Source organism: Euprymna scolopes, chromosome 3 (assembly GCF_053919585.1).
Source record: "Euprymna scolopes isolate OS-2025 chromosome 3, ASM5391958v1, whole genome shotgun sequence".
NCBI classification, from domain to species: domain Eukaryota; kingdom Metazoa; phylum Mollusca; class Cephalopoda; order Sepiida; family Sepiolidae; genus Euprymna; species Euprymna scolopes.
Genome location: NC_136484.1, coordinates 125741695 through 125885873, shown reverse-complemented (window position 1 = coordinate 125885873; position 144179 = coordinate 125741695). Strand labels below are relative to the sequence as shown.

Here is a 144179-nt window from a genome sequence, read left to right as displayed (position 1 = left end):
TGAGTGTCAAGTGGACGGTGAGACAACACCATTATTGTCGTAGTCAGTAATCTTTGTAGAATTTCAAATTAAAAAAAAAACAAACAGATTTTTAAAAAATATTAATCAATCACCACTTATCAAGGCCAAACGCTACCCGAGGGTAAGAGTTCATAAGATTGTCATGTGAATGATGAACAATGCTATGAAAGGATTTGAAACTATGGGTGGAAAAGACAGAACTTGATGACTTAAAAGGACAGCTAGACAAGTATTTGTTGACATTGGACTTGAAGAAGACTATGTTGTATTTAGCACAGAAGCGGTCATGAGATACTGTGTTCCAGAGATCGAAAGTTTTTAGAATGACCTCAGAAGATTAAATCTGAACAGTATAGAGGAGATGTGTGCAAAACAGACTTCAATGATAAGATCTCTTGGGTTAGTAGAGGTAGAGCAGTTGAGTTAGCAGGTTCAATTCATAGAGGAAGGCTAAGGAAAATATGGAAGGAAGTGATAAAAAAATTAATCTGAAGGAATAAGAGATAAATAAAGACTCGGCCAGAGATAGGTTACTTTAAAAGTCATTTTCTTAAAGCTGTCCAATGCATGAAAGCATGTAAAACAAACACTAAATCAAATATTATTATTGTTACTAGCAATTCAGCCTAGCTTTGCTCGGGCCCTATGTACTGTTCATAACTTTATGTGCATATTTATATAAATTAAAAAGTTTGACTCATGTCCAGGTAACCTACATCTTAAATTTCACGTGTTTAGAACCAAAATTGGTGGAGGAATTTGATAGAGTTTGCAAAAGTCAACTCTTTCAACTTTGACCTGCTGGAAGTCAAATTTTCGCCCAATAACTGATTAAAAAGCTTGCTGCATGTTTGAATACACGTTATGTAAAATTTAAAATATTAAGACCCCAAAATTGGCTGAATAGTTTGCTAGAGACCGCAACGGTCAAATATTTTGAACTTTGACCTCTTGGCAGCAAAATGTTCGGTCAAAAATCGATTAAAAAGCTTGCCCTATATCTGAATACACTTAATGTAAAATTTAAAACGTTTAGACCAAAAATTGGTTGAGTAATTTGGTAGAGACCGCAGAGGTAAATTTTTTTAAAACTTTGATCCCAATTTTGACTCCTTAACATTTATTGTTTTGAGCTCAAATCAAATTAAAAAGTTTGATCCATTTTTAAGTGACCTACATCTAAAATTTAAGTGTTTAGACTCAAAATTGACGGAGAAGTTTGGTAGAGTTTTTAAAGGTCAAATCATTGAACTTTGACCTCTTGACAGCCAAATTTCTGGCTGAAAACCGATTAAAAAGCTTTTCCCAAATCTCAATACTCCTTATGTAAAATCTAGAGTCTGTAGACGGAAAATTAACAGAGTAGTTTGGTAGGGAAATATACTCACACACACACACACACACACACGCACACACACACACACACACACACAATTTTCACTTTTATGGATGCATGATTTAAAAAGTTTTAAAAAAATTGACTCATGTGCCACCACTGAGAATCAAAACCAAAACATTTAGCTTACGATTTACTTTTCTCTTTGATATTAACGCCTGAGCTATGAAGACGTTTTTGCTGCAAGGCTAAAAATTAAAACATGAACCAATAGCTATTATGTTATGCATGCATATTCGTAATGCCATCGTTCGACCTTCACCTGGCAAATTCTATTTCTTTAATTTTCACACTTTTGCACCGATTTTCTCTGGCTAAAACTCAAATATAAAGTTTTGCATGCGTTTGAATACCTTATATATTAAGTTTTATGTCTGTAGACAAAAAATTGACAGAGGAGTTTGGTAGGAAAAATTTTTTAAACAAATATATATACACATACATAAATATATATAGAAAGAGGTTTGTGTTTACTATAACCTTTTTATGCAAATATTACGCAACTATAAATCATGTACAATATCTGCATGAATATAATTACACATAATTATTAACTAAAGATGATCATCCCATAAAAAAAACCCAAAAAACTAATAGGGAATTAATAGGGAAAAAACTAATAGATACATGTATTTGGTGACTTCAAAGTCCACCACAGTAACTGGCTAGGATTCTCTAATTACACAGACATAGCTGGTAGCACAACACATGGCTTCTCTATCCCATTCCCTATCTCAGACGGTTACATTTCTGACACATTTCTCAGACCAGCAAGATCAACATGCCTCACTTCTAGATCTCTTTCTGACAATGGTTCCCGATGATTGTACAACGAATGCCCACAGCCCACTCGGGAATGCTGATCACGCTGTGATAATGGTAGAAATCACCCTAAATTCTCGCCCTAAAACTGAAGACCCACTACTCAAAACAACGAGGTATTACAAAAAGGCTGACTGGGAAGCCATTAGGGAACTCATCAGAGATGCCCCATGGAAAAATATCTTTTTTCTTCCAGTGGAACAGTGTGCAAATGAGACCACTGAATGGTTCAAAACTGTAATTGAAGCACATGTTCCTGCGCGGAAATTCTATAGCAAGCCCCACTCTCCTCAATGGTTTACTTCTGCTTGTGCAGCTGCCATTGCTCAAAGGCAGTATGCGTTCCACAGATTCAACCGACATAAGTCCAGTTCAAACAAACAGAAGTATATAGAAGCTAGAAATATTGTAAGAGAGTAATAGTGACAGCTAAGACAGATTACTCTGAAACTACCATAAAAGGCATCAAAGCACAGAAATTAGGAACTCATGATTTTTGGAAAATCTACAACAGCGTAGTAAATAATGGGCAGTCAACGATTCCCCCACTATCAAACAATCATGAGGTTTCTTGCACGGCAACCGACAAGGCTAATCTGCTTGCCAGTCAGTTTGCCTCAAACTCCACACTGGACCCAGCACACCACTCCCTTCCTGACTTTCCTTTGCGGACAGACGCCACACTAGACGATTTGAAAATTACCCCTTCTCAGGTACATGCTATTATAAAAAACCTAGATACCTCAAAAGCATGTGGACCAGATCTCATCCTGGCTGTGCTATTAAAAATATGCTCTGCCGAAGTTGCTCCAGTTCTCTCCAAACTTTACAATAAATGCCTTAATGAATTTTGCTTTCCCGACTACTGGAAAACTGCTTCTGTGGTACCAGTCTTCAAGAATTCTGGTGAAAGAACTGACCCACTAAATTATCACCCTATTAGCCTCCCCACGCTTTTCCCCAAAATATTTGAGTCCTTAGTTAATCAAGCCCTAGTCCAACACCTAACAGCTGCTAAACTCCTGACTGACCAACAATATGGATTCAGGCAAGCCTGTTCAACAGCAGATATCTTACCGTATCTATATCGTAGTCTCTGAACATATATACTGTTCACTGGACAAAACAGGGGAGGGTAGAGCGGTAGCCCTTGATATATCTAAGGCTTTTGATAGAGTATAGCACGATGGTCTTCTAAGGAAAATTAGATCATATGGTATCACTGGAAGAATACATAATGTAATTAAATCTTTCTTAAGTAAGAGAAAAATCCAAGTTGCCCTCGACGGTCGTACATCTAAACAATATGACATAAATGCAGGAGTACCTCAGGGGTCTATCCTTGGACCTTTATTATTCCTGATATTCATAAATGACCTCACTGATAAAATTGTTTCGGAGATGGGTATATTTGCCGATGACACCACTCTCTATAACAGATATGAGGGGAAAACAAATGAACACATATCTAAGGAAATAGCAGAAACACTAGAGGATGACCTCCAATATGTAATGGAATGGGAACAAAAAATAGATGGTCACATTCAATGCTGCCATGACTAAGCTTGTTTCCTTCAATAACTACAAGAAACCTTTTCTACCACCAATAGCAATGGCCAAGAACACATTGCCTGAAAGTACTTCTTTTAAACTCCTTGGCCTAACGTTTACAGGGAATATGAACTGGAATAGATACATTGAGAGCATTGCCAAGGCTGCTGCAAAGAAGGTGGGCTCTTTCTACCGTGCTAGAAAATTACTTATGCCTGAAAGTATCCTGTACCTCTATAAGGCCACCATTCACCCATGTATGGAGTATTGTTGTCATATTTGGACTGGTGCATCTGCTGCTTGTCTCTCACTCCTGGACAGGGTTCAAAAGAGAGTCGCCAACCTGATAGGTCCTGAACTGTCATCTAGGCTTCAGCCTCTGTCCCATCGACGAGATGTTGCATCCCTCTGCCTGTTCTACAAATACTTTAATGGTGAATGCTCTGACGAACTGCAAACACTTGTACCTCCTCGATGTAACTACCTCCGACAAACCTGACAAGCAACTAAGTCCCACCCCTTTACAGTAGAGATCCCTAGGTGCAAGAAAGCCTTTTACTCCAATAGTTTCTTCCCCAGAAATGCAAATCTCTAGAACTCCCTTCCGGGATTCTGCTTTCCCAACTGTACTGATATGCACAAGTTCAAGTGTAATGTGAATAAACATCTTGCTACTCATCTCCCTTCGTAATAACCCCGCAAATTATTTCCCTGATAGTAGCCCCTAAAATTGAATTAAAAAAAAAAAATTAATTAAAATGAATGTTTAAAAGAATATGCAAATTAGCTAGATCTTTAGCAGATGAATGCAATTCCACAAGCCATATATAGCAAAGTTGTATTTTCTTTTTAAATAAACAGAAAAAAAGGTTTGCCTTTTTTCTTCTTGGCTTCCAGGCCAAGATCTTTTTTCTGTTATCAAAGTGTAGTTTCTGTTCCAGCAGATACTGCAATCAAAGTTATATGTGCGGGCAACCCCACATATAAGACCATTGCTCTTGAGCAATCAGTTTTAGTCAAGGTAAGGGAAACCCTTCATACCAATTGTCACTATTCAGTTCCCTCTCGGGGAAACTGGTCCCCCTCCCCTCACTTTCCATATTAAAAAAATGGCCTTTTGCCTAATTTTCTCAGTGGGGAAGCAAATAAATATTAAATAAATAGAAAAAAGAGTTCTTGGCCTTCGGGACAGGATCAAAGTGTAGTATCTGGTCTGATGCTGCACTTCACTTTTTTCACTTCACTTTTTTTTTGGTCTCGGTTAGTGGAGGAGAAATCCTTCATGATAGATACGTTTTTTATTTTTGTTACCAACAAGAGTGATCCTTTTTGGAGAACTGTTTTTCCCCCACATTAAAAACCGACCTTGTGTTTAACTCTGCCTTCGTGGGAAAGCAAGTAAGCAAAAAAAAAAAAAAAATAAATAAAAAAAATAGAAGGGTTTTAATATGAATATCAATACACAAAATCTCCCCAAGTTATGGGAGTCCAGATAGTTATATATATACATATATAGGCTTGACTGTCATACGGGTGGTCGAGTTTCGATCCTGGCTTGCTACACTGATGAGCTGTGATACAGCAAAACAGTACTATATGTGGATGACTGTATACATATATATGCATATATACATTTATATATATATATATATATATATATATATATATATATATATATATACACACATATACACGTTTATATATATATATATATATATATATATATATATATATATATATATATATATATATATATATGTTTATACACATATACACATTATATATAAGAAAATGACCTAACATTGAATGCATCTGTTCAGGTGCAAACCCTCAAATGTCTCAATATATACATGATATATGTATTTAACAATGAATACCAGAATATCTGGGGTTGACATCAAAGAAGACATTTCAAATAGAAAAAATAGTACTTTTATTCACTTTCTGTACTAGTGACCTTGATGTTAACATTAATAGTAGTTTGTTGACACCAGCTCCAGATAAATCCTCATTTGGTATTCAAAAAAGTTTTTATAGCACCTGTCATGCTTGGCTGATCAAAGAGATAATGCCTGTTCTCATGTTCTTAACAGTTTTTAACTCTCTCACATGCACAATAGATGGCATGTATGTTCGTTTGTTTTTAAAACAAATAAAAAAAACTATTAATCTAGATCTAAGAATTACTTGGACTTGTTTCAACATTCACCCTGGAACAGTTAGGCTAGCTTCATCCAGAGAATCTGCCGCGTCTCAAATGAATGCTGATCAGGTGTGACGGTCCATTGCAGCAGCAAATATAAAAGTTAGCCAATCCTGATTGCACTGGTTAACCCCGTAGATGCGAGGGCTCAGAATCAGCTCGGTATCATGTTTCACTTTTCTGAGCAAGATTTTCAGCTAACCGCTGGTTCCATGACTTTGTGAATGAAATCCTTTGGGTCATGACGAAGAACATGACCGAACCAGTGAAGATATCTTGAGAACTTGGCACAGAGAGGATATGTTGGAGTGAGAATGAACAATGACATTTGAGATGAGCTGCTGCCAACGAGCACAAAGGATGCAACACAAACATCACTTGCTCTTATCTACTAGTTTTCACAGCCGTACGATAGGATGGTACGACCAAGAGCTTGATATATGCAGATTTTACTACAAAGTTTTATTTCAGGTCTGGACCAAAACTGAGCCTGAAGACGGCAGAAAGCAATATGAGTATTGCTGATGCAGTTGTTGATATTCTTATCTTTTGAATGAATCTTCCTAAGCATTCCTTTTAAATATATAACACATTACATATCTACTATAAATCTATTGTGATTTTGAAAACTAATACTTTTCATTTAAATTATCTCCCTTGAAAACATAATATTTTAAGAAAGGTTTGGGTCATTTATGCACAAAACTAATATATATATATATATATATATATATATATATATATATATATATATATATATATATATATATTTAAAGTGATGATTGTGTAGTTCCAACGAGAAAGAAAAATGTATATTTAAAAGAGTGTAGCCATCAACAATTGTGGGGTTTTCAGCCTTTTATCATATTTTTATTTTAAAATATTTTTATAACGCGTTTCAAGCATTGTTTCGCTCTCTTCAGATATTTTTGTAAAAAGTTTTTTGTTTTTTTTGGTTTTTTTTTTAAATTAGAATTTGAAATGTTATTTTTACATCTGCTGATACTAAATGTGTTTTTCAGAGTGATGTGGGCTCAGACATTCTGTCCGCAACAGTAAGTGTTGGTAGTGTCCAGTCAGAGTTAAGTTCAAAGAGGGGGCTTTTGGTTCATTTGGTGAAGGTTTTTATTGTTTTTTTTATGACTCTCTTTCCCCATGTATAGCACACATTCCCACACAATCACACACACATACATATACAGACATGTACATATACATATACACATGCATACGCACGCACGCAGGTGTATACACATATACACATGCATATACACAGAAATATATGTACGAGCATACATATATACATACCCACCTACACACTCACGCACGTACTCACACACATCCACGCACTAACATATTGGTTAAATTTTCTTTTTTTTTTGTCTTTCCCAATCAAAACACGCATCAAAACATGCATGCATACATGTACTTAATCATTCAAACATAAGTACACGCACACAAGTAAGATGGAGAATAGGTAGACCAAATATATACACACACACACGCAATCACACACATACATATACATGCACACACACATATATATACATGCATACATGTATGCACATACACACTCACATACATCCGCACAGGTATGCAGGCACACACACATACATACACACACATGCCTATATATAGAGACATATGCAGAGGCTCACACATACGCATACATCCATATACACACATACACACACGAATGCATATACCCACTCATATATATGCATACATATATATATATATATACGCACACACACATATACAGATGTGTATACATCCATCCACCCATATATATATGGACACACGCACCCACAATCACACACGCACGTACATATTCATACACCCATACCTTACGTATATATTGGTTGAAGTTTTCTTTCTTTCCTAATCCAAGCACATATGCATACATGTATTCAGTCACCCAAACATAAGTGCACGTACACACACAAACAAGATGGAGGATAACAGATGATATATATACACACACACGTATACACAATCACACATATACACGCATACATACACATACACACATATATATACATACACACATGTGTGTACATACACATATGTATAATTTCTAATTGTTTGTTTAGTTTAGGGAAATAGTATTATACTGAATATGGATGTGTGCGCCCGTGAAAGTGTGTGCGTGCTTTATTGTGCTTCTTTTGTCTCGTGTGTGAGGGTGCACATTTACCTAAGTAAACATGCATGTAAGTGTATTTTGTGTTTTGCCGATTTATAATTATTGAGAGATGTTTAAGGTGGGGTTGAACTTTGCTATGAAGGTTTTTTCTTGTGTTAATAAGTAGAAGTAGTTGTCAGTTTGGAAGATGGGCATTATCTCGAATCTGCCTCCACTACATGTGTGTATATGCAGTGATACATGCAGGTGTCTATTTTCTGCGATTTTGATGTTGGATCGGTGTAGGGCTACTCTATTACTAAGGTGTTTTGTGGCGCCTATGTAGGATTTATCGCATGCTGCACATTTTATTACATAGACCACATTTTTTGAGGTGCAATTTAGTTTTTTTTTAATTTTGAATGTTTGTATAGGGTTTGTGAATGTGTATGTGTTTCCCTCTAATATTATGTTGCAGACTCCACATCGCTGTTTGTTGCATTTTGTGACTCCTTTTGTTGTGTCTTGATTGAGTTTGGATGAAGTAAGAATGTGTTTCAGGTTTTTGATTTGGCGCTTCCTTTTTATTATTTTTGTTGTTTTAAGGAAGTTGTTTAATTTTCTGTTCTGGTTAAGTAGGATGAGGTTTTTTGTTATCACTGTGAAAAGCTCTGGGTTGTGTGTGTTGTGTGTGGAGACGTATGTTAGGATTTGTTCTTTGTTTTGTTCTTTAGGGGTTCTCAAATCTTCTACTGGTATATTTATTGCAAGTTGGATCCCTTTGTCTATAAGTTGTGGTGGGTATTTTCTTTTTCTTAGATTTATTCGTAGTTCCTTGAGTCAGGTTGTCCGAAGGTTTTTGTCCGTGATTATGGTATAGGTATGGGTGTATGAATATGTATGCGTGTGTGTGATTGTGGGTGCGTGTGTCCATATATATATGGGTGGATGGATGTATACACATCTGTATATGTGTATGTGTGTATATATATATGTGTGCATATATATGGGTGGGTAAATGCATTCATGTGTGTATGTGTGTATATGGATGTATGCGTATGTGTGAGCCCCTGCATATGTCTCTATATATATGCATGTGTGTGTATGTGAGTGTGTGCCTGCATATGTATGCGGATGTATGTGAGTGTGTATGTGCATACATGTATGTATATATATGTGTGTGTGCATGTATATGCATGTGTGTGACTCTGTGTGTGTGTGTGTGTGTGTGTATATCATCTCCTACCTAATATCCATCTTACTTGTGTGTGTGCATGTACTTATGTTTGAATGATTAAGTACATGTATGCATGTGTGTTTTGATTGGGAAAGACAAAAAAAAAAATTTAAGTAAAATGTGTGTGATATACTAGTGCATGAATGTGTGTGAGTACGTTTATGAGTGTGTAGGTGGGTATGTATATATGTATGCTCCTACATATATTTCTGTGTATATGCGTGTGTATATGCGTATGCATGTGTATATGTATATGTACATGTCTGTATATGTATGTGTGTATGATTGTGCGTGAGTGTGTGCTATACATGGGGAAAGAGAGTCATAAAAAAACATAAGAACCTTCACCAAATGAACCAAAAGCCACGTCTTTGAACTTAACTCTGACTGGACACTACCAACACTTACTGTTGGGGACAGAATTCTGAGACCACGTCACTCTGAAAAACACATTTAGTATCAGCAGATGTAAAAATAACATTTCAAACTAATTAAAAAAAAATCTTTTTACAAAAATATCTGAAGAGAGCGAAACAAAGCTTGAAACGCATTATAAAAATATTTTAAAATAAAAATATGATAAAAGGCTGAAAACCCCACAATTGTTGATGGCTACACTCTTTTAAATATATATATATATATATATATATATATATATATATATATATATATATATATATATATATATATATATATAAGTAAATTCTTGGTACAGCAAAATGGAAGGAGAAATTTCAGAGGAAACATAATTTAATTTAAATACCAAAGAAAACAAAACAAAAAAAAAACGGGCAGGTGAAATTATTAAAATTTCCTTAAGGCCTTATCGTCTGACCCTCTAAGAGGAAACGTCAGAATGATAAATTAAAAACTAAGAAACGAATGAGGAAAGAGGGAATTTGGTTTCAGTTGGAAGAACAGTGAAAAAAAAAAAAAAAAAAATCTCACTGTTCAGGTGGTTTTAAATCAATAAATATTTCCAACTGATGTTTCAAAATCTTTTGTCTACACAGGCTAGGTCGAGAGTTATTAATGACTAACGCCTCAATGATATTGAGATGATAGTTCGACCTCGCACTGTATAAAACAGAAAACCACCCATCGGAATATTGATCAGAACACCTATTTATACTCATCAGGTGATTACCAATGGCGGACTCATGAGCTTGGGAGTGCCCGGATGTTCTCGAAACCTGGTGTAGTCGAATATCCCGAGGGATATGTTGGGATATTCTCATTTCCAATCTTTGGGATGTTTTGCCAACGTAGTCAGCTCCACACTGACAAACAAATTTATAAACAACAGAATTGTTTTGAATTGTTGGCAAAACATCTTTACAAAAAGAAGAGAAAAAGGTTCGAGTTGTGTAAACTACTCTAAGCATAGTAGCTGGAAAACAACGTTGAGTAGCAGAAGAAATCCTTTTAACAATATGAAGGACCTAACCATGGTAATTTTAAATAAATGGGACAACGTGATGGACCAATACGTTTAAAACTATTAAATGTAGCAATTTTACGTTCAATAGTAGTTTTTATTATATTTATGGGATATCCATTGCTAAGAAAAATATTTGTGATTTCACCAAGTTCCGTATCAAGACGGTTTGGTGAACAAATCATAAGTGCACGATGTGTAAGAGCGCTAATGAGGTTTATTTTTCTAGACTGAGGGGCAAAGGAAAACCAATTAAGATAGGGCCCTGTAAATGTAGGTTTTCTGTATACAGAGGTCTCAAACGTAGAACCAACTTTAGAAACACGAACATCGAGGAATGGGAGAGAGCCACAGTCCTCGACCTCCATAGTAAATTGTAACAGGGGTCTTCGTTCTAACCTTCCAGAGGTTGAAACCCAATTACAGGAGACTAAACCAGACCTTTTATTTTTAAGTGAAACTGGCATTGGACAGGCTATTTCCCTAGATGAGTTTGCAATTACAGGATACTCTAACTTAACTTCTAAATCTGACCCCCAAGATCGCCATGGGCATGGAATATGTGCCTATATTAAAGATAGCTTTCCATGTGGGAGGGACATCTCCAGGGAAGATCCTAACTTATCCTATATGTGCTTCCGGGTTGCTTTAGCTCACACTACTGCATTTATATTTACTCTCTATCGCCCCCACAACAGTGGAGTTACTATCTTTCAAAGCATATCTGAGAAAATTGACCAAGTCCTTTCTACTTATCCTTCAGCTAACATTCACGTATGTGGAGACTTCAATGTTCACAACGTCGAATGGTTGACCCACTCAAACAAGACCGATGATGAGGGGAGGTTCTGTCATGATTTCTCCATTGCCTATGACCTCACTCAGATTGTTCAGGAACCTACCCGTGTGCCCGATAATGACGGCCAGTATGCGAGCCTACTAGACCTTTTTCTCACAACTTGCCCTGAACTATGTTCAGTTTCTGTTCTGTCGCCTCTTGGATCTTCCGACCACTCTGTTGTATCAATTAAGATAAAAATGAAATGTAATAAGTCCCCAGACGTACCTCTTCATCGTACAGTATATCGATACACTAAGGCTGACTGGGATAGCTTCTGTACATTTATATCTGATCTACCTCTGCATTCCATGTTTAAAAAGGATGTGTCCTCTATAGTATTAGACCTAACTGAATGGTTAATTGTAGGTATTGACCATTTCATACCCTCTAAAAAGTTTCAGCAAAAACCTAACAGCCAGCCATGGTTCTCTCCAGAATGTGTTGCTGCCATTGTGCACAGAAATAACTTCTTCCACTGCTTCAAACGTAATAGATGTATGGAAACTAAAGCCGTTTTCAGGACTGCCAGCAACCATTGTAAGAAAGTAATAAGGAACGCAAGAGAGTTGTATGCTCAATCTGTTAAGTTGAAAATAGCTGAGCATCGGCTTGGTTCCCACCAGTTTTGGCAAATAGCAAACAGAATCCTGAACAGAAGCGTGTGCTCCATCCCAACTATTATCAATGGACCTGAGGTAATCTCGTCAGCATCAGACAAAGCCAAACTCTTTGTCAAGAACTTTGCAGCTAATTCTACCCTTTGCGACCAAGACCGCCAACCCCCAATATTTCCTCCTGTATCAGAAAACACACTATGTGATATACGTATATCTGTACGTGATGTTGCGAAGCTAATCAAAAACCTTGATTCGAGTAAAGCAACTGGCCCTGATGGTATTCCAATTATAGTACTCAAAAAACTTCAACCTGAACTAGCGCCCATACTTACAAAACTGTTTAAACGTTGTCTTAAGGAGAATAGTTTCCCATCTCCCTGGAAAATCTCATCAGTATGCCCTGTATTTAAGAATTCAGGTGATCGCTCATCCCCCTCTCAGTACAGGCCAATAAGTCTCCTGTGCGTCATGAGTAAGTTGCTAGAATCTGTGTTAAATACAGAAGTAATCAAACATCTCAACAAAAATAACCTTCTTAGTGACACTCAATATGGTTTCCGTTCTGCTAGATCTACAGCAGATGTCCTTACAGTTATATCGCATAGGATTAGCAAATCTCTCGACGGTGGCAATCTTTCTAGGGCAATTGCTCTTGACATATCTAAAGCCTTTGATAGAGTATGGCATAAAGGTTTACTTCATAAGATCGCTAGCTATGGTATAGCTGGAAAAGTCTTCTCAATTATTAAATCATTTCTTTCTGATAGGTTCATAAGAGTAGTAGTTGAGGGGCAAAAATCAGAAGCTCACAGTATTAATGCCGGTGTCCCTCAGGGATCCATCCTGGGCCCAACTCTTTTCCTGATCTACATTAATGATCTTCCAAATCATATCCTTACATCATTTGTAGACATTTATGCTGACGACACTACCATTTATGGTACCACATCTAAGACAGTAAACGACCAAGTTCTCTCCAATTCTCTCTCCTCTGATCTTGAGCACGTAGTACAATGGGGAAAGGAGTGGCTGGTTACTTTTAATGCATCTAAAACCAAGCTTCTCTCCTTACATCATCAACATTCTAATCCACATTTGTCATCAATTGAAATGAATGGCTCTCGTCTTCAGGAGGCCTCAAGTTTTGACAAGCTTCTGGGCTTGACCATTACTCCTGATCTTAAATGGAACACGTATATCAAATCTGTTGCCAAGGCCGCTGGAAAAATGGTGGGATCTTTCTATCGATCCAGTAGATATCTCAATGCTGATGCTATTCTCTATCTATATAAGAGCCAGGTACGTCCAAGGATGGAATACTGTTGCCACATCTGGGCAGGAGCTGCTAGAAAGGACTTGTCCTGCCTTGATAGAGTTCAAAATAGACTTCGTAGCCTCATAGGAGATGTCCTTTTCTCCTCCTTGCAACCTCTATCTCACAGAAGAGATGTTGCGAGTTTGTCTCTGATGTATCGTTATTTTCATGGAAAGTGTTCAACTGAGCTTCAATCTATGGTCCCCCCTCGCCAAACTTTCACAAGAAACACTCGTCTAGCTGTAAACACTATCAATAATTTCCCCCACTCTGTATCTGTGCCTAAACCTAAACGTAGATTCCATGAACAAAGCTTCTTTCTTAGAACTGCACGCCTGTGGAATTGTCTTCCGTTTTCCTGCTTTCCGGCTGACTACAATATGGTTGTGTTCAAGTCTAAAGTAAATAAGTTCTTGATGAGCCGTTCCATATAAGTTATTAAATTTACCAAATTTTCATTACTAATGATTACTATATTGACCAATTTCTAATGTACACTCTTTAACCCTTATCCTTGAGTGGCCTCTGGGCCTTGATAATGTGGTGATGCCTTTGCAAAAAAGTTGCAAAGAAGACGAAGAAACTGTTCAGCTTCACTCCGTGAGGGAAAGCATGCAAAAGTGTCATCAACGTAGCGTGTATAGAATGTTGGCTTAGTAATTTTGGAAAATAATTCGTTTTCCAAAAATCCAACAAAAATGTTGGTTAGCGAAGGACCAAGAGGGCTACCCATAGATATCCCGTCAATTTGCCGGTTTCAACAACATTATGTACCGGCAAAGTGACTTTTATATAATAGCAGAGATATATAAAAGCAAAGTTGTGTGTATGTGTGTTGCAGCATCACAAACAGTTGATCTAAGTCAAACTAACTTCAGGTGAACTGAGTACAGTGCTCAGGTTGATAAAAGACAATGCAACGAGACTCTTCCTCCTTTTCCAACCAGGAGGCCTCATTGAGCTGATTCATTCTTTAATGTTTCTTTCAAGAAATTCTCCCCTGGGACACAACAAACTCCAATGAGTCATATCAACCTGGGGTTCGACAATAGGCTTCGTGAACTCAACATGGCTATGACAGAATCACGCACATGTATTTAACACACACACACACACACACACACACACACACACACACACACACACACACACACACACACACACACATCTACATAATTACTGACGCACACCTAGATGACTCAAGTACCTGTGTATTGTAGGTAATCATTCTTCATAATTTTTTTTACTTGGGAATCACTACTTATCAAGGCCCAAAGGCCACTTGAGGATAAGGGTTAATAAATGTAAGATGGTAGTGTAGTAATCACTAACTGCGTAAATTGGGTAGAATTTGATTATTTATCGAAACTGCTCATCAAGAACTCGTTTACATTGGATTTAAAGGCTACTATGTTGTATTCAACCAAGAAGCAGTCCAGTGGGACAGTGTTCGAAAGGTGGGCAGTTCTGGAAAAGAACCTTTGTTCATGGAATCTGCATTTAGATTTAGGCACAGATAGAGAGTGGGGGAAATCTCATTTAGCGGTTATAGCTAGTCGAGTGTTTTTTTTGTGAAAGTTTGGCAGGGGGTGGGAGACAATAGATTGGAGTTCAGTTGAGAACTTGGCATGAAAATAGCGATAAGACAGAAACAGGCTCGTGATGTCTCTTCTGTGAGAAAGAGATTGCAGGGAAGAGAAAAAGGCATCCTCTACTTAGTTTCAAAGTCAATTTTGAACTATATCAAGGCTGGATAGGGTGCGCCGAGCAGCTCCTGCCCAGATGTGGTAACAGTACACCATTTTAGGACATACCTGGCTCTTATACAAATAGAGGATCGCATTGGCAGTGAGATACCTACTGGAACGGTAGAGTGATCCAACTATTATTACAGCGATTTTTGCAACAAATTTGATGTACGTGCTCCATTTCAGATCAGGAGTGAAGGTCAGTCCCAGAAATTTGTCAAGACATAGTGCTTCCCCAAGACAAGAGCCATTCATTTCAATTGGGGTGTGGTGGGGATCAGAGCGATTATGATGAAAGGAGAGAAGCTTGGTTTTCGATGCATTAAAATTAACCAGCCACCTTTTTCCCCATTGCACCATGTTCTCAAGATCAGAAGAGAGGAAATCAGAAAGATTTTGGTCATTGCTAGCCTTTGAAGTGCTGCCATAGATTGTGGTGTCGTCTACATAACTGTCTATGAATGATCTAAGAATGTGATTTGGGAGATCCTTAATGAAAATAAGGAAGAGAATTGGACCCAGAATGGAATCCTGAGGGACACCATCGTTAATACAATTTCTGATTTCTGCCCATCTCCGACTACTCTTATAAGTCTACCAGAGAGAAAGAATTTAATAATTGAGAGAACATTCCCAGCTATTCCATATGAACACTTTTCCTTACAAACAGGACATTCATCTTACCCTTCGTATATGGACTCTTTTCTTTTTTCTGCTAATGAGACATTTATTTAATACTCTGTGGACTCACTAACCTTTTGTTTTCATCCATATGTATGAACGTATTACTTTACTAACACCTCTCTTTCATTTCTCCTGTTATTTACATGCTAACAAAGACGACCCAATAAAGTTATTTCAAATGTTAGAATGAAACTTTTGCCACTTATTCTATAAAATGTCACTGTTTATAACTGCAACAAGCCTATTAACCAATTTAGCATTGCACTGGATTTAAGAGCATGTCATATATGTTAAATTAAGGGAGGAGGAGGAGGAGGAGGAGGAGGAGGAGGAACAACAACAACAACAACAATCATCGCTATCTCTATCTCTACTATTATACAAAACATGCTTTCTGTCTGTGTGTGTGAGAGTTTGTTCCCTATGAACTCGAAAACAGCTGGGTTAATTTTTATGAAATTCCATACAAAGGTACTTTCTGTGCCTGGCAGTGTTCTTAGAGAGATTTTGTCTTGGAATGTCTTTGATAATCAATAATCGAAATAATCCGATGAAAGAAGGAACAGGCGATTTTGACCAAAGTTAACACCTTACACAGCCTTACATCACAAGTACATTTGAAAAGTTTTATTACCACACAAGCTGGAAGGCCCGGCATATAAAATCAACAGTAGGTTCTTTGATATGGCAGGGGCACAAGTGAAATGAATGTTTCTGTTTAAAGCACAATTGCACCATGATATTTAACTTAAATTCAAGCCATTATCACTGCACAAGCAGTAAGACCAGGCATATAAAATCAACAGTAAATTCTTTGATATGACAGGGGCACGTTCGAAATGAGTGTTTCTGTTTAGAACACAATTGAAGCATAATACTTGACTTTTACATTTTAAACTTTAATTCAAGGCATTATATATAAAAAATAATTTTATAAAATCAACAGTAGGTTTTCTACAGTGCAATGTAGACTACAGTGTATTGTGAACTAAGTCACTATAGGGAGGCATGTGGAACTTCCTCCTGGTACACCTTGATGGGTCCCCAACTAGAGCATGCAATCAATCGATTTGATTGAAAAATGGGCGATTTCACCGATTTTGATGACAATAAAAATATGGGAGTGTGAAACATTTGTTAATCATCATTCAATTCCGGGAAACGTTGGTAGTAGTAGTAGTAGTAGTAGTAGTAGTAGTAGTAGTAATAATAATAATAAGAAGAAGAAGAAGAAAAAAAATTTCAAAAAATTACAAAAGTAATTTTCTAATTTGATGAAATAAAAATGAGACAACACTATGCAATGAGGTCTCATTCTATATTAATAAACAGCTTTATTCGTCATTTTCGTTAGCGTCGTTTGGTAGAAGAGTACAAGAGAGAAATGTGTTAGTAGGTTGAAGTGTTCTTGTATAAAGATGGAATTAATATATTGCCGGCTGGTTGAGGGAGAATAGTTCGTACGCACACGTGTTTTTATATTAGTCAAGAAGAGCTCCTTATGTGGAGACGACGATTAAATATCTGACAATTAGATATAGGTCAGGCCTATTGAAGGAGAAAGAAAGAGACAGGTGTTCAGTGTATATATGTATGTAGGAGCGTGTGTCCAATAGTAGAGATAGGGCAAAGGGTTAGTGTCTTGTGGTAAAAAAGAGTTGGTGTGTGTGTGGGGGTGTATAGTCTTTAGCATGACAAAGAATGTTCGTTTGGGTACAGCATGTGGAAATAAATGGTAGTTAGGAGAGAGCCATTGTTAGCTTGTAGTACTCACGTTCGGCGATGTGTACTGCTAGGTTTAGCAGCGAGAAAGAGAATTAATGGTTTCAGATTTCACCTTTTATATACTCTGTCACATGATAGAGAACTGGCTTGTGATTGGACAAGCCAGGAGGAAATGGATTTCAAATCTTGTTGAGAGAAGTAGCTCCTGCCTGTGATGTAGCAGGTGTCGGCTGCTACAATGAACTTTGCTTAAAACTGACTTCTTTTACTAACACTCTTTTCACTATTATTTCAAATCTGTGAGTGTTCAATGGCAAAAATATCTGAAATCAAGGTGAATTTCCCAATCTGGTTGACCTTAATTCTTATCCCTCCCTCCAACATGTGAAATTTAATGTAGAATATTCCCACATTTCCAGGGCATTTTATCTTTTTATGGCAGTTAACCAAAAAAAAAAAAAGAAAAAAGATTTTTCTATGGGACATAAATTCTATGTGATTCATTTTTTTTTAGGAGTGGGAATTGTTTAATACTGAAAAGGTTGTAAAAAAGATTACTAACTCTACCATTAACCCTAGATCCGTGTGATAAGCTCCTGAAAAAAAATCTTTCTTGAATCCTAAGTTCGAGTGGCAAGCTCACACACACACACACACACACACACACACACACACACACACACACACACACACACACACACACACACACACACAAACCATATATAATCATCTAAAATAGAAAACCATCTACAAAAAAGTGCACAGTTTATTATCTATAGTAAATTTTAAAATGATTAACTGCCTTAAAATGCTTGCATGGCCTGGAAATGGAAGCTCATTTTATGTCAAATTCATGTACAAAACTCTAAATTCTAAAATTATTATTTTGTTTTCTTTAAGTTATTTTGGGCGTTCATACATAATCGCCTAAAATAAGTAAAATCTCATTTTATTTGGGGGCGGATTTAGAAAAGGGTATTAATACCTATTTTTTTGTATTACAACTTTATTCTTGCTTTTAAATTTGTTAACTTCCATTAAAATAAAATTAGCTTTTTATGTAAGAAGAATGTTCAAAGTTTTTTTTTTTCTGTGTACGTGATAAACGTTTATGAAAGAAATAAACATATGTAGCAGATGAATTTGCAACAAACACAAGCAGGAGTGAATTCTCGCAGCTGGAGATTTTGAAATACACTTCCTTCCTGGCATGTCCAATCAGAAGCCAGCTCTCAGTCACATGACCGAGTTTATAAAACATTAAGCTGGCAACACACTCTCTTGCTTTCTTCCCAGATCTTGGACAGACAACAACTCCACGTGGAACATATCTGTCGCTTCCAACTTCTCTCTTGGGACTCAACAAGTCAACATCCGGTCTACGAGCAGAATACAAACAAGCCAACATGGCTATCTTCACATGCAGTACACATGAAGCGATACACCAGAGACATTAAAATGGATGGTTAAGGAACATTTCAGTTACATGTACATTTGTCGTATCCACCCATGTAAATTCTGTAGAAGTAAAAAGTAAACTGTGCCTCTTCATGCAGATGAAGGACAAGGCAATATCATGTGACAGGGTGTCCACTTTCTGTCCAATCAACACTCGAATAAAACACTTTCTAAATTTTTTTCTAAAAGTCTTCGCTGGGAGCCACCCAGAAGTGTATAAAAGGCACTGCACACGAAATCCAAATCAATTGAGTCAGATTTTCGTTCAGTTCAGTTCAGGATGCAGTACCACGAATGAACAGCTCGCTATTCCGACTCCGTCTTCTTGACATAAAATCACTAACATTGACGCCACATGCCATGCACCTAAAGCCTCTTAACCTCACTGGATTAATTCTCCCAAAAAGAACCTTTTGTCACATCAGACACATTTATGGAGCAAAATTATCACATTACTGGAATTAACTAATATAACAAATTTTATTCCTCTTTGTTAAAAAAAAGAAGAAACATTTTTCTCTAAAGAAAACATGATTGTCTCAGTCGGAGGAAGTTTTTTCTCTCTTTCCCTCTTTTTGGTATAGTTCTTTTACTCAAGTCCTATCAGACTCTATTTAAGAAATATATATATAAATATATATATAAAGTCCTCACGACTATTCCTGGTTCTAAAAACCTAACATTTATTTCCAAGAACTATGAACATCTCATAAATCATTTAATGACTTAATCTTTCCCTTGCGTGTTAACACGGCACACACACACATACAAAAATACAACAACAATAACAACAAAAAAATGATTTATCTTTAATATTAAATAAAACTTTATTATAAATGTTAATTTTTTTTTTTACTATTATGCAGTATCTGACACTTTTATTATTTTTGTTTTTGGTGAGGTGTGAGCGATTTTTTTCTGTGCACATTGCTAATATGACATTGCTAATATGACATTGCTAATATGACATTGCTAATATGACGTTAGCATTGATAAGGATCGGCCATTCCTCATTACCAGCCACTCCTCTTACTATTACACACACATATACTCTCATTTTTTAACACGGGACTCTCTCATCTTTTGCCTTCATCTCTACATGGATGCACACTCTGGCTACCAACTTAAACACGTATCCACTGAACACTTTTCTCTTTCAACAGACCTGTATAATCATCAACGTCTCTACACAGAAACTCTTTCAATGACTAACCCTTTTTACATACAACCTGTTTCCTTATTCTTACTAACGAAGATAACCAATAAAGTCGTTTATTGAATGTTAAAACGAGACTTCTTTTCTTGTCTTCATTTCTACACGTAGCTGTTAACAAGAGAAAAACAAAAGCATGTGCATATTGTGAGAATGAAGGAGACAGGAAATAATTCTTTGATGAAACAAAAGTCTTCTACCTCTCTTCCTCTCCCCTATTGTGAAGTATGGCAAAATTAATATTTCCAGAGAGAGGGGAAACAACAGTAAGACAATAGATACAACGGAGAGAGGAAGAGAAAGAGTGAAAAACAAACAAAAAAAACCCCCAAAAAAACAGAAAAAGAGAAAGAAAGATACAGTGAAAAAAGGAAAAAGAAATAAAATCAAGTTAATGTAAAGATTAAACTTGAAAACAATAAAAAACAAAACAGAATTTAAAAAAAGCAAAATTCCACTAAAAAGCAGAGATCTCACATTCCTGTATATTGAACCACAAAGTAAATTTACAAATATTAAAAATCAAGTATTTCTTAAAAAAAAAAAAAATAGAATTTAATTTGATGGATACAATTTATAAGAGAGAATTATCTCCCTTTCTTTTCTTTGAACTGATCCCCAACTCAGAGCCTAGTGTTTAGATTGAAAATCAATTAATCCCAAACTTAGTTGGTCTGATAATCAAGAATCTATCATTGACCTTTCTACTACTTGACTTGCTGAGTAGATTACACTCAAATTATATACTTACCAGAAGATTCCACTGTGTGTCTATATAGGGGTGATATCATAACAAATACATTGAAGATTATTTCAAAATAATGTGCATAGCTTATTAGGGATTGACATATCACAACAAATATTGGCAAAATGGCTAAAATTTAGTTGTGCTCTGCATACCTTTTAATTACAAAAATCATCCTAAAGAATCAATATTTTACTTGTGAAAATAAAAAAGGTTTTAAAAATTAATGAATTTCTAAAGTATTCTACACTGTTTCCACATGGGAAAATTGCCAACAAGAATCTGTCAGTATCATGGTTGTGTTGTAGAACAAGGGAGATAACTCCTTAATTTTTTTTAATTGTCCAGAATTCCTCCTATATTAAAAAACAAAAATTAAAAAAAACTATATGATGTATGTAGCCGTGATGAAACGAAAATATACTTTTAAAAAATCACGAAAATTGATCAAGTAGTTTTATTTTTATAGAGAAAATCATTTTTAAGTGATTTATGGGAATCGCAAACATTAAAACACAAATCTCACAAGTTTGAATTATTGTTTACTTATCTCTTTTTGTTTCTCAACTTTGGTTTTACATGGCGGGCAAGAAAATTTTTTCTTCTATTACTCATAAAATTTGATTTTTTTTTAAAAATAAAACTACTTGGTTAATTTAGTAATTTTTGGAATACTATGTTTTCATTTTGTTGTGGGTACCTACATACAAAATTTTCATTAATTTTGTCTTTTAATATAGGGTCAATTCTGAACAAGGACATTTTTTTCCAGGCCTTGAACATAGTTTAGATTTTTAGAGAGCTACTACATGCTCATATAACAGGCCTTCTGTAACCTTGAAGGTCACGGTCCTATCTACCTTGACCTTGAAGGAGAAAATAGAAATGAGATTCACTTCTATATATTAGTATTAGTTTCATATAAGTGGAAGAAAGTAGGACAGTTAATTTATTTATTGCGGACTATTATCCTCATCTTTATTAGTTGTTGTTTCACGATGTTTCGGTCAACTATTCCTCTGGCCTTTGTCAAGTGGTAACTGCAACAGGATAGGAACTCTGAATCTCTTAACTGCATTCTCAGCAATTACTGCCATTCATAGTTGTTGTCATCGTCCAACCATGTTTTTTGGCCAAGTAAACTTCTGGCCGGCTTTGGGTAGGATTGAAACCGCTATCTTCAGACAATTCTCACTTGAAACCGTAGTGATTCAACGTCCCTATCCACTGCGCCACAGGCCCCGAAGGTTACCATCTGACGAAGGCCAGAGGAATAGTTGGTCGAAATGTCGTGAAACAACAACTAATAAAGATGAGGATAGTAGTCTGCAATAAATAAAAATGAATAAATAATCCTCATCTCAATAATGAATTCCAAGTAAATAATATATATAAGTAGGACAGTGTCCAAATGATAAAAGCAAATCTAGAAAGTTCTTTGGGCTGTCGAAAATCTGTCAGTAGTTATCTTTGAGCGAAAATAGTCAATGATGTAGCATCCAGTGAACGAAAACGAGAGAGAGAGAGAGAGAGAGAGAGAGAGAGAGAGAGAGAGAGAGAGAGAGAGAGAGAGAGAGAGAGAGAGATGAGGGAAAGACGTCTTTCTTGATCATGATTCTCAAAAACGCTAAAATAATTTGTCATAGGACAAATGAAATCAATGCAGCCTGCAAGCTGATTGATCAATGTGTAACCAAATCACATAGCAGGGACATTTCTTCACAAGCGAAAATATGACTTTATTTATGACTACTACAAGAGTTCACAACAGTATGCTGGAATCCTTATATTTTTTAGTTGTTATTTCCTTAGTAAAAATGATACAGAGTCACTTTTAACAGTAATAATATAAAAAAATGTTATTATACAAGTGATTCAGCCTTTGCTCAAGCTAAAATTCGATCAAACTTTAACTCTATGAAGTTTGTTATGATTTTACATTTTAACACATATCTTGTAGTTTTAAATTACCCTTGTCCCACTGCCCCTTTAGCATTATCTCTTCCAAAGACCCCTAGCAGTAATAAAATACCATAGGTTATTCCCTTTGCTTTTTAGGACACAACCTAACAAAACAAATAATTCAATACAAGCACAGAAAAGGCTTATTAAGGAGAATGTGATATGTTCCTGGTGCTATCGTAGTAGTTATTCCCCGTGGAATCGTCCTGTGTTTTTGTGTCAAGAAAGGCTTTTTTTACTCTATCAGAAACAGTTTCTCTTCTACCACTGATATCTAAAGTAAAATGTTTATCAGTACATGAAAGCATACAGGGACCAGTATAAGATGAAGTTAGGGGAGGGGGATTGGTCAGTATGTGGCTAAATAGCACAGGAGAGAGGAGGCATTGAATCGTTAAAAGAAAAAAGTTCCATTTGCTTCTGCTACATGAAAATGTCATTTTATTGTATTTATATTTACAAAGCTATTCTGTCATTATAACAAGAATCACAGCACATGTATTCTTTGTTAGTTAATAAAACAGTATGCCAGTTTCTTCTCCCTTTTCAAATATCTTTTCACTTACCACAACATATACTTCTTATATATCTTATTATTTCTTCTTATTTGTAAGGTTTTCTTCTATTTGATTGACCAGTAGTTTCATAAACAAAAGCTGAATACTGAAAATGCTTCTATAAATTGTTTTCACCCAAAGTGTGTCCGTGTCAGCAAAAAAACAAAAAAAAAAAACAAAAAAAAAACTGTTTAATTTCGATTTCGTCCATTTTTATATTTAGTCTAATAAACCGTTTCTGCTTTGATTACTGATGTAAAGACTATAATAATTACTCATCTTAAAAAGCAGATGCTCATTCCTTAACCAACAAAAATCTAACCATAACCTAGCCAAAACATCTGATATTTATTATTATTTTGATTATTTGCTCAGTGGGGAAGCAAATAAATACTTCTTGGTCTTCAGGCTAGGATCCAAGAGTAGTATCTGTTCTGTCTAAAGATGGTATAATGATATTGTGGAGTTTCTGTTCACTTGCTGGGCATCCATAAAATGGAAATATGTTACAAACTCCTATAAGGATATTGGAGATAATCTGTAATAACCAGATATATTCTGACTCTACATTAACAAGATTACTTAGATAAATACTCTTACAGTTTTAACAAAAAGGCTAAAATAATATTGCAGGGTCTCCATTCACTCTGAACGTCCACAGAAATGTCCAGTCACTATATGTTACATATGAAAGATGCTGGTGTAGAATTTCAACAGGTTCCGCTAGTTTAACATAAAGTGGATATAAAAAGTTATGTTTTAGCAAAGTAAGAAAATGAAGCATATATTTATATACAGGCATGCATGCATATTAAAATGGTAAATAAAATAACACTGAAGAGAATAGAAGGGTCACCAAGTAGTAAGTGCTACCTAAAACAAAAATAGAGTTTTGTAAAAGCAAAAAATTGAGAAAAACAAAATTTTACAGCAAAAGATTTTTATACAAGAGATAAGAATATAAGAGTTATTTTCAGTAATTTATGTAACCGCATTTTTGGCGAAGACATAGGCTGAAAAGATATAACACAAGTATTCAATAACACAAATATCAGAACTATTTTTTTTGTCTGGTGGTAGTGGGGGATGTAGTAATATCATAGAACTACTTTCCTACGTGCAAAGATTGTAATCCTTTGGCGTAGGAACACACAAACACAGTGATTAGACTTCAATATTAACAACATGCCATAATGGACATGTCTGATGTTATCTTGGGTATATATGTTAACAAATCATTGATATTACATAAATGTCTCAATTATAACTATCAACCTTTTTCATTACAGTGCCTAGCCTTGATAAGGTCACTTTAGATGACAATAGCGTTTTTGTATATTGCCTAACAATTAATGTGAATCGGGTATAAAAGCTATAGTTTGGTGAAGAAAAAAGATAAAGTGTACTAATATATGGGCATACATGAATATAAAAATAAAAATAAAAATAAACGAAACAATGTAGAAATTACTAACTAAAAATTAGTGTTGAGATGAGTAATTGAAATCAGAATAATCAAAATATTTGAGGGTATTGGAATCGGTATCGGAATCAAAAAAAATTTCTACTGCTTTTCCGATGCCAAAACAATTTTTTTTTTACATGGAGGTCACCACATATCAAGGCCCAGAAGTCACTCATGGATAAGGGTCATTGCATGTACAATAATCAATGAGATAGTTACAATGAATCATGAGATAATCAATGGGATAGTATCATAGTAATCATTAGTATTGGAGATTTGATAGTGTCTTACTTAAGAGGGCGGTTTGTCAGGAATTTGGTTATGTTGGACATAAAGACATCCAAGTTGTAGTCAGGTGGGAAACAGGCAAACGGAGAGAGTTCCACAGGTGTGCACTTCTAAGAAAGAAGCTATGCTCATGGAATCTACGTTTGGATTTAGGCACAGATAAAGAGTGGGGAAAATTAATGACAGTAATTTCAGCTAGACGGGTGTTTTTCGTGAAAGATTGGCAAGGGAGGACCAGAGATTGGAGATCAGACGAGCACTTGCCATGGAAATAATGATAAAACAAAGACAGGCTCGCAAGTCTCTTGTGTGGGAGAGAGGCTGCAGGGAAGAGAAAAGGGCATCCTCCACTAAGCCACGAAGTCTATTTTGTGCTCTGTCAAGACAGGATAGGCTGCTTTTAGCAGCTCCTGTCCAGATGTGACAGCAGTACTTGGACGTACTTGGCTTTTATACAGATAGAGAATTGCATCAGTAGTGAGATATCTTCTGGAGCTGTAGAAGGATCCTGCCATTTTCCCAGCGTCCTTGGCAACAGACCTGATGTACGTGTTCCATTTCAGATCAGGAGTAAAGGTCAAACCCAGAAGCTTGTCAAAACATGGAGCTTCCCCTAGACGAGAGCCATCCATTTCAATTGATGCGAGATGGACATCAGAGCATTGATGATGTAAAGATAGAAGCTTGGTTTTAGATGCATTAAAAGTAACCGGTCACCTCTTCCCTCACTGCCACGCGCTCAAGATCAGAGGAGAGAGAATCAGAGAGAACTTTGTCATTTACGGCCTTTGATGTGTTGCCATAGATGGTCGTGTCATCAGCATAGATGTCAACAAATGATTTAAGTATGTGTTTTGGGAGATCATTGATGTAGATCAGGAAGAGAGTTCGGCCCAGGATAGACCCCTGAGGGACTCCAGCAATAATACTGTGGGCCTCTGATTTCTGTCCATCAACCACTACTCTTATGAGCCTATCAGAGAGAACTGATTTAATAATTGATAAAACATTTCCAGTGATACCGTAGCTGGAAATCTTATGAAGTAGGCCCTTATGCCATACCTTATCGAAGGCCTTTGGTATGTCAAGAGCAATTGCCCTGGAAAGGAAGCCTTTGTCAAGAGATTCACTAATTCTATGAGATATAACCGTTAGCACATCTGCGGAGTGGAAACCATATTGCATGTCACTAAGAAGGTTGTTTCTGCTGAGGTGGTTGACTACTTCCTTATTTAATATGGATTCCAACATCACACACAGGAGACTTAAACAGTTTTGTAAGTATGGGGGAAAGTTCTGGTTAGAGCTTTTGCAGCGCTATAACTGGAATGCTATCAGGGCCAGTTGCTTTACTGGAATCAAGGTTCCTGATTAGCTTGGCGACCTCATGCACAGATATTTGTATGTTGCATAGCGTGTTCTCTGTTATAGGAGGAAATACAGGGAGTTGATGACCTTCGTCGCATAGGGTAGAATTAGCTGCAAAGTTCTTGGCAAATAGTTTGGCCTTGTCTGATGCTGACGAGATGACCTCAGGTCCATTGATGATAGTTGGGATAGAACGCACGCTTCTATTCAGGATCCTGTTTGCTATTTGCCAAAACTGGTGGGAACCAAGCGGCTGCTCAGTTACTTTGGATTTAACGGACTGAGCATATAGCTCTCTTGCATTTTTTATTACTCTTTTACAGTGGTTGCTGGCAGTTCTGAAAGCAGCTTTAGTCTCAGTACATCTATTACGTTGGTAGCTGTGGAAAAAGTGATTTCTGTACACGATGACAGCAGCACATTCTGGGGAGAACCATGGCTGGCTGTTAGGTTTTTGTTGGAATTTTTTGGATGGCATGAATCGGTCTATACCTACAATTAACCATTCGGTCAGGTCTGATACTATGGAGGACACATCCTTTTTAAACATGGAATGCAGAGGTAGATCAGATATGAATGTACAGAAGCTATCCCAGTCAGCCATAGAGTATCGGTATACAGTACGGTGAAGAGGTACGTCTGAAGACTTATTACATTTCATTTTTATCTTAACTGATACAATGGAGTGGTCGGAGGACCCCAGAGGAGACAGAACGGAACTTGAACATAGCTCAGGGGAAGTTGAGAGAAAAAGGTCTAGAAGGCTTGCATACTGACCGGTGGTATCAGGCACACGGGTGGGTTCGTGAACAATCTGAGTGAGGTCATAGGCAATGGCAAAATCATGACAGAACCTCCCCTCGTCATCGGTCTTATTTGAGTGGGTCAGCCATTCCATATTATGGACATTGAAGACACCGCAAATGTGAATGTTAGCCGATGGATGAGCAGACAGTATGTGGTCAATTTTCTTAGATATACTCTTAAAGATAGTAATCCCACTGTTGTGGGGGCGATAGAGGGCAAATATAAATGCAGTGGTGTAAGCTAGTGCAACCCGGAAGCACATATAAGGTAAACTAGGGTCTTCTCTGGAGATATCCCTACCACATAGAAAGCCATCTTTAATGTAGGCACATATTCCATGCCCATGGCGATCTTGGGGGTCAGATTTAGATGTTAAGTTAAGAGTATCCTTTAATTATGAACTCATCTAGGGGAGTGATCAGCCCTATGCCAGTTTCATTTAGAAAGAATATGTCCGGTTTCATCTCCTGTAATTGTGTTTCAACCTCTGGAAGGTTGGAATGTAGACCCCCTGATGTTGGAGAAGGAGACATTGTAGTAGAGGTCTATGTTGGAGGATGGGGTTCTAGGTTTATTCGTGCTTTTTTTCTGGAGATTTGTCATGTAAATTCTTTTGTCTTTTTTATTTGATTTTGTTTAAAACAAAATCTTCCATTGCTGGTAATAATAATAAAATAATAAATCTCTATTGATTTTAAAACACCAGTGAAGTTGAAATCGATAGATCTTCCCTTACATTTAGGAAAATATCTGCACATTTAACACGTGTGTTTCTACAATAATTGGAGAAAAAATACAACTATTACATATTTAGAGATTTATAAAGAATCGGAATTGGTAATTGTATCGGAAACGGGAAAAATATTGGAATCGTCCTATCACTACTAAAAATATAAACAGATTTTAGCAAATGAAAAGTAGAGATAAACAAAAATTAAAAAAAAACATTTTATGCAAGAGATAAGAATATAAAAGTTATTTTCAATCATGAAAATGCTCATTTATGCAAATTAGTGTTTGGAAAAAAAAAGTTGGGTTAATAGTCACAAGTCAAAATGTTCATAGCGTGAATAATATGTATATGTAAGTAATATACGTATGTGAATATTTGGTAACATGACATTGTGTATGTGTGTGTGTTGATTTAAATTGTTCATGTTAGTGGATGTATAGCTGTTCCTCCGTTGATGAAGTCTGGTATGTGGATCATTGAGTCCTTTTCTTTTGCGACTTACCTCTCCTGGCCAAAGGCTGAAAGGGGGATTGAGCGATGTTCTTGGGTCTTCTTTACAAGGTTCAGCCGGCTTGAGAATTCTTTCAGGTTCGAAACGATTTTCATTGGCTGAAAATATTTTGAGTTCACATGTTCATGTGATAACTATAGGAAGTGATGAGAAGAGTGAATCGAGACAAAATCTCTACAAAAATACTGTAGCGATATGCTAGAGATATTGAAATGGATGGATAAAGATCATTCCAGTTATGTATACATTTGTCTTATCCACCTACACAAATTCTGTCGAAGTAAAAAGTAAAACGGTACCATTTCGAACGGACTATACAAGACTATACCACGTGACAGCGTGTCCATTTTTTATCCAATTAGCACTCAAAGAAAACACTTATTAAATTCTTTTTCTGATAGCCTTCTCCTGGAGCCAGTCAAAAACCTATATAAAGACACTGCGCACCAAACCCAAATCAGTCTATTTTTGTTATTAACATTGTCAATATAATTTTATTTTTGTACATAAAATTTTTATTCCCCAAACCCTCCTTTTTCTTATATGGGATTTAAGTCATTTATCATGGTATGATGTTTTTATAGTGATTAATGAAGGATGTATACGCTAATGGATGTATAGTATGAATGAGGTATTGTGGTGAAAGTAGAGTGAATGAAGGAACTAGTTAGATTAGCTTAGTTAGCGTTAGACTATGAAGACCCCCCCCCCCATTTTTCGGCCTTGTGCCAAATTTTTAAATATTCAGTTTAGTTCATGATGCAGTAAGCAACTACTCGCCGGCTAACTCCGTCGATGTTCGACATAAAACCACCAAACATAACTTCGAGCGCAAATTCTCACCATGGAAGTACCATAGCAACAAGAACTAATATTTTTTTTTTTGCTTCTTTTTGTCTCTCATTTATCTCTAATGTGACGGATTTTAATTCCTTTTGTGAAGATAAAAAAGAAATATTTTATATCTAAAAACATGATTGCCTCAGTCGAAGAAGGATTTCTCTTTTCTCATTTTTGCTAGTTCTTTAACTCCAGTTCTATCAGACTCTAATTAAGAGAAAAATATATAAAGTCCTCGCGACTATACATAGTTCTAAAATACTAACATAACAATGGACGATTTATAATCTTTCGCCAGCGTGTTGAATCGACACACGCATATCAAAATACAGCAACCAAACAAAATGGTTTATCTTATTGTTAAATAAAATTTCATTGTAAATATTAAAATTCGTTTTCGCCATTATGCTGCTTCTGACACCTTTTTATTTATTTTATTTTATTTTTGTTAAGGGTTGCCACGGCTGTGAAATCAGGCGTCGGTGTGTCGACCAAATCCCCTCCTACACTACGATGAATGTGATAGTAAAAATAAAATACCAGATAATGAGTCAAATGACTAAACGATATAATAATCATTCAATTTAGCTGTCAAAATCCCATTGAAATAAGAATTAAAGTAAAAAGATTTCTGGTCAATATCAGGTTAAATGGTATTATTATACAAACACCGTGACAGCGAATTAGTAAAATCTTTTACGTAGTATTCTGTTACGTTTCGGTGTGCTGAACACGAATCTGAAAACTGGGTTAGGGTTAGGGTTAGGGTACATTTTTTTCTACTAATTCGCTGTCACGGTATTTGTATAAATTTACCAGGTAAATTACCTAGTTAACACCCCCCCCCCCACACACAAGTTGAAAGTTTTATCGCTTATTTAAAACTTTTTTTTTTTTTTAGAAGGGACTATCATTGCCAAAACACCGTTGAACATGGCGGGCAAGTCGAAGTTCAGAATTCCTTCTCTCAAAGAAATGGAAAAACCTGATGAAAAGGTCTGACAAAAAAATGGATTAATCTTTATTACGAATAACGACGAAAAATAATTTCCCTCTAAGTTCGTTTCATTTTAAAATTTGCGTGATGAATAATTACACTTGACGCCGCGATCATCCATTTTTTGTTTTGATTATTCAAATATTATCATCCTTGTTACAAGTCTTTTCTTTTGATTTAATAAACAAAATAATTTGAATTGATTTAAAATTTTTAAGATTATGTTGTCAACTCAGTGACTTCTCTGGTAACATTGAATTATCTTAACTAATGGATTTTATTATGAATTCATAACCGTAAACCGCCACCAAAAAATGTTTCTCTTCTACCAAAACGGTCTTCCTAAAACAACATTTTAAGTTTAATTTAGACGGTTTCAGACAGATACAAATGATTGCACACTAAAAATAATTAAATGAAAATAAATAGATTCTTTTAAAATTTCGGTGCTAAAGCAGAGAGTGGTTCGCGCGACTTTTTAAATCGTATTTCCACGTTTAATTAAAGTTTTTTTTTTTTTTTTTTTTTTTTACTCAATTGTAAGGTTAAAGTACAGAATAGGTACAAAACACCCTCCCCATGTTAAGAATGGCTTTTTAAATAATAACGTTATTATTTCAGCGCGGATCACTCTCTGAGTACCATAATTATAAGTAAAAATATAACATTTATCGAATTATCGTATATTTTAATGTGGAAAAGTTATGCGACCAATTCAGAATGATTAACTTACTTCTCTCTTGACTTAAATTAAGGGCTCGCCATTTTTACACAAAACATCTCAAAGTATTCCTTTTTGTTAAAAATACATCAAGCAGTGCAAGCACATCTACTGGATCATTTTTTAAAATAATCTTTTAGAATTTATATTAAATTCAACATGGCACGTGATTACGTAATGATCTTTTCATCTGAGATGCGTTGGTTTAAAAGATTTCCAAACGACACAAGAAGCACCAAATCTTTGGATAATAATAAATATTTTATAATAATGATGACGAAATTATACCAAAAAAACACTAACCCTAAGTCCGGATTGATGATGGTTGTTGTCTTAAAAATGCGAGTTTTCCCGACGTGATTGAAAGTAAAATTAGTTCAAATCACGAAAAAAATCCTAGAAAAAAATAACATGTTTTATAGTAAACATTTTAGGTTAAAATATTTGGTGTTTATACATTTTATGTATCTACGCTATTTTTTCTATAGTATTTTCAAGTTAACTTATTTTTTTTTATAAATATTTTTGTTTATTAAATTGTTAGGTGAAAGTACATGATAGTTACAAAACACCCTTCCCTCCCATGTTAAAAATGTTACTGCCTTATAGGTTTATATATATAAATCAAAACGTGGATTCCATGAACAAAGCTTCTTTCTTAGAACTGCACGCCTGTGGAACTCTGTTCCGTCTGCCTGCTTCCTACCGGACTACAACTTGGATGTATTCAAGTCCAATGTTAACAAATTCCTAATGAACACCCCCCTTAAGTAAACACTTCATCAAATCTCCACACTAACGTAATGTACTTGCAATAACCCTTATCCCTGAGTGGCTTCCGGGCCTTGATAAGTGGTGATCACTGTGTAATATATATATATATATATATATATATATATATATATATATATATACACACACTTAGATTCGAAAAAGTTTTCAAAAACAAAGTAGAAAAGTAACTTATCTTGCCTTTGATAACATTTATTTGTTATATATCTGTTTTTAGACAACTTTTTCAAATCTATGTGTATAGTAATACAAACCCGCCTTATTATTTAGAAAGCCAATAATAATAATCCAAGGATGTTTTTAAAAAATATTTTTTTATAATGTCAAAGTTTATATTTAATTAATAATAATAATTATAATCCAAGAATATTAAAACATTTTTTTTTTAATGTTAGAATTTATGTTGAATTAATAATAATAATAATCCTCCACTACCAAGAATATTTTTGGAATGATTTTCTTTTTTAAGTCACCACTTATCAAGGCCCGAAGGCCACTCGAGGATAAGGGTTAATGACTGTAAGTTGGTGGTGTAGTAATCACTTATGGTGTAAATTGTGTAGAATTTGATTATTTATGAGGACGGCTTAACAGGAACTTGTTTACAATACATTTGAAGGCTGCCATGTTGTATTCAACTTGGAAGCATGCCAGCGGAACAGTGTTCCAAAGGTGAACAGTTCTGGGAAGGAAGTTTTGTTCATGGAATCTGCATTTACAGTTAGGCACAGATAGAGAGTGGGGAAAATCATATATAGTGGTTATAGCTAGTCGAGCTCAAGTGAATCATTTGATGTTAAACTTGTAATTCGCTGCTTAAAATATAACACATGAGTTAAAAGAAATTTTTTTTAAATATTCAGTATTTAATCAATAGTAATTCAAAATTAATTTTCTTTAAAAACAAAAAAATAAATTTATAATGGATGATCGGTGTTGTTCAGTACATTAAACTTTGAAACCATTTTTTCTTTTCTGTTTCTCCTAGTTGTCTGTGTTTTCTACACGCAAACAAGATGTGAGCTTATCTGCTGATAGCAAAACAGAAGCACCTAATTCATCAGAAGAACAATCTCGACCAAAACCACCTGCTGTGCCTCCGCAACGAAACCCACTCGAAAAAGTTGAAGCACCCACCTCAGCAAGTGTGTCTACCACAGCTGCAAATGATGAACCAAAAACCTGTCCTGCAAACTCAAATCTTTCAAAATCAGATTCTGCAGCAAAATCAAATCCAGCTAAACTCGACGAACAAATGAACCCGAGGTATTTTTTATTTTGAATACTCTATGTTTTACACTATCATTGAAATATAAGTTTCTTAGATACAGATGAGATAGCAACTTATATTTTTTGGATCATTTGGATTTTTTCGATTATTTGAATTATTAGTCATCCAGACTGTTTTCATCTTCGATTATATTTTCACGACATGTTGGTCGATGTAACTGCTGACCTTTTTCAGGTCTATCTTGTCGAACTCAGGAATGAACTTAGTAATTTGCACAGAATTTCTAACAGAACCCTTATTTGAACCATAGAAGTAGCATGCTCTTGTTTCGTAAGCTATGATGAAAGTCCTAAGTAATTTGCAGTTGTATTTTTGAGTGCCGCCTGGTTTGTATTGAACCTAATTTTACACTTAAATTGTAGTCGATATAATACTTGGTAAAATTCAATTGTAAATTTACACGCTTCTGGAGGTTGAAGATTCAGTTTTCAGCGCAAACGACATCAAAAATACAATTGTAAATTACTTAAGTCTTCTACCAAGTTATGGCTGACAAAATGAGAGCATGCTATCTCTGTGAAGTAAATAAAGGGTTCTGTTCCAAATTCTATGCAGGTTCTCGAGTTTGACAGAAAGACTCATGAGTTTGACAAGATACACCTGAAAAAGGTCATAGGTTACGCCAACTGAAATATATGAGAACAGTAGTCCGAAGAATCCAAATAATATGACTAATCAATTCTTTTTTTTTTTACATGGAAGTCACCACTTATCAAGGCCCAGAAGCCACTCGGGGATGAGTGTTATTTTGTGTACCGTAATCAATGGGATAGTGTTGCAGTATTCATTAGTATTGGAGATTTGATAAAGTGTCATTACTTAAGGGGGCGGTTCATCAGGAATTTGTTTATGTTGGACTTGAAGACATCCATGTTGAAGTCAGGAGGGAAACAGGCAAGCGGTAAAGAGTTCCACAGGCGTGCAGTTCTAAGAAAGAAGCTTTGTTCATGGAATCTACGTTTTGATTTAGGCACAGATAAAGAGTGGGGAAATTATTGACAGTGGTTTTAGCTAGACGGGTGTATATCATGAAAGATTGGTGAAGGGGGACCAGAGATTGGAGCTCAGACGAGCACCTGCCATGGAAGTAATGATAAAACAAAGATAGGCTTGCAACGTCTCTTCTGTGGGAGAGAAGTTGCAGGGAAGAGAAAAGGGCATCCCCCACTAAACCATGAAGTTTATTTTGTACTCTGTCAAGGCAGCATAGGCTGTTTTTAGCAGCTCCTGCCCAGATATGGCCGCAGTATTCCATCCTTGGTAGTACTTAGCTTTTATATAGATAGAGAATTGCATCAGTATTGAGATATCTTCTGGAGCGGTAGAAGGATCCTGCCATTTTTCCAGTGACCTTGGCAACAGACTTGATGTACGTGTACCATTTAAGATCAGGAGTAAAGGTCAAACCCAGAAGCTTGTCAAAACATGAAGCCTCCCCTAGACGAGAGCCATCCATTTCAATTGATGCCAGATGAAGATCAGAGCGTTGATGATGTAAAGATAGGTACTTGGTTTTAGATGCATTAAAGGTAACCAGCCATGTCTTCCCCCACTGAACCACGCGCTCGAGATCAGAAGAGAGAGAATCAGAGATAATTTTCTCATTTACAGCCTTTGATTTGTTGCCGTAGATGGTCGTGTCATCAGCATAGATGTCAACAAATAATTTAAGTATGTGTTTAGGGAGATCATTGATGTAGATCAGGAAGAGAGTTCGGCCCAGGATGGACCCCTGAGGGACTCCAGCATTAATACTGCAGGCCTCTGATTTTTGTCCATCAACCACTACTCTTATGAGCCTATCAAAGACAAATGATTTAATGATTGATAAAACATTTCCAGTGATACCGTAGCTGGAAATCTTGTAAAGTAGGCCTTTATGCCATACCTTATCGAAGGCCTTCGATATGTCAAGAGCAATTGCTCTAGAATAGATGCCTTTTTCGAGAGATTCGCTAATCCTATGAGGTATAACCGTTAGCACATCTGCTGTAGATCTAGCATATTGCATATCACTAAGAAGGTTATTTCTGCTGATTACTTCTCTATTTAATATAGATTCCAGCAACTTACGCATGACACACAAGAGACTTATTGGTCTGTACTGAGAGTGAGATGACTTATCACCTGAATTTTTAAATACAGGGCATACTGATGAGGTTTTCCAGGGTGTTGGAAAGCACTTCTCATTAAGGCAACGCTTAAACAGTTTTGTAAGTATGGGGGCAAGTTCTGGTTGAAGCTTTTTTAACACTATAATTGGAATGCTGTCAGGGCGAGTTGCTTTACTGGAATCAAGGTTCTTGATTAGCTTGGTGACCTCACGCACAGATATTTGTATGTTACCTAGTGTGCTGTGTGTTATAGGAGGAAATACGGAAGTTGATGACCTTCGTCACATAGGGTAGAATTAGCTGCAAAGTTCTTTGCAAATATTTTGGCTTTGTCTGATGCTGATGAGATGACCTCTGGTCCATCGATAATGGTGCCGCTGCTCAGCTACTTTGGATTTAACGGACTGAGCATATAGCTCTCTTGCATTTTTTATTACTCTTTTACAGTAGTTGCTGGCGTTCCTGAAAGCAGCTTTAATCTTAGTGCATCTATTACGTTGGTAGCTATGGAAAAAGTGTTTTCTGTGCACGATGGCAGCATTACATTCTGGAGAGAACCATGGCTGGCTGTTAGGTTTTTGTTGGAATTTTTTGGATGGTATGAATCGGTCTATACCTACAATTAACCATTCAGTTATGTCTGATACTATAGAGGACACATCCTTTTTAAACATGGAATGCAGAGGTAGATCAGATATGAATGTACAGAAGCTATCCCAGTCAGCCATAGAGTATCAATATACAGTACGGTGGAGAGGTACGTCTGAAGACTTATTACATTTCATTTTTATCTTAACTGATACAATGGAGTGGTCGGAGGATCCTAGAGGAGAATGAACGGAACATGAACATAGCTCAGGGGAAGTTGAGAGAAAAAGGTCTAGAAGGCTTACATACTGACCGGTAGTATCGGGCACACGGGTGGGTTCATGAACAATCTGAGTGAGGTCATAGGCAATGGCAAAATCATGACAGAACCTCCCCTCATCATCGGTCTTATTTGAGTGGGTCAGCAATTCCACATTATGGATATTGAAGACACCGTAAATGTGAATGTTAGCCGATGGATGAGCAGACAGTATGTGGTCTATCTTCTCAGATATACTATTAAAGACAATAACCCCGCTGTTGTGGGGGTGATAGAGGGCAAATATAAATGCAGTGGTGTAAACAAGTGCAACCCGGAAGCACATATAAGGTAAATTAGTGTCTTCTCTGGAGATATCCCTGCCACACGGGGAACCATCTTTAATGTAGGCGCATATTCCATGTCCATGGCGATCTTGGGGGTCAGATTTAGATGTTAAGTGAGAGTATCCTTTAATTATGAACTCATCTAGGGAAGTGGTCGGCCCTATTCCAGTTTCACTTAGAAAGAATATGTCCAGTTTCCTCTCTTGTAATTGGGTGTCAGCCTCTGAAACGTAGACCCCTGATATTGGAGAAGGAGACATGGTAGTAGGGGTTTATGTTGGAGGATGGGGTTCTAGGTTTATTCATGTTTTTTTTTCTAGAGATATTTCATGTTTAGGTTTTAGTATTTGTAGAACAGGTTGGCATACTTGGTTAGAGCAGGATAGAGAGGAAAAGTAAGAGAGAAAAGGACAGGAAATTTTTTTTTTTTTTGTAGCACATGATAAAGTAAAGCTGCAACAATTACCCACCAGTATGGCATCGAGAGGCCTCCACCTCTGCATGGTCCAGAATCCATTCACCAAATGGTAATACAGTAGTCCCAGTAATTTGCACCTGCTGATAGGACAGCCTCCTTAGTGGTTAATCCAAGGTTCGGTTCTCTGACTATCAGGTGGATAACGTCAGCCCAGATGAAACGTTTACCTCCAGCACCCTTACTAGTGACATGGCCACAAAGATAGACATAGAAACAGAAAAATTTCTGACATCTCAGACTACTGTTCACGAAGTACTACCGACTTGGAAAGCAGCTTTTTCTTCACCCTTTGTCAGAAAAATCACTCATTTGAATGAGGACTGAGGGACAAAAAAGGAGAAGCGAGAGTTACTGGAGCTGCTGATAACACATCTACTGCATTATCTACATTCTCATCTACAAAAAGTTAGAAACATAACTTGTGTTTATTAGTCATATACAGTAAGTATTTTTTAAATACCCAAACCAAATAAATAACCACAAAAGCAGTGTTCATCAATTGTAAAAGCTACACACTAAACCAAATATAAGTTTTAATAATAAACTCTCTGGCAAGCACATAAACAACTTGACTAAATGTTGTTTCATCATCATCATATCCGTTTTACATTTCTTCCTATGTTTTTGTTAGACTTCCTCTGTGAACTGAACCTTCAACCTACTAACCCAAGAAGTCTATAATTCTTATACATTTTTTAATATTTTTTTATCCCATTATTTTACCATCCATTTATCCTCTATCTTATTCACAAATGTTTTTCTATATTGTATCCATTATGGTTTATCCCTTCAACTTTATCATTTTGTTATATTACTAACAAGCTCACCTGGTGTTGCTCAGGACTGTAAAAAACAATGAGAAAAATGTAGTTGACTTTGAACATATATCTGTTATTCTTAGGAGAGAAGAATTTTTATGCCTATATATCATTTGCTATCTCGAGCAAAAGAATATTTTACCTAACTTAGGATGTGAATTACAGAAATTACGTATGAAATAATTTTGACTTCCCTAGGACATGTGATTAACAACATGAATATTAAATAATTTTACAATTACTAGGACGGATAATGTACAACACATATATTAAATAATTTTCTTACACTCAGACGCATAATGTAAATATATATGAAACAATTTAACATACTCTCGACAGGTATTGTACAACATATATGAACTAATTTCTCTTCCCACCAAGGCCATCATAATTTTAAGAAAAATGAATTCACTATTAGAAGATGAATCATTGGAATACATAAATATATTGTCTTGATTAGTGATTAGACAACACTTGCTTCAACAGAAAATTCGTCATTACTGTGTTTCTTTTCCCACCACCAAAAATACCCTCCTCTCCCTATATTAAGAATGGCTTTCTAAATTATAACATTATTTTTTCAACATGGTCCGTATGCCATATGTCAATTTTTTATTTATTGAATTGTTAAGTTAAAGTACAGAATAATTAAAACGATACCCTCCTCATATTAAGAAGGGCTTTCTAAATAATAACATTATTTCAGCATGATTCGTATTCGTATGTCAGTTCCCCCCCCCTGTCTCCAAAAATAGATATGAAATAAAGTAAATATTAGATGGTAAAGTTCTACAACCATTTCCGGGACTGATTCCATGTCACCCTGTCTCTTTTAAAAATAGATTAAAAAATAAAGAAAATTTGAGATCAAAAACTGCTTCAGCCATTTTCAGGACATACTCCATATCAGCCCCCTCTCTTATGAAATTTGAAATCATAAGCTGCCTCTGCCATTTCTGGGACTGACACCATATCCCCTGTCTCTTAAAAATATATCTGAAATAAAGTAATTTTGAGATTGTAAATTGTTTCAGCAATTTACCAGAGTGACACATTATCCCCCCCCCCTTCAATGTTAAAAATATATGTGAAATAAAGTAATTTTGAGATCGTAAACTGCTTCAGCCGTTTTCGGGCCTGACTCTGTACTCTCCCTTCCTTTAAAAATATATATGAAATAAAGTATTTTTGAGATTATAAACTTCATCAGCCATTTCTGGGACTTACTCCATATTCCCCTTCTCCCCTCTTAAAATATATGCTGTGTCGGTTATTTTGTATTTTTTTAAGGAGGAGATAATGCTTGGTAGAAAACTATATTACACTTACATGGCCTTTTGGCTAAGATAAAAGTATAGTATCTGTTCTGATGCAGCATTTCAGCGATTTCAACTACTCGCCCCCTCTCCATAAGCAGAAAAAGTGGTGATAAGTCTTGGGAGAATGAACAGGCAGTAATTCACCACACCTCAACCTCACCTAAAAAAAAGGTTTGCTAATCCCTGGCGTACTTTTAAAAACAACATAATTGTGCTTGTTCTCTCTCACCACCATCATCAACACTATGGTTTTTAGACAAATGATGTCACTTCCAAAAAAATGATTCCGCAGTTTTTCGAAATACATGGTTTCATTATAAATTGTATGTTTTTTTATATGGGTACTACACCGTAGAAGCACCTGATTTAAAATTCATGCGACTCAAAAAATAAATATTTCAAAGTGCAGTTAGTGATTAGGCAACACTTGCTTTACAATAGAGTAATTAAGAAATTGGATTGAGAAACGCATAGTTAATGTTAACTAATACTAAACAAAAATAGAGATAATACATCTCAGTTTCTTATTTAATAAATTGTTAGGTGAAAGTACAGAATAGTTTAAATAATACCTCCCCTCCCAATATTAAGAGTGGCTTTCTAAATAATAATGTTATTATTTCAGCATGGTCTGTATTCCGTGTGTCGTCCCCCCCCCCCGTCTTAAAAATATGTATAAAATAAAGTAAATATGAGATCATAAAAAAGATACATAGGTTGGCTTTCATATTTACAAATTCCAAACCACGAGTAAAATTTACGTATGATTTCGTTTTTCTTTTTTTTTTAATACAAATACTTAAACAAATGAGTGGGTGTCATCAGTTAGAATTGAAATAGAAAAACTTCTTGCTGCATGTTGTTTTCTGTATTAAATAAAAAAAAATTGAAGGACTGAAGTGAATATGCACATACAAAACGAAAATGTCAGCTAATGGTTAATGAACAATTTACATGTAAATTTGCCGATGTCTATATGTCATATACAAGCATGTAAGCAAGGATATTATTCGCTATAAACCATCCTTGGTGCATGAATATTATTTTCTGAGAATTTCAGTGTTATATGACCAGTAGTTTAAGAGTTTACCTGTTAGATACATACACACACGCGTTTACTGTTTTATTTATATAGAAGATTATTCCTAATAATTTATACTTCATTTAAATATCAAGTTATAATTTTCTGATACCCCAACTAAAATATACAGACATAGCATAAATCCCTTATTTTAAGTAAACCTCTTCCATAATTACAACCCATTCCATACATATGATTAAATAAGCAATATCTTTCAATTCACTTGCCCTACATTCTTCTCGAGAGCTTAATCACGCATATTGTCCACATATTTTTAAACTCATCATGGCAGATATGCTATACATTAACCTTCATTATATTATAAAAGTTATACTCTTCTTATATCGCAGAAATCATTTTTGTTCTCCCAACTCTAAACAGTCTCAATTTTTTATCTGCAATATTTTGTTTCGCTCCTAATATTTACAGACTTGCTATAACATTGCTGATTAGCACAAAGATTGAAAGCTTCAAAGTTTGAAAGAAAATATTTGAAATCTTATATAGACCTATATACAGATGTAAAAATATGTAAAATGTAAAAATACAGATGTAAAAATATGTAAAATGTAAAAATGCAGATGTAAAAATATGTAAAATGTAAAAATACAGATGTAAAAATATGTAAAATGTAAAAATGCAGATGTAAAAATATGTAAAATGTAAAAATGTAGATGTAAAAATGTGTAAAATGTAAAAATACAGATGTAAAAATATGTAAAATGTAAAAATACAAATGTAAAAATATGTAAAATGTAAGAATACAGATGTAAAAATATGTAAAATGTAAAAAACAGATGTAAAAATATGTAAAATGTAAAAATACAGATGTAAAGATATTCAAATTGATGTCCAAATATGAAGATGTAGTTGGAGATTAACATGATCCAATCAATGACGTTGAAAATTGGTAAAGTCTGTAAATCCATTACTGGTATGCACATCTATAGAACTGGGGTAATGTTCAGATTGTATAAATATTTTGTTCTTTGAAGGATTAGGTTGAGATTTCTGCTACTCCACCTAATATAAACATCAAGGCTAAAAATTTACTAAAATCAATGAAAATTCAGAATTATATTGAAATCTTAACTCTGAGCAACCCGAGATTTTTTTGGCGCTGTTTTACAATTTCTTATTGTTCTGAGGGAGACAACTCTCTTTTACTGAGAGATTCATTCATTTTTTTCATCTCATAATTTAGGACGCTTAATTAAACTGCAGAAGCGCCTTTTAAAAACTACAAGTTCTATATTTGAATACCCCCCCCTCCAAAAAAAGGAACAAAAAACATGAAAGGATGTTTTTGTAAACCGCTTGTGTAAACTTACTGACAACATTAAAAATCTAAAATTGTCACAAATTATGAGATGAAAAAACAAAACAAATGTTTTAGTAAAAGAGAGTTGTCTCCCTCAGAACAATGACAAATGGTAAAACAGCGCCGATTTTTTCTTAAAGATCACAAGCCAAACTTCCATGACAAGCTGTCTAATAGATTAATTTGCCTATCTAGCTTTGACTAAGGATTAGTAAGTAAAAAGATCCTAGTTAGAATTATCCCATCCATAAAGAAAAAAATGAATCTTCTACTTTGGCAATGCTCTGCAGGAAATCATTATCATAAACATCATTTATGAGACTTGTTGAATACATTCTATGAACTCAGCCACCATTTTCTTTTTAGTCTGCTTTGTCTACACATTATCATATATATATTATTGGAAATACTTGGAGCCATCTACATAAAACCCTAAAGCCTACAATCACTGTTATGTTCCAAACAAGCGCAAACGTTTTAAAATGCTTATTGTAAACTCCTCCATCCTTCTCCCTCCATGTGACCGAGTTACTGCTCCCAGTTTCTTGCTTGCTGGTGGCCTCCCTACGGAACCTTGCAATCTGCTGATACCATGCTGCCACTACAAAAACTGCAAAACTGCTTCACTGTCTGTCTTGTTCTTACAGTGTACCACCCATTTCCTGAAGATGCCAAGGTCTGTTCTCGCTGAAAATGTTTGAAAAAATACTTATGAGACTTTTATCAACATCTTTGATTCCCACACAAAGAAAATAAGAAAAATTTTTAAAAAGGATATAATTAAACAGAAGCTCCCTGTCGGTTTTGAAAATGTTTGTTCAAATATTTTTGTTTTATTGCAGCACTGTACCGGAAATACCAGCTAAAAGACAGTATACCAATTCCATCGTTGTGAATACTCGACAGGTAAGTTCCTATCAAGCTGTTACATATTGCAACTGAGAAGGAGAGTGAGTTGTCTGCCCTTTCCCTGACTGAGTCTTTGTCTTTTTGCTTGGATCTCAGCAGAGGCAGATACGTTTTCTGATGGCTGAATTGGGAGGTGGTGGTAGTTGTGAAGTAGATAATAGTGTAGACTGATGACCTGGGTATGTCAAGTTCACATTCAGTCGTTCCATAGCACCACTTTTACTTATGGATGTTGGCAACCTTCGTGTGGTCCCTCCTGTAAGTACCTGATTCTAGAAAGAATCTAGGGAAACCAATGATATCACTGCAAACCGATTGCTACTATTTGATGATAGGTGAGTTACTTCCCTAAAATAGACATACAGAAAGTGGAGACTATTTAAGGCAAACATGCTGCTCAGAAAGTGAATGTTTATGGAGGCTGTAGAAAGCATTAACCTGGGTGTGTCAAGTTCGAATCCGATTGGCTCATAGCACCACATCAATGTTGGCAACATACAATATACAAAGAATTGAGGAAAAATCAATAACAACAACAGAACCAAACCTGTAAAAAAAAACGTTGTGTCATGCTGATTCATATGAATTTACTTAAACGAATAATACGTTTAAAAAACTTAAATCAGGTGAACTGATAATTTGCTGTCCAGTTTTAAATTAATGCATGAAAAATCTTGTAGAATGACAAGGAAACATAAATTCTGCTAAATATGTTTCAATATTACATGAAGGACTCCTACCAACATTCTCAACTGCTAAAACGAACCAAGTTAACTCCCTTTTTATTGGAAACGGGGCTCCTTGTCACTTTGCTAGAGCAACGCAACATTGGTTTAGCCAAAATGGGATTAATAAACTTCCATGACCAAGTCCGTCCCCAGATATGAACCAAATTAAAAACCTTTAGGGCATATTAGATTGGAACCTTCGCAATAAGAAAAGGAAGACATTTTCTAAGCCTGAACTTTTAGCATTATTGCGTCAAACATGGCAAGAAATTGCTCAATATGATATTTGTCAACTGATCAATGCAATAGGGCCCTAGCATTAAAAATAGCAAAGGGAATGTCAACCAAGTATTAGTTATTAAATTTGTGACCATTTATTTTTTTATTTTGTTCTATAAATTTTATGTTTATTGAACTAAACTGTTTCTGTGGGTGTCTATTTTTTCTGTTATGTCTGTGTATATAACTAAAATGCAGGTTTCAAACAAGTCCTTATAAATATAATGCCATTTTGTGGTAAATGAAAATTAATCATAATAGAAGCAATAATTATTAGATCAAGCCTTGTTATCTCTTGAACAAAAAATACAAAAATTACATGTAAATACAACTTTGTTGATATAAGAATCATTTCAACAGCTAACACATTGGATTGTAATAATATGATTAATAGCACAGTAAAGATCAAGATAGATTGTCTTTTAATAGTAAATCAATAAAAAAAATTCAGATTTAAACTATGTAAAAACAAAGAAACACAATTGGATAATAAGGTAAAAATTTAATTCACTAAAATTTTTGGTGCTTGTTAAGATAGTCGACAGATTGATTATTTTTAAATATGTTGTTTTAAGCAAAAACAATATTACATACTTAATTGTCATGCCAGAAATAGTAATATATTCAAAAAAATCATTGAGTAAAAAGTTATTTATACTATTATGAGTGAGCATTTCTATAAAACAATAATGAAAAAATCAATAAAACAGTTTAAAATGTGTTCTAAAGTATTCTAGGCAATTATCCTAATAATCAAATTCCAAAAGTTTTTAATTCACAAAATAGTTTTAAGCCAGAGTATAGTAATAATAGAAATTTTAGAAGGATCTAGAAGTTTTAGAATGATCTAGAAGGTCCCAGAGAGTTCTGCAATAATCTAGAATGGGTTGTGGTGCCTTATAAGTAGAATAAGAAATCGATAAGATAACTCCGGATTCGTGGATAAGTCCAGCCGAAAGAATTCAAAACAAAAAAAAAGGAAAATACATTCCCTCAACTCACGAAAAATTTGCAGAAAATGCCTTCTGGACCAGTGGTAAATAGAATTTTGAAATTTTCTCATTGACCAAACATTTAAAAGACAAACAAAAAAGGAATCTTATTGTCATTGAATTTCATTATTAATACAGTGAATAGTTACTCGAAGTCTTGCCTGCTGGCTGTTCTTAATTTTGACTACCCTTCCTTCTCCCTTGTAACCATCACTCCCTCGTTCTGTTTTTTGATCTGAGTTTCACCAAGCTGTTATTATTTTTTTAGCATTAATAGTAATTATTCTAAACAACTGTATCTTTTGTTAACAAACCTTTTTCGTTTGTTTTGCTATTGTAAAAATTTGTGTACAACCTTTTTGTTTATTTTGTTATTATTGTAAATAAAGGAAAGCATTATTTTCCTAAAATCATATTTCATATCGTTAATATTTTTAATTGTTACCTCTTGAACATAACAATACTTAAATGTAATTTTTACGGAAAATTGGGTAAAATTGCATTTTTCTTAGACGTTATAAAGGAGCCAAAAAGAGTCTACACACAGGGTACATAACTCCAAAGCGAATATTTTAGATTACTTGTTCAATGGTTGCAATATTTGTTGTCTATAGCGATATATATATATATATATATATATTTTTTTATTTTTTACTTGATGAATTTTTGTAAATTTTGGATATATTACTATTTTCGACATGACAATTAAATAATGTTGTTTCTGCTTAAAATGATACATTCAAAAAATCGATTTGTCAACTTTATCCTAATAAGCACCAAATTTTCAATTCAGATTGTTTTTGTGAAGACAACCCTATATTAAATGAATCATACTGAGTAGCTGCCATTTTTCTTTAAGGTGGGACTTTTATATGCATACATACTAGATGACAATAACCTGGAGACTGTCTAGGATATATGCTAAGTGCAGGTCGTAGATGTGAACTTGGATGAAGGCAGTTTGGATGAAATTTTTGTGAGTTGTTGCCCTTGATAACATTGTGAGCTGTTCCTCTCTACATCCGGGATAAGTTGAATAGCAGCTATGTCAGAAGTGTCTTGATAAATGGCAAGAGAACGTAGGGCCCTCATCCAACCTTCTCTCAGTTAACTGTAGTGCAATACCAAACCCATAATCAGATGCATCTGCTATATAAAATCTGTCCCCTTTATTGTTGAGGTCCCTAAATGCGAGAAAGCTTTCTACTCTAATAGTTTCTTCTCTCGAACAGCTATACTTTGGAATTCCCTTCCTTCTGCTTGCCTCATTGACTGTACTGATATGCAGAAGTTTAAATGTAACATAAACAAACATCTCGTATCTCTTCCCTAAGCATGGTCCAAATAATAGCACCTTATATCCAAGTGCGAATGTGCCTTGTTTGGGGTTAACGTGAGTAAAAAAAAAAGAAAACGAAAAAAAAACCTAACACATCATTACACTTATTCAACGTGGAGATTATCCTAAGGGTGAATCGATTACACTTGTATGGTTATGTAGAACATTCATGGCAGAAGAATGGATGTCTTGAATTGCAGGAATATTGTCTGGTCAAGGAAAACTAAGAAGCAAGTGATTGGACAAGATCGCATAGTGGAATCTGGAGACAGTTAACCCACTGAACTGGAAAAAGTAAGAAGTGAGCTTGCATAATATCATAAAACGTCTGACCCCTGAACAGGGGAAAAATGACATTAAATGGATAGTACAAGGTACAAGATATTCAAAATATGTAAAGTGTGTGTGTGTGTGTGTGGGGGGGGGTTGATCATCCTTGGTTTATCCTCCTCTTAACTCATTCCATTACACATTTTGTGTACCCAATGTTTCCAGTCACCACAAAAAAATGAGTTGCAAAACAGGTCTACTACAGGGTGGAATGATAAAGTTGTCACCCTAGGAAATACATCATGATTTCGTTTCCATTTGATGAAAACTGATCTTCTTTTTTTGTTGCAAACCATCTACTAGTTGGCCAGTTGTGTACAAATCCCAAGAGTGAGAGGAGCTTTTTATTGTGTCTGAAAGTGATACAATGTTCAATGAGTGAGATCGGAGATGCACCGCCGTACAACTCATGCTCTCTACCAATCCAAGTTATGACAACAGGACCATTACCAGCACCTTCAAAATCTGGACAGTTCAACGCTTGAGGGCATAGTCCAACACATCGGATGGCCCACGGTTATGGTCTATGGTGTGGTTTTAAGTGAGGGCTACATCATGCCACTGCACATCTTCAAAGACGGATTGAAAATAAACACCAAAATGTACCTGGATGTGCTGAAGAGTGCGATGAATCCATAGTGCAATCAGGTGGCTGCTGGTAGACCATGGGTGTGGCAGCAGGACTCGGTGCTGGCCCACAAGTCCAAAGAGATCCAAACTTGGCTTCAAAAGAAGTGCTATAACTTTGTACCCTTCTCTCACTGTCCCCTTCCCCGACCTGAACCTGCTGGACTACTTTGTATGGTCATACGTCAAACACATCACCAACATGACCTCCCACAGTACCAAAACCAGCCTGATCACTGCCATCCAATGAGTATTCACCGAGCTCCCGCTAGGTGATTATGGAAAAGTATACTCCCAGTTCTGAACTTGTATTGAGGCGGTGATTGAGGCTGAAAGTGGCTACATTGAACAGATGTCAGCTGTACTATATAATCAAGTTATCTGAATTGATTTTTTCAATAAAAGTTTTAAAATTACTTATCGTTCTACCTCGTACAAATTTCTCCAACACGGTTCTCTCTCAACTGACTGTAGCGCAATAACAGATTCATGATCAGATTGGATCTGCAACATAAATTTGAACAAACTTAACACATAAGGTTAAAGGATTTGCTGTAAACGGTACACTTATTCAATGGAAATTATCCTAAAAATGGTTTGATTTCACTTATATGGTTATGTGGAACATTTACCCTACTGAATAAGCAATTTCTTAAATAACAAGAAGGTTGGCTGACCAAAGAAAAATTATTAAGCAAGTGATTAGGTAAGACCAAAGAAAAATTATTAAACAAGTGATTAGGTAAGACCAAAGAAAAATTATTAAGTAAGTGATTAGGTAAAACCCAAAAAAATTATTAAGTAAGTGATTAGGTAAGACCAAAGAAAAATTATTAAGCAAGTGATTAGGTAAGACCCCCCCCAAAATTATTAAGCAAGTGATTAGGTAAGACGAAAGAAAAATTATTAAGTAAGTGATTAGGTAAGACGAAAGAAAAATTATTAAGCAAGTGATTAGGTAAGACCCCCCAAAAAATTATTAAGCAAGTGATTAGGTAAGACGAAAGAAAAATTATTAAGTAAGTGATTAGGTAAGACCAAAGAAAATTATTAAGCAAGTGTTTAGGTAAGACCAAAGAAAAATTATTAAGTAAGTGATTAGGTAAGACGAAAGAAAAATTATTAAGCAAGTGTTTAGGTAAGACCAAAGAAAAATTATTAAGTAAGTGATTAGGTAAGACGAAAGAAAAATTATTAAGCAAGTGTTTAGGTAAGACCAAAGAAAATTATTAAGCAAGTGTTTAGGTAAGACCAAAAAAAATTATTAAGCAAGTGATTAGGTAAGACGAAAGAAAAATTATTAAGTAAGTGATTAAGTAAGATGAAAGAAAAATTATTAAGTAAGTGATTAGGTAAGACAAAAAAAAATTATTAAGCAAGTGATTAGGTAAGACGAAAGAAAAATTATTAAGTAAGTGATTAAGTAAGATGAAAGAAAAATTATTAAGTAAGTGATTAGGTAAGACCAAAAAAATTATTAAGCAAGTGATTAGGTAACACCAAAAAAAATTATTAAGCAAGTGATTAGGTAACACCAAAAAAAAAAATTATTAAGCAAGTGATTAGGTAAGACCAAAAAAAGTGGAATTTGGTGGCTGCTGATCTGTAAGAAAACATCTGACTCATAAGGGAAAAATTATATTAAATGAAAAGAAGAAGCACGTAAACTATAATGTGCATCAAGTTAAAAATACTTACGTTAAAAAATAAATAATGACCTAATTTAAAGTAACCTCTAAAAAAAAAAAACTATGATACAAGATAACTGAACATTTATAAAGAGAAATTAAGTTTTGTTTGCATTCAACTTTTATCAAAATAAACAAAAAAAAAAATGATTTATCACAAATCGAAACCGAATGAAATTTACTAATTTTTCATACACTAAAATAGCTGATTTGTATACCCTACTTATAAGTCTTTCTATAATATCAACCATTGCAATGGGAAAGTTATGAATTTATTGAATTTAAATTAAATTGATCTGAAAGTTAAGAGACATAAAAAAAGACCTTTTTCTTGTATTTGAAACTTTCAGAGAGGAAATCCAATTTTAAAAGGCATTCGGAATGTTCCTTGGGAATTTGGAAACATTGTTCCTGATTATGAAATGGGAAAAGCAACTTGTGCCCTCTTTTTGAGGTAAGATATATTTTCTCTTCATAATTTCCTAAAATTTCCTTCCCCATATTCATCTAATGAACCTAGTTTTGTACAATTTTAGTTTAAGTTGCGTTAGCAAAATATCAGATAGGTTGATAATATTGTTATTTTTTTTTTATCAGAATTATACATTTTTTTTTTTTATGGTGTGCCTTATAAAATTTTATCTTTTGTGGAAAAGGAATGAAGCGAAATTTAAGGTACAGTATTTGATGAAAAATGGTGTAAATTTCAAACTATTTAAAAGTATTACATTTTGATTACAATCATAAATTATTCATGGTGCATGTTCAGAATGAGTACGAAAATAAAACTCGAAAAATTGCATTTCAACCAAAAACCAATGTTATTTACTTGATACTCATGCCGCAATTTGTGGCATATTACTACATTATTACATAAAATATGTATTTTCACAATTTCACGATCCATTGATCTGACATTATTATTTTTGAAATGTAACTTAAACAACAGAAGTAACTCATATGTTAGAATCTGTTTATTATTTAAGTAAATCTTGCAATTTGTTTAGAAAATTATTTTCACTAATAATTAATTTTCTACTTTATCATTTTTCGTAATTTTTGGATATTTTACTAATTTCGACATGATAATTAAGTAGATAGCATTGGTTTTGATAGAAATGCAATATTTTGATTTTTGTTCTGTTCATTAACTATTTGAACTAATGAATAGTGGATATTCTAAATTTAATGCTTGTATTGATGCAAGTGTTTTTGACTGTCTTTTCAAACAGGCGGACGCCATTTTGTATGCTGGGTATTCTTAAGTACACACACACATATGTGTCAGAATACACATAAGAAAAAGGAGAATATTAAAGAAACGGATTTCCATGTGCATATATCTATTCTTACATATTTTGTCAAAGACAATATAAAATGAATATGCGAACATGATCCATTAAGTGGAGACATGATTATTAAGTGAAAGATTACATCAGTGTTCGAACATCTAATATATAAAAACATGTATTGATGTTATAGAACAAGAGATATGGTGACAATATATAATAAAATGTGACTTATAATTTATGACTAGCCTGGATGCCCGGCGTTGCATGGGTGTTTGAAGGTGTGTGTTGATCAAAAAAAAAATGTGATGTCTTTGCTGTTGCACCCATCACCAAACCGGAAGTGATGTAGGTTTAAATTAAAGCTAGTCAGTCGAAAAGAGGGGATGATTTTCGAAAATATCGGCGAAAAAAGCGACACCTCCCTGTAGAAAAGTGCCCAGTTGAGAGTAAAGGAATTGATGTTTTTAGTCAATTTTCCGATATTTGTCATCCGAAGGCTTGAGCTTCAAACAATACTGATCTCGCCTCTGTCAGAAGTTTTTGGCAGGCATACAAACATACATACATACATACATACATTTTAACAGACAGGTGAGATTTATATTATAGATCTGTGCTGAGAGCTGGTGTTTTCATGTAGAAGAGAAAGGTTTTCTATAATAGACTGCTAGCACCCCCTACCCCATAAACACATGCAAGGTTTTTTTCTTTCGAAGTGAAAACAACAATATTATTAACAAAATATGTATTTAAAAACAATGATATAGTACAGAAATTCGACTTTTTTTTGTAATTATGTTTGTTGTTCCTTTGTTATTTATTTTTTCTAAAATCCGATTGCTGCATCGGAAAGGCCAGTTAAAAATACATAATATACTTTGTTATTTTCTTTAATTTAATCCCTTTTTTAGAATTTATTAGACAAAATTTAACTTTTATTTTACCGTGCCAATAAATATGATCATCACTGTATATATATATATATATATATATATATATATATATATATATATATATATATATATATGTCTTGGATTTTAAATTAGCATTACTCTTCATGATTTTAGATATACATCACATGGTCACTGGAATCTAATTTTCTATTTTTTTTTATACATACTCTGAAGTTATAAGTAAACGATTCAGTTTAAACTTACAATATTTTATTTTTCCAGATTCTGATACAATCACCGATTCCAATTCTTTTAAAATCTCTAAATATTTAGCTATAGTGCTAGGTTTTATTTTAATTTTTGGATTACCATAAAAAACTTTGTAATGTGTGCATAAATTTTTGCCAACGCAAGAATACAATAAAATGTGATCAAAATTTAAAATCAATAAATGTTTACCGTTTTTTCATTAGTACTGGTAATGGAAAATTAAGTTTTAAACAAAAACAAACAAAAAAATATAATTAAAAGAACCGTTTTTTTTTTTCATGGGGGGGGGGGGATAGGCATTTTTTTTTATTATTCCGATACCGGTTCCAATTCCAATTAATCGTCCAAACAATAATGTGTGTGTATGTATGTATGTATGTATATATATATATATATATATATATATATATATATATATATAGCACCGTGTGTATGTTTGTGTGTATGTATGTGTGTTGGGGTGGTGAAGGCAACCTTTCTAGGAGAAGCAAATTTTTGATTTAAAAAACAATAAAGTGGGAGACCAGTACCCGCATTAAGCTGGTCTGCAGTTTAACTTGTTGCTAGCTATCTTGCTCTTGCTTGTTGCTGGATTTCAACATTTTGAACCGAGAGAGAGACTTAGCTGTTGTGCAAAGCTAAGACTCTGTAACATCATCTGTGTACAGATACTCCCTCAGGCATTTGTCTATTAAAATGGTCCTTTATTAAAATGGACTTTAAGTGTCTGAAAGAGTGGCACTCGTCTGACAAGACGTTGCAATCATCAATCATCATCATCATCGTATGTATATATATATATATATATATATATATATAAAATCCTGTTAAATATCTTATCTGATTGCAAAATAATATCTTTTAAATGTTACTCATTTTCAGCTTTGCATATTTGTACTCTTTCCAAAACATTATTCATGACAGATTGCAGAATCTTTGGATTGCGATTTAACTCCCTTATTTCATTCCTAATATTTTCATTCAATTCTTGCAAAGTTAGGGGTTTGTTAACATAGGCTCTTTCTTTAAGATATCCCAAGAAAAAGTCGGAGCTAGTCATATCTGGGGAACGTGGTGGCCATTTGACATTACCATAGCAAGAGATAATGTTGTCGCCAAAGCATTGCCTGAGAAGCTCCATGGTGTCTCTCGCCATATGTGCCATTGCCCCATCTTATTTATCCATAATTAATTTTCAAAATATTATCTGTAAAATATCTCAAATAGAGATAGAAAAAGTGAACATTAATGGTAAAATGACAAAGATTTTCAGTCCTTCAGTGACTTTTTGGACACCCTGTAGCAAAAGAAAATACCATTACTTCTGAATTCAATTCAAAACCTACCCCCATTGTACACCCTTCGCTTCCAAGGTAAACCTACTACTCACTTGAGATGTCATGGTGACCCCTTAGGATCCCTAGTACCCATTTTTATGCTCACTAATAGACATTGTCATTATCATAATTATCAGATAGCAAAAAAATAATTTTTTTCATGAATTGTTTTTCTGATAAATTTTTATAATGTCTTGTAAAAACAAAGTTCTCATGTTTTTAAAAAATAATTTTATTATTTATGTTTTTCAAAGTTTACGTTATCATCAGTTACATCCAGAATATATTCACACCCGTCTGAAGTCCCTGGGAAAGAGTTACGACCTTCGTGTATTGTTAGTTCAAGTTGATGTGGTAAGCTTTTCAGATAATTTTTTTTTTCTAACTTTTATTCTTTTTTATAAGAAAATTCAGTGCTAGTTCATATATCGTCTCCTTCCAAGAAAATGAAAAATAAAAAAAAATCGGTATGATGATGTGCATGACTGGAAGAAAATATCATACACCAAAAATCATGTAAATTGATCAAGTAGTTCTATTTTTATAAAGAAAGTCATTTTTAAGCAAATTTGAGTTTTTCAAAAGTCCACCCACCCCTACCCTCATGTTAAGAATGGCTGTCTAAAGTTTCGCAAATGTTTGAATTATTTAGAATTATCTCCCATATTTACTTTTTTTTTATCTAATAAAACTACTTGATCAATTTTTATGATTTTTGGTGTATGATATTTTATTTTTATCATGAGTACGTACACCATAAAGATTTTTCTTTATCTTTGATATTTTTGTTTTTCCATGGAGGAGGGGAGGAATTATGGACTCGCACTGAAAATTAAAAAAAATTTTTTTTTTTCTTATCAAATAAAAGTGAATTTACTTTTTTTTTAAAATCATTATGTGCACACCCCTTCAAACGATTGAATGGGATATTGCAGTGCTTGAAGGTAGCCTTGATGCAGTCTTTGTAGCATTTCTTTGGGCAGTGATGTTTCGTCGGCCATGAGTTAGCTGACTGTAGAGTACTTGTCAAGGTAGTTTGTTTGAGAGCATCCTGATTACATGACCCAGCTAGCCAAGTTGACTCCAGTAGCCTGATGTGATAGTGGTACGGAACCCATGTCTCGGAACTGTACAATATCTCCTTCAATTGTTTGGAGACATTGGCAGTGGACAGAGACACTTGGCACGCCACATGTGATAGTGGAATGGCCTTCTTCAACAATGAGCATGATCGAGCAACTACGGAACATTTCACATTGAGACACCAACGAGCCACAGCCACTCACCACCAAAACCCAAATCCTGTCTTTCTGTGCTTTACTTGTGCAAAGCAGTTTGAATCACACATCGGGCTTCACAGTCATCAACAGAGTCACAGAATCAATTAAAAGAAAAAAATGAAGACGTCGTCATCCACATGGATGGACTACCATTACTAACTATATGTACACGTCTCTAACATCTGCAAATCACTTGTATTGGTGAATGAGCCAAGATAATAGACATAAAGCTTAATGCGTCGTTCAGTCTAACCCGACATCTTATGGGCCATGGGAACAATATTGTACTGTACCCTATGATGCTGGATATCTCAACAACGACTGACACAAAATTGATATCACTCCATCAGTTGGCAATATTTAGCTCATTTATTTTCTGTTGTTTATGCAAGATGGTAACTAGAATCGGCACGCTGATGCAACATATAAAATGTCCTGTAATAATCTGTTAAAGTCTTCTAGAGATTGAAGGTTCAGTTTTCACTACAGATGATATTAACTAAGAATGAAATAATTGTTTGCGCCTTCTACCTGGTGATACCTAACAGAACAAGAACAGTCTACCTCGTGGATTAAATGAAAGGCACTGTTTGAAATTTCATATAAATTACTGAGTTCAACAAGATGCACTTGAAGGTCAGATGTTACATTGGCTGAAACGTTGTGCAAATAGTATTCTGAACAATTCAAATAATACAAGCTATTGATTATTCATCTTGAAAAATGAATTTTCAATGATTTAATCATTCAGTTATGATATTTTTATTTCTAAGAATAGGTTCTTCTTCATTAAAATAGTGAAAGTTGAAAATTGAAATATTGAATTTCAAGTAAAACCAGTGGTATTGACTTAATTGTCGTGTCACAGTAATGAACATATCCAAAAATTACAAAAAACGATCAGGTAGAAAATTAATTATTAATGAAAATAGTTTTCGAGGACAATGAGCAAAAACAAAAACAATAAATAAATAAATAAATTGAGTTCGAATCATAGCAAAAGGGAGGTAATTATTTTCTGAAAATTTAAAATCTTTGGTAAATTTAGCAAAACTTATTTTTTGCTAATTGTCTTCAAAAGCTTTTCATTAATAATGAATTTTCTACCTCATCGTTTTTCATAATTTTTAGATGTGTTCATTACTGTTACATGACAATTAAGTAGATGCTATTAGTTTACCTTTTTTTACAAGGGAATCCTCATTTATCAAGGCCCATAGGCCACTCGAGGATAAAGGTTAAAGAGTGTACAAAAGGACAATATCATAAGTTAGAAGTTCAATATTTAAAATTTTTCTATTATATCGAAGAAAACCCTCAAATAATGTCAGGGAGATAACTCTTGTTTGAACTTGAAAATTAAAAAGAATCTCTTCTTTTACATGAACATCTTTTATCGGTCGCTATATAAATAAAATTATGACATTTCACTCTTTTTGTGTGTTTCTTGTCTGTATGTGACTTACACATTATTATAAAAAAAAAGAAATTATTATTAATTTAATAGTTATTGAAATAAAAACTATAAAAACTTAAATATTATTTCTTTTTGTGTATAACTTTTAAAAAATGCCCCCTCCCCTCATCAAAAGCAAATTAAAATGACATTAATGATTCGTTGGTAACTTAAAAAAATATCGACCTCTACCCTCTCATATTAAAGAATTCTGAGTGATGTCAGGTAGTTACAGTCAGTTTTCTTCTTCTATTCTATAAAGGACAGTTGTTTGTGCATATGTGTGTTTGTATGTCCTGCTAGAAATCAAAACCTATCAAATAAACACCCACAATATTGGTATATTCTTGATCAGTGTTGTGCTGGATGAATAATATCTAAAATTTAGAAAAAAAATGTTTCATTCTCTGAGAGTCAACTGGACCATGTTACATTAGAGGATTAGAGGATAGGGGATCAATTTTTCAGTGTTGTGTACTAATTTGGAAATAAAATGCTGAAAAAAAAAGCTAGCCAATGGAGACTTGAAGTTACTCAGTCAAAAAATGACCTCAAGCAATGGCACATCAAAACCAAATTAAATAACATTTCCTGAAGAAATCTGTTGTACAAAGGAGAATTGTCTGAGTATGTCTATGTGTTTGTGTAACTCCAGCTAGAGAAGAATGGGATAACTACAGAAGAAAATGGAGGTTGAAGAGAGAAAGATAGCAATATAGGTAAAGAGATAGTAGTTTTAAAGGTTACACTTTTACCCTGGGCAACGCCGCGTAGCCCTGCTAGTATATAATAAAATCAAAATTGAATTTTTATATAATGATATAAATGTTTTTAGAAAAAAAAACAGAAACAAACTGCAAACGTAGGTTTTAACTTTAGCATATATATATATATATATATATATATATATATATATATATATATATATATATATGAGCAAACAGTTAATAAAATATGTTAAAAAACACTTTGAAATGAGTTAAAAACATTTAATCTGAAAAGGAAACACTATATAAATGGATAGTCCTTAATCCGCGGAGTTTCGAAGAAATACTCTCCTTCTCATCAGAGGGTAGGAATTAGCAAAATGCGGGATCGGATTTTGCATGCAGAAGTATTTGATGAAACAACAAGTAAGTCAAAGATCTTACTTGAAAACAAAATAAGTGAAGCAGAGGGAATATGGTAAAGAAAAAGATGATTACACATGAATGGATAGTCTGGTGGAAGATAAAAAATCCAGTGATGGTAAAATCCAAATGTAAAACTTCAAGAAAGTTAAAAGAATTTCCATTTGTACAAGTAAAATCCAAAGACATCCCGTAATTGGAAGAAGATGGTCCATAATAATCCAAAGGCAGAAATCCATAGAATAATTCACAAACATGTGTACAAGGAAAAAAAATAATATTAATAAAAGAAAAATAAGATGTGCTTTTCACTCTACTTCTGAGGTATAACTATAAATAAAAATTATAATAATAATTATAATAATTATATATATATATATATATATATATATATATATATATATATATATATATATATATATATATATATGATTATTATATAATTGCAATATTCAATTGTATATTGTTCTTATTTTACATATTACTAATGGTGTTGTCCGGGAGTTATTTATTAGCAATTTTTTTTTTAAACTATTCTGGTTTTTTTTTTAAATTCTGCCCCAAATATTTTTTGTTCCAATAAGAGCAGATGTTTTTGCTCTTCAGGCCAAGATCAAAGTTTAGTATCTGTTCTTCAGAAGCTGCACTTCAATTTCTTGTTCTCTCTCAGTGGAGGAGAAATCCTTCACGACTGAGACAATTTTTATTTTTGTCCCTTTTCTCCATGTTAAAAAACGACCCTGGTGTCTAATTCTGTCCCATGGGGAGGCATTGTAAATAGGAACTCTGTATGAACGAATATAGTTACATCCTCTGTTTTTTTAAGATGGCAGATATTTGAAAATAATTCTGACCAAAACTAAGTATTTTATGTGGAAGAGAGTAAATTGAATTACATTTTACTCTTCTTAAAAGCACGTTGCAACAATCTACAAGAAAAAACGACGAACCAGAATCAAATATTGATTTTGTCGGAAGAAAGCTATCGATGACAAATAAGTAACTGTACTTTATATATTAGAAAAAAGTATAAAATAAAGAAGATAACCATGTGTTCAAATTTTCTAAACTATGTTGCATTGAATTGTTGATTTTTTTTTCTTTTCACTTTTAGAAAGATCCTCATCATTTATTGAAGGATGTGAGCAAAATGTGTATTCTTGCTGATTGTACATTGATTCTTGCCTTCTCGTGAGTCCCTTTTACAGTTATTTTTTTTTTTCATCAGATTTCTTATGATCTCAAATACATTCATCGTAGCTAAAATCCAGTAATAGATCTTTTGTTCAATCGTGCACCATTAGAATATTTCACTTATTTTACCCAAATTTGGGTCAGCAGCAAAAACAATCGTTGAAAATTTAAAAACTAATTTTAACAATTATGATACGCCGAATCCAAAAATTAACGTATTTGTATGATTCAAAGTTCCTTGTAACAAAAAGAAAGCATGAAAGGCATTTTTTCTGGTCGTTAAGAACTACTTTGGCAACAACAAGGCAGAACGTGTCACAAAATGCTGACTGCTTTCAAAAACCTGTAATATAACACAAACATCAAAATACACTTCTTTATTCTCACATGTGGATCGGTTTCTTGAGAATTTGAGGTTAATAAGTGATGAGCAAGAGGAGCGATTCTATCAAGACATGAAGGAGATGGAAACCAGGTATTAGGGACGGAAGAATCCAGTTATGATGACTGACAACTGTTGGACTTTAAAGCTCTGAATGATTAATGAACAAACATTTAGTTTTCATGCATCTGCCTTTATCAGTGTCATGTCTACTGATTAACTGATCAGTTCTAATCAAGGTTCAGCATTGATCAGTAGATATTGTAATAGTTACCATTGTAATTCAATTTTGACATTTTGATATTGACCAATGTTTGCAAAATGTTGATAATATAATAAATTGGATGAGAAAAATCTTTTCCTTAAAAAAAAATGTATGTATGTAAAAATTTAACACAAATAAAGCAGAAGAAAGACGCTCTAATGTTTTCCATTTTGTAAAAAAAAAAAATAATTTTTCTTACGTTCATTTAGTAAACTGATGGCACTTTTGAAATCAGTGATGCAGATTTGCTCTTAATCAGTTGAAAAATCCAAGACAACTTACAAAAAATATTTTTTTGTAACCCAGTGTTATTAATATCAAATTGTATTTTTTATTTCAACTTAAAAGTCAAATTTATTTCTTTTAAGCTTGAAAATGTCACTTTAATTCAATATTGTAATTGCTGACGACAATGTTTTTTTTTTTTTAATTTTTATTGTAGCAAAAGTTTTGGATAAAAAAATTTAAACACAAAAACTTAAACACAAAAATGAACTTGAAAAAATTTTTTTATACCCCACCCCCAACTTTTATCACAATTCAACAAACTTAAAAGCAAAATTAGTTGATAGTTTAATGACAATTTAAAACAAATTAGTTAATAGTTTAATGACAATTTAAAACAAATTAGTTGATAGTTTAATGACAATTTAAAACAAATTAGTTGATAGTTTAATGACAATTTAAAACAAATTAGTTGATAGTTTAATGGCAATTTAAAACAAAAATAAACATGATAAAAAATTTATTAGAATTTTATTTATCATGGATGATTTGTTTGATCCCCACAGATTTTCTTTTTTGTTGATAGAAATATCCGTTCATTTTTCTCTTTGAATTGTAGTGGTTGGCTCTTTGGATAATGACGTTTAGTTGTAAAGATGGTCATAGCAAAAGTTTCTATGTATTTCTCATTCTTTATAGATGTAACAAGACAAAATAAAATAAAAATGTCAACGCATAAATTCTCACTGGCATCATGCTTTTTAATGTTTCATTTTTTTTTTACACATTATGTGAGTTTCTCGGTCGTTCTCCAGAGGGTGGAATGAAGCAAAGATCTGAAGAACGGTGTATGAACACAGTCAGTTTATAGGCCAAAGAAGAAGATCTCTTCCTTTTCTCATTTGAACTTCCCGTCTATAGTATCATATTCTGACATGTACTCCAACCTCTAAGTTAATTTCTTATAAAAATTTCCACTCTGATTAATGTTAAACATACTGTTTTTAACATTACTTTTGGTATTTGATCAGAATTCAGCCTCTATTAAAAAAACAAAAATAAAGAAAAATATGTATGATGTACATACCCATTACAAAACGAAGATATCATATTAAAAAAAAATGATGTAAATTGATAAGTTTTTATGAAGAAAATCATTTTAAAGTGTTTACTGGGAATTTGTAGGCATTATAACATAAATCTCGCAAGTTTTGAATTGAATTATCTCCCTTGTTTTTTTTAGATTTTTTTTTTTTAAATGATAGACACAACATTTAAAAATGAAACTACTTGATTAATTTACATGGTTTTTGGAATATGATATTTTCGTTTCGTCACAGGTATGCATATCACATATTTTTTTTTGTTTTTTAATATGTGTTATTCTAGACAAGAACCAGAATTTCCACTCTCTGATTAATTTAACCTTATGTTGAAAATACCGTTTTTAACATGGTTTTCATCCATTCAAATATGATGTTATTACATAAGAGCAATAAATACAATTTAAGATTGACAATTAATTACATCTGAAACTTAGGCAATAATCAAGCAAAATAGGTGACACATTTTCAGTGGTCCCTTACTAGAATTTGCTAATGTTAAATGACAGATGAGTTGCTTCCCTTGAATTATTATACAGGAAGTGAAGACTATTTACTCATTGGCCTTTTGGTCAAGATCAAAGTGTAGTATCTGTTCCGGCAGATACTGCAAGCTATGACTAGCAAAGACCAGATGTGGGGGCAACCCCACATGCCTGACCTTTAACCAGCTCCCATTTCCCACCTCTCGGGAGCTGGTCCCCTTTTTCCCTTCCCCCTCCCTTCACTCCTCACATTAAAAATCGGCCTTGTGCCTAATTTGCTCGGTGGGGGAGCAAATAAATACCATCTGTTCTTCAGATGCTGCACTTCCATTTCTTGTTCTCTTTCGGTGAAGGATCAGTCCTTCACGACTGAGACAATTTTTTATTTTTGTACCTTTTCTCCACATTAAAAAACGACCCTAGTGTCTAACTCTGTCCCGTGGGGAGGCATAGTAAATAGGTACTCATGTAACATAGTCATTACATGTAAACACTTGAGACTCACACATATGCAGACAGTTGCAAGGAAACAAAGACAAGGAAAGAATTCACTCTCCTTTTTTTTCAGTTGAAACAACAGACATGGATTTACAGGTACTTTCAGAATAACGCCTTGTCTCTTGTTCAAAAGTCTTCTTGTACTCCAATGTGCTTAACAAGACTCTTTCGTGTTGAACATGGGGCATTCTGTCTTTGTCCAGCCATGTTTACGACTCACCTTTCCCTGTCGTTTTTTGGCCACGTATATAACACGTCTATTTCTGTCCTCGGACCCGGTCCTGGATATGACCTTAAACTATATCTGATTGTGAGGCCCTAGCTTGCAGGCTTTGGAGAATGTGGAGCCACCCTTTAATTTCTATTGCTCCCAGGTCCACTCTGACCCAGAGTGGACCTGGGAGTAATGATCCCAGCTATGGGTTAAATAGAAACCGACTTGAAAAAAACAAATATATTCTATTAAAAATTTTTTCTTCAAGATCACTGGATTCGGCATTAAAATAACCTGAAAAGGGTTCATATGCCGTAAAAAAAAAAACAACCAACTAACTTTCTCGGACCACGGGTTTCTTTTTTTTTCATAATTTTTTTCTTTCCTTCTTCCTCGCTGTGATGTCACCTCAAACATAACTCAGTCATTTGCATATGTTGGCTGTCATACAGCTGCTGCTGCTGCCACTGCCATATGCACATCTGTGCTCTGTTACACTCAGAGTGAAAGAAGTGTACACCAGTGAATGTCTATGAAAATTATAAGAAACATTAACACAATTGAACAATATCTTCTTATTTAATACAACCGCTTGATCTAAAATTATGTATAGTTATTTGTTAGCAGACAAAATAGAAAAATTTATACACTCCATAATTTATGTAAAAATTTATACACTCCATAATTTATGTAAATCTGAACGTTATAATTATGTAAGAGTCTAATTTGTGTATGCGTCATAAGAGATATTTGGATAACTTGTCTATTGTATATAGTCTATAGACACCACCCCTATAGAGAACTCAGTAGTTTTTTGTTGAACTAAAGTGCATCACAATTGACGACTTACTTCCTTTGCTTTCCTGTAACCCTGATAGAGCTATGTGTTATGAGAGAGCAACACTTGATTTTATCTGGCATATGTGTATACAAAATAAGCAGCTGACCTCTATATCTTGAGGCTGTTTTCCTATCCATAACCTGGTGAGTTGGTGGATGGAAGTTCTCATACACTACAAAATTCAATGGCATCCTGCTTAAATTCTGTAATGCTGTTTATTATTAGCAGTGCATAGATAACATGCACAAAAGGCTGCATACTTCCGTTCCCTAAGAAAGGAGATTTGGGTATTGACTCAAGCTACTAAGAAATATCTCTAACAGCCATTTCTGCCAAAATATGCAATGCAATATTGTTGAACCGAATCTGATCTGAAGTGAAAGTTCTTAAACGAAATCAAAACCGTTTTTGCAAAACTAAATCAACTTCTGTGCAAATCTTAATGGTTTGGAAGATTATGGAAGGTGTTCAAGAAAAAAATCTGAACGTTGTCTTTTTCTTCATGGATTTCTTTGAGGCTTTCGATTCAATACACAGAAGAAAGATGAAGAAAATACTTCTAACATATGGCATTCTTCAGGGTGATGCTATAGCTCCCCATCTATTTATGATGTGTTTTGACTACATACTCCATATGTCACTTGACAAACCGAAAGAAAATAGCTTGACATTGTTACCTGCAAGAAGCAAAAGGTATCCTGCAAAGAAAATTACTGACACAGGCTACACTGATGACCTTTCAATTTTTCTGAGGCAATTAAAGAAGCAGAAAGTTAACTACACCTTTTCAAAGGAACGGTAAATTGTATTGTTTTTTATTAACACAAACAAAACAAACATGTAAATATCTCTTCCTTAAGTGTGACTTTTTCAAAAATGTCGGCGAGTTTATATTGATAATAAAGCAGCAAAGTAAACATCCAGAGAGTGAACTAAATGTTTAAATTAGCAAGGCCTGGGGTGAACTGGACTAGATAAAAGTGATTTAGATGTCAAAATAAAACATGATTTCTTTGAAACCATTGTTACATCAGTTCTTGTATATGGAAGCAGCATCTGGACTTACACCAGAAGATTGGAAGAGGAAAATTGATGCAGTGTAAACCAGAATGCGAAGAGCTGCGCCTAGCAACTCCTGGAGGCAGTAGTTCATGTGAGAGCAACTCTACGAACACCTTCCGCAAATCTCAGCCTCAGACACTGCTGGAAGACTAAGGATGAAATTATCAGCGATATTCTTTTGTGGATGCTGAAACAGGAATGTGATTCAATGGGGAGACCACACAGAACCTACCTCAACTAACTAGCAGAAGACTTACAATGCACCCATGAAAACCTACCAGGTGTGATTGGGGATAGAGTGAGATAGCATGATAGTCAGGAGAATGTGTGAGACTACTATGACGATATGAAGGCTCTAATAACATATATGTATCTCTCTCTCTCTCTCTCTCCTTGACAGGAGTTCAATCTGAAAATATTAAACTAGCGAAATGCCATGGGTACTTCATTGTAGTAAATAAAATTGGATCAGGGTATTGTTTGCACTCTCACTGTCACGAGACAGTGAATGGGACCTAAAGATATCCAACAACAACGACACAATAAAGTTGTTTGAAATGTTAAATATAATATATAAATAATAATGAAATGTTAATATAATAATCATCTATTTATATAATTTACTGTCATGTTACTGTTGATAATAATAGTTCTCTTGAAATAAAGCGCCTGTAAAATTTAATAATATTAAGCAACAATTGGATTCTTCTTCATTTATAATAGCGAAATTTGAAACTCAAAATATTTAATTTCAAGTAAAACGAATGGTATCAACTTAATTGTCATGTCACAGTAATAAACATATCCAAACATTATGAAAAACGACCAGGTAGAAAATTAATTATTGATGAAAATAGTTTTTGAAGACAACAAAAATTGAGTTGTGAAAAAAAAAAAACAAACAAAAAAAAAACAAACAAAAAAAAAACTGAAAGGTTTGAATCGTAACTAAAGGGAGATAATTATTTTCTGAAAACTGAAAATCTTTGGCCAACTTTATCGTTTTTTTTTTTTTTTTTTGTAATTTTTGGATATTTTCATTATTGCGATATGACAGTTAAGTAGATGCCATTGATTTTAATTGAAACTTAATATTTCGATTTTCGAATTTTCCTGTTATAACGAAGAAGAATAAAAAAAATGTTTCCTATAAAAACCATTGTCAATATCAGCTAACTATTCTTTAACTAAAACAAATAATTTCTTTATTACAAAGATTTAAATTGTCACAACTTTCAATTTCGGGCCAAGATCAAAGTGTAGTATCTGTTCCGGCAGATACTGCAAGCTATGACTAGCTATGACTAGCAAGGACCAGATGTGGGGGCAACCCCACATGCCTGACCATTAACCAGCTCCCATTTCCCACCTCTCGGGAGCTGGTCCCCTTTTCCCCTTCCCCCTCCCTTCACTCCTCACATTAAAAATCGGCCTTGTGCCTAATTTGCTTGGTGGGGGAGCAAATAAATACCATCTATTCTTCAGTTTCACTGCACTTCAATTTCTTGTTTACAGTTAAGGGAGGAGCAAATCTTTTACGAGAGAATTTTTAATTTTTGTTCCTTTTCTCCACGTTAAAACACCACCCTGGTGTCTAACTCTGTCCGATGGAAAGGCATTATAAATAGGAACTTTCAATAAATAAATAAATAGTTAATATATATATTATATAAAAGAAGAGATATATCTGTTTTATTTAGTTAAAGAATAGGTAACTGATATTGACAATGGTTTTTATAGGAAATAATTTTTTCTTAATATCATTAAACTATACATATGTTTTAAGTTCCGTGTTCCTAAAAAACGGATAACAGAAAGAAGATTGAAGGAACAAAATTTGTTTTTATTCTGCCCTTTGCAAAATAGGCTCTCACTCGATAGGGGTAGACAACTCCACATTTTATGAGCAGGACTTATTCCCTTGATTGATACACTTTAAATCTTTTTAAAGCAATAGATATATTCTTTCTTATCGTAAAAATAATTTTCAACTAAATATTATTTAAATAAAACGAATGTAAACTTCTGAGTTTATTCATTCAAAATGGTAACATTTAATTGGGCATTAAAATTATATAAGAGTAAAAAGTGGACTTTGGTTTACTTTCGTCAGCTTTTTTTTGCTTTCCATGTTTTGTCCCTTAGACCTCACATTCCATGACCAATGTTTTTAACAAAAGAGTAAGAATTGTTCTCTTTTTAGCCCATCTTATACCTATTGTTGGCTACTTTTTGGCCATGAAGAGTTTTGTTTATTTTTTGGTTTCTTACATCAAGTGGTTTCGTGCCTCATCTGAAGCAATTTCTATATCTATATATATATATATATATATATATATAAAAGAAGGATGCAGGGGTTTTAAAACTGATTTAGTTTATTGGAAGACAGAATTTGATTTTAAAACAGTTCATGGATGATCTCATTTGCAAATGTGAGTATGCGTATTATTATCCAAATCGATAGTGACAGTTAAATTAACCAAAATATTTTTATGTTCATTCAAAATATTAATTTAAAGAATGTTATATAGTCACAGCACCACAACGTGTATATATTATACAGTCGGATCTATATAACTGGTGTATATAACAGTTGTCTAATGTTTTTGTAACGTCTATATAATTTCTAGTCGTACTTTTGTCCAATACATGCAAAATCATATACACACTGGATCTATATAACTGGTGTATATAACAGTTGTCTAATGTTTTTGTAATGTCTATATAATTTTTGGTCATACTCATATACACACTGTTAGTTTCAATATGACAGCAGACAAACGAATAACATAAACAACTTAGTTTTATTTACAATTGTTGACTAGACAGCAGTGATTGATATTTAGATGTGCAGTGTGGGATGGTGCAGAAATGTCTTCCCTGCTCGATCCTTGCCAACTCTTTCCCTGTTGATGTCTGTGTTGCTCTTATATTGACATTCTTTTAATTTGAAATGTTGATTTTTCTTTTGTTTTGCATTTAGTTAATTCCAATCCAGGTTAGAATGTAGGACGTCCCATTGTTTCTATTTTTAGGTCATTTTCCAAGACCCCGACTCTCGATCGGAAAGTAGGTTGACGTCATTGTTCAGCAATCGACTAATCTCTGGCATTGCGTGTGCACCTATATCTGATATTTTCTGGCGTTGCCCATCAGATATCCAACAAGAAGAATTTCCACAGAAAGACAACTTAAATTTCTGTTTGACTTCTTCTTTAACAAACGTGGATTGCACAGATTGGCGATATGGGGTGATTTTCTCTACGAAATTTTATCATTTAATTGGGTTTGATGTACTATTGTTTGAGATCATTTTTTTGACTGAGTCACTTCAGATCTTCGTCAGCTTGCATTTTTTTTTCACTTGCCATTAACTGAAATATGTGTCCATCTATTTAATCAGAGCTTCATTCAGTATATCCATATGCTTCAGTCTGGGTACCTTTAGCTGCCATAATAGCAGGGTGTCAAAAATAACTCTGTCATCACGATCCACCATATCATCCTTTTGCTTCCCCAGAACAACGACCAAATTAGTAGAGCTCAGCATTTACTGATATGTAACATTTAACTAAAAACATTTTTATGTTTCACTACCTTTGGTTAAGCCAGATTATGCACTGACATGAGCATTCTCATGACAGCTTTCTAAGCCATACTACTTCCATGCTGGCTCATGGCAAATTGGAAGCGAGTGTTTTGTTTCTGACACCATCAGTAGAAGATTACCTGATAAAGCCAACAAGGTCCCTCTATATGGTTTGTTTTTTCAATAGATATACTAGCAGGCTGCCCAGCAATGCCGGGTCGTAAAATACACTTAAATATGATATTTTAATTAATGCAGATTTCGTATTTATTATTATATTATATTGATTGGACCCAATATATAATAATGATTTAAAAAGTTTAAAAAATAAATGACATGTCCACCACCACCACCGAGAATCGAAACCAAAACGTTTAACTTACAATTTACTTTTTCCTTTAACATTAATGCCTGAGTTATGAAGACATGTTTGCTACAAGGCTAATAATTAAAATATGAACCAATAGTTATTACATTACGTATGTATATTCATAATGCTGTCCAAAAAACTAATATGGAATTAATTAAAATGAATATTTAAAAGAATATGCAAATTAGCTTGATCTTTTGCAGATGAATGCAATTCCATGACCCATATATAACAAAGTTGTATTTTTTATTTTTTTAAATAAATAGAAAAAAGAATTTTTAATATGAATATCAATACACGCTCACAAAAAAAAAATTATCACAGTATAGATTGCCATAGCTAAGGAACTCTATCTAACATCTGTATGGTAATCTTTTATATGGGCTTAGTTGTTGTAAACTTGAATAATAAGTGAAAATTAACATTTTCTTCATCCAATTTTGGTGTTTAGAGTGCTGCGAGTGTCCTGGACTCCAACATGAACAACAACAGTCAACATCTCGTACCTACTGTCGATGCAGTTCAATCCAAAAGGTTGACATAAGTCAGTTTGTACACAGTCATATATCGTACCTTGTGTATTCGAGTCAGGTTTTGCTTAGTTGACCATTCTCTCTAGTATTCGGGATATCCATTATGGAGTTCATCAAAGATGTGGCATGCTGTTCATGGCTGAATCACCTGAGATGCAGAGCACATAAGGTATTAATAATTTGTAATCCAACCAATACCAAGTTTCTGATGAAGCACGATGATATTTAGTCCAAGTTTGCAGCTGCACATTCACTTTCTCATAGTATGATCATTATGCCAACGATCAGAAATGTTTAGAGTTCATGTCTCTATGCAAGATGGCAGAGCAAACAGAGGCTGAAAAGTCTTAATACTTGTAAGGAAATGTGTCTAGATGTAAGGATCGGCAGCAGCTTGCTGAATCTTCCACTTGTGACACAGCAGTGAGCAGTCATAGCATTTAACTTGTCGCTAAAATCATAAAAGGTGCTTCAACATCTACGCATGATTTGTATTTATATGCTCATGGTTAAAGTCAGCATGCCATCACTTAATCATTGTTTCCGACAGAGTAAAGTCAAAATAACATTTATTAAGCCATTGTTTTGCTTGAACAATATTTTTTTCCATCAATTTCATGTTGATAAAGCAATGCTTTATCAACATGAAATTAAAATTTTTCCGTGGTTTTGAAAACTTGCAGCAGTAGCTTCACTTGAATAACTGTAATTTGTGAACTAATAATCCGATTGGACTCAAAATTTTGATACATACTATTTGAAGGTTAGTACTTTATAAAAATTAGATTTAAAAAAAAAATTAATGCCATCATCTATATGTCAGGCCTGGAATTTATTGAGTGATGTGTTATTATGTGTGAATTTATTCAAAAACAAAAACTACTTAAATTCCACCTTACATTCATTAACCCTTATCCTCAAGTTGCCTTCGGGCCTGGATAAATGGTGACTCCCAAATAAAAAAAAAAAACAAATAAAAATAAAGAGCATCATTGTCGACCATCATATGTTTTTAAAAATAACAACAAAGATTCAGTAATTCAAATAATCTAAATATTACGAGGGTCATTCCAAAAGTAAAGCCTCCTATTTTTTAATAATTTAATTGAAGAGTCATGAAGATGGGAGTGGTACCATTAAAACAAGCAACCTTTTGTGCTCCAGAATTTATTTGTCTACATAGTCACCACCATTCTCAGTGCACATTTTTTGATGCCTTAGTCATAAAAGTCCGGAGTGCACGTAGTCACACATATCTCTGTCACGGCTCTGAAATCGATGAACCCATCTTTTAATTGTGCTGACATCCATTGCATCAGCTTTGCGAATGTTCAACATCTGCTAGTTAATGTTGATCGGCTCAATTTTTTTCTGCTTGGAGGAATTCAATGACGCATCTCTACTTCAGATGCACACCCATGACAGTGGTTGCTTTCTTGAGTCTCATGCCGTCAATACCTGCAACAGAGAGATGAAATTTTCAGTTCATGAATGTATTAAGTTCAGTCATCATAACAATGTGGTTTGTGATCCGCTCTGATTCATGCAGGTGGAATGAAAAATAGGAGGCATTACTTTTTGGAATGTTCCTTGAACATTGTAGTTCTTATTTTAATGTAAAGTAATTTTTTTGTCTTGATTCTATTAAAAAAAAAAATAAAAATTTTTTTTTAAAGTCCAGAAGAAGCTGGTCGATATTTGGAGACATACAAAGTTTACGAGAACAAACCTCCTGAAATGATCATGGAGAAAAGTGAACACGATTACATGTCGAAAGTAAGTTGGAAAATTCTCCTTTGATTATTGCATGTGTTTCGTTCTTTATTTTCATTTAGTGGAACTCAATACTGCGGGGCTGCTTTCCAGCCGAATACAACATAGTTGTTTTCAAGTCCAATGTAAACAAATTCTTCATGAACCATCCTCTTAATCAAATTCTACCAAATTTTAACCATCGTTACCAATCATCATGGTGTTCTCACTGCCCACCTCACAAACTTGTTAACCCTTATCCTCGAGCGGCCTTTGGGCCTTGAGAAGTGATTACTCCTTAGTAAAAATTAGAAAACGAATATCTGTCCCAGGATGTCTTTATAATTATGAGACATACAAGCAACTTTCCTCAAAACAGAAGAAAAAAAACATAGGCGCTTCTATAATATAATAACAACAACAAAATATTGAATTTCAAGTAAAATAAATGGTACGGACGTAATTGTCAGCTCTCAAGTAGTAACATATCAAAAAATGTATGAAAAACGATAAGGTAGAAAATAAATTATTCATGAAAAACAGTTTCCATAAGGTTATAAACAGTTCAATTAAGTTACATGCTCGGTTGGACATTTTGGTGCATGTGACGTAAACAAAAGGGGAAGTAACTCTGTTGAAACACCATGTATAGCAGACAGAATTTATTCAGAAAACAAAAATAAACATAACATATATACATAATTTGTGAATGAAAAAAAACAACTTTTTTTTTAACAGTTTTCAAAACCTTTTAAAATTACGAGGTGTCTTAAATAAGTTTCCAGACATTTTCGTATGAGCATTTTTATTGATAGTACACACATGAAACTCTAGTCCCCTTCAAAGTAATCTCCTCTGGCTGCAATGCACTTGTTGTACCGTTCCAACGAATTCTGGAAAATCCCATAGAAGTCTTCTTGTGTGAACATGCCAATTACTCTTGTCACAGCCTCTTTCATCGCCTCAATTGTCTCATAACAACAGCCTCTAAGGTTTTCCTTGAGCTTAGGGAGTAACCAAAAGTCACATGGAGCAAAGTCTGGACTATAGAGAGGATGTGGAATTGTTTTGATGCCCATCTTGGTGAAATAGTCTGTGACAAGGATGCAGTTGTGAACTGGTGCATTGTCCTGGTGGAAATGCCACTAACCTGATTTGAAGAGTGATGGCCTCTTCCGACGGAATCTCTTCCTGAACTCCATTAAAACCTCAACATAGTATTCCTCGTTGTTCAGTGGAAAACCAGCGCATGTAGATCATCTTCATGCCTTTGACAATTGAGTTTGGTGTCAAAAATTGGATCATCATAAGTTTCTGGGTGTATTTCCTCTGTCTGGCCTTCTTGGGTCTGGGAGAGACACTATGCTTCAACTGGAAATGCTGTCTCTTGGTCTCTAGGTCATAGCAGTAGATCCAGTTTTCATCACAGGTTATTAGAGCATCAAAAACTGTAGGATCTGAATTGATCAGCACGAACATCTCCCTACTGTCATGACAACGTCTTTCTTTCTGATATTCTCCAGAACAAACCTTGCACAAATCTTCCGTATCTTCAGTTCCTCATGAATAATTGTGTGCACAGTTCCCACACTGACATGAAACTGTGCACTTATTGTCTCTATAGACACACAACAGTCCTTATCCATGAAATTCTTTATTTGGCCAATCAACTCTGGTGTTCTGACTTCCTTACTCCTTCCACACCTGACATCATTCCTCACAGATTCCTTGTCATCCTTGAATCTCTTATGCCACTCAAAAACTGTTGCTCGATTCATGCAAGATGGTCCAAAAGTAGTCTGAAGCATTCTATACGTTTCTGTGGCATTTTTTTCCAAGTTTAAAGCAATTTTATTGCATCTCATTTTTCTAAAGTGTCCTCACTTCCAGATTGCATTTTTGAAATCTACCAGCTGTGACAATCAGGCTTCAGTAGGGTGTATTCCAATTCCTGCTGTAGCTGTTCATTTGAACCTGAAATCATAAAAGTTGATCAGTCCTCACATAGGATGTATAACAATAACATACTGAATTTTCAAGAGCCTACAACAATTTTAAATGCCTGTACAAAAATAACACTGGGCTGCATTTGGAAAAAAAAAATTTGCAACAGAAATGTTATTAACATTTTTCATTGCAGTTTCGCATAGTAAACGCATAAAGCATACCCATTTTTTTAAGGAGGTTCTCATTTTTTTGTAACAGTTGGCACAATATTTATCAGATTCATTGTAAAGAATGCATCCAATTTGAAGTTAGAAAGCAGCTATTCCCCTTGAAATGCACGCTTTCACGACATTCTCTTGTGTGCTGGCCTTGCAGGAGATGTTGTCCAGCTTCTTTGAAGAGACCAGCAGAAATCAGCCATCATGGTCACACTCCAATTGCCTTGATAGCGGCGCTCCATATCGGATATATCCTGATGGAACCTCTCTCCCTGTTCCTCACTGTATTCACCCAAATTAGCAGGAAAGTAGTCAAGGTGACTGTGCAGGAAATGTATTTTGATGCTCATGCGTGTGCCAGCAGTCTCGTATGCTTGAAGCATATTCTCAACCCGTTCCTTGTAGTCATCAGATTTTCTGTTTCCTAAAAACCCTGTCACAACTAACTTAAAACATTCCCAAGCTCTTCTTTCACGAGGTGTCAGTGCTTCATTAAATCCGGTATCAGACATAAGTTCACGAATCTGTGGTCCAACAAATATGCCAGCTTGTACTTTAGCATCACTGACAAGAGGGAATTTATTGGAAAGGTATTTAAACCCTTCTCCATCTTTCGCAAGTGATTTCACAAAATTTTTCATCAACCCCAGCTTTATGTGAAGGGGAGGCAGAAGCACCTTCTCTGGTAGTACAAGTGGTAGTGTTTTGACGTTATGGCGGCCAGGAACAAATTCCGTCCGTTGTGGCCATTCCCTTTGTTGGTAATGTACGGAATCTGCACGGCTGTCCCACAAGCACAAAAAGCATGGGTATTTTGTGTAGCCCCCCTGCATTCCGAACAAAATGGTCAGAACTTTTAGGTCACCACAGAGAAGCCAGTTGTGATCTTGATATTGTATGTTGTTAAGAAGAAGTGACATGGTATCATAGGTTTCTTTCAGGGTAACAGAATGAGCAATGGGCAATGATGCTACGTTTTTACCATTAAAAAGTAGCACAGCTTTTAGACTTCTGGTGGAGGAATCTATAAAGAGCCTCCATTCTTCACGATGGTATTCTTTACCCATGTGTTCTACAAGACCTGAAACATCGTGGCAATATACCATGTCATCGGACTTGGTAAAGTACTGCATGAATTCCTCCTCTCGATGCCGATACTGTGCAAAGTGTGTATTACGTGCCAAAAGATTTTTCTCTTTTAACCTTGAACCTAACAACTGTGCAGATTCTTTTGACAGACCAAGATCTCGTACAAGGTCATCTAGCTCACTCTGTTCAAATAACTGAGGGCTTTTCTCAGAGGTCCCACTGATATCTTCATAAACATCCTGATTTTCACTGTCATCACATGTAGAGTCACTTGCACTGGTACGTTCTAGAATCTCAGGAGGTCTTGGCACAGGAACAACATCACTATGTGGTACTGGTTGCGTAACTGACGGAATGTTTGGGTATTTAATGTATTTCAAACTTATACCATTCCTTCCCAGTGGTTTCACCATACAAAAATAGCAGTCATCATGGTGATTCGTTGGTTCCCGCCAAACCACTGGTATTCCAAATGGCATTGATTTTCGGTTTCCTTTATTCCAGTGGCATAAACCAGCGAAACACTTCACACAAGCAATGTGTGGCGCCCATGGTTTATCCTGATGTCCAAGTTCGATGCCAAAGTAGGCACGATAGAGTTGTTTCACTGTAGAAGTGATTTTGCGCTTCTGTCTTGAAAGTGTGTAATTTCCGCAGATGTAGCAAAATGAGTTGGGGTGGTTTTTGCAAGTCCGTGCCATTCTTTAATTGATCTGCAACAAAAAAGGTATATTAATATACGACGCAGTATATGACGCTGTAACACATAAACTAGAACCTTACGAGCAAAATGACTACTACCATCGTGATCAGCACGAAAAATTGGTCTAGAAGAGGATATTGTCATGGATGTTGCATTTTTGATGCAGCCCAGTGTAATCTAGAAACTTATTGAAGGCATCTCATACTTTTCTGAAATTGGTGTATAAGATTTCAGAGAAATTGAAAACTTAATTACCTCCCCTTTTAACTCTCCAATTCAAATCGCTAGATTTTACAAATGTCTTTTTTCATGAATAATTATTTTTCTACTTTATCATTTTTCATAATTTTTGGATTTGTTACTATTTGAGATCTGACAGTCACATAGGTACCATTTTTTTTTTTTTTTACTTTAAATTCAATATTTTTTCATTATTATAATATAGAAGCACCAAAACATTTTTAGTTATCATGTTTCACAATTTTTTAGTTGAGGATTAATAATTTGGATATTTGGATTACTGTTCCCATGGTGGATGTTATTCGCACAACGTTTCGTTTGATACAACCATCAATCTTTTTCAGGTGTCAGACTAATTATTACTGACTAAAATATCACCCTTCCTTATCCACAAAACCGTATCAAGCAAAATAACCCCCAAAATGTCAAAAATCTTTTTAAAATAACGTAATATATTAGTAGATGTACAAAACAAGATAAACTTTATTACAACAAAAACAAGCATCAGATACTATTCTCATCAAACCATAAACTGCTCCAAAGAAATTAGAAGAAACCAGAAAATCCCTGTATGCACAACAGAAGAAATCAAAACAGTTAAAAAGCCAAGGGATTCACAGATGTTAAAAGAATCATAATAAAAAGAAGGAGAGGTAACAAGTAAAAAAAACAAAACTTCTACATATTAACATTTAACTCTTCTTAAATACTAGAGACAACTGATATAGGATACATAAGAGCCAAAGTAGACCAGTACATTTTGAACCCACTATAATGCTATGAATGCAAAAAGTTTGGGTATAACAAAGACCAATGTCAAAGGAATCAAACATGTGGAAATTGCAGCCAAAAAGATGTGAACCACAAAGAGATATAAGCAAGGTAAAGAAATCATAATAAAATACTAAAAAGAAGTCTGTAAAAAAGTAACAAATTACACAAAAAACACATATACAACAATAACTACACCAACAAACAAAATACACAATAACAATTGTCGAGGACATCCTCCATATAAGGCACAATCACGACACACCGGTTCTCGCCAGATCACCGAAGTTAAGCAATGTTGAGCCTGGCCAGTACCAGATGGGGGACCATTTGGGAAGGCTAGGCGCTGTATGTACCTTCTGGGAAGGTTGGGCATGAGGCCAGCTACAAAAGCATCTACAAAGTTGTAGATGGCCTATGCCTCTCCAGGGGCTCAAGGGTTATGGAGGCCATCCTCCAGGAACACCTTAATTAGAAATCTTAATAAAAGGTGTATTCAAGAAATGGCACTAACAGCTACCCTACATTGTATAATAAGTATATGCTCGATACATATGTGACCAAACCAACAATGAAAGAAAAATGAGATAGAAACACTGATTTTGTAATAATTGGGCGCATCAACATGCACAACAATTAATGAGGAAAAAAACAAAATAATAACAAAGGCAATATAGTAAAAGAAATTCTATCAGCAACAAATATATGCATCTTAAGTAATATCACGAATACCTACACCCAGCCAAGGGGGGGGGTCTATGTCTGCAATGGATTTAACAATATGTTCACCTTCCATTTATATGGTTTTCCGCTCTGACATACTAGAAAACCAACATGATTATACTTAAAAAAATATTGGGGGGGGGGCTCAAACTGAAAACTACATAAAGCCAACTTGGCCTTTTGGCCAAGATCAAAGTGTAGTATCTGTTCCGGCAGATACTGCAAGCTATGACTAGCAAAGACCAGATGTGGGGGCAACCCCACATGCCTGACCTTTAACCAGCTCCCATTTCCCACCTCTCGGGAGCTGGTCCCCTTTTTCCCTTCCCCCTCTCTTCACTCCTCACATTAAAAATCGGCCTTGTGCCTAATTTGCTCGGTGGGGGAGCAAATAAATACCATCTGTTCCGGCAGATGCTGCAAGAAAAGACCAGCTATGACTAGCAAATACCATATGTGGGGGTAACCCCACATATCTGACCTTGGTCACTGAAGGGGCAACCCTTCATACCAACAGTTTCTAATCCAGCTCCCATTTCCCACCTCTCAGGAGCTGGATCCCCCTTTCCCTCCCCCTCCCTCTCTCTCCACATTAAAAAACGGCCTTGTGCCTAATTTGCTCGGTGGGGAAGCAAATAAATCCAATCTGTTCCGGCAGATACTGCAAGCAAAGACCAGATGTGGGGGCAACCCCACATGCCTGACCATTAACCAGCTCCCATTTCCCACCTCTTGGGAGCTGGTCCCCTTTTTCCCTTCCCCCTCCCTTCACTCCTCACATTAAAAATTGGCCTTGTGCCTAATTTGCTCGGTGGGGGAGCAAATAAATACCATCTGTTCCGGCAGATGCTGCACTTCCACTTCTTGTTCTCTTTCAGTGAAGGGACAGTCCTTCACGACTGAGACAATTTTTTATTTTGTACCTTTTCTCCACATTAAAAAACGACCCTGGTGTCTAACTCTGGCATTGTAAATAGGTACATAAAGCCAAATTGGTAGCATTTACCAGTTTACGTAAAACAGAGATCGAGGTAAACATTTAAAAAAAAAAAGAAGATCCATTAACGCATCTCACACAAATGCTAAACTATATTGCCATCAAAACAATACCAAAAACCTCAACATACCCTACTAATTAAACAAATCCATGGTTTAATGAAAAGTGCAAATAAACTGTTAAAGCAAGGGGGGAAAAAAAGTACTTAGAATATTCAAACAAAATCCTACAAGATTCAACTTACAAAAATACAGAGAAACCTGTACTAAAGCAAAGTATACTATAAACAAAATAATAATAATAAAAAAAAGATTTGGGATGACTACATTTCACAACTAAATAATCAAATCCCAACAAAAAAAAAGCATGAAATATGATAATAATAACAGGGAAAGAAACATAAAACACCATAAGGTACTTAACCAAAGTTGATGGAAGAAAATGCATAGAAATAAAAAAACAAATAGCAAACCTACTAGCTGAAGAATTTTACAAAAACTCATCCAGCAAACAGGATTCCGCAGCATTTTCGAAAACACAAAGAAACAATAGAACCCCCCCCCCCCTAAATTTTACATCTAACGGCAAGGAGATATACAACACGTCATCTAACATAGAAGAACTGAGAAAGGCAATAAATAAAAGCAGAAATACAACTCCGGATCAATTTTTAAAACAACTACCAGAAACAAGCTTAGAAATATTGTTAGAAATATACAACCTAATATGGCATATATGAAAAATTCCAAAATCTTGTCAGAAATCAATTATACTAGTTGCTAAACAAAACAAAGAACTCTTTTTTTTTCTTTTTTTTTTTACATGAAGGTCACCACTTATCAAGGCCCAGAAGCCACTCGGGGATAAGGGTTATTTTGTGTACAGTAATCAATGGGATATTGTTGCAGTATTCATTATTATTGGAGAGTTGATAAAGTGTCATTACTTGGGGGGGGCGGTTCATCAGGAATTTGTTTATGTTGGACTTGAAGATATTCATGTTGAAGTCAGGAGGGAAACAAGCGGTAGAGAGTTCCACAGGCATGCAGTTCTAAGAAAGAAGCTTTGTTCATGGAATTTACGTTTTGATTTAGGCACAGATAAAGAGTGGGGAAAATTTTTGATAGTGGTTTCAGCTAGACTGGTGTTTATTGTGAAAGATTGGCAAGGGGGGACCAGAGATTGGAGCTCAGACGAACACCTGCCATGGTAATAACGATAAAACAAAGATAGGCTCGCAACGTCTCTTCTGTGGGAGAGCGGTTGCAGGGAAGAGAAAAGGGCATTCCCCACTAAGCCACAAAGTCTATTTTGTACTCTCTCAATGCAGCTCCTGTCCAGATGTGGCGGCAATATTCCATCCTTGGATGTACTTGGCTTTTATATAGATAGTGAATTGCATCAGAAGTGAGATATCTTCTGGAACGGTAGAAGGATCCCACCATCTTTCCAGTGACCTTGGCAACAGACTTAATGTACGTGTTCCATTTCAGATCAAGAGTAAAGGTCAAGCCCAGAAGTTTGTCAAAACATGGGGCCTCCCCTAGACGATAACCATCCATTTCATGCCAGATGAGGATCAGCCCCAACCAGTTGCCTCTGAAAATCTATGGAAAGAATGATAAACAACTAGTTGATGCATGGAAATAAACAAGCTCCTGTCAAAATACCAGAGTTGTTTTAGACAGAACTGAAGCACAAATGACCAGATAATACGGCTTGAGTCATACATCCAAGGTTTTGCATGCAGATGTCATATGGTTGAATAATTTTTTTTTGTCTTCCAAAAACATTATGATACAACATGGAGATAGGGGATCTTAAAAGACGAATACAACATGGGAATAAGAGGAAATATGGCAATATTCATACAGAATTTCTTATCTCATAAATCCTACAGAACACAATAATGAAATACTCTATCAGATGAATACAAACAGGAAACCGGAACACCATAAGGGAGTATATTATTTATCACCCTATTCATAATAAAAATCAACAACATAATAAAAACAGTTTACTCAGGATCCGAAAAGTCACTATTCATCGATGATGACTTTACAATTGCCTACTAATCACCTAACTTCAGCAAATACAGCAATATTTTTTTATGTTTAATGGTTTTAAATTATCAGAAAACAAAACAGTGTCCATACATTTCTGCATAAAACAAAAATATCACCTTGATCCACAACTCAAAATAAATGAAGAGATAATCCCAATTGTAAAACACACAAAATTTAAAACTCAACTAACCTAATACAAAAATGCCTAAAAAGCACTAAAATTGTTAAAGATAATATCAAAGGTAGACTGGGAAGCAGATCAAGACATAATGTATACCAGTTCATATTAGATCTAATCTAGACTATGGATATATCATTTACAGTCCTACTAACAATTCATACCTTAAAAAACTATCAACCATACAAAATCAAATGAGGATTTAAACAAAAAACCTAACGAACATCACTTATGAAAAGCTTTTACACCTCTACGCATAAGATGGGAAAAAATTGGCCTTACAATATGCAATAAACTTAAAATTCAATTTATGAGAAAACCTTAAATCTACAATTCTCCCACTTCTACACCAGAAAACCAAAAACCATACCTTTGTTTGGACATTGAATTAAAAAGACAATTACTAAAATCAATGAAAATCCTGACAACATAGCCACACACTCAGTAAATAACAGACCACCCTGGGCACAGACTAAACCAAGCATTGACCTAACACTTACTAAATTAACAAAAAACAAAAAAAAACAAAAACAAAAAAACAAAACACAAACAAACAGAAACAACTTTGCAGAACTCTGAGAATTTTATATGGACCGTTGCAAAACAAAAGAAGTGCAGCATGTACAGATGGAGAAAACCATTCTCAAATAAGATGACCAAAGGACACATCGATATTTACAGATGAACAACAGGTCATGAAAATGTCTTTTGGATTAATTAAAAGCAATGGAACAAAGTTTATTATATGTACTGACACTTTGTCAAGTATTCTAGCATTGAAAAAGGAAGAGTTCAAACGCTCGTACAGATATAATGAACAAATATAGTAAAATGAATGAAAAAGGAAAAACAATTGTTCTAGCATGAATACCAAGTCATGTTTGTACACCAGGCAATGAAAAATTAGATAAATTAACCAATAAAGGTACACTCAGAATCATAAACATTAAAATCCCATACACAGATGTAAAAGGGAAAATAAAGAAATATATCAAAAGCCAATGGCAAGCTAAGAAGAATATATACATTCAAAATGAACTAGATGAACAACTTATAATCCAAAAAATAAATAGAATAATAACAAAAGGACAAAGAAAAAATTTTTTTTTAAGTAGACACACCAAAATAACACACTCCTACCTGCTTGAAACTGCAGAAACATCAAACTGCTCATTATGCAACCAGCAGATAACTGTGAAAACACATTAATGGTATGTTAGAAATACAAAAATATCCAAAACAAATACTACAAAGTGACAAGTATCAGTGAATTATTTCATGAGGTAAAAACATGTGCTCATCATAGAATATCTGAAAGAAACTCAACTTTTTAAATTACTTTAACAAATAAAATTTAAAGACAAACTAATTTGAAGGCAGACGAGTTTGGAAGCAATTGGAAATTTGAAAGAATGTCCCGAAAACAACTAGAAATATGAAGGCAAAGTATTCTGATATTCCCTATAAGCTATTTTTTCAGCTCAAATAGGATTAAAATAAAAATTTCTGACCTTAAATGACCCTTTAAAGGTTGATAGGCCGTTAAACACCACTAACACCACCAACCACTTTTTGTCAGCATGCTAATACAGATGCGCATAAACTTGAAAGCTCAAGTCACCTTTAACAGTTAATCATCTGAAAAGATTTTAGTAGATAAAGCAGGACGATACTCCATATTCATTTGTTTTTGTTTTTTTAGTTTAGAACTACTGAATGTATTTTCAAGTTGAAGTCACAAGTCTTTCAGAGTCTATACCGAGAACCTCTCTGTGGTGATGATTGTTAACGTTCTTACCAACACAGTTATAAACATGCAACTTTTTTTCTGCCTCGTGCACAGTGTTTTGCTTTAAAGTTAGCTTGAAAAAGATAAAAATTATTTCATGCCAACACTTGACAAACCATATTTTCAGTCAGATATTCGGGCCTATAGCAGCTCGTTAGATGTGGTGGATACCTTTGGATGTTTCGGCAGCAGCTTGTTAAGGGATAGGTTCATCTGTGTACACAGAAAGCCTCTGTTGCCTTTGGAAAGCCTAAGAAACAAGTTTAAGCAGATTGAGATATCTCCTCCAAGACTACGCACTGTGTGTACACAACCTTTTTTTTTTTAATACATTTGTTGTATTCATATGAGGTATGGACCGTACATCGTAGACATCTGAAGCTGCTTGAACACTTCCATCCGTGTAATGTTTGAGACGTCAAGAGTCTGCTTGTGAGGGTTCATATGTATGTGTCTGTGAATTTGTATTCATGAGAATGTTGGAGTTTATGTGTGTATGTGTGTGTAGAGTAGTAGTAATAATGGTGGCTGGTTTAAGTTAAATGTTAGAACTGCTAAAGTCATTTCGTCATTTGTATGTGAAGTGAAATGCTGGAATTAGTTTGCTGTTGCAAGTTGAACATTTGCAGATGCAACTGATACTTTTTTTTCCATCTTCAGAGATTCTGAGATTCAAAGTGTGCAAATTATGGTGGGAAAATGAAGTTTGTGCTAATACAAACGTGGGATGCTTTGTCGACATCCATTGGTTAATTTGCCCACGTCTGAATACAGTCTTTTACAGTTGTTCATATAGAACATTGGAGAAACGTGTTTCCTTCACACCTGATTTACCTTGTTGGCCAGTGGTTGAATATGTGTTAAGTTTGCATCTGCACACTATCACTTTTTAGTACTAGTGTCATATAGTTGTTTTATTATTATTATTATGATTATTCTTGTTGTTATTGTTAGTTGTTAGGAAGTCTTATTGAAAGTGAATCTTAGAGAGTCTTATTAAGAGAGATGTTACGTTCTGTGTTCGTGTTATGAAGAGATTCATATATATAAAATGTTCATACTTAGAAGTGTAAAAGCTCTCTGAGTGAGGAGACAGTGTTGAGACAGTCTTAGTGTTCACATTGTAGATATGAGATGTAGAGACATTGTGTATGTAAAGACATTTTAAAACACATGATATATAAGACATATAATGACAATTTCACTTTACCTTTTGGTAGAATTACAACACAAAGACGACGTTTATAAAAACACATGACGCGTTTATTTCCATGGACTGGTCGGTGGTTTTCTTAGTCAGGAATTCAAAGTTTTACATTCTATGTTTCAAAGGTGACCGTCTCGCTTCCAGACGTTCGACTGTCCATCTCTGGACTCCAGACTGTCGTCTCTCGTCCTCAGACTCTCTCAGCTTAACTCTAAAGTTTCTAACTATATCGAGAACTTCCCATTTTCCATGACATCATACACATGTTAAAACATGTGTCTTCTTTCACGTGTTCTGGAAATGCGTGTCCAATACATTTTCCTTTGTTTACAAAAGGAATTTTAACCTATATTTCCAGTAACCTATATTTCCAATATGTTAAAAACATGTTAATTAAATTATCCTATAGTTGCATTCCTCAATTGAATTTTCATAACAGAATTGACAAATGCACATTCTTTTCTTAAAACTATTTTATCTCTAAGCTAAACAATGGTTTGTTTTTACATTCCATTTTCTAATTCTCTCTGGCAATCTATTTCTAAACCTAAATTACGAGGTTCGAATTTCGTCTATTCTATTTCATTTTTACATTTAACTAAATCTCTCTATTTTTATACTTACATGAAAAGGGGACAGCACTTATCATGTAACACTAGTAGTTGTGCCAACAACATCGACTTTATGTTAGTATTGACGTTTTGGTCGTCATGGTCTATTTTTGTAGATTTTTTGTTGTGTCATTTGGTTTGCATGTTTTTTTTTGTTTTTATTTTGGTCATAATTGGATCTTGGGTTTACTTCCGACAATCTTGTAACTCTCGCTTCCCTTATTTTGTTGTTTAGTCCTCACATTATATGAGAAATGTTTCTGACAAAGGGAAACGAATTGCTGTTTTCTGGGTCAGAATCTGTTCCATATAACACTTATCGTTGACAAGTTTTTGACCTTTTTTTAGCTCCTTATATTAAGTATTTTTTTAGCTCCTCATATTAAGTATATATATAAAAAAATATTTTTAGCTCTTTATATTAAGTGGTTTCATACATTGTCTGGAGTGATTTCCATTAAAAACAAAATTGTGTAAGACCTGAAACATGTGTCACTTTATTAATTTTTTTTCTTTTTTCTTTTTTCTTTTGCAGTTAACAGATTGTTTGACTTCTGTGAAGTCGGTAAATAAAACGGACTGCGTGAATTTAATCTCAAGTTTCAAGGTGAACACATTTCTATTTCTTCTTATTTTGAATCTTTTTATTCAACCAACAAACAAATAACAGCAATATCATTTTTATTTTTATTTTAAACTAACCGTACATACCCAACGTTGCCCACGAGTCTTTTTAGTTTCATTTTTGTTTCGCTTTTTTTTTTCTTTAGAAGTAAATACTTTTGAGTGTTTTTTTTTTAACTCTTAAATTTATAAATGATCAAAATAAAATAAAATAAAATATCAAAGTTGCAGTCAAGCAAAAAAAAAATATGTACAACATGCAAAGTAATCTGATAATTTTATTAATATAAAAACATTGTAAATCATTGTTAGTTGCCCTGTCATGCAGACGGGTGAAAAAAAAAAAAAAAAAAAAAAAAAAAAAGGGACCACCTGTAGACTGTGGATGACGATCTGGGATCCTAGTTGTTGAGCCATTTTTCTACTTCAGCCCTTACTTCGACTGTGTGATCTGATCAATCAACTGTTATGTTACGTCAAGTCTTCGTAGCCATAAGTTCACTCCCAATTGTGTTATTCAATCAGAATCTTCAAAAAAACTCAAAGCTCCTTTTTATTTTCTCTTCAAATAGATTAGTATAAGGCAATGATTGAGGGTCAATCGTGTTCAGAACAAAGATTATCAATGCTAAAGAGTAATGTTTTCTGGGAATAATACCTTTCCCTCTCTGTAAAATTTCCCTCTAAGAGTAATGTTTTCTAAGTTAAAGCAATAAAGGGGAATAACTTGCAAAAGAAAATAAAATAACAAGGCTTGTTATTCACCACTTATGGTTAGGTATGAGTCGAAGACACAGTTTCTTTATATAACGTTTGTAAATTTTTGATATAAAAATGATAATAAAAGTAAAAAAAATTATATAATTATTCCAAGTTAAATGTATCCAAAAGTGAAAACTAATGAATTTAACGAGGTTATTGATAGTGCTCAATAAAAAGAGTAATGTTTTTTTATTTAATATTAAGCAAACAATTACATGGTTACAACAATAACAAAGCTACTGTTTTGGTCAATTAATGATCTTCATCGGGTAACCTAAACTTTCGATAAAATTTCAAAGAGACATGGTCTTAAAAAATGGATTAAATTTATTAACTAAAACAGTAGCTTGATTGCCTAATATTAAATAAAAGTGTATATGAAATAAATAGTAAGATAGTACAGCTACAAAAGAAAATAGGGTTAAAGCTTCTAAAATTCATTCTAGAATTATCCATGGTAGAGTATTGGTAAAATTCAGTTGTAAAAGTTACATTTTTTGGAGTTGAAGGTTCAATCCTCAGTGCGGGCAACACTCAAAAATACAATTGTGAATTACTTAGGACATCTACCCAGTTATGGCTGACAGAACGAGAGCATCCTACCTCCCTGGATCAAATGAAGGATTCCATTCAAGCTTCCATATAGATTCCCAAGTTTGACAAGATACACCTGAAGAAGGTCGGAAGTTACATCAATCGAAACGTTATGAAAATAACACTCAAGAATCCAGACAAACGTACCTTAAATAAAAGGTTTCAGCTCAAACTTCCATATATTAGGTTGGTGCAAAAACAATATCATTTTCTCACATATGTTACTTTTATATATGATTTCTAAATTAATTCATTGATATATATTGCTATGTTATACATCATTTCAAAGCGCGTTTTTCACTCTATGGAATCGTGTTATTCGTTACCGTTCTCAATCTCTTCATTCATTTTTTTGCAGGATTTTCGACAGCATGGACAAAATTCAAATCCACATGATTTTCTTGTTCCAGTTCAAACTAGGCCGAAAAACTGCTGAGACAGCTCATGATATCAATGATGCGTTTGGCCCAGGAACCACTAACGAACGTATGGCACAACGGTGGTTCAAGAAATTTCGCAATGGTGATGAGAGCCTCGAAGATGAAGACGATCATGGCTGGCTGACTGTGGTTGATAATGAACATTTGAAAGCCTTAATTGAAGCCGATCTTCGCAAACCACATGAGAAGTTGCTGTTGAACTCGAGGTTAACCACTCAACAGTTGTTCGCCATATAAAGCTAATAGGGAAGTCAAAAAAGTCAAATAAATGAGTGCCGCATGAATTGAATAATAATCAAAAAAATCATCATTTTGAGGTGTCTTCCACACTCCTTCTGTGCAACAAAAATGACCCATTTTTCAAGTGGATTTTGACGTGTGATGAGAAGTGGATCCTCTACGACAACTGGCGATGTTCAACACAGTGATTGGATGCCGGAAAAGTTCCACAACACTTCCCGAAGCCGAAATTGCACCACAAAAAGGTTATGGTGACTGTTTGGTGGTCTGCGGCTTGTCTTATCCATCACAGCTTCTTGAATCCGGACGAAATGATTACGGCGGAGAAGTACTGCCGGCAAATTGACAAAATGCACCAGAAGCTCCAACGTATGCGCCCGAGATTGGTCAATATGAAAGGACCAATGCTCATTCATGACAACGTTCGTCCGCATGTTGCTCAACTGACCCTGCAGAAGCTGAACGAATTCGGCTACGAGACTCTGCCTCATCCACCATATTCACCGGATCTCTCACCTACTGATTATCACCTTTTCGAGCATCTCAACAACTTCCTATGAAAAAAATGCTTCAAAAGCCGAGATGATGCTGAATCGGCTTTCAATGACTTCATCACTTTCAGAACTCCGGATTTCTATGCTAATGGGATAAATAAACTTGTTTCTCGTTGGCAAAAATGTGTCGATTCTAATGGTTCTTATTTTGATTAATAACGTTTATTATGAACGGAGTTATGATCTTTTGATGTTGAACGTCAGAAAAACAACATTATTTTTGCACCAACCTAATAGATTCTGAAGTTTGACAAGATGCATGTAAGAAAAGTCAGAAGTTATATTGGCTGAAACATAATGGAAATAACATCTAAAATAAAAACAGTAGTTTGAATAATTCAAATAATACAAAAGGGTTATTTTATTTAAAAGAAATGTTTTTTTTTTACAAGTGCATCACCACTTATCAAGACCCGAAGGCTACTTAAGGATAAGGGTTAATGAGTGTACAGTTGTCAGTGAGACAACAGCGTAGTGATTGTTAGTAGTGGTAATAGCATGGAATTTTATTATTTAATGGCGCAGTGCAGCAAGAACTTGTTTACATTGGACTTGTTGTAGTCAGTTGGGAAGCAAGCAAGCGGAACAAGAGTTCCACAGGCTGGCAGTTCTAGGGAAGAAGCTTTATTCATGGAATCTGTGTTCAGATTTAAGCGGAGTAAAGATATTTTTCGAATGAATGTTTACTCTTTGATATATTTTTATTGTAACAGACAAATATTACTTACAGCAATTAGATTGGCATTTATAATTAAAAAAAAAAAAAGATCTGATTTGTATATATACATGCTCGTCTTGTGACTGGATATGCATCTTATGATGAACTTGCTGAAAATGTCTTCCTGTGATCCCATGGTAGGCCTCATATTACAATCAAGAATCTTTCAGAGAAAAGAACACTGGCCTTTTATGATGGGAGTTTCTAGCCGCAATGTGTGAGCAAGCATCTTAATGAACTTTATGAATGTTTCACGATCAATTAATGAATGATCCAAAATAATGTGTTTCGAAAGATTTTCTTCTTTGTAATATAGAAAATCTAATTTATATGTCTGTATCTGTATGTCTGTCGCCATTTTTTTTCAAACTGCATCTCCTCTGAGATGCAAGGTCACAGAGCAGTGCAATGGAGGGTCAAATGATTGCATTTTTTTTGTGGACCATTATTTATGGGTTTTTTAGCTGGTAAAAATAGCTGCTAAGGGATCAAAATTAAAAAAAATTAGAACTTGGCTGGCGTAAGTTAACTTTAAATGCTCTTATACGTTGCGCAAATACACATTTACACGTTATAGTCAGTTCATTTTTGACTGTTTCATATTCATCTGATGATAGCTCAAATGGTAACAACTAAGGCTGGAGTGCTATATGTTTTACTTTCAATTCTAGCTGATGGCACCCAATCATATTTTTTTTTTGAAATCACTACTATGTATTGGGTACAATATAATAATCAATAGAGAATTGTGTCTCTAATAATAAATATGAAATCTGCATAAATTAAAATATCATATTTAAGTGTATTTTACGACCAGGCAATGCCAGGTGGCTAGCAGGTAGTTTATATTAACTTATGAAATAAAAGGAGAGATAAGTTGCATATAAATTTTTTTTCCAATGATAACCATAAAAAAAATCTTAGAATTTCCAATGATAACCATAAAAAAATCTATGAAATCTATAAAATAAAAAGAATTTTAGAATTTTTCTTGATTTAAAAATTATTATTTTTTATTTATGGAAATAACATCACATATTTATATATTTCAAAAGTAGTTAACCTACAAGAACCTCTTTATTTATGCCGTTATATTCATTTATTTACAACTGAACGAATTAGTTCAACCAGGTCATAAAGAGTTAATGGATATTGCAAATTAATTGACCTCCTGAAATTGGAAAATAATTTAGATGATGTCCTTAGTAAAATTACAAGGTCAAAGGATAAAAATCTTCTTGACAATTCCCATCAGAAGCAGACCATTGTTTTTCAAACCTGAAGAGAATAAAAACTTTTTGAAGGAGCATTATGAGTTCTTAAAGACTAAATGCATTTGCAGTGCTTTCAATTGAAAAAAGAATTCTTCAACAGTCATTTAGAAGTCAAAGAAAAAATTATTAATCTTTTCTCACAAACTAAAAGAAGAAGAATGAAGTTTACTTTCCAATGAATGTATCAAGTAAAATAAAATAGTTTTATTTAGGATTCCATTAAGTGTATGTAGTTTCTATATGTATAAATTATGTATATATTTTATACTAGTCTGGGTGCTTGGTGTTGCCCGGGTGTTTGGAAGTGTGTGTTGAGCAAAAAAAAAAAGTGGTAGTAGGCAGGCAGGCTTGAACTCATGACACGAAGACGAAAAAAAAAGTGGAGGGGTGTGCATGTAAGGGTGTTCGTTGAGCAAAAAAAAAAAAGAAAAATTGCGAACGCAAAGAGGAGTAAGCAGGCTCGGACCCGTAATGCGCCAGAGGAAAAAGAGGTAAAAAAAAAAACCAAACCATCTTACCAATGTGCCTAGGTCGAAATAATCGCTTTTAAGTGACGTTTTGAACGTGAGGGTTGAATGACTTGCAAAAAATTTCTGCAAGAAAATCGACCCTCCCTGTAGAAAACTGCCTAGTTGAGGGTGAAGGAATTAAGGTTTTGGGTCAATTTTTCGATATTTGTCGTCCGAAGGGCTGAGCTTCAAAATGATACTAATCTTTTACGTAGACATACAAACATACATACATTCATACAGACAGGTGAGATCTATATTATAGATGTTTGTTTTTCTTTTTACATAATATTAAAACAATAGGTAAAACTTTTCTGAAGCAGCACCCCTACTAATCTTAGCCACAAGCTGCCGCTGCTTGTACCTCTTTTTGTTTAATAACCTGAACGTCAAAGTCTAACGGTTTGGTAAAAAGTAAATGAATCACTTGGATAGACACATATTGTTATGCTGTTAATCTACCGGAAAAGACCGGAAAGTAAAATAGTCGAGTATTATACAAGTCAATTATTATGATTGTAATTGTTAGATAGAAAAATGTTATTGATGGGAAAAGTTATGTTAAATTGAAATTTAGTAGATCTCAGGAATATTAACTTAATGTTAACTTAATGGATGGAATTTAAGCTAATGATAATATAAACAAACATATATGACAAAAACCCGGCAAGGATCTTTAGGCTACGTGTAGTGATGACATAATGGAAAAGATAGATTTTGAGACGTAGAGTTTAGTTACAAGAGAGAACAGTTTGATAAACAACACGTTAGTGGACGGCCAGGGTTTTTGGACAGGATGCCCATGAAAGTTAAAATGGGGCAACCTAGTAAAATGTAGTCTTATACGAAGTGTGCAAACTCTGAAAAGGAACCCAGTAAGGAATAAATGATTATATCAAAATATAATTCACGCCTGAGTGTTTTTACTTGCGGAGAAATACACCTTTAATTTCAGGATGCATGAAAGGAAGATTGGAGGTATGTGTATTTGCTGGTGTTCCCACCGACAATGATATGTCCATCTTTTGTTTAATCATCATCATCAGCAGCATCATAGCCTTGAGCCCCTGAAGAGGCATAGGCCATCCACAACAGCCCACCAGCATCAACGGTCCTGAACAATTTGCTCCAGCTCCCCACAGGAGTAGCCAGTCTTCTTGCCGTCTGCCTCTTGGTCTCTTCTCCAGGTGTTCTTTGGTTGGCCTTTTTTCCTCGATAAAAGGGATTTTGGCACTGAGGCGTCCTTTTGGTTTTGACCTCAGCACGTCATACTTTCTGCAGGTGTAGGACCTTCCTCTCTCAGAATCGGAGCTTCTCGGGTTTTGTAGATGCTTTTGTAGTGAGGAGTTCTTTTTTTCCGAGTGAGGATGCTGACTCACGCCCATCTCTTGTTTCAACCCTGATAAACTGTTAATATATGCATACACATATACGGCATAATCACGTTGACACACCGGTTCTCGTCAGATCACCAAAGTTAAGCAATGTTGAGCCTGGCTAATACCAGATGGGTGACCATTTGGGAATTCTAGGTGCTGTATGTGCTCTCCGCTTATCTCGGCATTGTTTCCAGTCGTCTTGTACCTCAACTTGCCACTGGTATGCAACAATGTTGACTCAGGAGAGGCGTGGTTGGAGATTGCGCAACTCTTGCCACACAAATTTCACGCGCAGGCACCCTTACAGTGAGTATCCATAGTCTGTCAAGACTGAAGGAAGCCTTTTTTATATGTATACACACATCAACACACAATAGAGAACACTAGAAATCACAGATCACAACATGGTTAAGACAGGCATAAATGTTATATGTACTGTCATAAATATACACTAGACGAATCACATATCTAAATACGGTTAACAGTCATAAGTTTAACAAAGACTCATTAGATGTACACTGACAATAATGTTATACACAAATTGACAAGATTACAATGTGAAGTATTTAAAATCAATTTAAAATAAGTCATTACTTTTATATTTCGAATGATTCAAGTAGGTAATAAAAAACTTTTACTATCTTTCGGAATCTTTTAGATGAGGATGAATACTTTAAATAATTTTCATCTTAGATGTTATTTTTACATTTCAGACGATGTAACCAGTGACCTTCTTCATGTATATATTATCAAACGTTGGAATCTTTATGTTATGCTTAGGAATCTGTCTTGAATTTCGAACAGAACCCTTTATTCAATCTACAGGAGTAGTTTGCTCTCGTCCCATCAGCCATAACTGGGTAGGACTCTTAAATAACTTGTAATTCTGTTCTTAGTATTGCTGACACTGAGGATTGAACTTTCAACCTCCGGAAGGTGGTTACTTAGAACTGATTATGACTTAACACTTATATCTGTTATCCAAAAAGAACCTGTGGTGTAATGGATGTAAAGTGCGAATAACACAAATAATCCCAGAGATTCTTATATTTTAAAAATATTGTATTTATTATTCAAATTCCTTCTCCAAATAGCAGGAATTTATGATTTGATTAGGCATCCAAAGAATACGTGATGTATAATGTTTCAACAGTTTCATATCAGAACCAAAAAGTTACTGATGTTTTATACAAAACAGGTTTTTGTAGAATTAGGTTGATCTCTTTTGGCTAAAAACTGGCTGAAATTAAATATGTAATAAGATAGCTTTGCCTTTCAAACATTGGTTGAGAGAAAATCTACACGCATAAAGTAAATTGATTAATTGAATTTGGTGAGAAAGAGGAGTGGGTTGAGTGAAATGAGAAAGAAGTTTCTCTCTTTCTCTCTTTCTGTTCACCCCTCTCTCTATATATACAGAGAGAGAGAGAGAGAGAGAGAGAGAGAGAGAGAGAGAGAGAGTAAGGAAATTATGCCAAATTAAAATGAAAACTGATAGATTTAGTGCCATTACTGAAACTTATACGCAGTGTTTTTCGTATCATATTCACTCTAGATTTTATCATTTTTTTAAAAAATTAGCAAAAAGAAAAATGGATTTAAAAATATGAAAAACAAATAATCTATAATATATATCTCACCTGTCTGTTTGTATGTATGTGTGTCTGACTAAAACCTTGAACAGAGGTGATGGATTTTCATGAGATCGGTATCATTTTGAAGTTTGACCTTTCAGATGACAAATATCGAAAAATTGGCCAAAAACATTAATTCCTTCACCCTCAACTGGGAGGGGTTACTTTTTTTTACCGATATTTTTGAAAGTCATCGCCTCTTTTTGATTTACTAGCGTTAATTTAAACATTTGTCATTTCCGGTTTGCCGATGGCTGAAACAGCAAAGACGTCACATTTTTTTTTTCATGTTCTTTTCCTCCTTCGCAGTATGAGTTCAAGCCTGCTTGCCTACTACCACTTTCTTTTCTTTTTTTTTTGCTCAACACACACCTCCAAAAACTTGGACACCGCCGGGCACTTAGGCTAGTTAAAGGATTAAACACCTGGACAGTATCGCTAATAAGGTACTCTGGACCATTCATAGGCTGGATCAAAGAAGAACTCATGCAATTTGATTAGAAGACAAAGCAACTAGTGACAATGCACAATGTGTTACACCTGAAAGATGATATTGACCGATTCTACATGAAAAGGAATGAAGGAGGAAGAGGACTGATAAGTGTAGAAAGCACACAAAAAAAGACTTTGGAAAATACATAACTTGGAACACAAATTGAGCACCGCAGTGAGAAACACTGTCAAGAAAAATAGTACAGGAAGCAATGAAGCAAGAAAAAAAAAAATAGAAAGAGGTACACAGACGATTTATAAGGACGAGAAAAAAAATCATGAAAACACCTTGACATGGCTAAGAAAAGGATACATGAACAGAGAAACAGAATTGCTACTGACTGACAGCTGCATAGAATAATATGATTAAAACTAACCACATGAAAACTAAGATAGATAAAACACAGGAAATGTAGACAAAGAGATGAAACTACATAAGTGAATGCAGCAAACTAACTCAAAAAGAATATAAGGGCAGCCACGACTGCATGGGAAGGCAGTACACTGGGAGCTCTGCAAACAACTGCACTTAAAACATGCGGACAAATTGTACATGCACAAACCGGAAACGGTATTGAAAAACGAAACCGCAAAAATCCTTAGGGACATGGAGGTACAAACGATAAACTCATCCAAACAAGGAGACTGGGTGTCATAATAATTAACAAGAAGGAAAGAAATTGCCAAATTTTAGATTTTGCCATCCCTGCAAACCTCGGGGTGAAGATCAAAGAGACAGAAAAATGTAACAAATATGTAGAACTTGTCAGAGAACTGAAAGGAATATGGAACCTGAAGAAAATCAATATTGAATACCAATAATTGTAGGAGCACTAGGAACAGTCCCAAAGAACATGGATAAAAAACTAGGAGAAATCAGAATCAAGAAGAAGACTAACTATACAACAGATGGTAATGCTGAAAACAATTGAAATCTTAAGGAAAACTCTTGAATGTGGAAACTAACGCACACAAGCTACAAACGCTAACTGGTCATATGGAAACTGCAATAAAAGTAAAACGAAAAGATAGCAGAATCCCACATAGGATCAAGAAAACTGAAATCGCAACATTGTAAATTACCCCCCCCCCTTCCCCTCAAAAAATGTTACAGTGTCAGGTGTCACACAAAATAGTCATGAAGGGTCAAGGAGGATGGAAAGACTGAGAAGAGAAAACACTAACCAGACCTCCACTGGGTGAGTGCGATGAAGAGTGGGACCTTAGGAAGGCTTATTGTCACTCAAACTTTAGTGAAGACCAATAGTTGTTGCCAGCGAGAAATCAATGGTAAACGGATGTTGCAATAATGTAAATTAATTTATGAAGGTTATCGAAAGCGGTGGAGAGTACTGTAAATCTGAGGAGACTTGTTGTTGACAGAGAGTATCTCTGATGATGGTCTGTGTGAGAACTCTTAGAGAACACAAATAATAAGAATAATAATGAAGTGTGTGACAGTAAACTGGAGGAGAGAATCTCTTTAAGCATGTTCTATCAGAAGCTTGGTATTGGTTGGATTTTGGCTGCCTTACGTGCTTGGAATCTCACATAGTTTGGTTATGTACAGCATGCCACCTTCTGCATTAACTCAATAAAACATGGATGTCCTCGGCACAAGGATATATGAAAGGTCAAGGAAAATCTGGCTTGAATCAGTACAAAGTGACTTGACTGCTTGCAATATAACTGGTATCGACCATATAGATGGGGCTGTATGGAGAGCAGGCGTGAGATATTGCTTGGTGTTGCCCACCTTGAAGTCTGAGAGATGCGCAGCACCTTAAATACTATAGCCGAATGATGATGTTGTTGTTGTGTACGGTACTCAGGTTCACTATAACTCATCAAAATTGTATGGAGGTATACTTTTGGAATATTTTATGAATAATGAGTTTTATACAGTGCTTCGGCAACTAACAACCAACCAGGGCAGATTTTTTCATTCTTCAGCAATTCTGTACATGAAAAAAAAAAGTTCCTGAAAGTCATTGGAACTGTGCTGTTGTCTGACTTTGTGGACATGTCCATATGTGTGTTAGACACAAGATGATCAAAAAGGTGCTCTGGGCTGTTTTTGGTGAGATGGTTAATGATTATAATAATAGTTATTTGCTAAACGTTTAAGCTGTAACGAATCCAAGCTCAGGCATTCAGATTATGCCAGGTGTCTGTACGTCTCTGAACGCTTTTGATGTTCTGAGCAAGATGGGTGTTCCAGATTTATAATGTAATAATTCTAAGTCTGGTTCCGTAAATAGTTGCATGGTTATGAGAACGGTTAACAAAGGTTTTGTTAAATGATGCCAAACACTTTCGGTCTTGTTGGTAATTTTAGAAAAGTGCTTTGTGCAACACAAATCACTGCTGACAGTAATACTGAGGTTATGTTCATAAAAAATTTTTCCTGATATTTTGTTGAGTTTAAGTTCACTCAGATTTATTAGGGTCATTTACATACTAATACCATTAGGGGGTGTAATTACAATTCAAAATTATTTAAAAAAAAAAACACTTTGTATTCAATTAATTGCATACATCATCATCGTCATTGGTGTAATGTCTGTTTTACATGCTGGCATGTGTTGAATGGTTTTAACATATTGACTTCCAAACTAACCTGTCTCTGGCCATGTCTTTATTTATCCCTCTTTCTTTCAAGTCTATTTATATCACCTTCTCCCATGTTTTCATGGACCTAGTACTCCAACTGGTATACATTTACTAGCCTGAGAACTTTAACTCATTCTTTCAACAAGGTCATATCATCACAAAGTTTACTAATCTGCACACGTATCACTATACTGTCCAGATTATGTCTTCCTCTCAAGTCATATAGGGATAAATAGTGTCTGTCTTTACATTACACATCCATTGTATCATTCTTATATCATTTCTCTCCATGCAACTCAGATCCTCAACCCTCATTGGCCAGGTTTCACATACACATTGCACACACATGCCTGATGGAGTCTTTCCTTGGTTGACAGTGGTAACGCTCTGCTGGTTGGTAATGGCAGAAGTTCCCTAAATTTACTCTAGTCACTCTTACTGATTGCAATCATGCTAGCACCTATCACTTATAAATGTATATATGAAATAATCACGGTGATACACAAGTTCTCGTTAGATCACTGAGTTAAGCAATGTTGAGTCTGGTCAGTACTAAAATGAGTGACCATTTCGGAATACTAGGTGCTGTATGCAGGAGGATCTCCCTCCAAGAACTGTAAAATCCTCATGTCATTATCTCCCCAGATCAAGATAGATATACAGGTGACTGGCGATCATTTGTGAATTTAATATTCTCTTGACACTTCCTCCTTTGGAGGAAGCTGGTTCAACCTGCTTAGGGTGAATGCCACTGGTTATCTATAATATAAATCTCACCCGTCTGTTTAAATGTATGTATGTATGTCTAAAACTTTTAACAAAGGCGATGAATTTTCACGAGATTGGTATTGTTTTAAAGCTCGACCCTTCGGACGACAAATATTGAAAAACTGGCTAAAAACGTTGATTCCTTCACCCTCAACTGGGTACTTTTCTACAAGTAGGGATCGATTTTTTCGCTGGCATTTTTGTATGTCATTCAAACCTTGTGTCAACAAAGTCGCATAAAAGACGTTATTCTGACTGCCCGTGACATCACCATCACGATGGGCGCATTGCTAAGACCGTTTATTTTTTCACCTCCTTTTCCACAAGTGCATTACAGGTTCAAGCCTACTTACTCCCTTTTTTTTTTTTTTTTTACGCTCGCAATTTTCCTTTTCTTTTTTCTTTTTTGCTCAACCAACACCCTTACACAAAAACTCCAAAAGGGTTGATTTCCCACAAAACAAATAAAGCAGACCCAAAATTGAAATAATTCAAACGAAAACCCTATGATTATTTAGCTGTAGATTTTGTTTTGTGTAAATACTTGTATACAAATAAGTAAAAGTTAAGAATATTTTCTGTGGTTATTTTTCAGTCACTTGAAGCAATAATGAATAGCAGCTGTGAAAGTTTGTCATTCTGTCCTGGCCTCGGACCTCGCAAAGTAAGTAATTTTTTACCTATCGTTTTTGGTTTTGTTGTTGTTTTTTTTAATTCTCAAAACATGTATTGTTTTAACAATCTTACTTATAAGTTAGATAAATAAAATTTTTTTATCCCAATACATAAAGATAGAGGAAAATATATACATCTCTATTTCTCTCCCCCCCTCTCTCTCTATATATATATATATATATATATATATATATATATATGGCAAATCGCATTGACACACCAGTTCTCGTCAGATCACCAAAGTTAAGCAACGTTGAGCCTGGTTAGTACCAGAAGGGTGACCATTTGTGAATTTTAGGCACTGTATGTGCTCTCCGCTTATCTCAGCATTTGTTTCCAGTCGTCTTGTACATACACTTCACTCACCACTGGTACTTAATGTTGACTCAGGAGAGGTGTGGTTGGAGATTGTGCACCTCTTGCTACAAAACATTCCACGTGCAGGCAACCCTTCATGGGTATCCATAGTCTGTCAAAGACTGGAGGAGCCCTTGTTTTTTATATCTATACTAGCGGGGCTACTCAGCGTTGCTCGGGACTGTATAAACAATGAGAAAATTGAATTTGATTTTGAATATATTTGTTATTCTTAGGAGTGAGGAATTTTTAATGTCTATGTATCATTTGCTATTTCTAGCAAAAGAATATTTTACCTAGCTAGGATGGGTATTAGACGTATGAAATAATTGTATCTTACCTAGGGTAGATAATTTACAGCATGTATATGAAATAATTTTACCTTTGCAAGGACGGTGAATATACAACACACATTTAAAATAATTTTACCTTTGCAAGGGCGGTGAATATACAACACACATTTAAAATAATTTTACCTTTGCAAGGGCGGTGAATATACAACACACATTTAAAATAATTTTACCTTTGCAAGGGCGGTGAATATACAACACACATTTAAAATAATTTTACCTTTGCAAGGACGGTGAATATACAACACACATTTAAAATAATTTTACCTTTGCAAGGGCGGTGAATATACAACACATATTTAAAATAATTTTACCTTTGCAAGGGCGGTGAATATACAACACATATTTAAAATAATTTTACCTTTGCAAGGGCGGTGAATATACAACACATATTTAAAATAATTTTACCTACAGACGGGTAATTTAAATACATATATGAAATAATTTCACAATTTTTGACCCCAAAATGGACATTACTCTCTCCAACCCAACCCCCAAAAGAGAACTTAAAATTAACCCAACCCTCAAAAGAGAACTTAAAATTAACATAATCATGCTTCTTTCTACCCACATCTCCAACCCTCACATCATGCCTGGATGATAACATAAAAAATTCAAAAAAATATAGATCACCCCATATAGAAACTGGCCTAGTAAACTTTCATAGTAAACCAACAATATATATGCATTAATCTAATTTTGAGATCGTAAACTGTTTTAGCCATATCCGGAATCGACTTCACAAATAAAGTAATTTTGAGATAGAAAATTGTTTAAGCCATTTATGGTACAAACTTTATCTTTTACCACCCTCATTTAATCCAGAGTGACGCTGATTATTCTGCTAGTATAAATTTGTCCCTATCTCATTCAATACGGGGCAATGCCAGGAATTCTGCTAATAGATATTTCCATCAATATCCTTCAATCCCGGGCGACACTGGGGATATTGCTAGTATATTTTCTCACCTATCTCATTCAATGTTGAGCAATGCCGGGTATTCTGCTAGTGTATATGTGCAGCCATCTTATACAATCCCGAGTGACGCCAAGTATTGGTCTATTCTGTATTAGTACCTATCTTATTCAATCCCAGGCGATGCCGGGTATTTTGTTAGTATTTATTTGAACCTGCCTCATAAAATCTCAGGTGATGCCTGGTATTCTGCTTCTATATATTTCCACATTCAATCCAGAGCGATGCAGGGTATTCTGCTAATATATATTTCTACGTATCTCATTCAATCCCAAGCGATGCTGGATATTTTGCTAGTATATATTTTAACCTACATTATTCAATCCAGAGCAACGCCGGGTATTCTGCTAGTATATATCTCCATAAATCCTCTTAAATCCTGGACAACGCAAAGAATTCTGCTAGTATATATTTCAATCAATCTCATTCAATCCCAGACAACGCCAGGTATTCTGCTAGTATATATTTGTGTCTATCTCGTTGAATTTTTCATGATTTAATCCACCTTATCACCCCGCTCTTACTAAAATAAAAACTTTCATACATTGTCTGGGCTGTTTATTTCATTACACACTCACCAATAAAATAGCTCACATTTCATTATTTTGCATAATTCTTGGATATGTTACTAATTTCTACCATCATTTTTATGATTTCACCCATATTATTGCCTCCTATTACTAAAATGATAACTTTGAGACATTATCTGGGCTGTTTATTTCATTAAAAACACAGCAATCATATCACATTTCATAATTTTTCAAAATTTTTAAATATATTACTAATTTCGACAATCATTTCTCATGACTTAACCCACATTATTGCCCCCCTCTTACTAAAATAATAACCTTGACATGGGCTATTTATTTCATTGCAAACACACTAATCAAATAGGTCGCATTTCATCATTTTTACATTACAAACACACCAATCAATAGTCGTGTTTACTCGTAAACAGTTTCTGCGATATATCCCTGAACCCACTGTTAAAAATATACATGAAATATTCCCAAGTAGTTACCCATCTGATAATGACCAAGTTCATTGTTGCTTAACTTTGATGATCTACATAAAGCATTTTGTATTCCCAAGTAGTCACCCATCTGATAATGACCAAGCTAATTGTTGCTTAACTTTAGTGATCTACAAAAAGCATTTGGTATCCCCAAGTAGTTACCCATCTTATAATGACCGGGCTCCATGTTGCTTAACTTTGGTGATTTACATAAAGCATTTAGTGTTCCAAAGTTGTTACCCATCTGTTAATGACCAGCCCCCATGTTGCTTAACTTTGGTGATCTACATAAAGCATTTGGTGTTCCTAAGTAGTCACCCATCTAATAGTGACCAAGCTCATTTTTGCTTACCTTTGGCAATCTACATAAAACATTCTCTATTATGAAGTATTAAACCATCTATAAATGACCAAGCTACTGGTTGCCTAACTTTGGTTATCTATATATAGCATTCTTTATTCTCAAGTAGTCACCCATCTGATAATGACCAAGCTCATTGTTGCTTAACTTTGGTTATCTCCATACACAATTCTGTATTTCCAAGTAGTCACCCATCTGATAATGACAAGCTTATTGTTCCTTAATATTGGTGATCTACATAAAACATTCTGTATTCTCAAAGAGTTACCCATCTGATAATGACCAAGCTGATTGTTGCTTAACTTTAGTTATCTACATACACAATTTTGTATTCCCAAGTAGTCACCCATCTAATAATGAGCAAGCTACATCCAAGAGAGGTCACTTGTATAATATAACAATGATTGTATATTCTAATTGTATTCGACAATGAAGCTACATCAAAGGGAGGTAACTTGCATAATATAACAATGATTGTATATTATTCTAATTGTATTCGACAATGAAGCTACATCAAAGGGAGGTCACTTGCATAATATAACAATGATTGTATATTCTAATTGTATTCGACAATGAAGCTACATCAAAGGAAGGTCACTTGCATATTATAACAATGATTTAATATTATTCTAATGGTATTCGACAATGGAGCTATATCAAAGGAGGTCACTTGCATATTATTATAATGATTGTATATTATTTTAATGATATTCGACAACAAAGCTACATCCAAGGGAGGTCACTCGCATATTATTACAATGATTGTATAAGGAGGAGGTCATGTCTAGCTTTAGAGAAACAAACGTCACTAAAAAATATGGAGGAGGTCATGCCTGGCAAGTCTAGCTTTAGAGAAACAAATGTCACTTGAAAATAAGGAGGAGATCATGCCTGGCATGTAAAGATTTAAAACCTGCACAGTGTCTAATAAAAAATATATGGATATGGATACTGTAAAAGCATCTTCGAAATTATTTATTGGGATTTAGACAGCAGTGCACAACCACCGTAAAAATTGTCAAATCGGACCTATAGTGCACAAGCAACTTCAAAATTGTCAAATCGTACCTGTACTGTACAAGCGTCTTCAAAATTGTCAAATCGTACCTATTCTGTACAAGCACCTTAAAAATTATCAAATCGTACCCTTACTGCACAAGCATCATCAAAATTGTCAAATCGGACCTATACAGCACAATCACCTTCAAAATTGTCAAATCGGACCTATACTGAACAAGAATTTGTACGATACTAACTATAAAGAATCTCTTATGAAGACCTACACTGCACAATCACCTTCCAAATTGTCAAATCAGACCTGTACTGCACAAGCACCTTCAAAATTGTCAAATCGGACCTATACTGCACAAGCACTTTCAAAATTGTCAAATCGAACTTATACAGCACAAGCACTTAAAAATTGTCAAATCGGACCTATACTGCACAAGCACCTTCAAAATCGTCAAATCGGACCTATACTGCACAAGCACCTTAAAAATTGTCAAATTGGATCTATACTTCACAAGCACTTTCAAAATTGTCAAATTGAACTTATACAGCACAAGCACTTAAAAATTGTAAAATCGGACCTATACTGCACAAGCGCCATCAAAATCGTCCAATCGGACCTATACTGCACAAGCACCTTCAAAATTGTCAAGTCGGACCTATACTTCACAAGCACATCCAAAATTGTAAAATCGGACCTATATTGCATAAGCACTTTTAAAAATTGTCAAATCGGACCTATACTGCACAAGCACTTTTTATTGTCAAATCGGACCTATACTGCACAAGCATCTTCAAAATTGTCAAATTAGTCCTATACTGCACAAGCAACTTCAAAATTGTCAAATCGGACCTATACTGCAAAAACACCTTAAAAATTGTCAAATCAGACCTCTACACTGCACAATCACCTTCCAAATTGTCAAATCGGACCTATACTGCAAAAACACCTTAAAAATTGTCAAATCAGACCTACACTACACAATCACCTTCCAAATTGTCAAATCGGACCTATACTTCACAAGCATTTTCAAAATTGTAAAATCGGACCTAAACTGCACAAGCACTTTTAAAAATTGTCAAATCGGACCTATACTGCACAAGCACTTTTAAAAATTGTCAAATCGAACTTATACAGCACAAGCACTTAAAAATTGTCAAATCGGACCTATACTGCACAAGCACCTTCAAAATCGTCAAATCGGACCTATACTGCACAAGCACCTTAAAAATTGTCAAGTCGGATCTATACTTCACAAGCACTTTCAAAATTGTCAAATTGAACTTATACAGCACAAGCACTTAAAAATTGTAAAATCGGACCTATACTGCACAAGCACTTTTAAAAATTGTCAAATCGAACCTATACTGCACAAGCACCTTCAAAATTGTCAAGTCAGACCTACACTGCACAATCACCTTCCAAATTGTCAAATCGGACCTATACTGCACAAGCACCTTCGATTGTCGATTTAGCTCTATTTTAGCAAAAATTATTAAATACGTGATAGATAGAGCTAAAAGAAGACTTTTAGAATCAGCACTAATATTGAATACTAATACTATTACGCAAAGAAAAGGCTTCTACCATTTAACCCCTAGTATAGGGAAAATAATAATCAAAGAACAAAATATCAAAACAGATCCGTGCTAACCGTTTTTCCTTAAATATTTCAACAAAATGAATAAGTTTACAGAAAAAAAAAAAAAAAAAAAAATGTACATATTTATTTTAACGCATTTTTAAAAGTGTATATATAGACATCGAACAACCCAACCTTCCCATACGCACACGTTTGTCCTTCGCGACATGGGTAGGATTCAAAAACTGTCTTTTTCGCACGATCTATGACTTTTTCTTTTCTTACATTTTTATTTCAATTATCCTGAAGATGTCCTCTGAAATAAGGACGGACGAAACGTTGATTTTTTAATAATTTCATTCGGTTTTTCTATTTTTCTTAAAACATATATATATATATATATATATATATATATATATATATATATACTTTCAATTTGTTTTACATAAGCAGTAATATGTTCTTACACAGTTATGAGCATGTTTCGATTCTCTAACATTTAGTAACTAGAGACCTCTTCAGGAAATCAAGTTTATATTGAAAGCGAAGTCAGTAATTTGAATTCACTTTCAATATAAGCAAGATTGCCTGAAGAGATCTCTAGTTACTAAATACTAGAGGATCGAAACATGCTCATGACTGTGTAGCAACAGATTACTGCTTATGTAAAAGCAAATTGAAAATGTAACTTGATCTACTTCAGTATTGAGTACTCTTGTATTAATTTCTTGTTGTTTTGTATTTCTTGTTGTAAATTTTTTAATTTACTGAATGTAATTCCAAATTTTGATTTGTATGTATACTAGCGGTGGTACCCAGCATTGCCTGGGTGTTTGTAGGTGTGTGTGTGTTGGGGGTGGTGGGATTTATAAAAAAAAAGTTTTGGTTAGTAGGTAGGATCGAACTCGGAATGTTGAGGTGAAGGTGGAAAAGAAAGTGTGAAAAAACCTAACAACTTACCCACTCGCCCACGAAGGGAGAGTCACTAAACAGAATTCAATTTTAATGATGAAAAAGTTAAATTGACAGGTGCGCGATTTTAATGATCACACCATAGAAGTACCGCAGCGATCTTTTACTGTGAGGTAGTTATTTTGGTTTTGTTTCAAAACTTTTTGTTTCGCCAAAATGTTGGGGGAGAAACTAGCTCCTCATAAAGAGGAGAGTGTCCATAGAGCAATTGTCTGATATAAGGAGTTTCCTCCACATTGATCAAATGCACATTGCTTTCTGGGCGTTCTCGGTGTTCGTGCTGAGAACCACACCTTCGCTTTAGATCAGTTTCGCTTTTATACAAAAAAGCCGAATGAACACGTGAAAAGCCGAAATAGCAAGAACTTTATAAAAGTCGACGTAAACAAATCTAGACGCGACGCGCGTTCACAATTCGTACATATTATGATCTATATATGGTATATAAGAAGTTCTAAGCAATAGTAAAAAAGACCTTTGCTGAACATACAAAAATTTGTGCGCGTTTTGCCTTATATATATATATATATATATATATATATATATATAGGTATATATTTCATCCAAACCTCTAACCTTGACTAAAATTTGTTGCTATGGTTTCAAATGATCTGAAATAACAGCAAAAGGAGACTTGATTCCAAATGTTTCTCATATGTTATATCTCTCCTCTTTTGGAAAGAGGATATGATTATGAATATCTCCAGTAAATAATCCTTATACTTACTTTATGTATGAAAACCAAGACAGCAAGTTTTAGTCTCCTTTCCATCAAGGCCAGATGTTTTGGAGCAATATCAGATATTTTGTAATTCATATGCAAAATTAGGAAAACAAATGGCTATGATTGAAACTGTAAAAAAAGCGCCAAAATAGGCTTTGAATGATGGATGATCCCCTTAATGTGCGACCTTAAGGGCAAATGTCACATAGCCCACTACATAATTAAGGTCATTACTTTTCCAACGAGCCTTCATTTAATAAATTCTGATCAATAGTCGCTGAGATTTGGAACTTGGAAAATTGTCAAAAAAAGTGGTATATATTTATATATCTATAATATAAAGCTGAATGTCTGTGTGTGTGTGTCTGGTCACGAATAGGCTTCTACATGGTTGACTATTTTAAAAAACTGATTACATACATGAACTTTTTATCTTGGAATACGATCAAGTGGTTGGAAATTGTTGCATATGTTATGACTAATTCAGAAGCAAGTTCTCGAACAGTTGTGTGGATTGGCTTCAACTAAGGCTCTTAATTGATCGTTGTCAACATCCGATGTCCGGTCACTACACTCATCATCTTCAATAGTCTTGCCCCTGCCACAAAATTTCTTAAACCACCATTGTGCTGTGCATTCAGTAGTGGTTCCTGGGCCAAACGCTTTGTTGATATTGTGAGCTGTTTCAGCAGTTTTTCAGCCTAGCTTGAATTGAAATAAAAAAGTTGTATGGATTGTATTCAATGTTCTGAAAAGAAGACATAATTGTTTTAAAATGATTGTAATTTAAGTGATTAGATAGAGCAAAAAGAACACTCTTTAAAATGATATATAAAGTAAAGGTATTATAATGGAAACTTATTGAAAAATAAATCATTTGAAATCAAAATGAAAAATTCTGCAAGTACTTTCTTCTCAACCTAATTATTTATGTGAGTGTAGGAATATATATGTATGTCCATATTAGTGATGGGATGATTCCAATATTTTTCCTGATTCCGATACAATTACTGATTCCGTATTTAATTCCCGATTTCGATACAATTACAGATTCCGATTCTTTATAAATCTTTAAATATTTAACCATAACGTTGTTATTTTTGCCGATTAAAGTAAAAACACATGTTAAATGTGCATATGTTTTTGCAAACTTATCAACGCACATATATATGGGGGGGGGTTGATCTGTAGATTTTAGCTTTACTGGAAGTTTAAAATTAATAAATATTTATTATTTTATTGTTAGTACTAGCAGTGGAAGATTTTTTTAAAAACAAATTTAAATAAAAGCAGATGAATAAAGGAATCGTTTTTGGCATTGGAAATTATGCACAAATTTTCCCAATTCCAATACCACAAAATGTTCTGATTTTTCCGATTATCAATTCTGATCAATCGTCCAAACACTAGTCCATATGCATAAATGTATAGGAATACATATATATGTATGTACATACATATATATATATATATATATATATATATATATATATATATATATATATATATATATATATGTCTGTGCATATATATATATATATATCTCTATAATATAAAGCTGAACGTCTGTGTGTGTGTGTGTCTGGTCATGAATAGGTTCCTATATGGTTGACTATTTTAAGAAACTGATTACATATAATGATAGAAGATGTAAAGACACAGGAATGGGTATGTTTGATCTGGTAGAACGGTGGTTCCTAAAAATTGTGGGGTCTGTGTTTGAGCCTGGCCCCCAAAGTATGGAAATAAAAAATGAAAAAAAAAACGTTTACAAGGGTTTTTGATATAGATGTATATAAGAATACTTTGATAAGTATGTTTTAACTTAAATAGAGATGGTATAATAAAATTGTGGGGTCTGCGTTCGCGCCTGTACTCCATGGAAATATGGCACAAACTTTAACAAAGACTTTTCATATCTATTTGCGGAAGGATATTTTGATAATTATGTTTCAGTTTGAAGAAATATGGTATAATATAATTATTGGGTGTTCGTTTGCGCCTGACCTCTATAGAATGTAAATATGCCACAAAGTTTAACAAGGTTTTTTAAAGGGGGTGAGGGTCCACAATAACACCTTAACTTTAATCTTAATTCACATTAGCTTTTATTTATTTTTTTGAGTTGAATCATATTGTGTCGAATAAGTTCACGTTCTTATTAAAGTGAAAGCAAAAAAAAAGTCAGAACTTTAGACAATTCACAACACAAATTTTGCATAACTCTGTTTTTTTCTTCTCCACTTGTACGTGGCACTCTTTCGAAAATAGATAAATAAATAAACAATAAAAAATAAGAACGTTACTTGTTATCATGTCAAAAGAAGGAAAAGTCCTGCTCATGTGATTACGTGTCTTTTTAAAAACATTTACATAACCTTTTTATTTTTATTTATATATCTGTTTAAGCTTTTTTTTGCCAATGTGCTAGAAGGAATTCAGTTGATTACAACCGTTTTTGCGTGTTCTTTACATTACAATAGTACAAACCTGAATCCGACGACGCAGTACTAAACCGTTCAATACTGTAAAACTGAAACGAAGCTGTTCTGCTTGAAAAGGGCGCCATTTTCTTCTTATTCATATTTATATCAATTCTTTGCTTTAAAAAACTAAAGTAATTACATGTTTACTTTTTTAATATCCCATTTTGCTGTTTCGGATTATTTTACTAAAGTAAGTAAAGCTTCATTATTTTTCAAAACTGTTTTTGTTTCTTTGTTTTTCGATATTTCGTCAATATTATTTAGTAAGAGTGTTTAGCAGAAAAGCCAACAAACAACTACCCGAAAAAATAAATATACAAGAAATAAATGTTACCATAGTCAATAAAAGTTCAGTTCATGATTTTTTTGTTTTGAAATAGTTTTTAATGCTCTTTACTTGAAATAATTTCAGCGAACTGAAATTAAAACGAACTTTGAGGCGATAACTACTTAAATGAATTTTTATATAAACTACACATGCCATAATCGAATATTCTTCAAGCACAAAATAACGGAAAACATTAAAATATTCCTTATGTTAACGGAACTCTCTTAAATTGTTAACAGAATGCTCAGGCGCGCCTCCTTAAAATTGTAAACTGGGCTCTCCATTTCAAAGTGGCTGCCATTTTTATTTTTATTTTTTAAACCGGTTCGTGAATAAAAAAATAAAATTTTTTTTTACAAACTACTTAAAAATACAAACTAATGAACTTTTCTTCCATAAAAGTAACTTTTATTGACTATGGTAACATTTATTTCTTGTATATTTATATCATTATATATATAACATTTTCTCTTTGTGAGGAAACATCATTTTGTTGGTCACTCTTGGCTACGAATGGAAACAAAGTTGATATAAAAAAATATATTTTCGCGTAAATTATCTTTACTTTCATCATATTTTGCTTAGGGTAAAATTTTTGAGTATCAAAACCTATCTCTTTACAACCTCCTCCTTTTCATAACCTATCATACTTTCATCAATCACATTCCATTTTCTGTAGGCTGTTTTTGAACCCAGTCAATGACGGGCACTTCTGCTAGTATATATATATATATATATATATATATATATATATATATATATATATATATGCATGTGTAGGAATATGTATCTCTACACCTATAAAGATGATCTTTATGCCGGGCAGCCTGCCAGTATATATATATATATATATATATATATATATATATATATTTTCTTGCTTAAAAAAAGTAGCATTAATACGGTAAGTTAGGTAAACTGACTTTTTCGTTTAAAAATGGAATTATTTCCCTTTCGTTATTAACTTTTTTTTAAAAATTGTTTTTTTAATAAATATTTTGTGGGGTTTGTATTACTGTACACATAGATTCGAAAAAGTTGTCAAAAAACAAATATATAACAAATAAATATTATCAAAGGCACGATAAGTTACTTTTCTACCAAACTGGATATATTTTTCGTGTTTTTATTCAATGTAACATGTTTATTCAGCTCGAAAACCATACAGTGTTTACCGATGTATTGGAACATTCAAGATGGCGTCTGATTCTCTCTTTAACACGGTAAGTGTGGGAAAAGATGTTATAAATAAAAAACCGGATAAAATACTGTTAAAAACTCGCTCAATATATGTTACCGTGACATAGGTTGACATATATTTGGCGGGTTTTTAATAGTATTTTGTATAGTTTTTTTTATTTATAACACCTTTTTCCATACTTACGGTGTTAAAGAGGGTGTGAGACGCCATCTTGAATTTTCGAATACATCGGTAAACACTTTATGTTTTTCAAGCTGAATAAATATGTTACATTGAATAAAAACACAAAAAATATATCCAGTTTGGCAGAAAAGTAACTTATCTTGCCTTTGATAACATTTATTTGTTATATATTTGTTTTTTGACAACTTTTTCGAATCTATGTGTACAGTAATACAAACACCCATTTTGTGTTTTATATACATAAAGTACAATTGTTGAATGTTACTGTTTTGATTATATTCGTTTTTGGGGGGGGGCACAATTAAAAAATCAAGAAAGATTAAAATGAAGCGAAATTTAAGTTTCCGTTCCATTTTTACAACAACCGTAAAACAGTGCACACTCAGCAAGTTTTATCGTAATTTATAAGCATATTGAAACACTAAATCAACATTTTATTTATTTTTTTTTGCATAATTAATGATGGAAGTATTTTTCTGTTTATTTTCTTAATATCTGTTAAAAAAAATAAATAATTTGTACATTCTCTTGAAAAAAAGAATCAAACTTTTCTCTACTTTCACATGTATTCCATTTTAACAAACTGAGCCACAGCAACGCGTGGCCGGGTACAGCTAGTATATATATATATATATATATATATATATATATATATATATATATATATGTATACAGGATGCTTCCACAAAGTCTGGCTACATAATGTAGCCAGACTTCGTGGACACCCTGTATTATACAATATTTTTTCAAACTGAAACATAATTATCAAAGTATACTTACACAGATAGATATGAAAAGTCTTTATTAAAGTTTGTGCCTATTTCCATTCTATGGAGGCCAGGCGCGAACGCAGACACCACAATTTTATTATACCATCCCTATCTAAGTTTAAACATACTTATCAAAATATTATTTGCTCCAAAGTTTGGTGTGTCATTTTTTTTTTCTTTTTTAATGTATATATTTTTTAATTTTTAAATTTTTTAATTCCATACATTGTGGACCAGACGCGAACGCAGACCCCACAATTTTAATGAACCACCGTTCTGCCAGATCAAACATACCCATTCCTGTGTCTCGATACATCTACTATCATTATATGTAATCAGTTTTTTAAAATAGTCAACCATATAGGAGCCTATTCATGACCAGACACACACACAAATACACACAGATATTCAGCTTTATATTATAGATATATAATATGTGTTATTTTATTTGTTTTTGTTTTTGTGATACGTTTTGAATGAATTCAATTATTTATACAAAAGTGCATTTTTACCTAAATGCGAGTTGGGAATAACTTTCTGTTTAACCAATTTGGTACTCCCTAATGGGGAGCGGCATATATATTGTTTTTAAAATATAATTATCCACTGACACGTGTTTCGTTGTCTACGACTCATCAAAGTGACTGAACTATATATATATATATATATATATATATATATATATATATATATAATAGAAAAATGTTATTGAAAATTTATTCAAATTTTCAAAAAACATTAAAAACCTGTAAAGAAGGTATACAGAATTTTTAATTATCCGACAAGGAATACAGATAAACTTGAAAAACCTTATTCTGCGAAGTTTGGAAAAATGCAATTCTTCCCATCAGAGAGAAGAGGTTTGCAAAATATACAACAAATTTTGCAGATTAATGCATGAAAAGAAACTAGAAATATGAATTTAACAGTGAATGTTTATAATGATTATGAAAGCAGGAACAAGGAAAAAAGTAGAAGTATAAAAAGGATATGGTAAAAATTCATTGAATAAGGAGGTAAAATCCAGGAAGAATAGGATAAATCCAATAAAGTCCATTGATAATCCATAAGCATGGGAAACAGAATTACAGATGTCCAAGGTAAATTCATGCTTTCAGAAAATCCACCAAATCACAGATAAGTAAAATTAAAGTTTAAAAAAAAAAAGTTTTTACAAATATGAAGGAAAAGGAAATAGCAAAGCCATTTTAGCAAATGGGAAAGGTAAATATATATATATATATATATATATACACACAAAGGTCGTTCCAAAAATAGGACTTCCTATTGTTTAAGTAAAAAACTATAATACTGAAGAGCTGCAAAGACGGGAGTGGTACCATTAAAATGAATGACCCTTTTGTGCTCCAGAATTTATTTTTCTACATAGTCATCAACATTCTCAATGCACTTTTTTATCACTTAAATTGAAATGATAACAAAGATGGCAGACATGAGGCTGTCATCTTTGAAGTCCCAAGAATGGCTCCAAACTTGAAAATAAATAAAAATACTGGTAATAATTCACTAAATAAATCTCACCTTGACATTTTATTTAGTGGATTTCTATCAGTATTCTTATTTATTTTCGAGTTCAAATGTGACAACCTCATGTCTGCTATCTTTATTGCCATTTTAACTTAAGTGCTCAGCACTACTTGTGTTTCAAACTTAATAAACGCTTTAAAATAAATTAAAACACAAAAATATTCAGGTAGGTAGAAGAGTAATATATTGCCTTTGGTAACACTTATTTGTTATATATTTGTTTCAAGACCACTTTTCCGGTTTGTTGTTTATAGTAAAAAATGCTCCACTCTATTTTATAATTTCTAATACAGCAAGGTTATTTAACCAAGTGCTGGCCAGTAGCAGAGTCCAAAATCAAGGAGGAAGGATAAGCACAGGATTCTGTCTTTCCTTGTTGGATTTTGGATGGAATGTACTGGATTATGGATGTCTGCAGATGCAAGGAAATCAGCATCATAGTCAGAAACTGGAGCATTGTTAATTGTTTCCACTCTATTTCTTTATGTTTGGTGTTTCTCACAGGGTCTGCTTTTCTTTGTTTCATAAGGATAGTTTTCTCTATATCAAGTAATGTTGCTTATCAGTTTGATTGTTAATGTGAAAATTTATTTTAATTGCTTATCAATTTCTTAGCACATTTAATATATATATATATATACTAGCAAAAGTACCCGTCGTTGACTGGGTTAAAAAACAGCCTACAGAAACCATAGGTTGGAGCGCGGACGAGCACTTGCCATGAGCTGTCGAGTCGGGTGAGCATGTGGTGTTGTAATAGTATTGTTCATCATCTAACTGACAACTTCATGCACTTATATCCTCGAGTGGCTTTTGGCCTTGATAAGTGGTGACTGATCAGTATAAATAAATCAGTCTTTCATCAGTACAAGCATTTCTCCCTGATTTTTAATCATCATCTCATCCTCATTCCATTATTTCTTTTTTTATTTATTCGGCATAATCTGCTGACAGATTGCCTCGCATCCTATTTAAAATAAGAAGAAAAGTAAAGAAATCAATATTTCAGGAAATATGAAATTTGATCACGTCTTGCGTTGTAATAGAAATTTGAGCTTCTCCATCTCAGAAAAGTTGCTTATTGAACAGGGATCAACTACTTTATTCCGAATCAGTTGGGGAAGGCCAGTGGGGGAAGGATAAAATATATGCCACTGTCCTGTTCCTCCCCTCGCCCATGAACACCAATATTTTTCTCTGTATATTCTCAAAGTGAACATCCTGCCATTCTACTCAGCTGCAATGTAAATCTCTTTGAAATTAACTTTCCATTTTATTGGGACATTATTTTTTTGTTTTCTTTTAAATTGTAAAAAAAAAAAAAGAAGAAAATCAAGCTAAAAAAATATAGGATTTGGCAAAAATAAAAAAAAAAGATTGTTATTGATTATTTTATAGCTATTTTATTGCAAAAATAAAAGAAAATAATTATTGAAATATTAAGAAACATCCTTGAGTGCATAAACCAACCCACATAACCAAGAAATGCTAACACTACAAACTAACTAAAGCATACTGTCTTCAGAGAGCTTTGCAGCATGATTGTGAACTGAACTTTCTCCTAGAGAATGGTTGTTTCTAATGCGTCAATGCATGTGAGGATTAGTATTTTCTAAAGGTGTCTTTTGTAGCTCTTTTTTACAGGGAGGTTTTGTTGTTCTGCCATCAAATGATCACCTATATGGCTCTAGCCAGGCTCAACATTGCTAAACTTTGGTTATCTAACAGGAATTCCTGTGTACACATACACTTGTGCCCGATATTATTCATACCCCTCGGATCTTTGAGATTTCTATAAGAATATTGCTCAAACCAGAAGATAGACAATATTAAAGGGATTTCAAACAATAAATCAAGCATAAGCATTTAATTTAAACTCAACAAATAAATAAATTATGCAAGTCTGAAGCATTATACTAAGAAAAACAATAATGGCACTAGTTCAAAATTATTCATACCTCTCTTACTAATAGTCAATAGCATGCCCTTTATTCTTAATAACTGCCTGTAACCGTTTTGGATATTTATCAACAAGGTTTTTACAATCATCAACACTGATTTTTGACCATTCTTCAATGCAGTAGTTCTCTTAATCCCTCAAATTTCTAGGTTTCCGCTTTTTAACCTCAGTTTTCAATATGTGGCAGAGGTTTTCGATAGGGTTCAGGTCAGGACTCTGGCTAGGCCATTCCAAAACATTAATTTGATTATCCTCAAACCATTTCTTGACTATTTTGGCAGTATGTTTTGGATCATTATCCTGTTGAAGGACCCAGTTTGGTCCTAAATGGAGCTTCTCTGCATCCTGTCTAATGTTTTTCTGGAGTATCTCCAAATATTGCTCCTTCTTCATGGTTCCATCTATCTTGACCAAACTACCTGGACCACTAGCCGAAAAGGAGCCCCAAAACATTAGGCTACCACCACCATGTTTCACCGTGGGTATGGTGTTCTTTGGGTTGTAAGCTTCTCCTTTCTTCCTCCAAACGTAAGAAGCATCCATATGGCCAAACAATTCAATTTTTGTTTCGTCAATCCACAAAATACTTGAGAAAACGGACTCTGGAGAATTCACATGGGTCCTAGCAAACTTTAGACGTGATGCAAGGCGTTTTCCGGTGTGCAATGGAGTCCTTCTTGGTCTTCTTCCTTTCAGACCATTTTCATGCAGAGTCCTTTGCAATGTTTGCCTTGATATTTTTATGCCAGAAGACTCCAGATTTTCTAAAATGTCCTTAGTAGTGGTGGTTGGATTTGCATTAACACTTCTTACAATATTCCTGGTGGCTCTAGCAGACAGTTTCCTTTTCCTTCCTCTACCAATCAAGTTGTTTGTTGTGTGGTGGCTCTGGAATTTTTTGATGATGCTCTGTACTGTTGCTGTAGGGACCTCAAATTTCTTGGAAATTGACTTGTAACCTAAACCATCCTTATGTGAATTCACAATTTTAGTCCTAAGATCATTACTAAGCTCTTTTTTCTTCTCCATTCTAATAATTTTTATTCTTTTTTTGGTTTTCAGTTGATATCATTTTAATTTCTGAAAAATGCAAAAAGCGAAATGAAATTAATCAAAGGTTGTATAAAAGCATTCAAAATAAGAATCAAACAGGAAACAAACAGTCAGAAACTCGATTAATACTGAAAAAATAAGGGGGTATGATTATTTTTGAACATTGCAGATTTTATAAATAGCTGTATATTTCTTTTATTACAAGTATCCCGAGATTTTAAAATGACGAAAATGATCAGAAGAGGTTTATTAAGAATATGTATCAATATGGACGTAAACAATAAATTCTTACAAAGTTACACCTAATAAACTCAATTTTCAAGAGGGGGTATGAATAATATCGGGCACAAGTGTATAAGCTGAAACAGAACTAGAACAAAAAATATAGAAAGCCCAAAAGAACTGAAACTGCCAGGAATCTAATAATCTGACTCGCCCCACCCCCCATCCATCAAACAAAACAAACACACACTTCGGATTGAGAGTGTACACTAGTCATTAGTGTTGGAACAATTAATCCGAATCGGGAATTGGAAAAATCGGAACTTTTTGAGGTATTGGAATCTGTATTGGAATCAAAAGTTTATGCTTATTTTCCAATGCCAAAAACGATTCCTCTAATTATCCTTTTTATTTGATTTTGTTTAAAACAAAATATTCTACTTTTGGTAGTAATAATAAAATAATAAATATTTATTGATTTTAAACTACCAGTAAAACTAAAATCTATTGATCGCCTTCCCTCCTCTATAGGTGTGGTCTTATTTTTGAAAAAAATATCTGCACATTTCACATGTGTTTTTCTGATAATCGGCAATAAATAACCAAGCAAGCTGATCTGAGTTTTATATATATGTACTAGCGTGGTGGAGGTTACCCGGTGTTGCCCGAGTTTTTGGAGGTGTGTGTGGTCAAGCGGGAGTTGGGGGGGGGGGGGGTTAATGAAAACCTAAGAATAAGCGAAGTAAAAAAAGAAAACAGAAAAACGAACGGTAAAACTTATCTAAAAAATAAAGCGGGGGTACCCGGGCGGTGGGTGGGGGGAATCAAAACCTAAGAATAAGCGAAGTAACAAAAAACACAAAAAGAACTAACATAAGGCAAACGAACGATGTTAAATGTAAAAATCTGAAAAACAAAACAAAAAAGAAAACAGAAAAACGAACGTTAAAACTGCTTTAAAAAATTTGAAAAATAAAAAAAAAAACCAAAAAACATGTGAAAAATGGCATAAATAAGCCTGTTTCGATATTAAAATTTAAAAAATCAGTGGGTACCCGGGTGTTTTTGGGTGTGTGTGGTCAGTCGGGGGTGAGAGTGTGAATGAAAACTTAAGAATAAGCAAAGTAAAAAAAAAAACAGAATAACAAACGTTACGTGAAAAATGGCTTAAATAACACTGCTTCAATATTAAAATTTAAAAAATCGAAAAAAAAAAAAAAATCTCACACCACGATTCGAACCCAAAACATTTAGATAATGACCCAACACTCTAACCAACTGAGCTAACACGACACACATGAAATTGTCTCAGTTCTTCAAATATTTAAACTAAATCAGGTCATGACATCGTCTGATGCATGCGTAGAACTGATCTCGTCATGAGAGGACGGTTTTTGTTGACCCCCCCCTCCCTGTAAAAAAGTGTTGATTTCAGGGTGAAAAAATTAACGTTTTTGGCCAATTTTTTTATATTTGTCGGGTGAAGGATGGGGCTTTCATATGAGACCAAATTTGTGAATTTTTGTTCAGTCTGTCGAAAGTTTTTAGCAGACACACAAACATACACACGTACATACATACATTTTCGCTTTTATATATATAGATATATCTATACATATATATATATATATATATATATATATATAATATATTTATAGATGTTATTTGTTTTTGTTTAGCAATACTTTTTGAATGAATTCAATTATTTATACGTATTTTACCTAAATGTGAGTTGGAAATAATTTTCCCTTTGACCAATTTTAGTACCCCCAAATGGGGAGCGGCATATGTATTATTTTTTAAAATAGGATTATCCACTGACACATGTTTCGCTGTCTATGACTCATCAGAGCGGCTGAATTTAGCAAGATTTGAAATCGGGACCCCATGGTAAGAAGCGCAAACACCCTACCACTAGGCTATCCCGCACGACTGAATGTATCGCGTTTTTTTTACTTAGATATTACTTGTTTTGCTTAGCGATACTTTTTGAATGAATTCAATTATTTATATGAAAGTGCATTTTTACCTAAATGCGAGTTGGGAATTAATTTGAAAAGTATTGCTAAAAAAAGCAAATAATATCTACATAAACAAAAAAACCGCGATACATTCAGTCATGCAAGATAGCCTAGTGATAAGGGGTTATGCTTCTTACCATGGGATCCTGATTTCGAACCTCGCTAGATTCAGCCACACGTGTTAGTGGATAATTATATTATAAAATATAATATAATATATATATATATATATATAGGAATAGTCAGGTAGGGGGTGGTTGGAAGGGTCCAGTGTGGAGTTTGAGGCAAACCGACTGGCAAGCATGTTAGCCTTGTCGGTTGCTGAGGAGACAACCTCGTGATTGTTGGTTAGTAGGGGAATTGTTGATTGCCCATTATTTACTACACTGTTGTAGATTTTCCAGAAGTCTCGAGTTCCTAGTTTTTGTGCTTTGATGTGCTTTTTAGTAGAAATAGCGACAAAAAGCACAAAAACTAGGAACTCGAGACTTCTGGAAAATCTACAACAGTGTAGTAAATAATGGGCAATCAACAATTCCCCCACTAACCAACAATCACGAGGTTGTCTCCTCAGCAACCGACAAGGCTAACATGCTTGCCAGTCGGTTTGCCTCAAACTCCACACTGGACCCTTCCAACCACCCCCTACCTGACTTTCCTATGCAGACAGTCGCCACACTAGACGATCTGAAAACCACCCCTGCTCAGGTGCATGATATCATAAAAAACCTTGACACTTCAAAAGCATGTGGACCCGATCTTATCCCAGCTGTGCTATTAAAAAAGTGCTCAGCTGAAGTAGCTCCAGTTCTCTCCAAACTCTACAACAAATGCCTTAATGAAGCTTGCTTTCCGGGCTGTTGGAAAACTGCTTCTGTTGTACCAGTATTCAAGAATTCTGGCGAAAGGACAGACCCATCAAATTATCGCCCCATTAGCCTCCTCCCACTTTTTGCCAAAATATTTGAGACCATAATTAACCATGCTCTAGTCCATCATCTTACAGATGCTAAACTACTGACTGACAAACAATATGGATTTAGACAAGCCCGTTCCACAGCAGACATCCTAACTGTGATCTCTGAACGTATATACCATTCACTGGACAAAGCGGGGGAGGGCAGAGCGGTAGCTCTAGATATATCTAAGGCTTTTGACAGGGTATGGCATGAGGGTCTCCTCAGTAAAATCAGATCATACGGTATCACTGGTAGAATACTTAACATAATTAAATCCTTCTTAGATAAGAGAAAAATCCAGGTTTTCCTCGACGGTCATACATCTAAACAATATGATATAAATGCGGGGGTGCCCCAGGGTTCTATCCTTGGACCTCTATTGTTCCTTATATTCATAAATGACCTCCCCGACAACATTGCCTCTGAAATGGGTATATATGCTGATGACACTACACTCTATGGCAGACACGACAGGAAGACGAATGAACACATTTCTAAAGAAATGGCAGAAACACTAGAGGAAGACCTCCAATCTGTAGTGGAATGGGGACAAAAGTGGTTGGTCGCGTTCAATGCTGCCAAAACTAAACTAGTTTCATTCAATAATTACAAGAAACCCTCTCTACCACCCATAGCAATGGCCAACGACTCTTTATCTGAGAGTCCATCTTTCAAACTCCTTGGCCTAACGTTCACCGGAAACATGAGTTGGAACAATTACATTGAAGGCATTGCCAGGGCCGCTGCAAGAAAGGTGGGCTCTCTCTACCGTGCTAGAAAACTACTAACACCCGAAAGTATCCTGTACCTCTATAAGGCCACCATTCGCCCATGTATGGAGTATTGCTGCCACATCTGGGCTGGTGCATCTGCTACTAGTCTCTCGCTCCTTGACAAGGTTCAAAAGAGGGTCGCAAACCTGATAGGCCCTGAACTGGCATCTAAGCTTCAGCCTCTGTCCCATCGACGAAATGTTGCATCCCTCTGCCTTTTCTACAAGTATTTTAGTGGTGAATGCTCTGACGAACTGCAATCACTTGTGCCCCCACGACGTGAGCACCCTCGACAAACCCGACAGGCTGCTAAATCCCACCCCCACACTGTAGAGATCCCTAGATGTAAAAGATCTTTTTACTCCAATAGTTTCTTCCCCAGAACCGCTAGACTCTGGAATTCCATTCCAGGTCCCTGCTTCCCCAACAGTACTGACGTGCAGAAGTTCAAGTGTAACGTGAACCGACACCTTGCTGCCCAAATCCCTACATAGTACCCCAGTAGTTGTTGCCCCTGATAGTAGCCCCCTACACCAAAGTGGCAATTTGCCTTGTTTGGGGTGAAAATGTAAAAAAAAAAAAATATATATATATATATATATATATATATATATATATATATATATATATATATATATATATATATATATATATATATATATATATACATATATATATTATATTATATATATATATATGTAATTATAAAACTCAGATTAACTTGCTTGCTTGGACGTTTAAACCGTCAATCTGGTTTCTGACTTCCGGTTTCAAAAACTTTGTCTGCTTACCTATTTCATAGCTGCCCTGTCTTAAGTCCGATCTTAAAGGCACTGCTGCTATTCAAAGCCCACACAAGGTCAACAATATTTTTTTTGTTTTAATTTATTTTAACGTTTTTTATTTTTTTTACAAATAAATTTAACCCCGTTGAGTTAAAAAAAAAAAAAAAAACTGATTAAAATATAAATATACAAAATATAACTATAATCATATTTATAACCATATTTACTGTTTTTAGTAGCGCTCCAGTGGATACCAACGATTTATTTTTTCTCAGGCCTTACTTAAAAATATTTTCTCTTCCAGGAGAGGGGGAGGAGGTAGGTAGAAACTTGGTTTCAGTAGTGCTTCCTTAATTTTAATTAGTGTTTGCAGTAGTGCTCTGGAGGCTTTCATAGTTTTATTTTTTTTTCTCTCATCACTTAAAAAAGTTTTCTTAAGACAATAAAAGACAATATAATCTCAAAATCACTTTTTATTGTGAACATTTTTCATCTGACCCTTTAAGGGCCAACGGGTAGACTAGTATGTATTATCATCTTGATTTTCTCTTCCATTCAGATTTCATTTTAATTGTGTGCTTAATACATACATGATATCTGCAATGATAGAATGACGGTGGCTAAGTGATTAATGACATGGTTTAACAACCTGGGTATGCTAAGTTCGAATCCAGTTCAGTCCACAGGAACACTTTTATTAAACCCGCGCTTGACCCTGTGTCTAACCTCCTGATGAAGAGGTAAATAAATACATACATAGCATCTGTCATACCATTTCAAAGCTTTGAAACTCTGGCATGAACGAAACCATGACCCAACGTGAAATTGAATCATAAACAAAGAGAGAGAGAGAGAGAGAGAGAGAGAGAGAGAGAGAGAGAGAGAGAGAGAGAGAGAGAGAGAGAAATAAATAAATTAATTAATTAATCTATTGTTATCGATTTAGCCTGGCAACCCATGAAAGAAAAATTAGTTTCTTGGTTGAAAATTTTATAAATTACTTCTGATTATTTTGCTCCAAAGTTTGGTGTGTCATTTTTTTTTTTTTTTAATGCTTATTTTTTTATAACCTTAAAAGAATTTGATGTCTCCGACAAAGGCCACGGTCAGGTTGAAATGTCAAGTGTACCTCCAAATAATTGGTCACTTATGACATTTGATTTTAATCAGAGAATTAAGTCGCAATAACAAATTCTACAAACATTTTGATTTAAAAGGATTATCAGAATCACTGAATATTTTTGCAACTTTCGTGCATATGCACGGTCTTTTGGCTCTGACCAAAATGTAGTATCTGTTCTGATATTACACCTTTTCTGTCTTCAATCAGTGAAGGAGAAATCGTTCTTGACTGAATCAGTCCAGAGTTTTGCGCAGCTGGATTTTCCCCACATTAAAAACCAACCATGTTTCTGACTCTGTTCTCATATTGGGGCAAATAAATAGAAACATGCAGTATTTGAGAACACATTTATATGTATAAGAAACAAGGTTACTTTATATATATATATATATATATACACACACACACACACACACATCCACATACAGTACTGTTTCGCTGTATCATAGCTCATCAGTGTGGCTAGACAGGCAACTACCTATTTCTGTAGAAATATATTTTCTTATAACATATACCAATCCTTATTTAAGAAGCTTAATGTAATTACAGTGCAATATAGTGAATAAATGACAAAAAACTATATTCTAAAATTCATGATGTTGACCATCTTATAATTTATTCCTTTAATTCAGTTGACATTTACAATTCTTGACAGTATCTGTTTCGTAGCGCAAAATCAATCACTTGATTATTATATCAATCAGTGAATCTATTATGTCCTTAACACATCAGAAGAAATAGCAACAATCAACCCGTCAAACGGAAATGAAGTGCGATTTGACATGATTAAAATCCGAAAATTGGAAGAGAAGCAGCAAATACCTTTTAATATGTTTCCATTACGCCATTTTGAATTTAAAATAGATTCACTGATTGATACAATAATTAAGTGATTGATTTTGCGCTACGAAACAGATACTATCAAGAATTGTAAATGTTAACTGAATTAAAGGAATAAATTATAAGATGGTCAACATCATGAATTTTTGAATATAGTTTTTGTCATTTATTTACTACATACATATATAGATAGATAGATAGATAGATAGATAGATAGAGAGAGAGAGAGAGATAGAAAATATTTCTGTTTGCTAGAACATTTTCATCTTAAATTCTACTTAATTATGCAGAATTTAAAATCCACGCATAAATAGAGTTCAGTGCAATAGTGGAATGAAACCAATCATATAATAAGAAACGATAAGAAATAAATAAGTAATTAATTAATGTTCGTTTTTCAAAGGAATATACAAATTAATTAACCCTCATGTTATTGTATATTTATGACTGAGTATATTAAGAAATTCGTTTTAATATTTTTTAAATAGAACAAGTAGGTTTTTGATATCAATGTCAGAACGAGAAAAAAACTCAACTTTATAAGTATATAGGTAGATGATTATTAGAAGCAGATATAATGTTTGTTTTAGTAAAAAAACAAAAAAAAAAACCATCTCATAAGATTAAAAGTATTGTTTGTAATTTTATTCAATAAATTTTATTTCTGCTTCCATAATGATTTCTATGTAAAGTCTGAATCGCTTACTTAAGTGGTCCTTGTTCATATTAGACATTACTCTGACTTTTCCTTTACCGATAGGTTGCCCCTTATGAAGGCCTGGGGGCCATTCAAGGACAAGAGTCAAAGAGATCATCAGTTTGATAATGATCGCCTCCACGAGAGGATTAGAAATTATGGATGAAATAGGCAGAAGATTACTTAAAAAAAAAAATTGATTGTACAAAAGTATTGCTCAAAACGTATTTATTTACATTAGACTTGAATTTGTAGTCGGGTGGGAAGCAGTCTTGTGGTATTTTGTTCTATAGACAGAATTTTCTGTGAAACAAACTTTCTTCATATAAGTTCTGTTTGTAATTTGGTAAAGAGAAAAAGAAATGAAACTTCTTTGCCGTGGTTGTTGCTAGGCGAGTTCTTGTTGTGAATGTTTTATTTACTGGGGTAAGATTGAAGCTCAGTCGAGTAACTACTATAAATGTAGCGATACAGTAGAGAGAAGCATTTCTTCTCTGTGAAAGTGGCTGTAGATCATCGTGTACTAGATTGTGAAGTCAGTATTGTGCTACTTCAAGTCAAGAATCAGTGCATTTCAATTTAAGAAAACGCATGCAATATCGCATTTTAAGACGACCAAGTTGTAGTCAGCCAGGAAGCAAGTTCCACAAATGACTATGAAGACTTTAAGAGATTCTTTACTGTTTCTCACCAATATTACATGCACAATTGTCCAATGATTGGTTGAGATCTGGGGAGCCAAGAAACCAAATGTTATGAGCTTAAAATGATTTTCCGTTACATTCCTGAATTATAGGAATTGGTATTTTCTTCCTTCTTTTAAGAAAATATTTTGCATCTTTAATGTGTTCTAAAATTTTTTTTTTAATTCTTAAATTTTTAATGATGCGTTCAAGTGCTTCAATACCAATATCAATTCCTGTACCTTTAAGCGAACACATGCTAAAAAAGCTTACAAAAAAAAAAAAAAAAATGTTTGCTTACACTTCTTGCGTCTATCAATAACAACAATAACAGCAGCACATCTTGGATTTAACGACACAAGGATTTTACTTGCAAGACACTCTCTGAAGCTGGACCTGTTATGGCCGGAAACTCTGGAGCTAGACCCTGTTATGGCCGGAAATTAATCAGAAATATTTCAACTTTAAAAAAAAAAAAGGAAAAAGAAAGAAATTGAATAATATTTTTCTTCTTTCTTTTAATAAAATATTTTGCATCTTTAATGTGTTCTAAAAGAACAGTTTTATCTGTTTATTCAATGTTCTTATTCCTGAATTGCTTGTATACGATACTTTTTTTTTCCAAAGGAATCATCACTTATCAAGGCCCAGAGGCCACTCGAGGATAAGGGTTAAAGATTGTACATTGGTTAAAAGGACAATATCATAGTAATCGTTAGAAGTGTAAATTTGGTAAATTGGATTACTTAAGGGAAACGGCTCATCAAGAACTTGTTTACATTGGACTTGAAGACGGCCATATTGTAGTAAGCTGGAAAGCAGGTAAACGGAAGAGAGTTCCATAGGTGTACAGTTCTAAGAGAGAAGCTTTGTTCATGGAATCTACGTTTAGGTTTAGACACAGGTTTTGCTAAATTAGTGTTTAAAAAAAAATTATTATTTAAATCATTATTTTACTTATTTACTTTGTCATGTGACATTTTGCAGGCAAATTTTTTTTTGTTTTTTACACAATATCAAACATTTTATAAAGCACTTTTTTTTCCTCTCTATCCAACCATTTTGTATGATTGGATGTGTTTTTTGCAGTAACACTTACGATTTCAACCGTGCTTTATTTTGTTTAGAAGAATTATTATTTTGTTTTTGTTTTTTTACACAGTGGTCACCACTTATCAAGGCCGGAAGCCACTCAGGGATAAGGGTTATTGCAAGTACATTACGTTAGTGTGGAGATTTGATGAAGTGTTTACTTAAGGGGGCGGTTCATTAGGAATTTGTTAACGTTGGACTTGAAGACATCCAAGTTGTAGTCAGGTGGGAAGCAGGCAGACGGAACAGAGTTCCACAGGCTTGCAGTTCTAAGAAAGAAGCTTTGTTCATGGAATCCACGTTTTGATTTAGGCACAGATAAAGGGCGGGGGAAATTTTTCACAGTGGATTCAGCTAGACGGGTGTTTTTCGTGAAAGATTGGCGAGGGGGAGACCAGAGATTGGAGTTCAGACGAGCATCTGCCATGGAAATAATGATAAAACAAGGATAGGCTCGCAACGTCTCTTCTGTGGGAAAGAGGTTGCAGGGTAGAGAAAAGGGCATCCCCCACTAAACCACGAAGTCTATTTTGTACTCTGTCAAGGCAGGATAGGCTGTTTTTAGCAGCTACTGCCCAGATATGGTAGCATTATTCCATCCTTGGATGTACTTGGCTTTTATATAGATAGAGAATTGCATCAGTAGTGAGATATCTTCTGGAGCGGTAGAAGGATCCCACTATCTTTCCAGCGACCTTGGCAACAGACTTGATGTACGTGTTCCATTTCAGATCAGGAGTAAAGGTCAAACCCAGAAGCTTGTCAAAACACGGGGCCTCTCCCAGATGAGAGCCGTCCATTTCAATTGATGCCAGATGGGGATCAGAGCATTGATGATGTAAGGATGGGAGTTTGGTTTTAGATGCATTAAAGGTAACCAGCCACGTCTTCCCCCACTGAACCACGCGCTCGAGGTCAGAGGAGAGAGAATCAGAGAGAACTTTGTCATTTACAGCCTTTGATGTGTTGCCGTAGATGGTCGTGTCATCAGCATAGATGTCAACGAATGATTTAAGTATGTGTTTATGGAAGTCATTGATGTAGATCAGAAAGAGAGTTGGGCCAAGGATTGACCCCTGAGGGACTCCAGCATTAATAATGCAGGCCTCCGATTTTTGTCCAATTATTATTTATTATTATTTACTTGGTATGGGCTAACGAGTTATAGCTTATCAAGACCCAAAAGCCACTCAAGGATAAAGGTTGAAGAATTGATCAGTTGGAACGTGAGACAACACTGTGAGAGACAGAATTTGATTACCTAAGAGGACGGATCAACAAGAACTTATCAACATTAGACTTGAAAATGACTATGTTGTAGTCAGCTGGGAAGCAACCCCGCAGTATCGTGTTCCACGGTTAGATAGTTCTTGGAAAGGAATTTTGCTCATGGAGGTTCCGTTTAGTTTTAGGTACATAGAGGAAGAAAGGAAAAATATTTACAATGGTTGTAGCTAGACGAGTTTATATGTTTTACAGGGTTGTACTGTACATTGGAGCTTAGTCGAGCATCTACCATGAAAATAACAATAGAGTAGAGAAAGACTAGTAACCTCTCTTCTGTATGGAAGGAGCTGTAGGAAAGAGAAGTGTTCATCCCCCACTAGATTCCAAAGTCTTTTTGCACTCTGTCAAGGCAAGAAAAGATGCTCTATTATTTATTATTCATTATTATTATTTAGTTATTAGTTTTCACACAAGTCATTCTTGGAGATTACTCATTTACAAAAACAAGTAGTATTTCTTGGAGTTTGAGTGACAACAAGTCTCTCCAGATTTTCAGCACTCTCTGCATCTTTTGGTAACTATTGCAAATCAATTTACATTCTCGCAACAGCGGTTTACAATTGATTTCTTGCTGATACCAGATGTTTTTTTTGTTTCTGAGATCTGAGTGACAATAAAACTCATTAAGATTCAAGTACTCACTGTGCTCACCCATGGGGCATCTGGATGATGTTCTCCTTCCTCTGATTCTTCATTCTCCTTGACCCTTCATGATCATTTTCTATGGCACAAATCAATTTTTTTGTAGGAGAGTAAAAAATTGTGATTTTTCTGTTTCTGTGAATATTTGGTGTTGTCTGATTTTGGGTGTGTATTATTGCACTCAAGGATTTTTCTTTATATTTCAACTGTTTTCATTAGCACCATGCTTTCTATGGTGTCAATCCTCCTTTTCATTCCAATTTCTCTTAGTTTTTTTCCTAAATTTTTCAAAACTGTTGCTAGTGCTCCTATTATTGGTCTTCTTCTTGTTCCATATTAAGCTCTCTGGCAAGCTCCATGTATAGGGTGTTTTTTTTTTGACAATTCTATTTTCTTCAATTGCAGATTTGTCTGGATGTTCAAAGTTTACACAGTTACCAGTGAACTACTTCATCAATCCAGTTATGTCTTTATATTCCTTTTTGTGCTTGTTTTAAGCTTATTATGTGGTTTACTGTTTTGTTTCTTTGTCCACAAAGTCTACATTTACTATTTTCCTGAGTTTTATCTATCTTGGTTTTTATGTTGTGCCTTCTGATGGCATTGTTTTGTGCAGCTGTTAGTAGAAATTCTGTCTCTGTTCAAATGTTTTTTTCATAGTCGTCTTATTCTTGCTGTTGCTCCTATGCAATCATCCATTTATTTCATATGAATCAGCTGATATCATTGTTGGCATTCATTTCCCTGATATCTTTCCAGTTAGAATTCTTTCTAGAAACACATCAGGTACTTGAAGGTTGTCAATATCCTTAAGTGAAAGTATTTATGTGGAATGAAGTGGATTAAAACTCGGCACATCCAGGTTGTTAGTTTATGTTATTAACCACTTAGCCACCGTCACTTCCTTGCTGTATTATTATTATTATTATTATTATTATTATTATTATTATTATTATTATTATTCCAATTTCAGGCACAGCGCCTCTATGAGGTGTTCCACGAACCATTTATCCGCAAGAGAAAACGCACATCAAACGAACATAGTAAGTAGAAATTATTCCCAAATTTTCCAAAATATTTTTCATTCAATGATTGGATTGTCTATGTCATTTAATTGCAGAAAAAGAACACCTATTTCTAATGACTAATAATGTAACTGACACTATTTTACTTATAGCTGAAGAGAGAGTGGATTCAGGTGTTTGTTAGTTTCTACTGTTTATTAGTGTGAAATGGAGCACACAACATCAATTAGAATTTTAACTCCGTGCAGCTAATTTCATAGTCCATGGTTGTATCTATTAAGCCAATAACATCATATTATTCAGAGAAGAAAACAACAAAAGTAATTTTTTGAGTAGTTGATATTTAATTAACAGACAATTTTGTGTTTAAAATTGCGTTAAAAAATGTAGTCGAAACAAATGAAAAAATGCTTATTCAAGTTTACCTGATACAACAGTAAAAAAAAATGAGAAAATTGATTTTTTTTTTGATGAGTGACTTTATGTTCAGATTTCCAAAATTAAAAAGACAACAATTTACAAATAATTAATAGTAAAAAGAACAAGCAATTATTCGAAAACATCTAATTTGATTATTAAGTAATTTAAACAGACAAAACAAAGTTTTTTTTTTTTTTTACTTATATTAATGATGTTTTTTCGCAAGTAGACAATGATCTATATTAAATGAATCTTCTCATCTGATCTTAAATTGTTTTGTTTTTATTTTACTAAATGTGCTTGTTTTTAGAAAAATATTTTAACAGAAAAAAACTGCTTTTCTTCGTGTTAGGTATCAACCTAAAAAAAAAAATAATAGTTACTTCCCTTGGACTAAAGAAGGCAGAATTATCTACCTTGAGAAGAGAACATTGGTCATGACATTTTGAGATGTAAACAAAAAATGCATCTCCATCACAGACTTGTAATCATCACGTAGTTAGTGACTTCTGCACTACCATTTAATCTGTAAGTTGTTAAATAAATGTTTTAAAAGTTATACGTTAATAATTGATCATTTTTGAGTGGTTATTAAACCAATAACACATATCAAAAGATATAACAGTTACTTCACGCTGATTTGTGTGGTGAGATAGTTTTTAACTTCTGAAGAATCTGTATTTTTTTGTGTTGGGGATCAAAATAAATTATTGAATTGAACTGAAAAGTTGGTTTGGATTATTTAAATTCTAACTTTAATTTTGCTCTGTATCTACATTCAGCTTTCTTACAGAAGGTATCCCTGTCAAAGACAACACATCCAATTCCTATCTACCATATCTCTATATTTATAAAATAGAAAATTCTCCCCCTCTAGCAAAAAACACAGACACCACATATAAATAGTCACACTGCCTGCCAATATCTGCTGCATGTTTTCCAGATATTATTAGTTGATTTTATTCAATATTGTAAACTCCCATAATATTTCCGAGGAAAGTTGTTCTTTTAAGCAAGTCATATTTACAGGTGGTAAGATGCTTACTCACTCAGTATTTTCTCCGTTCACTCTCCTCGACAAGACCGGGAATTTTTCTACATTTGTCACATTTTTTCACTCCTGCACTGTCCATGTTTACTTTCTTATTCCGTACATTTAGCATTCGTTCTTTCGACTACTCTATCTAAATACAAATCCCTCCCTTCACAATTCATTATTAAGTTCCGGTTAATTTTATTAGCTGTTCACATATGTTTATCAGTTCAAGTGAATTTGAAACATTTAAAAAAAAACCTATCAAGAACTAAACAATATGGCATTAACAAAACTAAACAATATGGCATTAACAAAACTAAACAATATGGCATTAACAAAACTAAACAATATGGCATTAACAAAAACAATAACGTTAACGAATGTCGCACAATAATATCTACATTTATATGCTTACTTCTGCCGTGATAAAGGAATCGCATGTCAGAACTGAAATTAAAAAAAAAAAAAAAATTCTTTTTTATCTTTTTTCTTATCATCATTGCTGCTGTCATTGTTGCCATTGTCTGTCCGGAATTTTACACAAACTTAGTAAAATATGAAAAAATAAATGCAACAACAATTAACATTGTTACATTATGGAAAGGGATGATAGTCAAGAACTTCCATTCTTCATTCTTACATTTCCAAGTTTCAAACATTAAAAAAAAAATAAACATCCTATTTCGTGCACCCAAATTATTTTGTATATGATAGACATTACATATCTTTCTTAATCATGCTCTTATCAGTTAACAAACGGGTACTTAGGCAGAATACTAACTGTGCTACAATACCAATATTATTATTTAGACACCCATTCTTAACAAGGGAGATGAGTATTATGTACTTTAAACTAGCATTTAACATTATTGGTTACATATATGCATACATGTTTCAGTGGAATCCTAATTCAAAGAGACAACCTCATCAAACCAAAATATGATGAGGTTGTCTCCTTTAATTAGGATTCCACTGATACATGTATGCACATATGTAACCAATAATGTTTGTATAATAAACTGACTATATACTAGCTCTGTCCTCCACATTGAGCACTTTAATAATCATGCGGGTTTTATTAGATTTACCTCTAGGAAACCAATCTATACACTTATATATATATATATATATATATATATATATATATATATATATACTAGCAGGCTGCCTGGTGTTGTCTTGTTCTAAAATACACAGAACTATTTTTTTAATTAATACAGAAACTGAGACATGTGCATGCAACTATTATGTTTTTTCTAAGCAGTTTATTTATTGTAAGTTAAAAAAAATACTTGAGCTGAGATCGATACCAGAACCTAAAAACAGTGAATCAAGTACGATAACCATTGGGCCAGTTTGACACAATCTTTAAAAAGTGTTTCCAAACCTAGTTATTCTTAACACTGTCATATGAACAATTCATGCATGCCCAGTCATGAAACAGTTGACAAACAAATAAAAATCCGATGACCCCCAACGTAGCAATTTTTTGACCCCATTAGAAGCCTTTTTTTTCGAATGAAAACTGATTAAAAAGTTTTCCACATGTCTGAATACCCTTTGTACCAAATTTCAAGTCTGTAGATCAAAAATTTGTTGAGTATATAGGTTAAAAGTTGTCCTCACACATACTATATATATATATATATATATATATATATATATATATATATCCCAAGTAGCAATAATAGTTGGTAAAACAGATTAGTGTCAAGCTGTATTAATTGTTAAATAATCAAATACAAACAAAATAACTGTTACTAGAATAGATAAGAACAAAAAGAAAATGAAAAAAAAAAAAAACTTCTGCTTGATAACGATAGTGATTTGTTTAATATTATTGTCCATTAAAAAAAAAATTACTATGTTTATTTAAAACAGTTATTTTTAAGTTCTTTCTTTTAAATAAAATATTTTTTTTCTTTTAATAATTTTTATTTCAATCTTATTCAAAGAAAAAATATATCTTTGTTTACTGAATTAATTTACCCCCCCCCCCAAAAAAAAATACCCACTTCGACCATAATGACAAAGCGCTAATTTGATGCCGAATCAGCCACACACAAGATCCGCTACACTGGATTGGTCGAGCCAAAATGGCAATGCTGAAACGTGGCAAACCCACGATTATGACAGTAAAATGTTGCTTCTTTATTCTCAGTTGTACTTAATTTGCAATGGTGCGAATAAAAATCAATAGTTGGTGTTAAGCATCATTTGTAATGATTTTATTGGCTTTCATCCCCCCTCCCCCACCACCACCATATGTTTCTATTAAGAATTTTTTCTAGAAGGATATTGTACTTATGGGAGGGGTCACGTGAAGGTTGCTAACTTCCCTAAGTGAAAGTGTTTCTGGAACAACCTTGATTCGAACTTGGCACACCCATGTTGTCAGGGCGTGTTGTTAACCACTCGGCCAACGTCACCTTCTTGTTACTGTTGCCGTGCTTTAGACACTATTTTTCACTGGCAATATTGGGATCTATATTGGTTACTTATATCAATCCATATAATTATATTACATATAAAAATTCATGAAGTCTTCAAAAAAACAAAAAAGAGAAAAAAAAAAAAATATGGAGCAAAGCAGAATAGGTCTTCTTTTTTATCCATCCAACCTGGACCAGCTTTACTAGGGACTAAAGCGTGGGTTTTTAGAAATCCAGAAACCAACTCTAATTCTAGGCACTTGAACTGGGAAAGGCTTTCAGACTGGTGGAGCTCTTAAAGTTCTGCATATTATTTACTTTAATTAGGCTACTTTTTTTTTTTTTTTTTTTTACATAGGCGTCACCACTTATCAAGACCGATAGGCCACTCAAGGATAAGGGGTTAAAGAGTGTAGAGTAGTCAAAAGGACAATCTTTGAGGATTAAGATGTTGTGTTGTCCTAAAACAAAAGCCCCTCTTGGTTTATTCACATCCTGATGTGTATGGGTTCTTTAATTTGTAACTGATCAATCATGGAGAGATTTTTTTTTTTTGTTGACATCAAAAAAGAAATCTTTATTTATTGACCATGTCAGATTATTGCAAGGAATTCAGCAATAGCAACAGGGAGGTGACTCTGGCTCAGTGATTAATGACATGGACTGACAACTTGGGTGTGCCATGTTCAAACCCAGGTCATTCTTTTCACTTAGGGACATTGGCAATCTTCATGTGGTCCCTCCTGTGAATATCTGATTTCCTTCTAGGAAGAATATTTTAATAGAAAGATATCAGATAAACGGATGCCAACAATAATCATCATAAACAGCAATAATCATCATAAACAACAATAATAAACAGCAGCAAAAAAATCAGCAATACCTTTTGAATATCTGCTAACTGAAGTACTTGTGTTTGTAAGGTCAAAATAAAAACGCCTTTGATAGTGACTAAAATATCTTTTCTTTTTGTATTATTTAAAATTTGTAATTTTTATTTTAATTCACTCCAAACAAGGCACATTGCCGCTGAGACCTAAGAGTCTCCTGTGATTTGAAGCCATATGCATAGGGGCATCCTAAGTGGGGGGTGGGGTGGGGTGGGGGGTTATGCAGCAAGATGTTTGTTTACATTACATTTAAATTTTCTGCATGTTGGTGCAGTCAGGGAAACAGGGAGAGAATTCCAAACTCTAGCAATTTGAAGGAAAGATGATAGTAGAGTTAGGAAGCCTTCTGGCATCTGGGGACCCCTGCTGTGAGTTACCTATAAAGATCAATTAAAATTAATTAGTTATAATATGTCTGTACTTATTAAAATTAATTAGTTATATAATATGTCTGTACGTATTAAAATTAATTAGTTATAATATGTCTGTACTTATTAAAATTAATTAGTTATAATATGTCTGTACGCATTAAAATTAATTAGTTGAGCACTATCTGTTGAAATGAATAAATCAGTCATTTGGCTTGCGTGCAAGATGTCGACACTTTTTGTATAACGTATATGATTTTATAAACGTTTAATTTCACTTGAATATAATTGTGGCTGACGATGGCCCTGCGGTTTGTTCCTTGCTAATGGAGACAGAGAGGGTTTTGCTGCTGGGTTTGAATCCCATGACCAGCGGCAATCATAATTTCCTGCACAGAGGATAAAACACTAGTGTCTGTAGGTATTAAACAAACAGCTCTAGCACTGTAAAAGCAGTGGGCGAGTGTTTTTTAAATGGGCATTTGTTAAGGTTATTTACAAGCACTGATCCCATAGGCCGAATGGTAGAACACGATGATAGTCCTCAGCTAGGGAAGAGGGCTAGTCTAGCCACACTGATGAGTTGTGATACAATGAAACAGTACTGTATGTGGACGGCTATCTATCTATCTATCTATCTATCTATTTAAATATATATATATATATATTTAGATATATATATATATATATATATATATATATAAAAGATTTTGACTAAATCTGAAAAAAATATTAGTAATTAAGTATTAAAAATATATAAGCGATTAAAAAATATTAGTGATTAACTATAAAAAATATATAAGCGATTAAAAAATATTAGTGATTAACTATAAAAAATATATAAGTGATTAAAAAATATTAGTGATTAACTATAAAAAATATATGAGCGATTAAAAATATTAGTGATTAACTATAAAAATATATAAGTGATTAAAAATATTAGTGATTAACTATAAAAAATATAAGTGATTAAAAAATATTAGTGATTAACTATAAAAAATATATAAGTAATTTAAAAATATTAGTGATTAACTATAAAAAATATATAAGTGATTAAAAAATATTAGTGATTAACTATAAAAAATATATAAGTGATTAAAAAATATTAGTGATTAACTATAAAAAATATATAAGTAATTTAAAAATATTAGTGATTAACTATAAAAAATATATAAGTGATTAAAAAATATTAGTGATTAACTATAAAAAATATATAAGTAATTTAAAAATATTAGTGATTAACTATAAAAAATATATGAGCGATTAAAAATATTAGTGATTAACTATAAAAATATATAAGTGATTAAAAATATTAGTGATTAACTATAAAAAATATAAGTGATTAAAAAATATTAGTGATTAACTATAAAAAATATATAAGTAATTTAAAAATATTAGTGATTAACTATAAAAAATATATGAGCGATTAAAAATATTAGTGATTAACTATAAAAAATATATAAGTAATTTAAAAATATTAGTGATTAACTATAAAAAATATATAAGTGATTAAAAATATTAGTGATTAACTATAAAAAATATATAAGTAATTAAAAAATATTAGTGATTAACTATAAAAAATATATAAGTGATTAAAAAATATTAGTGATTAACTATAAAAAATATATAAGTGATTAAAAAATATTAGTGATTAACTATAAAAAATATATAAGTGATTAAAAAATATTAGTGATTAACTATAAAAAATATATAAGTGATTAAAAAATCAGTGATTGGTGTGATTCTTACTATTTTGTCTTTATTAGTAAAAAAAACTTCCTCAGAAATGAGTGAAGATGTCATCTAAAATACAAAATAAAAATATAACTTAATAAAATCACGACTTAAGTTGTTTGTATTGTTTTATTTTTATTTATTTATTTTTGCATTCATCTCTACATCTATGCATACACTATAAGGATGCTTTGAAAATGTCAGCAGCCTGATATTTTATTATTATGAAAATCTTCAGACATTTTCAGAGGAGAAAGTTATTTCCTATTCCACAATTAAGTTGATTGACAAGTAAATAGAAAAATGTATTTGAAGTATAAAAGAAATGTACATTTTGGTTGTTGTTGTTGTTGTTGTTGGCCTTTGTTTGGTTGCAGACTTATTAATGAACCTATGTACAATGATGTATATAGAAAAACCAATTCATTTCTGTAGTTATGGGTTTGATTGGCTTTCACTTGCCCCAAATAAAGGAAATATTATATCCAGGAGCTAATTATATTAAGAAAAGGAAAATAATCTTTCAAACTATATATATATATATATATATATATATATATATATATATATATATATATATATATATATATATATATATATATATATATATACACACGCATACACAGAGGATCCTTCAGTCTTTGTCAGACTATGGATACCCACGAAGGGGTGCCTGTGTGTTAAATTTTTGTGGCAAGAGGTGCACAATCTCCAACCACACCTCTCCTGAGTCGACATTATTAAATACCGGCGGTAAGTGAAGTGTATGTACAGGACGGCTGGAAACAAATGCCGAGATAAGTGGAGAGCACATACAGTGCCTAGAATTCACAAATGATCACGCATCTGGTACTAACCAGGCTCAACGTTGCTTAACTTCAGTGATCTGACGAGAACCGGGGTGTCAACGCAATTACATATATACTAGCAAGGAGACCCGACATAGCCCAGGATCGAATAAGGATCAATGAATGTTCTACATTTCCAATACTTTTATTGTCACCAAAATTGTTGAACTCGCCCATTTTTCAATCAAATTGATTGATTGCCTTCTTTAGTCAGGGACTCACTGTGGTGTACCAGGAGGAAGTTTCACATTCTTTGCCACAGTGACTTAGTTTACAATATATTGCACTGTAGAGAACCTACTGCTGATTTTATAAAATTATTTTTATATAATGGTTTGAATTAAAGTTGAAAATGCAAAAGTCAAATTTCATTGTTCAGTTGTGCTCTAAACAGAAACATTCATTTTGAACGCACTCCTATCTTATCAATCTTATCAAAGAACCTACTGTTGATTTTATATGCCAAACACTTCTGCAGTGATAAAACTCCTGAAGTACACTTGTGATGCTAGGCTGTATAAGGATGTTAACTATTCCTTCTTTAATCAAATTTTTTTGATTATTGATTTTCAATATTTATTGAAGGTATTCTGATACAAAACCTATCTAAGAACACTCCTAGATACATAAAGTAGATTTGTGTGAAATTAAAAAAAATCTGCCCAGGCATTTTGGAGTCCATAAGGAACAAACTCACACGTGCACATGCAAAGTGCCTTTTATATATATGTAGAGATAGAGATTCTGCTTTGTCCTTTCTTAGTTAGTCCATTCTTTACACTTTGAAAAATTCCAAATCCAATTTTTGAAGTCCAAATTGCTTCAAAAATGGCCAAATTCATGAAAAAAAGGCCAAATTCGTGAAAAAAAGGCCAATCTGGTAACTCTGGACAAGAATATGAGAATAACCTTCCTTTGATGTAGCCTCATTTTCGAATATCATTATAATAATAATGACCATTGTTGTAATGGTATGAGAAAGAAAATCATAATTTTGATGTGCAACATTCCTTCACTAAAGAAAGAAGTCAGCAAAATGTTATGGAAAAAAGGAACATTTGAAAGAAACAGGGCAAAAAAATAACATTGTCTGCCATGAGGTGCTTGACTGAAGGAGTAAATTAAAGACTGTCTTTTAGAATGTGATTTTATTATTTGTATTGAACTATGTAGCACAATATTACTTTCTAAGTATTTATTAATACTTATAAATTTATCTCATTTGGGTCAGTTCTATATTTAAAATACAATGGACACTATTTTCATAGAAATGTTAATAAACTCATGTTTACTGCGTGTTATTAGTTTTTCTGTCCAAAATATTAATATTTTTCACTATCCAGAAAAATGCCAGCTTTATCCAAACATATCTGTTGATTAAATATATTTTTCATTTCATCGAATTTCCACAGATCCTGCTAGTATATTAATTTTCTTTAATAGTCTGTCTTTTCCTTAAAGTGTTCATATAGGAAAGACAAAAATAGAAATTTCTTGTATGAACACCTAAAAAAAAAAGACATTTATTTTTACCGATGAGATCTTTGTTATTAATAACTACTAATCAAAACATTGTCATGTCAGTGAAGCAAAACCTGTACATATCTCTATAAATAAATATTAATATAAATAGCTCTATTTGTTATTGAGTATTATTATATAAATCCTTTGGATATTCTTGGGATTTCATCATATGAATACATTGCTAATATGGGCTACTATATATATATATATATATATATATATATATATATATATATATTTTAGCAAAAGTACCCGTCGTTGACTAGGTTCAAAAACAGCCTACAGAAAATGGACTCTGATTTATGAAAGTGTTATAGGTTATGAAAAGGAAGGGTTGTAAATAGATAGCTTCGAATTTGGGGGTATCAAAACCTAAGCAAAATATGATGAAAGTAAAAATAAAATAGATAAACCCTATAATTTATTATACCATACCTGTTCACACTGAAACACTTATTACAATATTCTGTGGATCTATATTAAAAAACCTTGTTAAACTTTGTGACATATTTCCATTCTATGGAGGTCAGGCGCGAACGAACACCCCATAATTTTATTATACCATATTTCTTCAAACTGAAACATAATTATCAAAGTATACTTACACAGATAGATATGAAAAGTATTTATTAAAGTTTGTGCATATTTCCATTCTATGGAGGCCAGGCGCAAACGCAGACACCACAATTTTATCATACCATCCCTATTTAAGTTAAAACATACTTATCAAAGTATTCTTATGTACATCTATATCAAAAACACTTGTAAATGTTTTTTTATTAATTTTTAAATTTTTTATTTCCATACTTTGTGGACCAGGCGCGAACGCAGACCCCACAATTTTAATGAACCACTGTTCTGCCAGATCAAACATACCCATTCCTGTGTCTTGATACATCTCCTATCGTTATATGTAATCAGTTTTTTAAAATAGTCAACCATATAGGAGCCTATTCGTGTCCAGACACACACACACACACACACACACACACACACACACACATAAGAGAAAGAAAATTAAAACTGTAAATTGAAATTTACAATCAAAATTTACTGTTCAACTGAATACTCCACAAAAACAATTTACAAAGTCCTTATTCCACGGAGTTTCAAAGAATGTTATTCTTGCTGTTCTTCTCATCAGAGGACAGAAAGAAATCAGCAAATTATATTTGAAGCAATGCTAGAAATTGATTATGGGATTAAGTGAAACTGAAATTTATTATAGTCTTAAATTGCCAAGAAAAACAAGTGAAAAAATGTTGGATATATAAAAAAAATATAAAAACAAACCGCGCTTAATATTTCAGTTTGCATGAAGATTCTCTCCGGGTAATCCGAAAGGCATAAATAAATCTTTAGAGAGAATGAAGTCCAAAATTAAATCCAGTGTGATGTTAATAGTCATAGTCCGGTTGGAAAGATTTCAAAGCAGCTTAAATAATGGAAATTGTTTTTTTCGGACAGTGCAGTAGTACAAAGAAAAGTTGATCTCTAGCCAAGTGGGGTTGAAAAATAAAAAGAACAGAAAAACAGCATGTCATCTTTCATTGCTGGCTTAATTAGAAAATTATATGAAATTAAATTAGAATATATATATATATATATATATATATATATATATATATATATATATATATATATATATATATATATATATATTAATCAGGTCGTCCAGCATTGCACGGTTGTAAGATATGCTTAAATATATTTTAATTTATGCAGATTTCGTATTTATCATTATATAGAGTAAATTTTCTGTCAAGTTTTATATTTTTATATTTTACCCATTATGTAGTAGTGATTTCAAAAGTTTAAAAGCAGTGCTTGTAAAACAAACACAGGGATGATCGACAGTGCAGACCTTATTAAATTAGAAATTCTTTTTGTTACCCTATCCAAAAGAGAGAGAGAGGCTAATGTTTGGTACACCAATCCAGATGTGGTAAAAAAAAGCACAGACGAATGGTGGCTTTGTGTTAAATATCTCATTCAATAGTGCCTACAAAATTCCTGTTTATTTATTTTTTACCATCATTGAATTACTAGGTATGGGCAAAAATAGACGAATAAAGATGGAGGACCTAGTTTTGAAAGCCGATTTATCATAATATTTTTTGTATTGAAGCCCAAAATTACAGCCAATCGAAACGCTGTTTCAAAATGAGGTCATGATATTAAAAGGAGGTAGGGGTGCCAGTTTTCTTTTTTCTCCCAGACATGCATCCATACATTCCTATCCTGAACGTTTGGTTTGTATCATTTTTATCATTTTTTAATTTAATTATTTTTTTATGTTTTAGTTTTTAAATTAACTTTTTAAAAATTATTGTTCAAGATTATATAAAAATTATGTCACGGCGAAAGTTTTATATTCATGCGAACAAGGAAATTATTAAAATCTTACATATAAAAATATAAAAATTATGCAAAATCTGTAATTTAAAAAAAAAGTAGAAATATTTTGGCTATTATAATTTTTTTGTGTGAAAATATTAAATAAACAATGCTTAATTCAATGGTAATATCAGTAGTTTGAGAAAGTAGTTTTTTTTTTTTTAGTGATATTGAATTCATTAATACGGACTTTAGGGGCTTTTTTCGTAATGTTCTTGTAAAAATTAAATAATTAAAAAAAATATTTTATAATTTATGATGCATTATTTTCATTAAAAAAAACCCCCATAACTTTAGTAAAAGTATTTTTTGTTTGAACAAAATAATACATTTTGACTAAGATTTAAATAAAAATAATGGGTTCATTATATTCCGTGATCATTATTTTATAAATACTGAAAATGTAATTAAAATTGTTTAACTTCCTGATTTTTGGTGAATTTTTAAGTAAAGGGAGGGGTCAAAATGTTTATACATTTTGAGCATCGGCATTCGTTTTACACATACCTATGAATTACATCTTAAAATTTGATCTTTCAACTTGTTCCAAATATATATATATATATATATATATATATATATATATATATATATATATATATAATGATTGTATCGATTGGTTTCCTAGATGTTAATCCGATGAAACTCATGTGATTATTAAAGAGTGCTCAATGCAGGACAGAGCTGGTATATAATCTGTTTATTATACAAACATTATTAGTTACCATAGGCATACATGTTTCAGTGGAATCCCAATTCAAGGATAACACCTCATTAGACCAAAAAATATTGATTCTTTTTTTGGTCTGATGAGGTGTTATCATTGAATTGGAATTCAACTGAAACATGTATGCACATATGTAACAAATAATGTTTTATAATAAACAGACTATATATATATATATATATATATATATATATATATATATATATATATATATATATATATATATATATAATTACTTTTTTATCTTAAATAAGGCATATTGCCACTTGGAAAGTAAGGAGCTATTATTTGGAATCATGTCTGACTGGGGACTGTGGAGAGTTGCACAGCAAGATGTCTATTCACATTACATCTAACAGGTTAGTACAGCCAGAGAAACAAGAAATAGGGAGAGAATTCCAAAGTGTAGAAATCTGAGGGAAGAAACTATTAGATCAGAAGGCTTTCCAGCATCTAAAGACCTCAACAGTGAAGAGGTGGGATTTTGCTTCTTGTTGGGTTAGTCGAGAATATGTACATCAGGGAGGCACAAGTGCTATGAGTTCATTAGATCACATTCCATTAAAGTACTTGTAATGTTTTACAGGAATGCAACACTGTGTTGATGGGACAGAGGCTGGGGTTTGGTTGACAGTGTGGGACCTATTAGATTCGAGACTCTTTTTTAGACCCTGTCTAAAAGTGAGAGATTAGTAGTAGATGCTCCAGCTCAGATGTGGCAATAATATTCCACGCATGGACGAATTGTGGCTTTTTAAAGATATAGGATGCTCTCTGGTATGATTAATTTTTTAGCATGGTAGTAAGAGCCTACGTTCTTCGCAGCAGCTGTGGTAATGTTCCGATTTATGCTGCCTGTAATTGCAAGTATTATTCTATTAGCAAAAAATTCAATCGGTTTAGATCTAGTTTTTTATATCTGTTTTGACAATAACTTTTCAGAAAATTTTAAAAAAATCCTTTACCATATTTAGAAATGTGATTAATTAGTACAAAGCTGTTAATTAAATCACCTTATATGTTTTTTATCTTATTTTTTAAAAACCACTCTCTGTTAAATGCAATCTTTTACTCTTTATATTAGGGTTTGTTTTTTTTTTTGCAAATTTTTTTCCTTGGTCTTTATTTTAGAACTTCTCATAACAGAACACACACACACACACAAACATATATATGTATTTACATCCATAAATAAAATGAGCTAAATAATTTTCTTTCTTTTTTTCTTTTTATTTTAGCCGAAGATGGAAGTCCAAAGAAATCCAAGAAAACAGCATCTTCATAACCAAGGAAGGAAACAGATTGGCTTTTGTCGATAAAAGCAATAGAAAAATCAAATATGAGTCTCATTATGGAGTTGTCATACTTCACTGGTTGATATCGCAAAATATTTATCAATAAAAGACAAAAATGTGCCAATATCACTGAATCTTAACACTAAAATGAAAGATAAGACATATCATAATTATTTTAATCATATGTATTCATGTATTTCATTTTCAAACCAATCGCCAAAATTCTGTCCATTCAAGTAACATCCATAAGAAAAGCTAATAAATAAGATGTACATGAGTGATCTCTGAGCTATCATAACACATTGTAATTTTCAGTGAGAACTATTGATCTGAGCAATGTTATTGCTATATTAAAAGCTGAGCAACTTTATTGCTATATTAAAATCTGAGCAACTTTATTGCTATATTAAAATCTGAGCAACCCATTTGTTATATTAAAATCCAAATGACTGCAGTTATTTTTTTAAAATTTGAGCATCTGCAATATTAATTATGATCTGATAACAATGGCTATGTTAAAATAAAAAAAAAATAACTATGATTACTATATTAATATAATGAGTGACTGCAATTGTGATGTTCCAATTCAAGCAACAATTATGATATTGATATCTGAGGAACTACAGGATCCATATTAGAATCCATATAAATCCCTGGTGCTACCAGATAAGGCTATCTGAAGATACCGGCTTCTTGATCCAATATGCACCAAACATTGATATTATTATTTTTTTTACTTTTCCTTTGTAAAACTTATGTTCTGCAAAGCCAAAAATAAGAACGACATAAAATAACCAAACCAAACCATATGAATAAATATTTGAAGATATAAAGAACTTGAAGTATGAATTTTTTTTTTTACCAAAATGACTGGACTTGGCATTAAATAACCTGAAAACAAAACAACCACACCAAACAATATGAATAAATATTTGCAGATGTAAAAAACTTAAAGCATGAAATTATTACCAAATTAACTGGATTTGGCATTAAATAATCTCAAAAGGGTTGATATACTATAAAATAAAACAGCCAAATCATGTGTATCATTACAAAAAATAAAGTTTTTAAGCTACGTTCTCAGCTGCGTTTGCAAATTTGTTTTTTGTAGTTTCTTTCTTAAAAATAGTTGCCTTGAAAATGTTAATGATGAACACTTTGCTTTATTTATAAATAAAATCATGCTATCGCTTCTTGTATATATTTGTGTTTCTTTTGCTTACAATGTGATTTACACTTTTTATTTTTATTTAATCGATTTTTTTTATTGAAATCAAAATTGAAATAGCATAAAATACTACAATAAAATTAAAAAAAAAAATAAAGTATTACAACAAAATTAAAAAAAAATTCCCTTTAAAAATAAATTACAAATATATTTTCATTCTTTCCCTTATAAAAGAAAAAAAAAAAAAAGAACTAGCTCAATATCTTCTGCCTGTACAAGCACAGTAGAATCCTGGGAATCATCTGGAAGGACCACGTCTCAAACAACAGTGTCCTTGATTAGGTGAACATCCCAAACATACTGACTCAATTTTGTGAAATTCTCACTCTATATAGAGCCAATAAGTGTTTTATTATTAACATTAGCAGCAGTAGTATGATTATAATTGATATTCTTATTAAACACCTGTCATTCCAAAGGTGCTTCATAGCAAAGATCCAATTTGGAACTTGTAAGTGCTTTTTTTTCTTTCTTTTTTTTTTTTTACAAGGTAGTCACCATTTGTCAAGGCCCAGAAGCCACTCAGGGATAAGGGTTATCGCGTGTACAGTAATCAATGGGATAGTATCGTAGTATTAGTATTAATAGTAGTTGTAATAGTAACTATAGTATTTATTTACTTTTTTTTTTACTAATCGATCACAGCTAAAAGCAACTCAAGGATACAGGTTATTGTCATGGATAGATTGCCAGTTGGATGATAATGAATATTATAAGTGGATTCAAAATTAATGGAATGAATAAAATTTGATTTATAGCCTTGTGATTTTTAGGAAGCAATCTTATGGAAATATTATCATGTTGATTCTGTTATGTCAGCAGTGATTCATGCCAGATGCTATTGAGTTTTTAAAATATAATTTATCCACTGACACGTGTTTTGTCGTCTACAACTCGTCAGAGTGGCTGAATCTAGCGAGATTCAAAATTGGGACCCCCATGGAAAGAAACCTAAACCTCTACCACTGTTCCATCTAGTGCGACTGCTGGGTATCGTGATTTTTTTTTATGTAGATGTTATTTATTTATTTTTGTTCGCTGTACATTTTGAATGAATTCAATTACGTAAAGTAAGTACATTTTTACCTAAATCGTTGCTATCATTGAAGATATTTCTGTTCTGGCTGCTGCTGCTGATGGTATTCACACCTCAAAAAGAAACATCACCATCATAGTAGCTGCTGATGGCTTTGATAGTTGTGCTAACTATCGTGGTTGGTAAGGTCCTTCACTGATTTCAGCCAAGTCAGATCTGTTGTGTTGAATTATTGTTGCATATATGCAGGCTCAGAACAACCTTTTGGTAAAAGAGCACCTGGTCTTTTTATAATTGTTCATAAAATATTTTTATGCTTATATTTTTATTCTCATTTATTGAAACAGAACCAGTGTAATATATCTAGGTTGTCAGCAATGAGAAAGCAATCACATTGCAACTGTATAAAATACTAACTGGACCCATCCCGATATTGTCAAGTTGTCGGTCATTGTTCAATGTTATGAGCATAAATAATCTTTGCTTGCAAGATGTAAGAGGCTATTGTGAATTAGGAACCATGTCTACAGGAAGGCTCTAAGAAGGGGGTTGAGCAGCAAGATGTCTGTTCACATTACATTTGAACTTCTGCATACTTGTATAGTTAGGGAAACAAGAAAACAGGGTGGAAATTACAACGTCTGACAGTTTGAAGGAAGAAGTTATTAGTCTAAAAGGCTTTCTGGTATCAGGAGAACCTCTACAATGAAGGTGTGGGATTTTGCTGCTTCTCGGATTAGTCATAGTCTTTATTCCAGGGGGCCAACAATGCTACAAGTTTATGGAAGCACATTCCATTAATGTACTTGTAAAACACACACAGAGATGTGATATTGTGATGATAGGTTGGATCTTGTTGGACAGTGCAGAACTTTTTAGATTAGAAACACTCTGTCGAATAGAGAAGGACTAATGGTTGATGCACCTGCCTATATTTGGTGGCTTTGTAGATATATAGGATACTGTTTTGTGTTATTATTTTTCTAGCATGGTAGAGGGAGCCCACCTCATTTGCAGCGGCTTTGGCGATGCCTTCTATGTGTTTGTTTTAATTCATGTTACAAGTTGAGAAGTTTGAATTATGAATTGTCAAAATCACTGGACAAATGGTGGGATCATTCTACCGCACCAGAAAATATCTGACTTCTAACACAATCCTCTACCTGTACGAGAACTAAATACGTCCTAAGATGGAGTACGGTTTTACAGAAGAAAATTATTTTATCGTCTCTTGTGATATAGTAGAAGTACTTTGAATTTGTGAGATGGGGATTGATAATTTGTATTATTGCATCGGGAGGTGCCAGTCGTGAAGTGAATAACGACACAGATTAACAACCTGGGTGGTCCAAGTTCGAATCCAGGTCGTTAAATAACATTTATTGTAACCTTCACATTGCCCATCCCATAAGTACTCATTGTCTTTCTAGAACAGATTCTGACTAGAAAAATATTGAGGAAACCAATGTTTTTGAAATAAACTGAATTGTAATACATTAATTTGTTGCAAACGACATGACGGAAGGCAGATAAAATAAACATAGGCTAGGCTGAATAAAACATCGATTTGGTAGATGCATTACTATTTGAGTCTAACATGGAAAGTCCAATCCACTTAATTTTAAAGATTAGATATAAGTCTTTACTAGTTAACTTTACTTGTTCATGATGTTAAGCTTTTTCTTTGATAATATTATTAGCTGAACATCTACAAGACCATGTAAAAAGGATGAGTAGGATGTTATTGTCAGAGGCCAGGCAGTTGGAATTGTCCTTTTGTTTTTATTTTTGTATCCTGACGTTATCTGCTAGCGTGTCTTAATGTGAAATACATTCACGCCTTACATGATTCAGGATGTCTCCTGATTTTGTTCGAAATTTGTTTAGAATTTTGTATTATTCTTCGAATCAGCTATTTGTTCCTCAACTCACTTGATTTTCTTTCTAAATCAGCCAACATTTGAATCAACTTAGTCTGGCACCGGTCCAAATCAAGGTCTGCTTTTGTCATATGAGCGGTAGCTGTTGAAGTGAACACTTCCGTTTGTGTTTTAAAATAAGTTCTGACAGCTTACAACGGGATTAGTTTTTCTTCCTACATAATCTTTAAAAGAAAAAGGGGAAAATATAAATAAAAGATTAAAAAAAGAAATTGTACCAGCCCCCCCCCCAAAAAAAGGAACCAAAAAACAAACAAACAAGCAAACAAACAAACAAGCAAACAAAACAAAAATAAATGGACAAATAAACACAACAAAACATGGAAATTATCGACAATCAATAATTTTCTTACACAATTAAACTGTGAAAATTTCCTACGCAACCATTTCTCTCACGTCTTGCACATGAAAACTTAATTATTTTCTTTAAGGGAATCGATTGTCGTTTTTGTTCTGGCGTACAATAGCTTGGATGATCCATTTCCTGACAAATAAACAAATAAAAAAAGCCCCCCCCCCAAAAAAAAACACATTGTATTAAAAAAAAAAAAAAAATTAAATAGATATTTTTCTTCTTGCCTTCATAAATAAAAGTTGGTTGGCTGAACAGATCACGTAGTGAATTTGGAATTACCGCCCTCAAAATTTAATTGTACCAGATTTTCTATTTCTTAAACATCGAACTTACAAACATGAATTGGAAATCATCACTGTTCGACTAGAAGCTCATCTTCTCTCAACATCTCTTTATTTCCACATGTCACCAAAATGGAATGCGAAAATGTTCTTATACATTTCAAACACATTTTAAATACATTTTAAATATTTTACATTTTTAATACTTTCTGAAGAGGACGCTTCACAGAACATCTGAAACGCGTTAAAAACTATTTCAGTGATTTAAAAACATTATTGCAATGATCTAAATATTAAAAATAAAAATTAAAAATAAAAATACATACTAATTGTTGGTGACCTCACTCATTTACATATACATCTTTCTCTCATTGGAATCTCTCAACGCATTATATATTTATATATATTTCATTGTTAGTTACAATTATTTCAAGACCATTTGGATAAATTCAAACATTATGTCGATTGAAAATTTTCACAAGAACACACACACACATTAGAGCATGGATTTTTCTGAAATACTCAGAATAAACAAATAGAACCAATGTGTATAAACTAGTCACAAAAAAAATAAAAATAAAATTAATAAAGTTAAGGAACGAAATAGAAACTCTATGTTTTTTTTTTTAATGCAAATGTTTTAAAAATAAATTCATTCAATATTTAGTGAACATCCCTTTATTCTTTATGACCTCACTGCATCTTCGACCACAAGACTGGATTAGTTTCTTGCAAAATTCAGGATTTATCTTTTCCCACTCTTCCTTCAATAAATCCTACAAATGATTTTGATTTTGGGGATTCCTCGTCTATGCTCTTTCTCCAATCATTTTCCAAACATTTTCTATCGCATTCAGATCCGGACTCTGCGCTGGCCAGTCCATTACTCTTATTTCTTCTTCCTCGAGGTAACTTATCACTTGTTTAGCTTTATGGCAAGGGGCGTTATCTTGCATAAAAATGCTTGGCTGATTAGGTGAAAGGCGTAAGCTTACAATGACATGTTGTTGAAGGAGCTGCTTATAAGTCTCCGTATTAACCTTACCATAGATTCGAACTAGAGGGCCAACTCCTTCCGAGGATATCATACCCCACACCATTACACTTCCTCCTCAGAATTTAAGTGTCTTTTTAACACATTTGGAGGATAATCGTCCACCTGCTTTATGCCGTACATGCTTCTTTCCATCAGATCAAAACAAATTGAACTTGGATTCATCGCTGAAGTGAACCTTAGCCCATTGTTCATCAGTCCAGACGACATGCTCATGGGCAAACTTCAAACGGCTATTTTTGTTGCTCTTGGAGATCAAGGGTTTAGATACTGGCACCCTGGCCTGCAATCCGGCAACTGCTAACCGTCGAGAAACAGTTTTTCCAGATATATTTTTCCCAGTCTGTTCATTAAAATCACGAGAAATTGATGTTGCGGATTTGAATCGGTCACTAAGAGCCTGCCTTACCATAATCCTATCTTCTCTTTGAGACGTTTTAGAGGGTCTGCCGGTTTTAGGGGATGCTTCTAATGTATTTTAATTCTTATATCAAGCTATCACACGATGAACAACACTTTTTGATCTTCGAACGATATTAGAAATTGTTGAAATTGATTTCTTTTCTTTGTAATTGTCTAAAATTAATTTTTTTTCTTGGAGAGGCAGAGTTTTGCGAGTCGGTGCCGCCATTTTTCTTTGTTGTGCTTATCAGCAGTTCCAATATTAAAAACTAGCTATTTTTATGTAAAGTTTAGTCTCTTAAAAATAAATTTTCTATTTCGTTCCTTAACTTTTGGCCAGGATAAATCCACAGATATAATTTTAAACTAAAATATTTCTCAATATTGAATTGTAATTTTTTTTTTTACTAGTTTATACACATTGGTTCTATTTGTTTATTCTGAGTATTTTAGAAAAATCCATATATATATATATATATATATATATATATATATATATATATATATATATATA

At 33.8% G+C, this 144179-nt stretch overlaps 1 protein-coding gene and 1 pseudogene across 2 annotated transcripts; both read left to right on the top strand.

Annotated features, from left to right (window-relative positions):
• Nucleotides 1-30532: 30532 nt before the first annotated feature.
• Nucleotides 30533-138568, top strand: LOC145258606 (DNA excision repair protein ERCC-1-like). 2 transcript variants are annotated; one of them, XM_080116622.1, is made up of 11 exons: nucleotides 30533-30666; nucleotides 33169-33446; nucleotides 42639-42702; nucleotides 49039-49142; nucleotides 52735-52834; nucleotides 57461-57537; nucleotides 68784-68883; nucleotides 81934-82005; nucleotides 94595-94663; nucleotides 123647-123716; nucleotides 137313-138568. In XM_080116622.1, the coding sequence occupies exons 1-11, from the start codon at nucleotides 30604-30606 to the stop codon at nucleotides 137357-137359; spliced, it is 1044 nt and encodes a 347-aa protein (XP_079972748.1). In that variant the 5' UTR covers nucleotides 30533-30603; the 3' UTR covers nucleotides 137360-138568. The 2 variants fall into 2 exon arrangements, with proteins under 2 accessions (XP_079972748.1, XP_079972749.1); XM_080116623.1 differs by having other exon boundaries at nucleotides 30597-30728.
• LOC145265585 (5S ribosomal RNA) lies at nucleotides 88541-88657 on the top strand (annotated as a pseudogene).
• Nucleotides 138569-144179: the final 5611 nt, after the last annotated feature.

Excerpts from the sequence above, each read along its gene's own strand:
- LOC145258606 (XM_080116622.1), top strand. The coding sequence starts at position 30,604 with ATGGCGGGCAAGTCGAAGTTCAGAATTCCTTCTCTCAAAGAAATGGAA. Across the intron at positions 57,538-68,783 it reads ACATTGATTCTTGCCTTCTC|TCCAGAAGAAGCTGGTCGAT; the intron begins GTGAGTCCCTTT and ends TTTTTTTTAAAG. Across the intron at positions 123,717-137,312 it reads ACGCACATCAAACGAACATA|CCGAAGATGGAAGTCCAAAG; the intron begins GTAAGTAGAAAT and ends TTTTTATTTTAG.